General features: G+C 40.6%; 13 protein-coding genes, 1 long non-coding RNA gene, 5 other non-coding genes and 1 pseudogene across 34 annotated transcripts in view; 8 read left to right on the top strand and 12 right to left on the bottom strand.

Moving 5' to 3' along the window:
• The window catches only part of LOC115689671 (beta-galactosidase 6), an 8072-nt gene extending 4949 nt beyond the window's left edge, over positions 1-3123 (bottom strand). The window contains exons 1-5 of the mRNA XM_030615804.2: positions 2915-3123; positions 1364-1459; positions 1138-1250; positions 927-993; positions 20-112 (exon numbers count right to left, since the gene is read on the bottom strand). Coding sequence (XP_030471664.2) covers positions 20-112; positions 927-993; positions 1138-1250; positions 1364-1459; positions 2915-3088 — 543 coding nt within the window. The 5' untranslated portion in view covers positions 3089-3123. The remainder of the gene's footprint in view (positions 1-19; positions 113-926; positions 994-1137; positions 1251-1363; positions 1460-2914) is intronic.
• A 17039-nt stretch (positions 3124-20162) lies between these two features.
• Positions 20163-22441, top strand: LOC115689674 (protein ATAF2-like). Its single transcript, XM_056312236.1, has 3 exons — positions 20163-20460; positions 21073-21350; positions 21553-22441. Exons 1-3 carry the CDS (start codon positions 20301-20303, stop codon positions 21982-21984), a joined length of 870 nt encoding a protein of 289 aa, XP_056168211.1. The 5' UTR covers positions 20163-20300; the 3' UTR covers positions 21985-22441.
• Positions 22442-22904: 463 nt separating this feature from the next.
• LOC115668568 (aspartic proteinase Asp1-like) lies at positions 22905-26582 on the bottom strand (annotated as a pseudogene).
• A 1977-nt stretch (positions 26583-28559) lies between these two features.
• Positions 28560-32172, bottom strand: LOC115689672 (aspartic proteinase Asp1-like). The gene is made up of 8 exons (XM_030615806.2): positions 31599-32172; positions 30724-30841; positions 30342-30562; positions 29933-30157; positions 29706-29844; positions 29278-29478; positions 29121-29193; positions 28560-28899 (listed from the first exon to the last, which is right to left on the bottom strand). The coding sequence occupies exons 1-8, from the start codon at positions 31802-31804 to the stop codon at positions 28790-28792; spliced, it is 1293 nt and encodes a 430-aa protein (XP_030471666.2). The 5' UTR covers positions 31805-32172; the 3' UTR covers positions 28560-28789.
• Positions 32173-34967: 2795 nt separating this feature from the next.
• LOC115689673 (uncharacterized) lies at positions 34968-39209 on the top strand. Of its 3 annotated transcripts, none has more exons than XM_056312586.1 (4): positions 34968-35154; positions 36160-37232; positions 37830-37904; positions 38798-39209. In XM_056312586.1, the coding sequence occupies exons 2-4, from the start codon at positions 36345-36347 to the stop codon at positions 38912-38914; spliced, it is 1080 nt and encodes a 359-aa protein (XP_056168561.1). In that variant the 5' UTR covers positions 34968-35154; positions 36160-36344; the 3' UTR covers positions 38915-39209. The 3 variants fall into 3 exon arrangements, with proteins under 3 accessions (XP_056168561.1, XP_056168560.1, XP_030471668.1); XM_056312585.1 differs by having other exon boundaries at positions 36099-37232; XM_030615808.2 differs by having other exon boundaries at positions 36031-37232.
• A 1848-nt stretch (positions 39210-41057) lies between these two features.
• On the top strand, positions 41058-43332 carry LOC130138438 (uncharacterized). The gene is made up of 2 exons (XR_008816836.1): positions 41058-42668; positions 42701-43332. It is a non-coding gene; the product is annotated as an uncharacterized LOC130138438 (long non-coding RNA).
• Positions 41646-41770, bottom strand: LOC115689715 (small nucleolar RNA SNORD14). The gene has a single exon (XR_004006736.1). It is a non-coding gene; the product is annotated as a small nucleolar RNA SNORD14 (small nucleolar RNA).
• Positions 41950-42074, bottom strand: LOC115689716 (small nucleolar RNA SNORD14). The gene has a single exon (XR_004006737.1). It is a non-coding gene; the product is annotated as a small nucleolar RNA SNORD14 (small nucleolar RNA).
• On the bottom strand, positions 42254-42378 carry LOC115689713 (small nucleolar RNA SNORD14). The gene has a single exon (XR_004006734.1). It is a non-coding gene; the product is annotated as a small nucleolar RNA SNORD14 (small nucleolar RNA).
• On the bottom strand, positions 42557-42683 carry LOC115689714 (small nucleolar RNA SNORD14). The gene has a single exon (XR_004006735.1). It is a non-coding gene; the product is annotated as a small nucleolar RNA SNORD14 (small nucleolar RNA).
• Positions 42839-42950, bottom strand: LOC115689717 (small nucleolar RNA snoR99). Its single transcript, XR_004006738.1, has one exon. It is a non-coding gene; the product is annotated as a small nucleolar RNA snoR99 (small nucleolar RNA).
• A 1259-nt stretch (positions 43333-44591) lies between the features above and the next one.
• On the top strand, positions 44592-47221 carry LOC115689669 (uncharacterized). The gene is made up of 2 exons (XM_030615802.2): positions 44592-45752; positions 46798-47221. The coding sequence occupies exon 1, from the start codon at positions 44779-44781 to the stop codon at positions 45745-45747; it is 969 nt and encodes a 322-aa protein (XP_030471662.2). The 5' UTR covers positions 44592-44778; the 3' UTR covers positions 45748-45752; positions 46798-47221.
• Positions 47222-48074: 853 nt separating this feature from the next.
• Positions 48075-53492, top strand: LOC115689665 (aldehyde dehydrogenase family 3 member I1, chloroplastic-like). Of its 4 annotated transcripts, XM_056312564.1 has the most exons (13): positions 48075-48089; positions 48120-48267; positions 49519-49626; positions 49717-49963; positions 50517-50585; positions 50674-50770; positions 51076-51282; positions 51465-51580; positions 51666-51770; positions 51854-52026; positions 52123-52213; positions 52422-52571; positions 52937-53492. In XM_056312564.1, the coding sequence occupies exons 2-13, from the start codon at positions 48215-48217 to the stop codon at positions 53174-53176; spliced, it is 1656 nt and encodes a 551-aa protein (XP_056168539.1). In that variant the 5' UTR covers positions 48075-48089; positions 48120-48214; the 3' UTR covers positions 53177-53492. The 4 variants fall into 4 exon arrangements, with proteins under 4 accessions (XP_056168539.1, XP_030471653.2, XP_056168540.1 ...); XM_030615793.2 differs by lacking the exon at positions 48075-48089 and having other exon boundaries at positions 48098-48267; XM_056312565.1 differs by lacking the exons at positions 48075-48089; positions 48120-48267 and adding an exon at positions 48464-48894.
• An 89-nt stretch (positions 53493-53581) lies between these two features.
• Positions 53582-56017, bottom strand: LOC115689668 (protein DOG1-like 3). The gene is made up of 2 exons (XM_056312567.1): positions 54853-56017; positions 53582-54359 (listed from the first exon to the last, which is right to left on the bottom strand). Exons 1-2 carry the CDS (start codon positions 55110-55112, stop codon positions 53789-53791), a joined length of 831 nt encoding a protein of 276 aa, XP_056168542.1. The 5' UTR covers positions 55113-56017; the 3' UTR covers positions 53582-53788.
• A 955-nt stretch (positions 56018-56972) lies between these two features.
• Positions 56973-65187, bottom strand: LOC115689667 (cyclin-dependent kinase E-1). 6 transcript variants are annotated; one of them, XM_030615797.2, is made up of 16 exons: positions 64690-65187; positions 64328-64438; positions 64104-64207; positions 63967-64009; positions 63750-63848; positions 62257-62326; positions 61229-61323; positions 61091-61124; positions 60928-61012; positions 60759-60836; positions 59632-59679; positions 59228-59260; positions 58982-59087; positions 57888-58100; positions 57732-57804; positions 56973-57404 (listed from the first exon to the last, which is right to left on the bottom strand). In XM_030615797.2, the coding sequence occupies exons 1-15, from the start codon at positions 64921-64923 to the stop codon at positions 57733-57735; spliced, it is 1425 nt and encodes a 474-aa protein (XP_030471657.1). In that variant the 5' UTR covers positions 64924-65187; the 3' UTR covers positions 56973-57404; position 57732. The 6 variants fall into 6 exon arrangements, with proteins under 6 accessions (XP_030471657.1, XP_056168472.1, XP_056168473.1 ...); XM_056312497.1 differs by having other exon boundaries at positions 56973-57333; XM_056312498.1 differs by having other exon boundaries at positions 56973-57281.
• A 1386-nt stretch (positions 65188-66573) lies between these two features.
• Positions 66574-71555, top strand: LOC115689712 (alternative NAD(P)H-ubiquinone oxidoreductase C1, chloroplastic/mitochondrial). 3 transcript variants are annotated; one of them, XM_056312627.1, is made up of 11 exons: positions 66574-66835; positions 67028-67230; positions 68258-68380; positions 68632-68698; positions 68824-69007; positions 69433-69526; positions 69638-69847; positions 69968-70402; positions 70529-70605; positions 70970-71073; positions 71147-71555. In XM_056312627.1, exons 1-11 carry the CDS (start codon positions 66787-66789, stop codon positions 71281-71283), a joined length of 1683 nt encoding a protein of 560 aa, XP_056168602.1. In that variant the 5' UTR covers positions 66574-66786; the 3' UTR covers positions 71284-71555. The 3 variants fall into 3 exon arrangements, with proteins under 3 accessions (XP_056168602.1, XP_056168601.1, XP_030471710.2); XM_056312626.1 differs by having other exon boundaries at positions 66576-66835; positions 69635-69847; XM_030615850.2 differs by having other exon boundaries at positions 66578-66835; positions 68285-68380; positions 69635-69847.
• A 641-nt stretch (positions 71556-72196) lies between these two features.
• Positions 72197-77841, bottom strand: LOC115689709 (filament-like plant protein 3). 4 transcript variants are annotated; one of them, XR_008816846.1, is made up of 6 exons: positions 77684-77841; positions 76876-77527; positions 76185-76365; positions 74145-75544; positions 73051-73347; positions 72197-72470 (listed from the first exon to the last, which is right to left on the bottom strand). XR_008816846.1 is itself a non-coding variant. In XM_056312623.1 (5 exons), exons 2-5 carry the CDS (start codon positions 76984-76986, stop codon positions 73114-73116), a joined length of 1926 nt encoding a protein of 641 aa, XP_056168598.1. In that variant the 5' UTR covers positions 76987-77061; positions 77684-77841; the 3' UTR covers positions 72890-73113. The 4 variants fall into 4 exon arrangements, 2 of the variants coding, with proteins under 2 accessions (XP_056168598.1, XP_056168600.1); XR_008816845.1 differs by having other exon boundaries at positions 72197-72467; XM_056312623.1 differs by lacking the exon at positions 72197-72470 and having other exon boundaries at positions 72890-73347; positions 76876-77061.
• A 2204-nt stretch (positions 77842-80045) lies between these two features.
• LOC130138395 (uncharacterized) lies at positions 80046-80673 on the bottom strand. The gene is made up of 2 exons (XM_056312384.1): positions 80422-80673; positions 80046-80279 (listed from the first exon to the last, which is right to left on the bottom strand). Exons 1-2 carry the CDS (start codon positions 80671-80673, stop codon positions 80046-80048), a joined length of 486 nt encoding a protein of 161 aa, XP_056168359.1.
• Positions 80674-96004: 15331 nt separating this feature from the next.
• LOC115689711 (CBS domain-containing protein CBSCBSPB3-like) lies at positions 96005-102848 on the top strand. The gene is made up of 14 exons (XM_030615849.2): positions 96005-96199; positions 96499-96667; positions 96768-96900; positions 97491-97661; positions 98126-98204; positions 98306-98419; positions 98534-98600; positions 99460-99565; positions 99634-99692; positions 100583-100689; positions 100794-100924; positions 101351-101433; positions 101546-101635; positions 102198-102848. The coding sequence occupies exons 1-14, from the start codon at positions 96033-96035 to the stop codon at positions 102375-102377; spliced, it is 1656 nt and encodes a 551-aa protein (XP_030471709.2). The 5' UTR covers positions 96005-96032; the 3' UTR covers positions 102378-102848.
• Positions 102849-106909: 4061 nt separating this feature from the next.
• Positions 106910-109542, top strand: LOC130138446 (uncharacterized). The gene is made up of 2 exons (XM_056312622.1): positions 106910-107110; positions 107332-109542. Exons 1-2 carry the CDS (start codon positions 107051-107053, stop codon positions 109540-109542), a joined length of 2271 nt encoding a protein of 756 aa, XP_056168597.1. The 5' UTR covers positions 106910-107050.
• Positions 109543-138685: the final 29143 nt, after the last annotated feature.

Below are 138685 nucleotides of genomic sequence, written 5' to 3'. Positions count from 1 at the left end.
CTTTCGGGTTTTCTTCTACCTGGGACAGTATAATTGGGCCTCCTTGGGAAGCATATAGACCCTCTGATTTCATCAAGTTGACGACCTTTGTTGTGAAGTTTTGCATGTAGAACTACAACTCAAGATTCGAGATAGGAAAAATGTCAATGACAGCTTAGTTTTTCTTATCTAGAAATTAACAGATTCAAGATTAATACTCGAATTACTCAACTCTCTCTCTCTCTCTCTCTCTCTCTCTCTCTCTCTCTCTCTCTCTCTCACACACACACACACACACACACACACACACTAAAAAGCAGAGTTGTTTTTAGTGTGAGCGATGAATGCTTGGATAGCTAGTCATTGACTAATCAATTGTTGTCTTCCAACGTGTGGTCTCCCTCCTTGGTCGGAGTCACATGCTCCAAAATGAAAGAAGGTACTGTCATGAACAGCTCACACCTAAAATCTAGAAAATTGGAAGACAACCAACGGATATTTTCGCCTAGAATAAGAAAAAACCAAAATTTCATGGTGTTATATTGACTTTACACCAAAATCATACAAATTTAAAGTGGTGCACCAAGGACGTGGCATCTATAGAGAGATTCGAAAATTAAGAGTTTGCTGAACATTCCATATAGAAATGAACAAAATGAATTTGAAATGGAGAAGACCAGTGTCCGACGAGTTAAATTTGAAGGGCATAGCCTCTCATTCCTAATTTCGATTCTTTCTGTTGCAGAATACCCTGTAATTTAGACAAATATAATAGATTTCACAACACATTTTTCTTTCTTATTATGACTATCTTTGTGCCGAAGTAGTGGTTAGAGAGCTAGAGAATTATAAGCCAAAGAGGTTCTTTCAATGTCTTTGTTCCAGAGTTTATATATAATTGTTTTCCACTATTTTTGGGGGTCAAAGAGTTAAGAAAAATAACATACCTTGAAAGGTTCATTATTTGTTCGAAATGTGATTCCCGGAACATCATGTAACCAAAATGGGAAACCCCTGCAACCCAGATAACACTAGTGATTTCATTGATTATTGATAAATTTCTGCTAGAGATGATTGTTTTTTTGGTAAAAAATAGCTTTTGTCTGATTAAGGTTTGTAAATGGCCGGAAATATGAATTGACACATTACCAAACATACCCGTAAGTCCACTCGCTCTCAATGAAGGGTCCAATTCTGAGGCAAGCATAAAGCCCCTGCGCTTGGATTTCCTTGATGAATCTCACCAGATCATACCTTCCACTGAAGTCATACTGTGCAAAACGCAACAAAAAAAAAATCCGTTTAGAATAAATGAATTGTGCATTTCGACAAATTACAACTTGCATTGTACCCTATCAGTGTGGTGTTAATGTGCTTTTAGTACCTGGCCTGGTTGGGGTTCATGCAAGTTCCAGAACACATAGGTTTGGATCACATCAACTCCTCCTTCTTTGGCTTTAGATATGAGGTCGGGCCACATCTGCACCATGTGTGAATGCATTGTAAAGCTCACAGAATGACGTGAACTCGTAGTATGCGTTAAATTGTGATTGAGCGAGCCTATCATATTAGACAACGACGTTAGTCTGTCCAGTATAGTGCTAAAAAGTCGTTCATCTGACGCGTCTTCCACTATCGACGTGAAAGGGAAACAACGATGCTATGCACGAGTTTCTTTCTTTACTCTTTCACGACAACCTGGGATTCAGTACGTCTTCAAGCGTTACTTTTTCTGTCTATCACTTGGTTCACATGCTTTTTGTTCTGTCTCTGCAGTAGGTAGATTACGAGTTCTCCGTGATTTCATTTTCTTCCTGAACAAGACAAGAGAATACTGGCAAGAGAGACCAAAAGGGGCATCAAATGCCTACTAATCTTTGAAATTTAGGCTCTCTCAGAGAGACACGTGTCAAAACTTTAATAGCTAAGCTGAGCTGCAATATGTCACCCGTGATTCATTCATTCACAACTAATTCCAGCTACTTTAAAAGACATTCTCTTTTTTCCTTCTTTCACTCTGAGAAAGAATATATATTTTGTTCTCAGCTCATTACAGATCACATCCTGATGAGTAAATACTATGTTAGATTGAAAGATGATGGATACTTCATAAGGAGTGAGAAAAAAAATCACTTACATTGGCTGCATTATCTATTGGAAGTTCTCAAACTCAAAAGAGGAGGGAATTAAATAAGACAGCAGGGTGTGAAAGTACCATTAATCAGTAATTATTTGCTGCTGCAAAAACAGCTGTAACACAAAGTTAACAAGATTTAAAGGAAAAAAATGTGCAAACTGGTCAAGAGCTGGTTGATTCTACTCTCTTGATAAAGGCCATGGCAGGTCAAGTACGAATAAAGAGTCATATCACCAACAATAAGACAAACAAAATGGACCAATTTCTTTCAAGTGTGGTTCGTCGTGAGCAGTGGCGAAACTAAGGGCCTATGGTGGCCCGTGTCTCCTACGTCCAACATCCTTCAAAACAGCTGTAGCACAAAGTTAACAGGATTTAAACGAAATAAATGTGCAAACTGGTCAAGAGCTGGTTGATGCTACTCTCTTGATAAAGGCCATGGCAGGTCGAGTACGAATAAAGAGTCATATCACCAACAATAAGACAAACAAAATGGACCAATTTCTTTCGAGTGTGGTTCGTCGTGAGCAGTGGTGGAACTAAGGGCCGGTGGTGGCCCGTGTCTCCTACGTCCAACATCCTTCATTACAGTACAAGAACTCTTTAGGGGACCCAACCTCAACTTAAAATCACTGAGAGGACTCGATACGAAAAACCAGATGAGAGCAACAAGACATGTGGCGCCTAGGGGAAAAGGAATGCAGGACTACACAAGAATTTGGTGATGTATAGAAGATTGTTTCAGCAACATTCATGATGAGTATGGAGTTGCACAGAGAGAGAGAGAGAGAGAGAGACCTGAGGAGTGCTTCTAGGATAGTGGATAGAACCAGAGAAAAGGATCTGCCTCTGCCCATCAATAAGGAGTGATCTTCCATCATATGTCACCTCTCCTCCTCTCACCCCTTCCCTCCACAAGCCGGTCACCAACACCACCATTAGTGCAACCAAATGCACCTTCCACCCCACCATCCTCTCTCTCTCTCTCTCTCTCTCTGTAATATGACTGGTTCAAGAGACTGGGTTGGGACAGAGGCCACTCCTTTCAAGTCTTATGGTCTTTTATATGGGAAGTAGCTCTCTTTGTCTTGGTTGTCTTGTGTGCTTCACATGTGTTGAAGAGGATGCTCAAGTCATACAAAGAAACAAAGTAATTGATAATTATAGGTGGCAAATCCAGAAAATCCTAACAAGAACTTCTCAAATGACATATTTAGGATAAAGCTGACCCAAAGCAGCTCCCATCTTAGACTTTCACATGGAGTTTCCAATCAAAGCCCTTGTCACTATAATAAGATTATTCATGACAATATAGGACTAAACGATGAATAAAATAGTAGTCTAAAACTGAGTCTACATTACTCTCCGTACCACCCCTTAAATCTCTCATAAATTATAGATTAACAATAAATAAACTTTGTCTGATTAAAATTCCAATTCTTTTCCAAAAATAAGGCCTACTACACAAAAAATTTCCTACTTTATATCCATGTATAAATTTTCTCTGTATTGGAAATGTAAGGATGAAACTATTGCCTAGATGAGGATGATTACAAAAAAAGCTCTAAACCTATTGTACAAATACCAATTCAGTTATAAACTTTTTTATTTTTTCAATTGAATCTTAAACCTTGTCAATGTAGTCCTTCAAGACAATTTATAAAAAAAGAAAAGAAAGAAAGAAAAATAAAAAAGATAAAAAAATCACGTAAGTTCCGGCTATGCCACTTTGGACGGCCAAAGTCCACATCAGCGGTTGCTGGCCAAAATTGATCGAAAAGACTACATTGGAAAATTGTTAAAAGGTTTAGGACTAAATTGGCCAAATTAAAAGAATTAGAATTGAATTGGCATCTGTACAATATGTTTATGAATTTCTAGTAATTCTCCCACCTAGATGCATGTAGACAAGTATATGATGTTAGGTGGTCTTGAGCCTCTCTTACCTCAAAAAGCTATATCAAAAGATAAGGATTTCCCTTACACTTATAGACTGACCCACTTGTCCCTTCATAACCCCAACAATCTCCCCTTCACACATCGAGCCCTAAGTCGGAGCGGCAACAACCTATATCTCTCCTGTGATTATTGAGTCTAGACTTGTTGATAACCTCTCTGATACCAATCTTAAGTGGTTTTGAGCCTCTCTCACCCTTAAAAAGCTAGTTTAAAATGTGAGACTTTCCCTCACATTTATAAACTAACAACTTGTCTCCGCCGTAACCGATACGAGATAACCCCAACATATGATTACCAAACAAACGTAGAACGCTTATGACTATCCTATCAAGGTTCGGTGGTCTGCTCCATGCATAATATCACAAAATTTTCTTAGGATTATCTTGCACGGCTTGGTGGCTTGCCTGGAGTTCTAAGCTATGTAATGCTCATGCGTGACAAAATTACCAATATCTTTACAGTCGCACATGTCACATTGCGACGTCCTTTTTTCCCTTTTTTTCACGTAGACGTTAAGTCAAGCCCCCCACTTCGTTCACTTGTCTCGGGTCGGGCCTTAGGAAATCTCTCAATCCACCAATGTTAACCTGATTCATTCGATTCATGGGCCTTGTAAATACAAAGATGGTGATGCTCGCGCTCTTTACACATGAGTTTGGGGAATTGGTTGAGTTGGGAAGATACGAGATTTTGTGTTTCAAGAAGCGTAAAGTCTCAAATTTTGTGCAACCGGCTCTTTGATCAGACTTAAAAGGGTGGATTTAGTTTTCGATTTTTTGGCTAATAAAAATGGTGGATTTCGTTGACATACTTCTAACTCGTCATACCATCCATTGTAAAAAAGTTTATGACTAAATTAGCTAAATCGAGAGGTTTATGACTGAATTGACGTCATATAATAAGTTTATGACTTTTTGAACCATTCTCCCTGTGATAAATGAAGAAGCACGTAGGTAGCTTGTGTTACAATTGATGTATGTAGTGATAATACTACAGACATCCGATATGTGATCTAATTTTAGAATATAATGAAGAAATAACATTTTACATCTATACTTTGAGTTCTGGCTAGGTTTCACCCACGTCTTGACTATTTAATTAGTGTGACACTAATTTAATTACTGTAGGGACGGCTAAAAAATCATGGCGATGGCATCGACCCATCCCAAATCCATTTACTTAAACGAACATTATTTGAAGATATACATATACTGATGTACACATGCAGCAAAGAAAACTAAAAAAAAAAAGGACCTAGAGGAAATAGAAAAATTAAAAATTTGTTAGAGCGATTAGATATGAAATCACGGGTGTCAAATGCGTGATGTAGGTGTCAATTGAGACAATCTCTACTTCTTTTGGGGTAATTTTTCTTGCATCTTCCCGTCCGGAGCTCGGGTATCGTATACGCCTCCAAAATGAAGGGCCTTAAATACTTGAAGAAAAGCATCCGCACCTAACAAGATTAAGTGAGTACCCACAATTGTGGTCGTATTATTTCTATATTTCCATACATAACCAAAGAATCAAAAGATTCTTTGAGAGTCGGAGGGCCCAAAGGTGCATGATAAGTACCGCCAAAGCCTAACACTGCAGAGGAAATCAAGTGAAGCGTTCCAATACAAAATATGCAAAGGTATCTATAACTTCCCCACCCGGACCAACCCCCAACCTAGAGTAGCTAGGTGAGAAAGTACAATTAACCCTCGTTCATAAATGTTCTTTTTTGGTACAAAATGAGCTACTTCAAATAGGTTCATCGTTCCGGCAAATAATACAATTAACCAGTATGAGCTACATGTGCCCCCAATAGTTTATCGGAAACACATTCTCGGTCCACCAACCCACCAAGCGAAACTGGGGGGTTTCTTGATCAGGACTAGATAAAGCTAAAGTTCCATCAGACACCGTTTCCTTGGGGTAGAACCTCCTCAACAAATGTAAGGTTTTCAGTAGGATGATCTTGAGCCGCCAAATTGCCCAAGGCATATGCTCTTTTGAGTCCAATCGAAGATTTTAAGACATCGATATCCTTTTTATCTTTTCTTTTAGCCTTTGTCTGGTAAGCTGTTGGAAGTTTTCGATGAGATCTTTAATGCCATACGTTTATTCAATATTAAAAAATTTTAACAAATGGATAAGACTTTATAGTGTGAACCCTTTGATTCGAACAAGTTTTAGATAACTACCAGAAATCTGACTCAGATTTTTGCTTTCCTTATTTATGGAAAGCCCCTTTTGATGTCATCTCAATGTACGAAAGATAATTTTTCCGAAAATATGAATGAGAAAGGTCCAATTGGTTGTAAAGGCCCAACCAAGTTTGGACCTATTCGTAGACATTGGCCCCACCAATTCCTTCACCTTCGGTGGTCAACGTCGGCACCGTGAAGAACCTTCGTGGAAGGTGTGCGTTTGCAAATGGCACGAAAGAGGGGCCGAAAAGGTTCATGTCACTAGGACTGTGACTTGGACCCTCTTGTCTAGAAAGTCATTCATGACCCAATGTGTAGATTTGATGCGTTTGATTACATTCTTTATGGCTTCTTTTCGCTAGCTAGGACTAAATTATTCTTATCTTCAATCAAGATCAGCTAGTTTTTGAATTTGTTCACGCCCTTTTGCCTTGTATAGATTCATGTGTTTGATTAGAGCTTTTATCTCATGCTTATGGCGTCTTGCGTGACGGCCAAGGAAGCCGTAATTAGCTTAGTTCTTACTGTTGATTTATAGGATGAAGATGAAGATTATTTTTAGTTAATAATATGGAATAAATGAAATGATGTTTAATGATGGTACGCATGTGTATAGTGTGTTGTGAGGTATGAGCTGCACAAAGCCAAAATTACTCAGAATAAGCTATGGTATAGTTGGAATTTGAAGTGAGATTCAAGTGCGTAGAGCTAGAGCTAAAATCAAAAGCTAAAGTCAATATTGTTTGAAATTAAAATAACTTGCATAAATTCGGTTTGCACCCAAAACAAAACCTACTTGATCAAGACTAAGCTGGATTTTGCACAAGATTTGTATTCGACATACGTCTATTCTTCTATTATTAGAGCTAGAATAAGGTGGTGTCACTTGGGAAACAGTTGTCATCAATAGGCAGGTTCTAGAGGCGAATACTAAAGACATATAAAACCGTGGCCATAGTTTCTCTTGTGGCATCAATATAGGTTCTCTTGTGGCCATAGTTTCTTGGAATTTACGAAACCTTGTTGATAAAATCGTGGGTTTTTATTGAAATATTCCTACGATGCTAAGCTAAAAATGACAAAGCAGATTGTCTTTTCATCTGGGTGAAAGCAATAGCGCTAGGCAGCTTTGAAAAAATGCTTAAATAGACGATTCACGACGACAAGCTTCGAGAACAAGATGGTCGTACTGCCACGTCGGTGTTGATACAACATGATTACGTGAATCCAAGTTGCCAACATCATTTCATGGCCATTACCTTCGTGGCCACAAACAAAAAGGCTCTTCCCAGCGAGAGAAAGCTCCTAGTAGCTTCCAGTTCCTCGTCCAACGTGTACGTGCGTTTTTAAGTCATGCAGCACGTCACACTTCTCTACCTTAACATGTCTTTAGTGCGAGAGCTGGCCATTAGAATACTGGCATGGTTCCTGTCGTTTTTGGCCGGGGCATTGGCAAAATCTTTCTTAATTGGCGTCAAACGACAACCCTTTTTCTACAACTTGCTGGCTGATTCGACCATATTAAAGATTGGAGGCCAAGTGGTGTCTGATTGAAGTGGACACTTTTGTTCTCTCTGGCCATCGGATCGAAGCAACACTTTGACAAATACCAAAGGGGAAAGAAACGACCAGAAGTGACGCCCAAGGAGTGTTTCCACGTTTTTCTTGCCACGCCGTTCTACTAGCTAGGGTTTGAAAAGGTTTTGGGTTCTTAAATTTTCAAGAATGATGACTTACTTAACTACGAGGGTTGAATTCTAATCCCAAAGTTCCATGAATATGATTTGACTACAATCACATTAATCATTTTCGTAGTAGAATTTTGTGATTCAATATATCATATTGAATTTCTTGAACATAGTGCACAATGAGAGTTCATCGATAAACTCGCTACGAATGATTTAGTACTTTCTATATATGCAAAGGCCGGCATTTTAATTGACGTGAAAGCTTTAAAGAAAGAGGCTAAATTCAATTGTTAAATGAAATGAGTTGATCGTACATAAACTTTCAAAGAAAATCCTTTGGAAAAAGGTAAGGACATGACTCGTGAATATTTAGTTGCTTGTGTGTGTGTGTGTGTATATATATATACACATATATATAAATGACAATTTGAGAGTAAAACCATCGAAGTCAAGTTAATTGATTGGACTAAAGTGAGGGTCAGGTCAAAATTTAGGAATAAAAAATTAGTAGAACCTTTTCTATGGTTATAGTAATGTAAATGGTCGGAGGTTGGCTGTTTCCAGTCCTTGTCTGAGCAGACAAGAGCCGTATAGAAAAACTCATTTATTCCCTTTTAATTAAGCTAATCATGATTTCTGTATTGAGTGATGGTAGTGACATTCTAATGACTTGGACGGTCCAAATACGTTGGATTCGACCGCGCATGCGCATTGATCAATCAAATAACACAGAAAACTCTCGAAAGGAAAAGGCCAATATGGTCTATTCTTTCTTGAAGTCAATTCAGTCTTAACATCATCCCATCTTTTCAATTTTCAGAACTAATGTATGTCTTATATAGATAAATACATTTAACTTGTTTACCAACACCATGCATTGTGATTGAATATTATACTTTTCAATGTATTCATTTACGTGCATTTGATTTTGGACGTGAAGAAAAGGAAAGAAGGAAAAATGGGTTTGTCAAACGTAGACAATTGATTCATTTGGTCGTGATGTCACTATCACAAGAAATGGTGCAATGAACAATTCTATTCCAAAAGGTACAATGTTTAAAACATTTTGTTCCGAAAGGTGCGGTGCACCGAAATTGTACTACTTGTGACCTGTTGGGGAGACGCGACCTTTGAAGTTATATTTGTTGAGCTACCAAATAGGCCAAAGGAAGTCTTAAAAAAAAAAAAGAAGACCAATTCAACTTGTGACTTTTTTCTTCTTCTTCTCCTCCATCCTACTATCATTATTGTATTGAATTTGAGTTCGAGTTCATAGTTGAAGAACGCTTTGAAGTTCATCAGTGTGTTCTTATGAGAAGCTACATTTTGGAATAAGTATTCCGTCGAAATCGCCTACATCATAAAAGGAAAATAACTATCTTGAAAAGGAGTTTCATAGCGGTGCTTGTCACAAAGCATCTCGATCTTCCATCCAATCAATCAAAGAGTTTCAAGTGTTATCAATATAGTTTTCCGGAAGAAAATAAGGAAGTTCATAACATATGACGAAAATACTCTCGATTAAATAATTTTCCGGAGGAATATCTTTGTTTTCATCTTCGATCACATATTTTTGTCGGGAGGGTTTCAAGTTAGGTATGTTGTCTATATTTTTCACGTTAGTTAGTTATCCATAATGATTCCCAAGACAATAAATTGCCAAGTGCAGTTTAAATAGTCCTCATCAGAGAGATTGAACCTATAAATCCATTCCAATTTGAGTCGTCTAAGGGAAGTTGTTGCGTCCATACGCTTTCAGGAATGCTTCCAGTGCATCTTCATCGTCTTACCATAAAACAAAGCCACTCATAATGGATATTTGAGTCAACCGATTCAGCATCGATGTTAAAGCATCTCAATTTCTTACAAGATTGAACTTTTAAATCCATGCTCTATTCCTAATGTGCTCTCACCTTGGTATTACTATTTGCATGCTTCCAGAAATAATGCCTGAAATGCATCTCAACGTAGACAGTGTCTAAGCCAGCGCCATACTTCGGGCCCTTGGCGTCAGCTAATGGTCTTGTCAGTTAGACTTTGACGGGATTTCGTGCTGAGGACTTAATCAAATATTTTGTATAAGTAGAATGACTTGATTAAGATTGAAGTACAAGAACTTGATTAGAAAAGTAGAAGCGAAAGTACAGATATGGAAAGCAGAAATTTCCCTATTACTTTCCTCTCACTTCCTCCCAACTAAAACATAGTGCAAAGTACCAATGGCATTTTTTATATTTGGGTTAAGTACAGATTTAGCACTCTAAGTTTTAGCATCCGTGCAATTCGGCCCTCTAACTTTTAATCTTGCGAGTAAGTTGGAATTGCAATTGAAGAAGTCACTTAACAAATATTTAATGGTACATTGGTCGTGTGGACATTTTTTCCCGGTTGAATATTGACTTTGTCAAGCTTGATTTCATGATTGTTCATTATTTGTCCAAGCAGAATTAGGAAGTTGATATAATAATCCGCCAATGTCATGTACTTTTCGGTTTGTAAAATCAGTATGCATGCAGACTGCAAGTTTATTAACATAAAACAACAAATTCTGTGACTTCTCCTTGTCCCATCCCCAAGCATCATACTGTCACTTCCTTATTCTTTAGTTAACCTTTCCAACTTGGCGCAGCATTCACAAGCGGCTGTAAGCCAAAATTTCAGTATTTTGGTAACACAATCTCAAGGATCTTAGATGCGAAGTTAGAGCATTAAAAATGCTCGAATCTCAAGACAAGTATGGGCTATAGTATTTTCGGAATGCTACTTCAAAGTTCAATGAATTTTTTTCTTTCAATTTTGCCCTCACTAGTAAATTAGTATTGCCGTTTTACTTTACTAATTGGACACGGACAAAGTAGACCGTGGCTGGGAAACTCTACGAAGGAGGTTGAGGGACGGGGACACGAGCAAAGCTTCGCTAAAGGTCACTGGCACGATGCCCACAATCTTCGTTGAGGGTCGCTCAACATCGGCAAGCTTGCCCAAGCTAGATCTGTCTCATCTTGGGTCAAGCGACCTCAGCGCCGCCTTGGTTGGGGTTGCGCCACCTCGACAAGCCTTGCTGAGGATTCGCGGCCTATGGTTGATGCTCACCGGTCTCCAGCTTGTCGAGGGTCACTCAACACTAGCAAGCTTTGCCCCGTCAAGATCTGTCTCACCTTGGGTCAAGCAACCTCAGCAATGCCTTGGTTGGGGTCGCTGGGCTCTAGCTTTTCCACATAGAACATTTTTTCAACTTCACTAATTGGCACATCAGACGGGGCAGGCCGAGCTCACCACTAGGACGATTAAGCACTTCTACGTGACATCAAATGAAGTCAAACCCAAGTGGGAACATGCTCCGTTTTCTCAATTCAATATCGCCATCTTGAAAGATATGGCGGACCTTCGTCATATGAAAATAAGAACCATTTTACTTCATTCATTGGCTACGTATGAATAAATTTTAAATGTATAATGTGAGAATTGTCGTGTAACTAGCTCCCTAGGTCGCAAACCATATCTATGCATCGATAGTCACGAGAACTTTCATTGAGATCATGTGGACGGGCACTTGTTAAGCATTATTAAATAGTAATACTTTGGAAATGTAAATCTCTCCATTTTCAAAGTAACTTATTTCAAAGTCTCCAGAGAAATCTCGTTTAATTTAGGGTTAATATTACAAAAAATCCAAAACTGGTACTCCTGTGACAAATTTACTTCAAACTAGTTTTTTGACCACTTAAAAATCTCAAACTTGTACAACCGTAACAAATTTACCATCCATTAGTTTCCATTAAATTTTACCGTCAAATTTCTAAATTGGATGACATGTGGCAGTTGACTGGTATGCCAATTTAAGGTTTTACCCATCTGTTTGTCACAGATTTATCAGTTTGTGATTTTTCATGATATTAATCCAATTTAATGGAAGATAAATTTGTCGCAAAAGTATCAGTTTGGAGTTTTTGGTGGTCAAAAAATCAGTGTGGAGTAAACTTATCATAGACGTATCAGTTTAGGGTTTTTGGTGATCAAAAAATTAGTTCGAAGTAAATTTGTCATAGATATACCAGTTTATGGTCTTTTGTGGTATTAACCATTTAATTTAACCAGTGTCTTAGAGGTATTTGTTAACGTTACGAGTAGAGCTAATAAGGCCGAGCAACAATCTCTTGTAACCGAAAAATCCCAAGAAATCACACGCACGCGTGATTTACAACTCGTCAACATGCATGAATTTCTAGGAAAATTATGTCTTTTGGTCCTCCCCGAAATCGCACATATCACTAATGGAATGCACGAGAGTCACATTTTGGGGGTAAACTAGAGAGAAATGAGGCGAGACGAATGGCAAAATGAGTTGGCGTACCAATCGATTTTTTTGGGGAAAACATGTAGGTAATAAATAGGAGCTCGTTTGACCAAACTTGGTCAACGATTTCGAAGAGTCATTGGACTTAGCCAATCGATGTAATTGGGTGGTCGTGTAATTCAATGCAAGCCAACCCATCGATGGTGATGTCTCCGCATTCACGTGTCAATTGTTTGACAAGAAAAAGGTTCACAATTCACACATGGGTTTACGTCCTTATCTTCCATCCATGTTCTTGTGGAGTTTCCATTCCGAGCGGCGAAAAAAAATCACTTTCTCAAGAGACATTAGCATCCATACATCTCTCTTCCCGAAAAGTATGCAACCCTTTCGATCTGCGAAATTTCGTTTTTGGTTTACCGAAAATAGTATGAAACCTCTGGTTTTTAAATCACAATTTCTCCCACTCGTATTAACCTTGGTGGGTCGGTACCCTATATGGAATTTGTAATGGATAGAATATACAGAGTTTTTCTTATTATGTACACAATTGATTCTTTTGTATTGCATTTGAATAAATTCTTGTGCGTCTAAAGGTCCCTTGCCGCCTCTCAAATAAAAAGCTATTCCCTCACCAATATATTGGTCGAGCATGCACTTGTTGTTATCATGATATTGTAGATTAAGGCTCCGTTTGATTCTCAAAAAATGAATGATTCAGAAAATATTTTCTTAAAAATGATCATTTAAAATAATTGATTAATAAAAAGTATTTTCATTATCAATAACAATTTACATCTAAATATTTTAATGAACAGTGAATATATTTTTCATTCATTCATTTCTGTAAGTGATGATTCATTCGTTTCTGTGAGCGATATAAATCGATGTTTTTAATTTTTCGGAATATATTTACGAAATTAAGACGATCGTATGCACGTGGTATTCAGCGGCCGTCACAGTGGCCCATGAAGATTCGACGCAGACAATTTTTAATGAAAGCTATAGTGCGACGCTGTGTTGAATTCTGTGTCTTTGGGGGTTGCGATATTTTCTATGTTCCCATCTCGGTGGCCCCACGCGCAAGTGGGACAAGACAATCTGGTCGCACCCCACTTTTGCTTTTTCCGGAGATTTAAAATCTTTAATTTTTGTCCCACCAAACACGACCACAAATAATTAATTAATTGATTAAACATCAATAATGAAAAATCTATATATTATGAGTGATCGGTTTTCAATCCTATCCAGTTCCAAGGTAGAATCGAAAATCAAACCAGAAGGACCGGTTCCCAAAATTGAGAACTGAAGACCGAATCGGTTGATCTTAGGTTCCTCTGGTCCGATTCCCAAAATAGGGAACTGGAGACCGAATCGGTTGATCCGAGGTTCTTTTATGGTTTAGTTCACATTTTGCTAATTTTTTTCAATGTAGTTCACTTAGGATTTAGTTTACATTTTAATGAATTTTTATCAATGAAGTTCATTTAGGGTTTAGTTCACATTTTACTAATTTTTTTAAAGAAATAAAAAAATTTAAAAAAGAGTATATATAGTCGGTCCAGTTTGATCCGGTTCTCCCTTGGAACCGGGAACTGTACTGTCCGGACACCGGTTCCGCTTTTAGGAACTGAGAACCGAACCGATACTCTAGGGAATCGGATCCAATCGGCCGGTCCTGGTGATTCTTGATTTGGGCGGTCCGTTTTGCACGCCCCTACTACTCACAATCGAGTTTTAAGATAATTTTGAATGCAATCCCACTTCTGAAGTCTCTCAGCGAAGAAAGAAAAAAAATCATTAAATGGTGTATTTTTGTTGGGTTGAAATTGATTTAATTGTTGTAATTTAAATATGGTTCTTGATGGGACCTTTATGGCGACCATGTCTGACATGATGATTATATAGAAAGAAATAATTTTAGGACCAAGATCTGATTGTCATTGAAACAGGGTGGGCCCCACCCAGATGTTGAATTTGTCCTTTGATACGATGATTCTTGAATTTAATTTTGAAGGGTTGGGGGCAAAGGAACTCTCCAAGTAGCTTCCTCGGTCTGGACCTTGTCCATGCGCGATTTTTATCTCATGCAAGACGTCACGCCAACCAATGGGAACAAAGCCCCTTTTTTTTTCTTTTTTATTTTGTCAATCCTAGAAAACAAATATCATGGACATATAATAAGATCAATGTCACAAAAAATTTCAAATTATGTCCACCGTGACACAAATATTTCGAATTATGACACAAATACGTCGGAATTTTTTTAACTTATATCAATGTAATAAATATATCATGGATGGAATTGAAATAGGTGGCACGTGTATAAAATTTGGATTTTTTCGTGACACAAAAATATTTAGGGGTATTTGTGTCATAGTGAACAAATTTATGGTTTTTGGCGACACAACAAAAGTTTAAGATATTTGTGTCACAATTGGCGCAATTCGAACTTATATTTTTTTTGATATTTGCCTTGTATAATATCTCGTTCGCAAAAAGAAAAAGATACGAGTAGAGTTTTCCACAATGGTCTTTTGCGTGTCTTATTTTTGTGTGGTCAAAAGCGTCGGATCGTTCTCACCTACACAGCCGGGAGGCAACAGTGACAATTCATTGACCATTGACACGAAAAAAGAAAACTGCCAAATCTTCAATTTAAATAAAAAAAAAATGAGCATGACCCAAGGAACACTTGGGGTTCTTTCTTTTTAATTTTTTTTTTATGAAATTTTCCTGAAGACCAGTTGCTGGAAGACTCTCTACCTAAGTAGACCAGAGGCACAACCTAATTGAATTAACTAATAATAATCACATGAAAAAGTGGAGCTAATTGTATTATGAACAAAGGAAAAGTCCAAATCCGTTGAATTCAAGCTAATGGAAAATTCGACCAAAAAACAAAGAAAAGCTAATGGGAAAAACGCGTGTTGTTTATAACAATCAAAGTGGTCATGGGAAGTTTTGAGCTTCTTTGAGAAGCCTGTTCTTGCAGCCTCCGTATCTTTGTTTAGCTTTTTCTTTCTTCTTTTTTCGACAAGAAAGCATACTTTAGATAGGTGAAATTCGAACCTATAAAAACACTAGTGCTAAATATTAAGGGGTGAGCATGTGCAGGCAAAAAGGAATCGGTAATGGATCGATACCTTGGGCGCGTTTGTATACAATGGTTGGTTTCGGGCTTCCAAAATTAGGTGAGCCTGTATCTTTGTTTAGGATTTTAGATAGATGGAACATGGAACTTGTAAAAAGTTTTTGTATTTTTCTTTGTCTATGTCTTCAAGTGATTTTGCGGTATTTCATGGCGTCCGATGATGATTGTATAATCTAGAATCACCAGTCTGAGCTTTTATTTTGTGACTGAGATTTTTACTTTATCAATGTTTCATGTTCTTCGTATGTCTAAATAATGTTGTGGTCGGTAGATTATAATAGCAAGTTGTGATCATTAAAGGTAACGATTCACTGCAATCGTTCAATTTATAATACAAGTGGGTTAGCGAATTGTAACCCAACTGGTGACATTAAAGGTGACGGGTTCACAAGTTTCAATTCATAATGCATGGTAAATTCTAAGTTCCAAAAAATGAGCAACATGTTCCAACGGATAGGTTCCGGGTTCTAGATGGAACCTATACGAAACATGAAACCGCTCACCCCTACTAAATATGAAACTATTTCTACTTGATGGTGTCGGTTTTTGAGAATCGAACATGTGTCGATTTCTGACCACATTCTCCATAGGGCTTCCCATCCCGCATCTACGCCGAGATATTGATGGTGGTTCCGTCTATCCTTGAAATTTTTGCCGAACAATATTTCTATTCCTTTTAGCTATTTTGGGCAATGACATTGAAGACAGAAAAAAACTGATAGTGGAAAAGATGATACGGCCACAACTAGCTAGTTTAATCGAATATATGTCATCCTCAAATAGAGCTTCCACCAGATATCATTCTCCCATGTTCATTTCTATATCCATCCTAAGATAGTCTAAGAAAACATTCTTGAAATATTTTAAGCTGCTTTTCTCATGGTGCTTCCCCAAATGCTTGTATCTGGTGGAGGTGTAAACATCAATAAAATGTTTCGAATTGGACACTTATAGATTGCATACAACGTATGATGTTGATTTAACCATCATTTTAGCCAAAGGAGACAACTAGATAACTTTGTCGCTTCAATTATGAGTAGAGTCAATTTCGGAGTTGGACAGCGCAAATCATGTTCGACTAGTTTAAGATTGCGTCGTCTCGAATAAGATTTTTGTAGACCAATCCACGAGCTCAATGGATATATATATGTTCATGGCTGAGCTTCGAGACGTATATAACTCTTGTTTGAAAATTCTAACCAAAAGTAGGAAGTTGTAAATGCTCAAGTGAGAAAGGGTAATAAAAAAGAGAAAAAAAAAAACAAAGAAGAAAAAAGAGGAGCGGACATGGAGGAGGCAAATGGTCAATGTGGGGTCCACATTGTCAATGTAGAGAGAGAGAGAGAGAGAGAGAGAGAGAGAGAGAGAGAGACAGAGGGAGATTGCTTGGAGAGGAAAACGGTGGATGAGGACAATTGTCAAACCCAAAAGCATATAGCGCGCGAGATGACGTTCGTGTGTTTTGCCTGCGTCTGCAAATATCGCTGACGCGTGCTTCCCCAAACATCGGTAGCCACGGGATTTTAAGCCATGACGCTCCTCTGTATGATTGGTCCACGTCACCCGGTGCAAGCCTAAGCTTTTGAGATGATCGGTTTCAAGGTAGATCTGTTCTCACTCGAAATCGGAAATCGGACCAAAAGGGTCAGTTCCCAATTTGTGAAATCGGCCCACCTGGTCCTAGATCGGACCGACCGATCTGGACCAATTCTTATTTTTCTTCCTTATTCCCCGGCAGAGAATGGAACAATGGAGTCGAATAAGGCAATGGAAAGAATGTTGCTTCTGAGTTTTTGCAGGGAATGGAACACTTTTGCATAGTGCAAGTGTGTCTACATACATTGTTTTTGTTCTCTTATCCAACCTTTTGGCAATAAAAAAATTATTATCAGTATGATTTGGTCCACACTTGAAACTGCGAACCAAACCAATTATCACCGATTCCAAATTTTAGAAACCGGGAACCACCCAGAACTAGGCGACCCTTACTCGGACCCTTACCTAGCTCACATATCACATGGGACCCACGTGATCTAACGACAGCATGTGAGTTGGACCCTCGTACACCGAGTCTATGCAATGATATCTTCATTTAATGTTTATACAATCTTGCCTGATAGACTTTGGAAAATCATAACAAATAAAAATATTTGATTGAATACACGAAACCAATGCTTATTATTCTTGCCTTACAATTATTACACAGAACACTTTAGTGAGCGGTATCATCATGCACAAAAGTTATATAGCAGATAAAAATTCTTTTACCTTCAAGCCGAATTTAAGCTTCGATAAAGATCGACCAATGATTGCAATTTGCAACCAGATAATGAATGAAGATACTTTTGTAATATGTGAAGTTCTTTCCTTGGTAAGCATTATCACCTTCCGCATTAAGCAACTTCATAATCGAATTGAGAAATAGTTCGCTAGATAATTAGAAGGATACATAACTTCTCGTGGAGACACTTTTTGCGTTTAAATAGGGTCGACACCAGACCTTTTCCCAAATTTGATTGTGAAAAAAAAAATCCAAATGAAAATATTAAACCCATTTTCTCTCTTGAAGATAAGCTTTTGGCACAAGCCAATTTTAAATTTAAGCTCCATTTGTTTGGCGAAAAACATTTTCTAAAAAAACCTTTTCCTCATTTTCCGACGTTTATATCGTTTAGAAAAATGAGTCAACAGAAAATGTTTTCCTGGTCAATGGAAAATCAATGCTAAAATTCAAGAAAACGATTTCCTATTTAAAAAATGAAAATCATTTTCCAAATTATAACTAGATATCGACGCTTAGACCAGAAACTCTACGCTTGGGCACGAGAACTTAAAACTCATTCCCAAGGCAACGACATCTAGGGCGGGTGCCCAAGCTCGGTTCCGCGATCCCGGTGCTCGTGCCTGGGTCCCCGTGCCCAGGACCGGGTCCTTGGCAATTGTGCTCGCCCATGCCTGGGTCCATTGAGGTCGAGCTTGGGACCTTAGTGCCTGTGCCCGAGCCTAGGACTATTGAGGCTAGGCCCAAGCCCCGGCACCAGGGTTGGGTCCATCGAGGCTATGCCCGAATCTTTCTAGGCCGAGCCCTAGTATATTAGGTCTGGCGTAGGACCCTTGTGCCTGGGCCTGGGTCCACGACGCCTATGCCTTGGTCCATTAAATTCGGGCCCGAGACCTCACGAGCCCATGTCTAGGTCCATCAAAGCTAGATGCAAGTCCATCAAGGTTAGGCTTGTGACCCCAATGCTTGTATTTGGGTTCCCAACACCTAGCCCGGGTTCATCAAGGCTAGGCTCAGAGGCTTGAATCCATCAAGGCAATGCTTGGGACCCTGGTATCCATGCTTGGATCCCCGACACTAGCGTTGGGGTCCCGACCCTGCCTAGACGGACCCGGGTTTAGGCGTTAGGGACCTAGTCCCAGGCATAGGGGTTCAGGGCTCGGCGTTGATGGTTAGGACATCAGGGTCTTGAGCCTAGCCTCCGTGGACTCAAGACCGGTGCCTGTGCTCAGGAGCTGAGGATCCGAGTTCGAGACACCGGTGTCCGTGCCCAATTCCCCAACTGTCCATGTGCAAATTATTAGCACCTAAATAGTTATATGTCTACTCATAAAACTCAAATAAGATTTTCCTTATCAAATTACGAAAAAACAAATTAGTATATTTTCAGGTTTCAGCCATATATTAAAAAATATCAACATGAAAAATGACTTTTTAAAAAATATTTTTCAAAAATATTATATTTTTTACGAAACAAATAGAACTTTATTCATTTGTCGATTACGGCGCATCTAAGGCTCCGTTCGCTTGGCGGAAAATATTCTCCTTTTGGAAAATATTTTCCTAAGTCATTTTCCGAAAATATTTTCCAATATAATTTTCCGGTGTTCTGCGACCAATATGAAAAAGTTTAAAAATATTTTTCCGCCCGGCGAAGCGGCTCGGCCGCGGCGGTGGCGCGTCTCGGCGGGCGGCGACGGCGGCGGCGGCGGCCGGCGACGACAATAACGTCCGGCGCCCGCGGCGCAATGCCGGAGGCGGTGGCATGGACCGCTCATGCGCTACGGCCAGTCCGGCTATGACCTTAGTGAAGAAGAAGAAGAAGCCAAAAATGATTTCGATTTAAGAAGCGGAAGTCATTTTCCGTAGACTTGGCTATTTTATGTGAGGGGAAGGAAAATATTTTCCCGGAAAACTTTTTCGCCCCTAACACTGGAAAACCCGAAAATATTTTCCGAGAATATTTTCCGCCAAACGAACGGATAGAAGCACTTGAAGAGTTTCGTGGATTATAATTTACAAGTGCATGCTAATAGAAATCATTTCGACATTCGGTCGATGCTCTTGAGAACAACACTGTATTGTACTGTCAGTAGAATATGTTTTCAGCACCACGTGTACTCCACAACACGTACAAAGGTTTCGTAGGAAGAGCACAGGGAGAGAGAAAAAAAAAGGGGAAGAAGAGGCGAGGCCACATCATCGCAACCAGTCAATGATGTCCAAGGGCCAAGTTGTGCCAACTTCGACAACCTGGCCAGTTTAGCTGATGTAAGCGCTGACATAACCGTCCTCCCAGGACACCGCGCTCGCACGTGCTGGGCTGGGAGCGCCACTCAGCCTCCGACACGTGTCGCCCGTCAAAGGCTGCGCCCGGTTTCTCTCTCCTTAGATACAGCCTCCAGGGCGCCCTCCTTCGCATTCGAGCACGCCCGGTTCTCAGTATATAACGCCCCCCTCTCCCCTCTCTCCTTCGCTTCATTCATTCATTCGTTCCAAGGTTCCGAGGCTTTCGAGGTTTCTGGCTCCTGGGTGTGTCTTCACTCTTCGCCGCTCGAGCCCCACGAGAAGGAGAGGTCGCAGAGAGAGAAAGAGAGGGAGAGAAGGTGAATGAAGGCCGAGTTGAACTTACCAGCGGGGTTCAGGTTCCACCCCACGGACGACGAGCTGGTGAACCACTACTTGATCCGGAAATGCGCTTCTCAGGCCATCGGCGTCCCAATCATTGCCGAGGTTGATCTCTACAAGTTCGATCCATGGCAGCTTCCAGGTGCGCTTGAAAGTTCCGGGCTTTTTCTTGTTCGAAAGTTGTGATTTTTTTTATGCACGTTCGTTAAGAGTTTGATTGTTTGGACGGTTCGTTTCTTTCTTTGGGTGAGTGATTCTTGATGTTGGGTCGGTGTTGTTGTGGATAGTTTGTGGATTTTTATGCATATCTAAGCATCTTCTCCGTTATGTTTCCTCTGCTTTGCTTGGGTTTTTTCTTATGTGCTGAGCAGTCACATGATGTGAGATTCTGGTCCTTTCTTTGGATCGATTTGGTTGCTGTTCGCTCGGATTGTGGTTAATCGGTAAAATGCAACAAAGAAGAATGGATTTTCTTTTCCACAGATTTGATTTTGTGAGATCTAGGCAAATAAAAAAAATGAAAAAAGAAAGAGAATATGAATTCTTGCTCAACTAAACTCCTCTGAACCGCTCATTCCCATGCTTATCTGATATAATTTACATGATGAATGGTTGATATGATTTAAATAAACACGTGGGTCATAAGAAAAATGTGATTTTTCAACAAGTTTGGTTGAAATCTGGACGATTTTTCCCCAGTCACTTGCCTAATTCCACTGCTGATATGTTTTCGACCTTTTCTTTTTGTGTGTAGACATGGCTTCGTATGGTGAAAAAGAGTGGTACTTCTTTTCTCCGAGGGATCGGAAATATCCTAACGGTTCACGGCCGAACAGGGCTGCCGGTACCGGGTACTGGAAAGCTACCGGAGCCGACAAGCCAATTGGACGGCCCAAGCCGCTCGGCATCAAAAAGGCATTGGTGTTTTATGCTGGAAAAGCTCCTAAGGGAGTGAAAACCAATTGGATCATGCATGAGTACCGATTGGCAAATGTTGACCGATCAGCCAGCAAGAAGAGCAAGAACTTGAGGGTAATTGTTTCTTCCCCAGTGTTATTGCTAAGTTTTTGGTTGTAGTCTGAAGGGAAAATTAATTTTTCCTGTGTAACAGTTAGCCAATTTTGGAGGACAGAAAAGATTTTGCTGTGGATTGTGTTTATGACCATTAAATAGATGACAGAAATTAATCCTGAAAATCTCGGCTAATAAGAGCTTTCATATGCTATTTTCACAGCTTGACGATTGGGTCTTATGTCGAATATACAACAAGAAAGGTCAGATAGAGAAGCATTACCTGTCGGACCAAAAGCCTGTCCTGTTCGCGGAATCGGAAGATAAGAAGCCAGAGCCGTGGATGCTCAACCAGAGTTCATACTCACCGCCGCTGTCACAACTCGTGCAGTCATCAATGACCAACGATCTTCTACACATGGACACCTCGGATTCGGTTCCGAGGTTGCACACAGAGTCGAGCTGCTCAGAGCATGCAGTATCACCTGATTTCACGTGCGAGAAGGAGGTCCAGAGCGATCCTAAATGGAATGAGCTCGAGTGGGCGTCCGAGTTCATCGATGATTGCTTCTTAGACGAACCCTTTGCAGCTCAAGTGCAGTATCAGCCAGTCCAGGTCTCGCCATGGCAGGACTTTTACATGAAACCATTCTGATCCCACAAAAAAAAAAAAAAGGAAAAAGGAAGGCCAGAAACATTAGATTCTTGGATGCATCTCGCCCCATTCTTGTTAGGTTAGTATTAGATTCTTGTTAGGTTAGCAGTAGAAACTTATTATAAAATTGCAGTCTTCAAATTCAATGGGTTGGGTTGGCTATGATGGGTGTGCTGGACTTTGACAAAAGATGGTAACTATTCAAGAGGTGCGGATGGGTTTTGTTGCAGTGGCCTTGATTCGTTGAACTTTGCTCAATCCTGTGGCGGATGTTCCGTCGGGTTTTTGGCTCGTCGTGGGGGCCTAGGATCATGTTTAATCGTGTTCATGTAGAGAACATTCTTCTATATGTCCTAGGATTGTATTAAATTCTTTCACATATCTCCTACTTTGGATTTAGTTCCAGTTCATTATAGCTGTCAGAATCAGAATGGTATAAAGACTGTTCATTTGTTAAGGGACAGGGCTGGAGTTTGGCTTTGGTTTGGTGTAATTAATGTTCATGGGTTGGACAAAACTGATTATATGTATGTACAGATTATTCAACGGTTTATCCCTCATCAAGTTTTGACCATTCATTTTGAGTTTGAAAGCTCATCAGGTGAAGGATAGGGATCAACGTTTTTCCCCATGTGATTTTGGGTGGGTTGAAAGTGAAAAGTATGACATCCGGTGGAATAGGACAGGCTGTGACTTGAAATTTTCTCAGTGGGTTGGCGTGCAATTTCTCACATGGGCTGCAGGATCACCATTATATACTTACGCCATTAGAAGAAAACTATAAGAATAATGTGATATGACCTTTTTTTTTAATGTGATAGAACTTAGACAAGAAAAGATTGCAGCAAGAAATGCAGATTTTTCAATTTAATACACCTGTGCTCTCTTCATTTGATTTCTTAAAAGTGAAGATCCTCAAGTAACAAGGCCGTAATATTGCAACAGCAAGCCCAACAACAGAATTTTAATTTGATCAGTGTGAAATAGATGCTGAGGAAGATGAGAGCAATCTTAACTCCTATTTCTACCATAGAACGATTCGTCTCCTTGTGGCGGAATATGCCTCTAGGCTTGACCTTCACTCAACTGAAGGTAGATAAAATCTGGAACATTGGGCTGAACAAGAAGTTGGAGTATGGATAAGCATCAGATTCTACTTATCCTCAACATGGCAATACTTATTAAGCGTGGCTGTATTTGAGTTCACTAGGGGTATACTCGTAAACAATTTTGCTGTACACATAACATCCAGTACAGAAAGAAATAGGAAAACGTTAGTCATGGCAATGATAAGCTTCTAGGCTTGGTTTGAAGAACGGGGCTTCCATTATTCTGATCTGGATGTACAGAGATATGATGAGGAGCTTCTTGTCGATTAGGCTGCGGTTGCTCTGGACTTTGGAGGTCGACTGCAATCTGCAGAAGCCCATCCCATCCGTTGCCTCTCGTTGTCGTAGATTACCATCTTGTCCTGCATCGATATGTCTGCAAAACCGACAAACAAGGGTAGATTCAAATTAAATGAAATAAATCTGCTTTGCTGCAATAGTGCAGTACATCTGAATGGATATGATCTTCGAGGACATTTTATCGTTGTCTAATCATATCTTCAATGATTTGCTTCCTTTCAAATTTTCTATGACAATGTCTCAGGTGCAAAACTAATTACGTGATAAAAATGCCACCATATGGAAAACTCTTACCTCCAATCACATTCGTATTTTGGAGCCCTGCCTCAGTTCCATTTAAAACTCCCATGCAAACGTTTCCCTTGGGCTGCCAAAACCGTTGCAATTCAGGAAAGACATGCATATCTAACTTGCCAGAGTTTTAATAGATAAAGGCATTCACTCACCGATATAATCAAATATGATTCAGGGGGAACTTCATATTGGTTTTTCGTTCTACCACCACTGTTGAAGCTGAGTGCAAAGGGTTTGAAGTACCTCCTGACGTCGCGGATGTTTTTGAAAGGCTTCCTGCCTCTCCAGCAGAGTGGGAGTGTAGGGTCGTCCAATGCTTCGGTGAAGGGCTTTCCCTTTAGTTCTTCCTTCACCTGAAAGAAGAGAGAAGTCAATTAATGGGCATTCGTTATGGTGTTATCTCTCAAATTTTTTTTTTTGGTAAAAGGGATTATTTCTCAAATTTAATAGGCGTTAGTACCCCAGAAAACTGGAGAACAGTTAAAATCTCGAAAAGATGGTGATATGTTGGGATGTGAACAGTGACATGCTAAGTATGATGTTGTATTGTGTCCCGATGTTCACATACTAGTTCACGATTGCGTCTTACTCACCGCAAAAGCTAACCTTTGATATGCCTGAGAACTGAAGTACGTATAAGAGGTCCCGCTATCGACTACTATCAACAGATTTTTCAATCCAGTGGCTTTCCCTGCAAAAACGAGCTCTGCGGTCCCAGGAGAATAGTGATCACTGAGATGCATACAAGAAAGTTCAATTTTAGTAAATGAAAGATAAGAGAAATCGAGATGGTGAAGAAGTGGGAGGAAGTGGAATATACGAGTAATCACGAGACATAGGTGTCCACGTGATGCGGGAGGAGTCATAAAGATCATCGCCGAAGAAGAGAAATCCACCACCACGCACACTCAAGCAGTGGCCTAGTACGTTCTGCACCAAACCTTGACTACTTAGCTGCGACACGATGCTGGACTTTCCCTTACCAAGGCCGAGCACTCCGTCTAAGAAAGGAGTGGACTGACCGGGTCGCTGATAAAATCCGCATCTGTAGAGGAACCGCATGAGAAATGGTTACGAAGGCAAAATTGATCTGAGCAGGCTCTGACTGTCATAAATGAAGAAATTCCGGTCTGGCCAAAAGAAAGTATGGCATGCTAAAATGCTGAGTTGGTATTCTCAGTAAGCCTGGCCAAACATAACTGGGAGAGCATGCAAAGTCACCTACCCGAGGGCCACACGAGGACTGAGAACCCCGCCACCAGAGGACTTGAAGGAAAAGACATCCTTTACGAGTACACCACGAGAAGAACCACCGTCTGCATAGCCCACCTCGTAGTCACATCGCTCCGGGTGGTCACATTTGTAACCAGGCGGATGCAGGGACACGCAAATTGGGTCCCTGCAGATTACTAGGTCGCCACTGGGTCGATAAAGCGGATGTGGCGTCTGCAATGAGAAAATGATGGAAGTCATCGGGATTTTTCACCCTGCATGGCATCTTGAGACCATTCGAAACAAACATCCAAACAAAGTTTTAGGATTATTGATCAGAATTCGTAGGTTCAACGAATAAATTGACATAACACCTGCAGACTATTAAAATTTACCGGAGTGCATCGTTTACAAGGGGCATCACATTGGAGCCATGTGACGTCACTACCGGTGTCGGGATCAACAAAGTAAGGCTTTGGTGGCTGCCCGATGAAAATAGTTGTGTTATATGACCTGCAATAGGCAGTTCACTTAATCTTCAGTCTTGGCAAATCCACAAGCTGTCATAATTTTCAAATCTGATTATTGCATGAAGATTGAACAGACATTAGCAAAATGTGACAGAGAAGGAACAGAATTGAATGACAGGCAAAGTAAGAATAAAATTCGTAACTGATAAAACACCCGGCGAGTTGAGGTGCCAAATCTCTCACCTAATAAGAAAGTTCAGAAAAGGACTGCATCTCTATGACATATAAAACGGAAATATATGGAAACTGAATAAACGGAACTTTCCCTTGTGAAGAAAGATACGGTTTAATGTGATGATAACCATATAGAATCTTTCAAGAAATTTTCCTTCGACATGAAAGATTCAGTTTGATGATCAACATGTTGAAACTTGAGGAATTCCTAAATCGGGGTGATAATAGTCCCTCCGATTAACACTTGGTGAGACAAAAGTCACCGTGACATTGGACTGGATGAATCTTCAGGTCATCTTACCAACGAAACAGCAATACAACGCAGTAACTAGCCAAACTGTCGGAACTTTTTTAGCTTTTGGAGGAAAAAAGACATTTCCATATCACCAAAGACAGTTATACAGTGAGAGATGACCCCTGCTTTCTAAACATCAACAACACAAACACAGAGTCACACAGATATTCAAGAACTCATCGAAGGAGCCCTAGTGCAGGTACATCACCTCTCTCTCTCTCTCTCTCTCTCTCTCTCTCTCTCTCTCTCTCTCTCTCTCTCTCTCTCTCTCTCTATTCAACTGACAAACACTGACGTGAAGTGAAGACAGGTCAAGAAGTGTACCCAGTTGGGAAAACGTTGCCGTGAAGTGGAAAGACAACGGATGACCCGACGCAATTGAGAGCCAGCGACGATGACGGCGACCCGAAAGTCAAAGGTATATTGCCTCTGCTCAGATCACCTCCGAGAGAAGAAGAAACGCACCAGCTCGACAGAAACATCACCAACGCCACCAAACCCACTTTCTCCTTCCCCATTCTCTGTGTCTGTTTGTCTGTATTATAACTGATGAATGAGCAAGAATTATCTGTTCTTGGTCAAACTCAAACCTGTCACTTGTAATTGTCTGATTATTCAGACCCAATAGCCAATAGACCAGGTCAAGGGCGACTAAAGGGCGGGTTTCTTGCATGATGAAGCGAATGATTGGCAAGGATTTATGCTGATGTCTTGCTTGGGAGCTAAGGCTATGAAATTGGAATAGCTTGTGAGATGGGGGTGCGTAGATCCGAGGGAAAATTACTAAAAAAGTCATTGCCAATTCAGTGTTAAACATTTTTTTTTGTCAATTGAGTACTAAATTTTTTGCGTTTTTTTCAATTCAGTCTATCTGGCCAATTTTGACGGAAAATCGCTGACATGGACACCGGCCGTCCTATGTGGCGCGACCGATGCTACATGGATAATTTTTAATGATATTTTAATATTATTTCGATTTATTTATTCCTTTTTTCATTTTCTTTCTCTTTCTTTTTTTTCCCTCTCACTGGCCACTGGCGAGGGCGAGCCTCGCCACCCTCGACCTGAGACTCGCCCTCACCCAAAGCCTTGCTAGGGGTAGGCAAGGCTCGCCCTCGCCAACCCTTGTTCGGCGATCGGCCAGAGGAAGAAGGGAAGAAAAGAAAAAGAAAAAAATGAAGAAAAAAGGAAAAGTAAAAAAATAGTAAGACATATGAAAAATATTATTAAAAATTATCCATATCACTAGTCGCGTCACGTACGACACCTGGCATTCATGTTAGCGATTTCCGGTTAAAATTGGCCGGATTGATTAAATTAGTACAAATGCAAAAAATTTAGGACTCAGTTGATCAAAAAATAAGTTTAGGACTGAATTGACACAATTATAATAGGTTTATGACTTTTTTTTTTATAATTTCCAAGTAAATCCAGGGTAGTTTAATGACGTTTCTTGTTTTCTGTTGTTTGGTAATTTGAAGGAGTTAGAAATGGTCTTCCTTCTAATGGGTGGAAATCTCCGAGAGGTTCTTTACTTTAATTGCAGATTTATGCTTATTCCTTGCGTTAGCAAATTGCTGTAGTTAATTTCGTTATCTACCCCAGAAAGGATTTCAAATTGCAATTGAGTTGATTTACTATGCACCTAAGATGGATTTTCAATTGAGAAAAAGCGGTTAATAATAGGCGACGAGCCACCGTGACCTCGCCGGACCTAGTCCTCGAAGGCAATATCGTTGCACACTAATTATAACTTTCTTAACTTGAATAATCTAAGGACTTCATATAGACAACCGGCGGGTTGTCGATTTGAGCTATATCGGGTGGGCTACTATGTGGTACGTTGGAGAAAGGATGATGATGGGAATTCAAAACCACTTAAAAAATTACCCAATTCAAGAAGTTATATATTATCGCTAGAAAAAGGAAGAACTACTAAATAGAGTTCGCACCCAAATTTTTGCATGCCGGATAAAATATACAGATAATGACACAAATGTTTCCTGAACTTAGCCCAATGTGCAATGTCGTCTCTGAACTTTTAATTTGTTCAATATAGTCCATATATCATTGATACATGTTCAAGTTAGTCTCTAGATTATACGAAAATGTTCACTGTTATCCTTTCATTAATTCAAGTTCAGGGACAACATTGATCATTTTCATATAATTCAAAAACTAGACTAAACATGTATTAGAAAATGTAGGGACCGCATTAAATAAATTGAAAGTTTATGGACGACATTGCACATTGGGCTAAGGTGCAGGAACCACATTGAACAGATTAAAAGTTTTTGGACCATATGGCACATTAGGCCAAAATTTAAGGACCATTTGTATCATTTTATCAAAAATATACTTCCTCCTTTCACATCAATGTGATTCCGACATTAGTGGATTCACATCATATGAGAAATGAAGAAATAGACCGCACCTAATAATTTCTCATGGCGCATTTTATGCAGGATCACTTGAATGTGTCAGTCAAATGTGAAGATATGTCTTCTTCATTACCATTTTTCCCTAGATAGCCAGTGACCATGCGTGAGTCTATAAGCGCGATTCGACTCTAAGATCATGGAAATAAAGATATGGTCAGAAAGCTGAAGTGTTTTTAATCTGTCTGCTCAGAGATTTTTTGGTGTATCGAAGACGATGAAGTAAAGGAAAGCATATCGTAGTATAATCGATTCAGCTGAGCAATCTAGGAAGACAATTTTGCTGTACACATAACATCCGGTACAGTAAGAAAAAGGAAAACGTTAGTCATGGCTTATTTACAAGTAAATTTGGCAATGGTAAGCTTCTTAGGCGAAGGCTTGGTTTGAAGCACGGCACTTCCATAATTCTAATCTGGAAGCACAGAGATATGATGAGGAGCTTCTCTTCGATTAGAATGCAGTTGCACTGGACTTTGGAGGTCGGCTGCAATCTTTAGAAGCCCATCCCATCCGTTGCTTCTCGTTGTCGTAGATTACCATCTTGTCCAGCATCGATATGTCTGCAAAACCGACAAACAATGGTAGATGCAAAATTAAATGAAATGAATCTGCTTCGCCGCAATAGTGCAGTTCATCCGAATGGATATGAGCATCGAGGACATTTTATCGTTGTCTACTCGTATAGTCAATGATTTTGCTTCCTTTTCAAATTTTCTATGACAATGTCCCAGGTGCAAAACTAATTCCGGGATAAAATATCCGACATGTGGAAGACTCTTACCTCCAATCACATTCATATTTTGGAGCCCTGCTGCAGTTCCATTTAAAACTCCCATGCAAACATTTCCCTTGGACTGTCAAAACCATTGCAGTTAACAAAAAGCGTACATATCTAACTTGCCAGAGTTTTGTTTTGAGTGATGAAGGCATTCACTCACCGATATGATCAAATATGATTCGGGGGGTACTTCAAATTGCTTTTTGGTTCTTCCACCGCTATGAAAGCTAAGTGCAAAGGGTTTGAAGTACTTCCTGACATCGCGGATGTTTTTGAAAGGCTTCCTGCCTCTCCAGCAGAGTGGGAGCGTGGGGTCATCTAATGCTTCGGTGAAGGGCTTTCCGCTTAGTTCTTTCTTCACCTGAAAAAAGAGAGAAGTTCTTTACTGTGTTGTCTCTCAAATTTTTTTTTTTGGGTGAAAGGTGTTACTTCTCAAACTTAATAGGCATTAGTACTCCAGAAATCTTGAGCACAACTGAAAATCCTGGAAAGATGGTGACATGTTCGGACATAAATAGTTACATGGTAAGTGTGATGTTGCATTATGTCCCCGACTCACATACTAGTTCGCAATTGCCTCTAACTCACCGCAAAAGCTAAGGCTTGATATGCCTGAGAACTGAAGTAAGTGTAAGAGCTCCCGCTATCGATTACTAGCAACAGATTTTTCAGTCCAGTAGCTTTCCCTGCAAAAAGGAGCTCCGCTGTCCCAGGAGAGTAGTGCTTTCTGAGATACATATGAGAAAGTTCAATGTTAGTAAATGAAAGATGAGAGATATTGACATGGTGAAAAGGTGGAAGAACAGAGAATATACGAGTAATCATGAGACATAGGTGTCCACATGATGCGGGAGGAGTCATAAAGATCATTGCCGAAGAACAGAAATCCACCACCACGCGCACTCAAGCAGTGGCCTAGTACGTTTGGCACCAAACCTTGACTACTTAGCTGTGATACGATGCTGGACTTTCCCTTACCAAGCCCGAGCACTCCATCTAAGAAAGGATTGGACGGACCGGGTATCTGATCATATCCACATCTGTAGAGGAAGTATCACCACATAAGAAATGGTTACAAAGGCAAAATTGATCTGAGCATGCTCTGACTGACATTAATGAGAAATTCCAGTCTGACCAAAAGAAAGTATGGTATGATACAATACTGAGTTGTACACTCGGTAAGCCTGGCCAAACATAATTGGGAGAGCATGTGAAGTCACCTACCCGAGAGCGACACGAGGACTAAGAACCCCGCCGCCGTAGGACCTGAAGGAAAAGACATCATTTACAAGTACACCAAGAGAAGAGCCACCGTCAGCATACTCAACCTCGTAGTCACATTGCTCTGGGTTGTCACAATTGTAGTCGCCGGAATGAAGGGACGCGCAAATTGGGTCCCTGCAGATTACTAGGTCGTTGTTGGGTCGATAAAGTGGATGTGGCGTCTACAATAAGAAATTGATGGAAAGTTATCAGGACTTATCACCCCGCATAACATCATGAGACCATTTGAAACAAACATCTGAGCAAGTTTTAGGATTATTAATCCGAATTCATAGGTTTGAGAAACAAGTCGATACGGCACTTGAAAACTATTAAAACTTACCTGGGTGCATCGTACACAAGGGGCATCACATTGGAGCCATGTGAGGTCACTACCAGTGTCAGGATCCAGAAAGTAAGGCTTTGGTGGCTGCCCGACATAAACGGTTGTGTTATATGACCTGATATAGGCAGTTCATTTAATCATCAGTCTTAGCAAATACACAAGCTTTTTTAATCTTCAGATCTGATTATTGAATGAAGAGAGGAGCGTTACGCTTCAGAAGATTGAACAGCTAATTCGCACAGTGTGACAGAAAAGGGACAGAAATGAATGACAGGAAAAGTGAGAATAAAGTTAATAATTGAGAAACACTTGGGGATGAAGAAAGTTAAGAAAAGCACCGCATCTCTATGACATATAGGAAGGACATGTATGGAAACTGAAGAAACACAACTTTCCTTGCGAAAGATGCGATTTAATGTGATGATAACCACATAGAATCTTCCAAACAATTTTCCCTTGGCATGAAAGATTTAGTTGGATGATCAACATATTGAAACTTCATGAATTCCTAAATGGGATGATAATAGTTTCTATTGTTACCACTGAGGGAGACATAAGTCACCATGACATTGGATTGGATGAATCTTCAGGTCATCATTCGAATGAAACAGCAATCCAACGCAGTAACTTGCCAAACTGTTGGAACTTTTTTAACTTTTGGAGGAAAAAAGACATTTCCATATCACCAAAGAAAGTTAAATAGTGAGAGATGACCCATGCTTTCTAAACATCAATAACACCACACTGAGTCACACAGGTATTAAAGAATTCATTGAAGGAGCAAAAATGCAGGTACAGCACCTCTCTCTCTCTCTCTCTGTGACTGATAAATGAAACACCGAACTGAAGTGAAGACAGGTCAAGAAGTGTACCCAGTTGGGAAAACATTGCCGTGAAGTGGAAAGACAACGGATGACCCAACCCGATTGAGAGCTAGCGACGACGCCGGTGACCCGAAAGTCAAGGGCGCTTTACCTCTGCTCAGATCACCTCTAAATGAGGAAGAAGAAGAAGAGGAAACACACCAGGTCGACACAATTATCGCCAACGCCACCAAACCCACTTTCTCTTTCCTCATTCTCTCTGTCTGCCTCTCTATTACAACAGACGAATGAGCAAGAATTATATGTTCTTGGCGAAACTCAAACCTGTCACTGTTCTTGTCTGATTATTCAGACCCAACAGCCAAAAGACCAGGTCGAGGGCAATTAAAGGGCGGGCTTCTTGCATGATGAAGCGAATGATTGGCAAGGATTTATGCTTGATGTCTAGCTTGGGAGCCAAGCATTTCGAATTGGAATAGCTTGTGAGATGGGGGTGTATAGATTGGGGGGAAGTTTAACGACGTTTCTTGTTTCCTGCTGTTTGGTAAATTGAAGGAGTTAGAAATGGTATTCCTTCTAATGGGTGGAAATCTTCATGAGGTTCTTTCCTTTAATTTCTGGTTTATGCTTATTCCTTGCGTTGGCAAATTCCGGTCGTTAATCTCGTTATCTACCCCAGAAAGGATTCTGTCTTCTTGATTGAGGTACGATGATGATCAAAACAAGGAAGAAGATCCATCTGTTCTTTTCTTGTGTTTTGTTTATTTGGATATAAATGTGGAAGATTTGCTCATGTGGACGGCAGACATCTTAAGTGGGACCGAGCAGCTTGAGTCATCAATGGAGTCAATTGGGAACTTCTAGGAACTTTCTTCAAAAGGGACAGCCATCATTTCGGGTTGGAAAGAGGGGAAAAAGTTAAAACTTATGGAGAAACAAAGGTTCGTTTTTTATGAGCCTGTTAAAGTTTAACTTAGTGTACTGAGTAGCTGTACATGGGCATGTCAAATCAAAATAATGAGAAAATTGCGGTGAAATCTGGACAATCACGTGATATAATGGCAAAATTTCAAATCAGTATTTAAAATGAGGTCATTTTCTAAAAATAAATTTAAAGTAGACATAGTATCAAATAAGGATCTGAAGTGTCCAATCAATCTCAAATAGGAGTTCGAAATATCCAATTAGCCTCAAATAAGAACCTGGATTCTCCAGCCAGTCAAATGCTCACCAGCCGGCAAGCATGTCACTATTCCGGCGATCGTAACAAGGACAATTTTCGTCTTTTGCCTTTTTTTTTGTTTTTTTTTCCTCTTCCCTCCGTCGGCCATAGCCGGGCCGGCGGAGGTTGCCGGCCTAAGGTAGAGGCCGCCCTCTCCTAGGCTAGGTGAGCGAGGGTCGACCCTCGCCAGATCCAGCGAGGGCAAGGGTCGCCCTCACCCCCCTAGCCCAGGCGAGGGCGGTCCTCACCCGACGCTGGCGAGGGTCGGGCGAGGAAAACCCGAGGTCGACCCTCGCCAGGCCAGATCCGGCGAGGGCAACCCTCGCCTGCCGGATCGAGCGAGGGCGGCGACCCTTGCCAGATCCAGCGAGGGCCACCTTCGCCCTCCCTTGACGCCAGTGAGGGCGGCCCTCGCCCAACGCCGGCAAGGGCCGCCTCCGCCTGAGGCCGGCAACCTCCGCGCGGCCTCAGCTATGGCCAGCGGAGGGAAGAGAGGAAAAAAAAAACAGACAAGGAAAAGGAAAAGAAAAAAAAAAAATAGAAAAAGGAAAAAAAAGAAAAAAATTAAAAAAAAAAAGACGAAAATGCCCTTGTTCCGTTCGCCGAAACAGTAATGTGCTCGCCGGCCGACGAACCCAGACCCTTATTTGAGACTAATTGGGCACTTCAGATCCTTATTTGAGATTGATTGGACACTTCAGGCCCTTATTTGCACACTATGTCCACTTTGGACTCTTTTTTGAGAAAAAGACCCTATTTGGAGTCATTAATTGAAATTTTCCCAGACATAAATGCGAAATTCTGAAATCTAGTGCGCGCAAGTACTAATTTTGAATAACGGTTTTCGTCATTCTTAAAGTGCAGAAGATGTGTCGCGGCCACCTCTCAGATGTACCGAATCTTCAAAACAGTGGGCACCTCGTTATTTAGGCAGAGTAGGAACAGCAAGAAATGCAAAACCAACCGTTTGTTAAAAAAAGTAGTGTTTCGTGCGTGAAGATATTGAGTTGCACAAAATTAGACATATTAAAGAATGAATAGAGTGATCGGTCGGTATTTATAAAAGAATGAGTAAATATAGACAGTGACCAATCCATTAATAAGCAACCGCCGGTAAAAAACGAATAATGTTCAAATATCATATATGTATCTCATTTCCTATAACTTATATGGGACCCTTCTCTTGTTTTTGACAAGCAACGGTGTCCTTTCCACCATTTCGATTCAACTCGAAAACTCTTCGACTCTATCCCCACCATCGAGTGCATAGATTGACCTTTTTTTCGGTTCCGATGTATCCGGGCTGGGGCAAGAATTCCACCGCAAGATGTTCCTCGAGGCAACCAATTTGCTCGAATATCCCATCAATATGGAGAAGAAGAAAAGTGGCAAAAGGAAAAGGTGACAAGACACACATCACAAACAACTTAGGACTGAGGGAGCATCCAATGAATTGGACAGTAGATACACTGCCACTACCAACAGGAGAAGAACCCAAGTTCCCCCCAATCGACCGGCACCCTGAGAAGAAAACAAGATGAAAAGAGAGAAAAGCACAAGAAAAGAAAACCCACCGAGACAAAAAGGACCTACGCTCCACGTAAGAAAAAGAATCTTGAAATTAGATAAAATTGAGACAGTAATGAAAATATTACACAATCAAGACAAAATCATGAGTTGGAAAGTGAAATCTGGTGCGAGAGAGTATTTTCTTTCTTTTTTTTTAGCCGAAAATGTTTGCCGCGCTTCTAATTATTGTAATGCTTGTGGTGCCGATTAGGGGCTGTGCAACCGGACTTGTCCTACTCGAAAACCAAACCTCCTATCGCATTTAGAAACTTTCAAGTCGACATGTTCATCTTATGGATTATTGCTTTTGGCGAACAAGGAATTTTTATTGTTCATCTTTTACTTTGAATCGTTTTATTGCTCGTATTATTTTAGTGTAAAAATTGAAACCAAAATAAAAAAAATAGGCTATCAGTAAATTTGGGAATCAGATTAGAAAACACAGGGTAATAGGTTCTATATTTCAAAAATTGGAAACTAGTTATAAGAGGATAGATTCAATATTTCAAATCTAAAACTTACCCATCGTGGAACCGATTATCCGCCGTAATATTCTCGAAAAGGAAAATAAACGAGGACAAAAATGAAACGAAGGCAAAAAAATCACAAAAAGAAGAAGAAGAAGGAAAAGATCACTTCACATTCACTCTGTGCTGTGAGGTAGAAAAGGCAGAGGAGTGAAAGATAGGGGATTCTGGGGGTGCGTCCTGTGCTCTTCTACTGTGCAAATTCCACCCTTCCCCTCCTTAAAAATGAGCTCCTGATCGATCCCATCATCCCCTACCCAATACCCACCACAGCGCTCCAGAGAAGGTACGTTTCTGGCACAGACCCATGAACTCCATTTGGGTGCCATTACTTTCGTTTTGTTTTGCCAGTCTCTTTTCGATTGTGGGGTGTTCCGAATTTTGCTGGAATCGCTCCTTCACTTCGTTTATATCCATGTTGATGCTCGGTCTGTGCGATGCGAGTTCACCCCCACCTGGATTCTGGGTTTGATGTTTGCGAGGAGTGGGTTGCTTTTTGTTTGTTTGATCGAATCCTCGTGCCGTATCCGGGCAGCATGGGGAATTGTCGGTGGAAATCCTTGTTTTGTATGTAATTGGGCATAGTTGTCTAGTAAAGGAAGCTGATTTCGTCCTCTGCTGCATCAGCTTCTCTTGTTATCGAGATTCCGTCTGTTTGTTATTGTCCGCTTCTCCTTCTTTTTTCTTTTTTCTTTTTTTTCTCATTTTGGTCTCCTTTCCAGTTTCGCCCAACTCGTTTAACCATTGCTTGATCCTTCTGTTTTACTAAGATCCTCTGATTCATGTAGTAATATGTTTTGTGACTCTAGATCTACATTCTGTTTGCGCAAAAGGGAACTCTTTTGAATTAGGAATCAAACTTTGGTGCACAAAAAACTAGTTTTTTCTTGGTAGGAACTAGGAATAGCAAATATGTTGTGGATGGGATGGGCTGGGAGTGGGAGAGATGTAAACTGGCCCTAAATTTATCGTGCAATCCGAACGGAAGCCTTAAAAATATACTAAGGACTTGCAATATAAGGGGGCATGCCATTCAGGGTGGCAATAGATGTAAACTATCCAGCATTTACAGTTTGCAATTCTTGCGACCCATTCATCCAGAAAATATATTTGAATGCTGTTACTTCTGCTGACATCTTTTTCTTATTTCTCATTTGTGTAGACGATTGTCTTTCGGGATGGAATTTAGAGTGGGATCAAAAATTTATTTTTCTTAATCTGAATACGCAGCTCCTAGCTTGTAGCATTAATAAAAGCCTTGGATTGTGCTGAAAGCTTTGAGCTCTTGCAGTTAGTGCTCCGGTATTTCTGACCTGCCTATCTTTCACTGGATTGGTAGTTCCATTTTCTTTATTGGCTTGCATACGCGGGAAGTTTTCATTGCACACCTGAATGCACTACGAGATTCAACTCCAGTCATCATATTAGTTGCAAGCATGGTCTAAAACATCAAAAGGAACTGATTTGCCTTATACCATGGGTAAAGAAGATCTCCCTCCGACCACCCGCAGTGTTGAAGTAAGGAGTGACCACTGCTCATCTAATGACAGTGATGATTCAGAAACTCCCTCCCGTCATAGTTGGGAGAGGGAAGGGGGCTTGCCAATTTGTCGTGTGTGCCAATGTGTTGAATCTGACCGAAGGGGAGATACAGCATTGGGGTTTTTGGGTATTGCTCCGCCTTTACCTGAAAAAAGCGATGGTGACACAAACACTCTCAATGTCCAGAGTGATCTTTCTCATGCAAAAAATGCCGGAAGGGATTCTAAATTTATCGAGGTTATTAGTCCTGAAGGGGAGCTTTTTGTTTGTGCTACTGATTTGGAAATGGGCCACCATCATGACTCGTTGCTAGAGCTCGGGTGTTCTTGCAAAAACGATCTTGCACTAGTACATTATGCTTGTGCGCTGAAATGGTTTGTTAACCATGGATCTACTGTTTGCGAAATCTGCGGACAGGTTGCCAAAAACATAAGGATTGCTGATTTCAAAAAGGTTGTCGGCTCTTTGAAGGATTACGAAATGTTAAGGGAAAGAACAGCTAGTGGGGAACCGAACCCTGTACCATTGAATATGGGTATGACTGTTGATCCTGATGCTCTTGCTGCTATTCGTAGGCAACGTCTCAGCGAAATTTCACTGTGGTTTAGCCCACACCACAATAGCTTAATCAACAACAACCAGAGTAACATTGGTTCGCAAGTTGTTTCTGAGCAGCCTTCAACTGTTGTCAATCAAGACAATGGCAATGGCCCTTCTGAAAATCCTGCGACAAAATGGGCTGTTGAAGGTACTGGGATTTTGCTTGCTACAGGATTGCTGACTGTTACTCTTGCATGGCTTATAGCTCCGCGAGTTGGAAAGGTAGGCTACTTGTCATGCTAGCTTTGAGCATCTTTTTGCCTGCTTACTTTTCGCTTAAACTGCCTTTGTATCACATGGTCCTGGTTAATGCATTATCTAGTGCTCGGTGATTTCGAAACATATGCCTCTAGACTGTTGGAACCTAGCATGTTTGGAAGGAAGTCAGCTCCAATAATTAACCCAGCTGTGATCTTCATGTAGGAAAAGAAGAAAAGAAAAAACTTAGTAAGTCTAGTTTGATGCCGCAGTAATCTGGGAGGGATAGATGTGATTGCTAAAGGACAAGAACAAATCTGAAAAAGTTATCATGCTGTGATAGATTACTCTAGCAATTCTTTAACAATGTTTAATTCATTGAGAATCAGATAAAAGCGTTGCAAAATTGGAGAGAGTGACCTGCTTATCTTTCTATCTTATTATGCAAGACTTCGCTTTGTATTTATGCAGCTATTCTTTCAGGCTTTGAGCCAATGTTTGAGCAGCTAATTCCTTTACTTAAATAACGTAATGCAATTCTTTTAGCTCCATAGGCCATCAGTTTTGCTCCATAAATCCTCTTTTGTGAACTAACAGAACAGAGTCAACTCTTATTTGCAGAAAACTGCTAGAAGTGGGCTTCATATACTTCTGGGTGGCGTTTGCGCCTTGACAGTCGTGGTCTTCTTCCGCTTTGTAAGTGGATTAGATACTGTTATTCTTTGCATATTTGTGCACATTGATTGTGTTTGTATTTGAGAAGACAGAAGTACAGGTTCATTACTATTTTAATAGGGTTAGAACTGTATAGAAAACTTCTTTAGGTTTCCTGAAGATAACAAACTCAAGATCCATATTTGTTTGGCTCTTGTAGTTCGTAAGTCTTGATTTAATGACTAGTAGTTATATATTAATGTATCCGTAGAAAACAGTCATTAACGAGGGTCTGTGGATTCACTTGGTTAGAAATATCCTCTGCTTTCGTAATCTCCCTCTGTTCAATTATCTGCGCCAGTTGCAAAAGAGCTGCCTCATTCTCTGTCCATCTGTTCCACTGATGATTCTTTGTTTTTCTTTTCCTCTTGGTGGTTTAAATGGGCTGCCGTCTGATTCAAACTTTAATAAAGAGTGCCAGTTCCCTGTGTTCGCTGAATGTTCAATAGCTATCGAGTTATTTGACTATCTTTAGTTAGTTTCTGGAACCTGGATCTATGATTGCACTAGTAATGGTTTCTATGTTTTTGTCCAATGAAACGTGATCAAGTCTGGGCAATGACCATGGTCCACGGGTCATTTCCATGGTCAATGCATATTCATAACGCTTTTGATAAAAAATTTCCAATGGTCAATGTCCACTTGTAATTTTTTAGCACTTATTCAAATCTGAAAAGTACAATTCTCTATGGGTGAGCCTTAACTGGCAACTGCTAAAGTTTGTCCAAAGAAGTGCATCTATCATTGGCAGAACCGTTCAAAGCTTTAACAGCCTTGACCTTGTTATTGATTTATTGACTTCAACACCTTGCTTAATCCAGAAACTGTCTGCTGATTCTAGGTTTTCTGCCTTCTCTTTTGAATGAATTCTGCAGTTTGTACTAACCAGAATCAAGTACGGACCGGCACGATATTGGGCCATCCTCTTTGTTTTCTGGTTTCTGGTATTTGGGATCTGGGCATCGAGGACGCATGGAACACATACAACGTGAAGTCAAATCAGAAGATAATGTAGCTGCCTAGCAAATGTAGGTTTGCGGAACCATGTAATTAGATATCGGAGCTCAAGATTATCTGTTGTCTTCATTCTTGATCTGGAATTGATCAGTTGTATGAACATATCGTCTTGGAGTCCAATATGAGTTATTTCTTGTGGTAGATCATTAGGCTGGGTGCGAGTATTCTGATTAGTCTTTCTGTATTTGGATGGATGATACAGAGTGGGAATGATTCATGGTCAGGAGCATCAGTAACTGCTGATCCTTCGACCAAGATATTTTTAAGGTACAGGTGGTCACCTTAAACTTGTCATGTGACCAACTTTGTGGCTCTTCCTGCGTTGCTTGCAGTAGGCGACATTAGCTTATGGTGTCTTTTGTGTTGTGGAGTTGGTAGTTTTAGAAAGATGGAGGTGAATTATCAACATGACAAGCCATTTCCTTTTCGGGATCAATAATATAGGAATTCACTATTCTTTTATAACATTATTGGGCAAGAAGAGCAATGATTTTTCAAGGTCGCTCTGAGGTTCAGCCCTGTCTAGGCCCACCCATTAATTATGTCTACTCAACTTTGATAGCTTAACGGGTCATGTTTGCTGATTACGGGTGTTATGATTAAAACGATTTCGGTTGCGGCGCTTTGTTTGAGTGAAAAAATCTTTGGTGATTTAGGTTGCGCATGACAATCATTTTGAATTTTGGTCAGAAATGATTCTTTTTTATTTTGTGCCCGGGAATAATTTCTAAGCATTTGAAGACGTTTGGTAACTGTCCAAAATTTCTATTCTTAGAATAGAAAAAAAACAGAAATGCGTTCGGTAACTACACAAAATTTCTTTTTATTAATAATATTTTAAATTTTTATTTTTTTTATTTTTTTTCCTTGGCCATGGCCGGCGAGGGCGTCGCGGCCCTCGCCGGTTGTGACGGCGAGGTCAGCCTCGCCATGGCCAAGCAAGGCTCGACCTTGCCCAGATCTGGCGAGGCCGACCTCGCCGTTGCCAGGGGCGGCGAGGGCCGACCTCGCTGTCGCTGAGGGCGGCGAGGGCCACCCTCGCCGGCCCTAGCCAGTCGTCGGTGGACGGTCGCCGGCGGCGGGCCGACGGTGGGTCGGGAAGAAGATGAAGAATAAATAAAAAAGAAAGAAGAAAATCAAGAAGAATCGATTCCGAAAAAAATTGTTCCAGAATAACTTCTTGATTCTGTTCCAAAACTAATTCTGGAATCAATTTTTTGCAAAATTGTGCCCGGGCACAAAAATTTAACAAACGAATTTTTGTTCACAAACTAATTCTGAGAATAAAAAAAATAAATTTTCACTATTTGGCACGTTGCCAAACGGGGCCCTTAAGCTCCGTTCGTTTCACGAAAAATAACTTTCAGGAAAACATTTGCCGAATTTTTCGGTGTTTGTTTCATTGAAGATAAGCTAGTCATAAAAAATGTTTTCCTCTTTTTGATTTTCCTCCTCCTCTTTTCATCATTCACTATAATTATTTTTATTTTATTTTTTTAAAATTCTAATTTTTTTTATTATTTTTAATTATCTTTATTCTTTTTCTTTTTCTTTTCTCCTTGTTCTTTCTCGTCCGGTAACCGGCAACAGACGAGCTTGAGCCTCGCCACAGGCCGGTGAGGCTCGAGCTCACCAGATTCCGAGGAGGTCGAGCCTCGCCGACCAGTGGCGAGCCTCCGCCTCGCCTGATGCAGCGAACTCGAGCCTTGCCAGATTCGGCGAGCTGGGCGAGACTCGAGCCTTGCCCAAGGTCGCCAGAGCCTCTTCGACGTTTGGCGACCTCGGGCTAAGCCTTGCCCAGCTCGTCGAATATGGCGAGGCTCGACCTTGACGGAATCTGGTGAGCTCGAACCTCGCCGACGACCAGCCAAGGAAGAAGAAGAAAAGAAAATTAAAAATATTTTTAAAACTAAAAAAATATTAAAAGTATTGCAAGGAGGAAAATATTTTCCATATCGAACAACAGAAATTATTTTCCAAAAATATTTCAATCGAACACAGAAAAATTATGTCATTTTCTCGAAAAATGGCTTCCTTAAAAATACTTTCCAAAAACATAATATTTTCCGCAAAATAAATGGAACCTTAAAAGTAAAATGGGAGTTATCATTCGTACTATTAACAAGAAGAGACGTGTAACGGTAAAGACTATTTCAATCAAAAGAAATGGTAATAATGTTGTATCTAATATATCAAATTCTGTCTATGGTTTTTGCCATTTAACATTACCAGAATATTCAATTTTAGGGATCGATATGGTTTTATACGTGCATAAAAACATTTCCTCCAATAACTGTTTTGGTATTAATGATGAACAAATATCGTGAAGAGAAAGAAGCCTCTGGTTTTTATTGAGTGTGTAGTTCAGTCACAAAGATAACCCGTTCTTACAAACTTAAGCAGCTTCCAACCACAAAACCTAAACAAGAAAAAACCAACATGTCCGCCTTCCAATAATTCTCTTGTAGATGTACAGATTAAAGGTACAAGACATCCAAGGAAGGAATGTAACAGCACTACCTCTCAAGCCCCGCGAAGGCAAAAGCTCTCAGGCGGCCACTGCGGAACATGCGCTTGGATGTATCACCCACAGATGGAGCTGAATATATATATAACTAGAAGACCTGCAGATATATATTTCTACCCCTTAACAAGACTACTCTCGAGTTAAGCAAATTATTGAGCTTACAGAAATGCAAGTAAACAGGTCTCAGACATCCAAGGAAGGAAAGGTAGCAGCATAAGCTCTCAAGCCTGGCGAAGGCGAAAGCTCTTAGGCGGCCACTGCGAATGTTTTGAGAAACAAGCCTTCGAGTTTGTCATCATCGATGAAATACTCATCACTAACATAACAATCACATAGCACATTATCCTCAAAAACCTCAACCCATCATTACAAAGGATAACCACGCAACAACATGAAATGAGAAAGGCAACTGCTGCAAAACTAAGCAAATCCAAGAACCTATTCCAACTGTCAAAAAAAGTGCAATTAAACGTCCGCGATAATAGTCTCAGACATCCAAGGAAGGAAATGTAGCAGCATTAACTCTCAAGCCTGGCGAAGGCGAAAGCTCTTAGGCGGCCACTGCGAATGTTTTGAGAAACAAGCCTTCAAGTTTGTCATCATCGATGAATTAATCACGCTAACATGACATTCACATAACAAATTACTCTAAAAAAACCCCAACCCCATCATTACAAAGCATGACCATGAAACAACATGAAATGAGAAAGGCAACTGCTGCAAAACTAAGCAAATTCAAGAACCTATTCCACCTGTCAAACAAATGCAATTAAATGTCCGTTATAATAGTCTCAGACATCCAAGGAAGGAAAGGTAGCAGCATTAGCTCTCAAGCCTGGCGAAGGCGAAAGCTCTTAGGCGGCCACTGCGAATGTTTTGAGAAACAAGCCTTCAAGTTTGTCATCATCGATAAAATAATCACTGCAGCATGACATTCACATAACACAATACTCACAAAACCCCCCACCCCATCATTAAAAATCACACCTACACAAGAATATGAAATGAGAAGCGCCACCTGCTACAAAACTAACCAAATACAAAATCCTATCCAACTGTCAGACAATTGAAACTAAAGCTCCACGGTAATAGTCTCAGACATCCAAGGAAGGAAAGGTAGCAGCATTAGCTCTCAAGCCCGGCAAAGGCGAAAGCTCTTAGGCGGCCACTGCGAATGTTCTTTGAGAAACAAGCCTTTGGATGTATCATCATCGACGCAAGAGACATGTTCCAGAGCAATTTCATGCTGACCAAAACATTAACCCTCAAGCTAATCCACACACACACACAAACAAATCAATCGCATACGTTCTGCCGCAAGGATCGGTATTAGCGCTAGACAAAACATGAGAAAAAAATGGAACTCAAGGTGAGATTTTCCATCCTAAAATGATCAGCAGCTGACTAAAAGAACACGACTTGCTGACAAAGTGAATCAGATGGACAAAAATCAATGTGAGGGACTAAGTTCATCCCTAAAGCAATCGAAAAACTTTCCCTGCTAGAGGGGCAGACGTATAGTCCCAAGACGGAAGTGCCCACCAACAAATTCCTTCGGAACAACCACTATGGACCTCACAAATCCAACGATATTTCCAAACTCGAAAACCATAAAAAGCACGCGGCTTGCTCGAAATCCCCGCTTCAGGCAACGAAAAGCCACAACAACGAGCACGACAGAACACTACGCTAAGCCAAAGCCCGACATCCGAACGAGCAAGCACATGAAAGACCGACATAAACCCAATTCCCCACTACCCACGAACGCTAACATCGGAACCATATCCGACGCGGCGGACGGCGCTCGGGAGTTTGCAGATTCCGACAAACATCGCCGCCGCCGGAAGAAAGAGAGGGAGGGGGGAAGCTCGAAGGACCCAAACATCGCCACCACGGGATCAGGAAGGGCTCAGGTGGGTCGCCGAGTTGCAGAGAGGGACGACGGAGGAGAGGAGTCTTTATAGAAGGCGGAAGCTGGCTAGGGTTTCTTGGAGGGGAGGGTCGACGCGGAGACGACGAAGAAAATGCTAAAAGGGAGAAGAAGTGCGTAGATGAATTCTGGACCTTCTTTTGGGCTGAGTTCTGCTCAGTTGTGGGCCTCAACTCCTAGAGCCTAATATTTCTTGAAATTAGGAAGAAATTGTTTTAATTATTTTTCTACTGTATCCAACCTCGTTCTTACACTTTATGGGAGATTTTTTTACACGTTTCACTTACATATTTGAAGAGAATAATGACACAAACAGTCTCTGAACTTTGATTTAATGCGCAATTTGATCCTTGAACTTTTAATTTGTTCAATGCAGTCCCTGAAATTTAGCCTAATGTAAAATTTGATCCATAAACTTTTAAAAGTACATGTTCAATTTAATCCCTGAACTATATGAAAATGTTCAATGTAGTCCTTCCATTAATTCAAGTTCAGGAGCTACATTGAACATTTTCATATAATTCATGGACTAAATTGAACATGTACCAAAAGTTCATGGACCAAATTGAACATTAGACTAAAGTTCAGGAACTATATTTAACAAATTAAAAGTTCATGGATCAAATTGCACATCAGGCCAAAGTTCATGAGCTGTTTACGTCATTTTCCCTATTTGAAGACATGCACAAGCCTTTTTAGTAATTTCTCCTGGGGCGACTCATCTATAGATAATTCTCTTCCTAACAAAGTGATTGCGCGTTCAATATATTGCAAGTTGCAAACTTTCCGAATTTCGTCGCTTAACAAGAGGTGCCCTTTATCTAATTCGGGTGTCTCGGAAAGAAAACCGATGGCGAGAGGTGACGGCGGGTCGAGAGATAACAAGCCCGTTCTTCCTATCTTGCCGACAAATCGGAAAAAAATAACAAGTCTCTCGAAATACGGTAAAAGATGTACCCGATCCATAAATTACGTAGAGATTTGCTACTGCGGATCTCAATTTTGGGATCACGAAAAGAATAAGCCGACCGCCGAGCTACGAAGGTAGGCGGAGAGATCTGGTAATAAAGCGAGAATCAGAGCAACATAATTTCCACAGCAGCACAGGCAAGAACTGTCTTTAGTAAAAGGCATTCCTTCGTTGGTTTGCGAGGAACGTGGTTGGGCGGTCAAAGTTCACTGGCCCCCCCTCACCACGAATCATTCAATTTCCCTTGTCCAAAGCAAAAGCGAAGAAGAAGTGACCCCGATGTCCGAAGAGACACTCCTCCCATGAACAACAGCAAACGCATCTCACGGACAGAGACGCGGACGACAGAGACAGGGACAGAGGGACAAAGCTTCCATTCCCCGTTTTTGACAAAGCTTTACAAGGCCGAAAGATGCTTCCTTTGAAGCTCGTCCGGTCTCTCGTCCTCGGCGAAGCCATCGGCCTGTCCCGATCCCAGAGCCGCCGCTCCCGCCGCGAGAGCTCCCTCTCCGGAGGCAGCGACGAGGATGGGGGAAGCGACGGTGAGGTTCAAGAAAGACCCGGATCAAGATCGAGGAGGAGGAGGAGGAGACCAAGAACAAGAGCCGTCCCCAAATCAAGAACCCCGCTCCTCCTCTTCCTCCCCACCAGAGAGCTCGTCACCGACACCTACATGCTCGCCCACATTGCCCGCGACATGGGCATGGACCTGCACCCCACCCCGTCGCTCTCCCACCTCGTCTTCACCTTCCCGTCGCCGTCCCCGTCCCCGTCGCCGTCGCCGTCTTCCTCTTCCACCTCCCCACTGTCCTCGTTCCCGTCCTCGTGGTCGTCCACGTCGCTCACGCCCTCCGCATTCTTGTTCCCCAACGATGCCGTCTCTCTCCCCTTCCCTTGTCTCTCCTCCGCCTCGCTCGCCACCCTCCGCTCCTTCGTCTCCCTCTCCAAGGGCCTCTTCAAGCTCGTGTTCGTGCGGTTGGCCCGCGCGGACGGCGAATCGGCGCACGACGGCGTGGTGAACTGGGATTGCTGCTCGGTCTCCCTGTTCTCGCGGGTCGGCGGCGAGAGGATCGAGTCGATGGATGGGTTCTCGAGGGCTTTGGCTGGCCATGGGTGGACCCTTTTCAAGACCCGGAAGAACCCGGATCCGGGCGGCACCGATGGCAACTGCAATGGCAACAGTTCTGTGTATTTGTTCAGGAAGGTGGATTTGAACCGGGTCCGGATGCAGCGGGCGGGTCGGGGCCCGGGCGATAGGAACGTTGGTGGGGATTGTAGAGTCAGAGAGTTGAGATTGCCACCTCTGAATTTTGGGAATGCTCCGCTCAGGATCCTGCAGTATGTGCTTCTCATGACTGATGATATCTTCTATCTCGCGTAGAACAGGCAAGTTTTCTTCTTTATTGACTTCTTCTGTTTTAATGATGCTCAAACGTGTTTTTTTGGGTTACTTGGTCGTAGAGGCTATGTTGATTAGTGGGGGTTAATCTTAGGATGTTGTTTTCTTGTGCTACTTTGTTATGATCTTGTAAGGTCAGTGCAAAAATGTGAGATACAACGTTAGGTGCAAGCCCTGTGTTTTGTTATCTAGTATAGGTAATTTGTGTGATGGCTCTTAAGGAAAGCTGAACTATTGCGTTTAATTCGAGGATTGGCAGCTGCATTGGCCCTCATGCGCGTCTAGCAGTTGTTAGACTGAAACTGATTCGCTATGAGAAACGGATTATTGTCCTGCTTTTTGGGTTGTGTATTTGTTCGATCCGGTAACCTCTTGTATAGTTGTGACCACACCAATTGTATCTATAGAATTTGCCTTGTCCTTATTAAGTTTGGGATCAAATATTCTGGACTTGTTTCCCAGTCATGATCTTAGGTAAAATTATGAAATGTTAGCCTTATGAGATTGGTTAGTGGAGGTCAGATGAAAGTTCAAGGGTCATTATCCCATTTTGACGTTTTTAATGTAGTTGTTGCATTGGGTGTGAAGCCATTGTTCCATGGGAATCATACAAAACCATGTAGAAGAATCAAGGATGTCTTGTTTCAGAAGTCAGTCTTTTTTACCACTAATTGTTGGATTGTACTGATAGATATGTTGACATTTTATACACATTAAAAGTTAATAGTCTGGGGTGTTAGATGGAGAAAAATTTATAGAGATAATAAATTATAATGATAGACGCAGGACTTCTTGGTGAACCTCCGCGATGTATTTGGCTCTCTGGGCAAATCAGGCGGCCGTTGTTGTTCCACGGCATAATGCCAGGCACTCATTTAAGTTTAGCATCATAGTCTTGTGGTAATTTAATTTGCATGAAAAGTATAAGGTCATTACATAAATATTCTTTGGTTAAACTTCCAGTTGTTCTATATTTATCTACCCTGCTTGGTTCACCGGTTGCTTTAGTTAAAAGAAAGAGCTACTTTGCAGGTCCATTTCCATCCTCCAAATTCCTGTGTTTGGTAAACAAATTCTCCAGCAGAAGTCGGCCACACGTAACACAGGAGAAAGTGAACGGCGTGCATGGCCTGTGGTGCTGACTTATTTTGCCGGCCATCTTTTACATAGTTGAGGTGCTGTCTGTCGTAACATGAAGATGCCTTCCTTCAGCGTCTCCTCTCCTCTCTTCCTCATACAAAATCCTGTCAATGTCTATGCCCTATAACATCTGCAAGAATGCATTGGAGTTTCGTGCAAGCATTTTTACTCGGTGATGGCTACAGCAGCGCAAGGCTTTTGGTCATGCGTACTTTTGACGATCCAAGAAGCACCAAGCCATTCTCTTTTGGATGCTGACCTCAATGGCAAGACGATCAGCAATTTTCATAATATCTTGCCAAGGACAGAGGATAGAGCCATTCCAAAAATTACGCGAACCTAATGCTACTTCCAGGCGATGTTGGACTTTGCTAACATACGCCCCCAGTTGTAAATACTGACGTTTCGTAGTTTTTCTTTGTGCAATGCCACCACGCTGATAACCTGTTGTTGTTCTGAAGTGACAAAAAATGTACACATTCTCTCTCTCTCTCTGGGTGCAATTTTCTGTTTGGCCTTTAATCCAATGTAAATTTTATTATACACGTTTACCATGAATTTGTTTCCCTTTTTGCTGCTAAGATGTTGATCATGATTAGTGATGCGCGTGTGAAATGTCGTACCCATTATGCTTAGTGAATGCTTGAACTACAAGATGTGTATTATGATCAATATAACCTATGAATAATTGAATATGGCCAGTGATGCACGATATCATACAGACACCTGCAATTATGTGGGTCGATCATTTCAAAAGCGATTTAATCTTAAGATAGTTCAAATCTTGACCCCATCTTGCTGAAAAACTTAGGTTCAAAGCAAAGTCTCGTAAACTTCATCTCAAAAAGATTCAAATGCCGCGAGCCAGTTTACCAAATCATGAAGTTTAGCTGGGAGATGATTCCTGTCCTTACAGAAGGATATTACTCTTGACCATTCGGTGAATACTTTGCTGGGTTCCAAACTACGAACTCGAACGTTGACACGAGTCGAGCAATCACCACCATCCCATCGAGCAATCACCACCATCCCAGTTCACGGTCCCACCTAAGAAAGGCAGTTCGGTACGTTGCAAGAGTCTTTGGGAGAGCATTATTATCCTCACCTTTTCAAGGGCCAGGAATGAATGAATGCTTCGGACTTTATGGAGTCTCTTTCGGTTCCCGAAAGGAAAAAAACAGAAAGTGAAAAATATGAGAGAGAGAGAGAGAGAGAGAGAGAGAGAGAGAGAGAGAGAGAGTCTATTGTGTGTTCAACTCCAGATGATATTCAAGTAGCTTAGACTATTGAGCATGCAATTTGGGAGAAGATGATGGCCATGATGAAAAGCGTTTCCTCCATCAATCTCTCCCAAGATTTCAGGTAAACACTCTTGCTTTCTTTTCTTTTTCAGGCATAATCACTCTCACTCGATTGCTTCAAGCTTTTAAATGGGTCATGAATATACAACTTCCTCTCTCTCCCTCCCCTCTGTCTCTCTCTCTCTCTCTCTCTGAACACACTTGGAATTGGTATGGTTTTACTGCATCCAACGAATTTCGGTGGGACGAACGAACAGGGCAGCGGCTGAGTTTCTGGGCCGTCGTTTGATTCCACCAGCATGAAACAACGAGTGTACGGGCTCTTCTTGAGTCTTGACATTTGAGTGGACAGAATCGATCCCAATATGGATAAAGTCTTGAAGGGTGCAGTTTGTTATGTCCTTCCATGATGAAATGAACCTACTTTCTTGTTCAGTGGAGTGGTGAGATCACCACACCACCTTCTTAGATTGCTTTCTTGAACGCCACCTATTCCTAGTCATCACTCGCTGAGAGTTCGAAGACGGTTGGAAGAAGAGAATGCCAACTATCAAGCAACAAACCTTCAAGCGATGACCTACGACTGCATGTTGGCACTTGCGGTTTAGATTGAAGCCCAGTTCTTGATGATTCGATCGACCGAAGGCCGCCTCAGCAAGTGATTCTAAAACATTAAAAGTTGCTAATAGTAATAGCCCTTTTTCTTTTTCACTTTGGTTATTAAATTATACCTGTCATAAAGTTAATAAACTGCATGTATTAAAATGTGTGCATATAATATATCTTACCATATCATTCATATGAAGTGGGAATGTATATTTCATCAATAAAATAACCTGATAAAGATTTTTTTTTTCTAGTGCTAAGGATGCCAAAACCAAAATGGGTTCACTACTTAACACATGCAAGTCAATACATAAATACGAAAGACTTCTGGTGTCCCTTCCTTTTTTGTTGTGTTGCTCGAAAACTAGGCCAGACTTCTTTCATGTCTAGGTGCACATGTTTTCATGTTTCACTATTATCACATTTTTTTTCATTTTCATTCTTGAACTTACCGAGACTGATCGACAAAACTAATTTACTAAGCGATGTGACAAAATGCGAGTGACTTTACACTGGCGATCCATATTCACTTGTCAATTAAAATCTGTCACGTCATTTAACTATATCGATTTTGTAAACTAATCATACTGTACCTGGCATTATTCTATGTGCTTTTCAACAGAGAAGTAATTTCGTGCAAAGAGAAAAAGCCAAATGATCCGTCTAACCATTTGTCTCCTTTGTGTTTGTGATTCCTATGAAACAGTGCACTTGGTGGAAGCTGCCAAACAATCCGAACCTTCGCATACTGTCCTATGAGTCGCGCCAACCCATCACCGATCTCCTTCACTCACGCTTCTCTCAGAATCTCCCGGTACTCACAATTCTCTCTCTCTCTCTCTCTCTCTCTCTAGTATTCTCTCTGTTTCTTGGCATTGTAATCAGTTGTCTCTTCCTTTGGAAGCTGTTCAGCGAGTGTCTTGTCGGTGACAATGGAGGAAGAGAAGGAGCAAGCGTTTGACGCTGGAAAAGCCGCGTTGCTGGTCAAGGAGCTGAGGAAGAGCTTCAACTCGGGCAAGACGAAGAGCTACGAATGGCGGGCTGCTCAGTTGCAGAGCATAAGCAAGATGATTGATGAGAGGGAGAAAGAGATCGTCCAAGCTCTTCAGCTCGACCTCTCCAAGCCCGAGCTGGAAGCGTTCGTGTCCGAGGTATTCTTCATATGTCAAAATAGCATCATTTACTTTTTCTTTGCTTTGAGCTCTCTTATCTCTATATATATGCATATTTTTTTTTTGTGGTTTCTACATTGACAATTCAACCACTCTGTTTCATTCTCTTATCTTTCTTTGTGGTTTCTTCCTACTTTGCTTTTACTATAAAGAATTTCGTTGTTCAAATCGCTAGTCGTCCAGCAGAAATATTCCAACGTGATCAGTCAAGTCAATAGTTTCGTTCTTTTGTCCCTTCCAATTGAAAAACGGATGTATGAAACCTTCGTGATGAATAATAGACTGCCAACGTCCAAGTTGATGATGATATGAAGTTTATGCGAAGCATTTACTGAATTTTCGACTACTTTCACACATTGCTGTTCTTAGATTAGTATGCTATATCCATAACACCGATTAAGGGATATTTTGGTTCTTTTTGTGTCAAATATCAACAGATTTTAAAGAACTTTTCGTGCAAACGATCTGCTATATGGTGCTTCACTCTTCTCACATACTAACTACGTCCTGCCAAATACGAGATACAATGCAGATCTCTATGACAAAATCATCGTGTCAGAAGGCCCTCAAGGATTTGAAGCATTGGATGGCACCAGAAAAGGTGATCAACTAGCAAGTACAATTATCTTAAGCAACAAGAGACTCTGTCCATCGTTGAATTGTTGAACTTATTGATAGTTAACTTTCAGGTCAACACTTCGATAACAACCTACCCATCATCGGCAGAAATAGTATCGGAACCATTTGGGGTCGTGTTGATCATATCCACATGGAACTATCCTTTCTGTAAGTAAGGAGGAAAAAAAGATTAATCAGCCTTCGGATAACTTAGTACTCTAGCATCTTTTATACTTAGAGCCATTCTTTTTATTCCACTATTTTGTTTAGAGATTCATATCGCACTTCGTAAGTATGTTTTTCCTTTTTTCTCAGCTCGGCCCATTTTCTTAGTTATGAATCCTATGATGTCAGATAAAGTATCAGCCCGTATCATTTACACTCTCATGCATGACTGTTCATGTCTTGGGTTTCGTAATCATGATATGGTACTTGTTTTTTGCTTTGAATGACCTAAGCTCTCTTTTGTCCAGTGCTATCTCTTGATCCAGTAATTGGCGCCATAGCAGCTGGTAATGCCATCGTCCTGAAGCCATCGGAGATCGCTCCTGCAACATCTTCACTGCTTGCTAGATTACTTAGTGAGTATGTGGATAGAAGCATAATAAGCGTAGTTGAAGGAGCGGTTCCTGAAACATCTGCTCTGTTGGACCAGAAGTGGGATAAGATATTCTACACAGGTAATATATCTTGCAATTGCGGTTTTCAGTCTGGCATACTTATGTTATTTAGGTGTTGTGGTTCGGCAATCACTAAATACCAATTACATCTTTAGAAAACTTCATCTTATGTTTCTGCAAAATCTGAGGCAAGAGGTTTATTCATGAAACCTAATTCAAATTTTTTCGAATGGTTTATCCAGGTAGCACGAGAGTAGGGTATATTGTCATGGCCGCCGCAGCAAAGCACCTTACTCCTGTAGTTCTGGAACTTGGAGGAAAATGTCCTGCTATTGTCGATTCAAATGTTGATTTAAAGGTAAAAAAAAGAATAGCATATTGCCTACTTTGCCGCTTGAACCGATCTTCCAAGGATGTGATTTCCGAGCTCTCTTATGATGAAGGTTGCTGCAAGAAGAATGCTAGCAGGGAAGTGGGTTTGCAACAACGGGCAAGCTTGCATAGCTATCGATTACATTGTGACAACAAAGTCATTTGCTCCGAAATTGGTAAGCTTGTCCTTTTCAACCGAAGTAGCAAATCTCTATATGTGCATAAAGGGCTTTTTGTTTTGATAAATGTGTGTCAACAGGTGGATGCTCTACAACTTGCGCTAGAGGAATTTTTTGGGAAGAACCCTTTGGAGTCGCAAGACATGTCCCGTATAGTGAACTTATATCACTTCAAACGTTTGGCTAAACTCCTCGACGAGGATGGAACCTCCGATAAGATTGTCCTGGGAGGGCAAAGAGATGAGAACAACTTGTGAGACCAGTATATGTGCTCTCTGTTTCACACTTTAGCTGGTCCAAGGCCACAGGATGAACCAATCACATCGCAATTACTTCCTTCTTTTTGCAGAAGAATAGCTCCAACTATCTTGCTTGATGTTCCTGAAGACTCTCTGATCATGCGAGAGGAAATATTTGGACCGCTACTGCCCATTCTCACTGTGCGTATTTCTGTACACCCTTTACTTGGTTGTCATGGTGCTGTGTGTGTGTATGTGTATGTACACACACCTAAATACACACGTGCAATTTTAAGCTTTCATAGTCATCTAGGTACCATCCGCAGGCATTCTTTCAAAAGATGTAACTGAGATTCATATTGCTGAAAAGGTTTTGTTTTTTTCTTTTTCATTTCTTCGTTATCGAAAGGTTGACGACATAGAAGACAGTTTTCATATTATCAACTCAAAGCCAAAGCCTCTGGCGGCATATCTCTTCTCCGACAATGATGGTTTGCAGAAGCAATTTGTCCAGAACATATCTGCCGGAGGAATGCTCATCAATGACACCGTCCTGCATGTAATCTTTCTCTGCCTTTGTCATCGACGGCATGAATGATCTCCTAAGTGGCATGTATTCATGCGTTACTGCATTTAACAAGTAACTACAATTCGCCACACCAATTTTGTATTTTGATGGCTTTCAAGTAATTTATTGGTGGCCACATCAAGATCATGTCTTGTCCATTCTGCTCAATTAGTGAGATTAATTCCCTAAGAAAACGAAATCGTCTTTTAAGGGAAGTTTGAAACTCGCATTTGGCGGTGGCGTATCTTTTAAAGGGCCAATTTAGTGTAGTGATACCCTAGACTAAATTGGCATTTGGTGGAGGCGTCTAGTGTATGGTGTGTTTAACTAGTCATTTCTTTTATACCCTGTTGCAGCTCACAGTTCCCACTCTTCCTTTTGGCGGGGTCGGAGAGAGTGGGATGGGTGCGTACCATGGGAAATTTTCTTTCGACGCTTTCAGCCACAAGAAGGGAGTACTGTACAGAAGTTTCAAAGGAGACGCCACCACAAGGTATCCGCCATACACGCCAGAGAAGCAAAGGTTGTTGAAGGCATTGTTAAGTGGCAACATCATCGGCATCATCCTTGCATTACTTGGATGGTCCAAGGAATGAAGTGCCTCGTACATTTGTGGCGATGGATAGCATAGCACATTATCAAGATTCGAAGTGAAGTAAACGACACAGAAAACATGCGAAGTTGAAATAATAATGTGGAATGACTCGGGGCAAGTAATTTTCAGACCCTGTTTCAGTGTACCCTTGTTGAATCTTGATCATTATATAGCTTCACCTCAGAAATCAGAGTTGCTGGTAGCAACCCACGAAGAGAGACAAGTCAATCAAAGACGAGAATTTTGTAGACTTTCAAATCCAAAGTTGATTGATGTTCACATCACTCACGGGCTAAACAGCCACTGTTTCTCTTTCATTCATCCACAAGCAAGAGGAGAGAAGTTCAACATCATTAGAAACGATCATCATGTAATCAGAGTATTACACAACTTTCGCCCCCAAAAAGAAGTCAGAAACTGCTATTAGTCATAGGACACTGCTTCTTCCAAGTAAAATCCAACCTAACACATCCTAATTCCTAGCGACACTTGATTAGTTTAAAAAGAAACCTAGCCATTCGTGAAATCATCTAAGACTACTATCCGCTATGCAAGATGAACCTGTATTGGAACTAGTGTTATTGGGCTGGTGCATTAGCTTCATGATGATGAGCTAAGTTTGAGCTTGAGCTTCTTCCTTCTTCTTCCCCCACTCATGAATCCTCAGGTGCAACTCTGCAGCTGCAATCAGGAAATGCACGGATTGCATCGGGCACAAGATGTTGAGAATCTCCTTGAGCGTGATCAGTCTCAGATCGTCCGCCATCTGCAGAATCTCCTCCAGCCCCTTCTCCTTCGCCGCCAGCGTGCTCTCCACCTCTTCCTCCATCGCGGTTTCGTTCTCTGCCACGGCCTGCCTGCCGGCAGTGCGGTTCATCTCCGTGACAGCGTGTGAGAGCTCCACCATGGACACGTTGGCAACCATTTCCTGGTGCTTGGCAAACTTCTCGGTGATGGCCTTCTCCTCACGGATGGTGCTCCTCTGGAGGTCGTCAATGAGGGCAAGCTGGCTAGGGCAGAGGTCGGCAAGGTCGCCAGTGGTGAGGCCCCGGAGGAGCTCGGCGAGGTGGGCCTCGAGCTGGAAACCGGACTTGGAGTAGAGAAGGTGGAAGGCCATGCTGGGGTGCCACCCGCCAATCCAAAGGAAGGCATCCTCGAGCGAACTCCTCCATGCCGGCGAGAACTGTTGGAGTTGGTGAACACTTCGGGGACCCTTATTTCTCATACCAGACACGCTCACGTGAGCTTAGGGAAATCGAAATATGAACCGACGATATATGATCCCTATGCACGGAATGTGGGGGTCCCGCTGCCCAGATAGCGGGCGAGGGTTCCGCTCACCGGGAAGTGGTGAGCGGACAGGATCTCGGGGGCAGCGCCCCCTAAACAACATCGGGTTTTTTCTTTTAGACTTGTGTTTTAAACTGACCCGTTTGTTGTGAGATTAAAGGGATTCGGATAGACTTGGACTTTGGGCTCATTTTAAGTCCTATATATTGTACCCATATGAGAGATCATTATAACGAGTGGCTGTAGTTGAAAATCTAAATATCATAGTAAAATCCCTTTACATGATGTAGTCCTCTTCTGGGGTGAACCTGGGTAAACTTATGTATCGATTTTTCTATTATCTGTGTAATTGTTCTAATTCGAATTAGGATATAATCCATCAAGAACATGGGGAGCACGTTTTGCTTGGTGCACCGCGATTTGGCCTTGTAGTAATGGTCGTAGTGGCGGAAGACGCGGTCGATGAGGGGGCGGAGGGCTTGGTCGTTGGCGTCCCGGGCGGGGGAGGAGGCGGAGATGAGGTCGTGGAGGTGCTGGTTCTGCTCGGCAAGCCAGCACTCGAAGAACTTGTGGAAGCTCTCGAACTCGGGAGGGAAGCTGCCATTCCTCCGTGTGGGTTTAGTGGTGGAGGTTGTTGCAGCCGCCATTGGAGAGGGATTGCAAGTGTCGGGACAGAGGGAGACGTCCTATAAATAAGAGAGTTTGACAGATGCAATGGTCGACGATACCGGAGAGATGGGGTAATCCGTTCAATGTACCTAAAACTTGTCGTATCTCGGAAAAGCCGCTCGGCTGAGGCTCGCGTGACTGCAGCTGACAGCTATCCAAGAACAGCCCAACTGGAACCACGGCTGACCGGATGAATCCCATGCAAACCTCCATAAAAGCTTGTTTCGGTTCTAATATTATTTTATGTCATGGGCAGACTTAGTTGCGAAGGATTTGTAAGTATGTTTGTCCGCTTCTGCATGTGCAGCTGCATGCACGTATTCATTGCGGATAACGCCACTGCAACATAAAATATGATGAGGTTTGAATTCGAGCGTGTGCACGCCCTTCGTTCCAAGCATGTTGCCGCTCGTCTTCTGTTTTTTTGGAGAAGGGTTCAAGTTTCAACCTTTGTCTCCATGACCATTTGTGACTTCATTTTGCAATACAAGTTTCAAGGTTGCTGCTACATCCGAATTTGTATTTGCACCCTTTGAACATGATCTTGATCTTTCGCCGAGTGCTGCTACATCAGAATCCATTGAGATTTCAATTATTCAACAAGATTATACACTAACAAGTTTTCCAGACAAAATCATGATGCTAATAGAACTGACTTTTTATTGTGATGTATATGGCACTTTGCTGTGGCCACTTTTGGACTTGGCTAATGGATGAAGTCAGCAATCATCAAATGGCACGTCTTATTTTAAGTTTTTATAGCTCCTGCCCAACTCACGTCCTTGGAATGGATCTTTCTTCTCTTCTTGTTTTCATTATGACCAAGAAAATAAAACTTCTTTTTTCCTCCTTCCCTTCTTGTGGGTGCTGTAACATACTTCTTTTGTTTTTCCTTTTGTTTGGGTAATAGAAGTGCTGAATCTTATGAATTGTGGGCGGGTTTCTGTATGTGGTTAATGTGGTCACATTTTTTTCTTTTTCCAGGAAAATAGGTGTTTTATACATTGAACAAGTAGAGTAGTGGTGGCAAGCAGCAACCTCTTCCTCGGACGACCGGAGTGGGTTGCAGCGATGGCGGCCCTTGGATGTATCTCTCGATTTCTGTTTGATAGTTCATGAGTTGAGATAGGGTCCTGCCCTATGCTTTGTTGGTCCCTGCAAGTCCACTCGTATACCAAAGAAAACACAACAAGCATATGCCACCCAGTCGTCGACATATGAAAGATTATCTTTCTGCAGTTACAAAAAAAATTAGAACAAAAGCTTTTGAAATTATTAATTTTCCACGAAGCGATGAAATCTTAGAAAAGCGGTGGCTAGCCCCTTTGATCCCTCACCGCGTGATATGATTTATAAGAGCCCGCTAACCTAAAAGAGAAAAATAGTGTTCCACTGGATGAAGAGAAAAATAGTGTTCCGCTGGATGAGATCATGCTTTTTCCATTTCCGTTGACCGCGTTTGCACTAAGAAATCTAGCGAAAGAAAGAGTTGCCAGATACCATTTTCATGGGAATAGTTTGAGAGGGTTCGCTCTTCTGGTTTCGACAGTCTTATCTAATGGCAATTCGGCTAGCAATGGCTGGAATAGAGAGAAGACTAGGCAAGTGCGGCAAGATGGGAGAATCAGGAAAGGAAGTGAGCTCGGTCAATAGATCTTGTCATCAGCCTTGTCGACCGGCTCATCAAGTTTGACGACTCTTCCCAGGATTTAAGTAGGAGATGAGTCCTACGTGCCGGTCGACCGTTTTGTTCTTAAATAGAACGGAAGAGATATTCATAGCAATTCCTACTCCTTAAGTCAAATTTTATTATCTAAGCAAGACAGGAAAAAGAGAAGGAGAGGCAGAATTATTGTACATTAGGGAGACATGTTCGTGAATCAATAATCGACGACATTTTTGGAAGAGCAAGTTATTACTTCAGCAAAAAATTGGCGCAGATCCCTATAGATTGCCAGTTGTATGACGCCGGAATCCATTTCTCCATTAAAAATCTATCACTGTGAATCTGCATCAACTTCCAATGCATTTAGCAGAACGTCCATTGATTATTCCCTCCTGCCGATGTCAAAGAGCCAATGCCGATGAAGCCTCTCAAGTCCCCAGAGGATGAGCCCATTAATGAAGTCGATAGCTCCTTTTCCTTCCTGGAGATGCAATCCAGTTCCTCACATCGTGCCACCAAAAGCAGGCATGATGCTATAGCCAGTATCACTAGAGTAAACATAATCTTGGAAAGATCTCGAAACTTCTTGCAGTAAATTAGATCCCTAGTTCAATGAAAAAAGTGAGTGACTAAAAACTTTTAGAAAAGGGAGAAAAGAGCAAGTAAAAATCGACTAACCCTAGCAGAACAAAGTCAAACAAAAGTGATCTCCTTCGCATGATTTGCAGTGCAAGCAAAAGAAAGAGTGCATCTCTCTCTCTCTCTCTCTCTCTCTCTCTCTCTCTCTCTCTCTCCAGCCATTCAAGCAACAAGAGGACAACTGTGGCTCACAAAAGTGCCAAAAATAATCCCCAGTATGAAGTTCAATCTCTCATATGAAAGCAAGAATACTATCTAGCATTTAGGTAAGAATGCACAAAAATGGACCAACCTTAGAAGCGCCTTTGTTTCTGTTGCGGAGGGTATCCAGCCATTCCCATTCCTGGGTCCTTCCTTCGAGACTGCTTTGAAAAGTAACCGCATGAATCAGATAAAACTTAACAAGCAACTCCAAATAACTATCTAAGATCAAATCAAGAAAATGAACCTGTTGTTGTTGGGCCTGGTTCGCAACTCCCCGCTGCATCGGGATGCCACTAGGATTCATTCCACCGCCCATGCCACTAGGATTCAGATTGTAACCAGCCATTCCTGGAGCTTGCATCCTTTGCATACCGATAGGCATAGGACGAGGCATGGACCTATTTGTCACAACATGAGCACCAGACATATTTCCAGCAACAGCATTTCCAGATGATGCCTAATGGAAAATCAGAGAATGAGGTCACTTGCGCAGTTCCATATCAGTTGAACTGACGTACACACGTACACATACGCTCATTTGAAAATTATGAGAATTCTTTATCTTGCTTCTCCTTACCATGAAGGAGAACATTGGACACCGCCGCTAATGGTTAAAACTCAAATACATGTGGAACGATATTGCTTTGACTGAACAGCAAAGTATCTCCCAAAGTGCCAAAATCAAGTTTGCCATTCAACTAGGGAAAAAGACTCGCGTAGTCACAAAGAAATGCAAGACACTAACTCCACAACAAGTCTGCCAAGAGGTATGAATAAGTGATGAACACCCATGAACAATCGGTGCCTGAAGGTCACTGGATCCAGAAAAGACCAGCACTTCGTTTGAAATCCATTGTAATTGTAGTCAAACTATTACACCCTAAGAGAGAAACAGATCATATTAATCTCAGAAACAAACTATTACATCCTTGATATTTTGTTTTTCTTCTTAAAAGGATGATAGCACTAATCACTCCAATATTACAACAATGAATTTGTGGTATTCTCAACTCTTTAATAATGCCTGACCACAAATGCGTACAGAAAAATTCTATTAAACTTACTCAGTTCTAAGAACAGTAACACAGGAAAAAAAATTGTCTCAATCACAGCAAAAAGAGGAGGAATTAAGCATTGAATGATCAGCTATAACTACTTAAGACTGAATAACCGGCAATAATTGATAACTGTAGTACTGCAAAAGTAAGATGTTAAAAGAGCTCAATGAAGATGACAAAGAGGAGAACTATTATGACAAACTAGTATCCTCATAGACAGTTCAAGAGAATATGCAGAATTCTAGGTCAACTAGTAAAATTTAGATTATCATAGCCATACCGATTGTGAAGGTTGAAGACTAGTTGTCCCCTCAATATCTGTACTCATATCTACAGGACGAGCAGGATAATTCACTTTATCTCCAGGTGTGCTGGGTATGAGTGCACTGCGGAAGGACAAAAGCACAAGGTGCCTTGGTGAGGAAGTATTAAGCATAATCATATTTCGTCAGTTAATAAGATGAAGGCATTAAAAGTAAAAGAAGATCAAGGACCAGATATATGATGGCAAGGAAGAAAGTCTTACTTACGCCCAGGAAGAGGTTCCATACGAAAATACCTACAAGACAACCGATGTTGATCTTAGAAACTGATGAAGGAATATAAATTGCTGACTACAACGCACTTTACATAGAGATCTTTGTTTTTCTTTGTTTTGGCCATAATGGAGATCTTAGTTTTGTTCCTCATAGGCAGGGATTGAACAGAATGAATGAGGTACTACCACCACATGACCATTCATGTCCTTAACAGACATCTTTGCTTTTCATTTTTTGGCTATAACAGAGATCTTAGTTGAGAACATGTTTGTGGAAGCCAAAGAATAGCTTTGGTTAAAGCATCAATAATAACCACATCAACTCCCTTTGATTCTCGCGCTGCACCGCCTATAAAAAGCGAGAAGAGATAATATGTTAAGAAAAGTCATACTCGTGTTCCAAGGATTGAGCTGCTGTTATACGCTTTTGAGGATCATACCTGCACATAGAGAAAAGCTAATTAGCAATAGGCAAAATGCAAACAAGAGTTATCCACTTAGACAATATTAAGTCAACGTACTACATTGAGACAACAGCAAATTAGTTAACTGCAGGCAGTGAATCATAAAAGACCAACATTGGATTGCAAACCAAGCCAAAAATGGTGCTTTAAGCTCCATGATACCCAACAAGTCAAGTGATTGCACCAATAAAAATCATAAGAGCGTCTACCTGATTGCTTGAGAGACCAGATGATACTTGAGCACTTCGCACACGCAGGCAGGCAAGCACGTGCACAATTTCTTGCTCATACATATGCATACACACAAACATGCAGGCATGCTCATGCAGACACAGCATTGCGGGCGCATATATACACAGAAGCATAAAAAATCTGAACACAGACGAGGTTGCAAATATCAAAGGCAACTCCTAGGGGTAGGACTGCCATTATTCAAACTTCGAGGTTGTCTCAATTTTTTTTCAGTGATTGATATAGTATTATAGTGCTATTGCAAATAAAGTGAAATTTCTTGTGAATCTACAACTTACAGATATGCAACCGGAGAACCAGATTGCATCTACCTGATTGCTTGAGAGACCAGATGATACTTGAGCACTTCGCACACGCAGGCAGGCAAGCACGTGCACAATGTCTTGCTCATACATATGCATACACACAAACATGCAGGCATGCTCATGCAGACACAGCATTGCGGGCGCATATATACACAGAAGCATAAAAAATCTGAACACAGACGAGGTTGCAAATATCAAAGGCAACTCCTAGGGGTAGGACTGCCATTATTCAAACTTCAAGGTTGTCTCAATTTTTTTTCAGTGATTGATATAGTATTATAGTGCTATTGCAAATAAAGTGAAATTTCTTGTGAATCTACAACTTACAGATATGCAACCGGAGAACCAGATTCCAATCAAATTTGAAAGACGACATGAAACGACCAAGATGTAACGTCAAAAACTATATACCAATTCAATAAGTACAAAGAGACATCATAAAATAGTAAAAGAATACCAAATTGCACGATTTCAAAAGTTCTGAATGGTAGCACATACTCTAGCATCTTTGATAGGAGGTCATACGCAGGGCTTTTGCTAGAGAGACGTACAACACTACCAAGTGCATTGTCATCACTGTCAGTAGCACAATATATTACATGTCACTTCTTTGAAAAACAGAAATAACTTGATTTTGGATGCAGAAACAAATGGAAAAGGTACTGACTACTTGTGTCTCTGAATATGTTGCATATCTTGTTGCCAATGTGGCAGATTCACGAGCATAGGCCATTTCTCTTGCGTCGGATGACCTGGGACAATAACATTACCCATTTATAGCATATGAACAGAATGAAGATGACAGAAAAGAGAATATGTTGGCACATTACCCAAGACCTTGAAAATCTTGTCAAGTTGATCAAGCTGCAAAATAGAGAGTCAGAGTTAGAGTCGAGCAACTGCACTCACAATCTATTTGCCTCAAGAAAGAAAAGTCAGCTAAAGTGTTGCACACATCGACAACTTACTTGGAAAGGATTAGGATTGGCTTTCACTTCTTGACCTTGAAACAATGGCTTCAATGTCAAAAGCTCAGCAAAAATGCATCCGACAGCCCACATATCTGGTGGCAGCATTAAGGAGGGGGGAAACATTTCCAGTCACATTAGGTAACTAAAACAATTGCACAGTCTACGACTATTGATTTTAGATGTAGGACATGAATCCAATAAAGTATAACTGGCTGAAATTACACAAATTATTATAAAGACAGGGCAGATATCATTATTTATCTAAGGCTAGTCTTAAGAACTAATATAAGACGTTATTAACATCAGTGTCGGTAGCGGTGCAATTTTTCTGAAAGCACTTCATTTCTGAACCTAGAAGGTATGCCGCTTCCTTTGCAATTTCTAGTTTATCGCTGCATTACTCAGTCAAGATGTACTTTCCTGATTTTCAGTGCATCAATCAGTATCAAAAATGTGCAAGCCCAGGCTTAAGTATAGTTTATCAAAGTAAGGCATTGACTAGAATGGAATCTGATAGTTAATTGCTACCTGGACTGAAATCATAGAAGTTTAAGAAAAGCAGAAATATCCCAATCCTTAGGCTCACTAAGAGAGCCCGACCTCCTATTGCAACAAGTATTTTTTCAGATTATTGCATCGTCGCCACACCAACTCCAACTTCCCTGCCACATTATTTATTCTCCACAAAATTCTTACAGGTTCTGCTGCAGTTAATTAGCCCAGCAAAATAACTCATCACACGGAACAAATACGTGAAATAAACAATTTGGGATGCAGGAAACCAAGTTTTTTTCTGGTTATTGATGCAGAATTTAATTAGAAGGTGCTCTTTCAAACTCTACGAATTGCATCGTCGCCACACCAACTCCAACTTCACTGCCACATTATTTATTCTCCATAAAATTCTTACTTGTTCTGCCGCAGTTAATTAGCCCAGCAAAATAAGTCATCACACGGAACAAATACATGAAATATGCTATTTGGGATGCAGGAAACCAAGCTTTTTTGTCAGTTTCAAAGGATACCAACAGCACTTGTATAGTGCTTTGCACCAAGCAGCAATTCTGGTGCCCGATACCAGATAGTTACCACAACCTGAAAGGAACAAGGAGCTTATCTAAACAAAAGAAAGCATAACCTCATGAGAGAATAGGCCAGTGAGACACTAAAGTACCCACAAGAATGAACGGTTATTCGATGAGAAAAGGGGAAAATGTCTTTAAATTTGGGTATGAAAAGACAAGAAATTCAATGAAATGATGAGAAGTCAGAAGAACAACCCAGGACACAAAGAAAGTACCAAACAGAATTGCAAAGTAATCAATAAAAAACCAATCCCCTGCAAAATGCATGACCAGACAATATGTATAACTACTACAAACTTTTCCTCTATAGACCCAACATACAAGTGAAATCTCATGAATCATTTTTATCTACGCAAACAAGAGCAAGGGAACAAATATAGTTGATCCATCAAACAACTAACAGGATTGACTGCGTATATAACTGAGAAAACTTTGTTATTCATGCTTTGTCACATTTAACCTGCATTTATACTCCATAAGGAAGGGTGATTTTAATACATAGCCAAATCATGAAAGTTGCATGCAGGTGATAAGGGTTTTTATGTACATTATTATGTGATCCAAAAGAAGAACAGAAAAAAAAAGAAAAAAGAAAAGATAGCCTCAAACTCGACCATAAATGGACAGTTCTATCGTGCTTAAGAGTCGTGGAGTAGACAAATTTGATAATTCAGTATCCCTTGTTTATGTAGGCATCTGGTGTCATAGCACCACAAGTTCTGCAATTCACATATTCTCTGACAACCACTGCCCAAAAACTACAGTGTCACTGAGATACAAAGAAACATGTATCGTCTACTGATATCTTGTACCAAGTGATCACAGACAAAGCCAAAGGACACATTTTAGATTTACACTTTTGACAAACTAGTAGGCTGGGAAACCAATAGCAGGCATGTTCTAAATTAATCTCGCTTCCAAATCTTCTTATAAAGCATAAAATTTGGTAAAAAGATAACCCTAGTCATGTTTACAAGATGCGTTTTCAAGATGCTCCTTTGAGAAAATGATAAAATTTGAAACAGTGACAGTAACTTGTTGGATTACTCTCCCTTTCTCAATGGAAGAATCAGCAACAACAGTTTCATCCAGCAGAAGGTACAAGCTTAGGATAGTTGTTAAGCCAAGTCAACATATTAAAAGAAGATCAGGTGGCTGTCTTACTGCCGGCTCATTACCAACCGTGCCTTCCAAGTCAAAGGCGATATGAACAGGGGGGAAAAGAAAAAAGCAACACAAGAATGGGCCCGTCTCCCGTTATTTGTTTAATGAGAGCAGAATAGACAAAGCATGATATTACAGCTCCTTAGAAGGTAAAGACTTCAAAATAGATGGCTGATTCTGTACTCGATCATAGTCCAACTTCAGCTATTCCTAGTTTCTAACACTATGCAGAATGAAGAAGGTAGAAGAATTAAGAAGACATAACTAACCCCATTATCAGATAATGGCTTCAAAGGAGCTTGGTATATCCTGGCAAGTCCAAAGTCTGCAATTTTCACGACGCCTTGCTCCTCTCCTTCACCCATGACCTTTGGTCAAAGAGACATATTATTTAGGTGTCGTACACGAAAGGAATTAACTTTACATTCTACGATTGGATGATCCCATAATGCAGTCGAACAATAATAAAATCAATAATGAACATACCAGAATATTTGATGGCTTTAGGTCTCGATGTATGATCCAATTACTAGAGCAAAGATCCATTCATGCAACAGTCAATATTCAGTATTTTCCAAAAAAAATAGTGGTTGCACAAGCAGGGGTCTCATAAACTCACATACCTGTGGAGATAATTCAGTCCATTAAGCAGCTGCCAAAGCAATGACTTAACGGTGTAGGGATTGATGGACTGGTTAACCTTGTCTCTGTGATGTCTGATAATTTCCTGACAAATCGACGTCGACATATAAAATTATTCAACAAAAAACTTGATACATTGAAGCCATACCAGTACTTCGAAGCATCCAATGCAAGCTATAGCATACGACAAGGGACTGTTACTTACATAAAGATCATGCTCGGCGTAATCAAAAGCCAGATACAGCGACATATCCATGGGATTAATGTGAACGTTCACGAGCTTCACAACATTCTCATGTGAAATTTCGCGAAGCAACTGCACCATTTAAATGGAAATCCCATGAATTACTAACAAGATCATCATGATTAAAGGCCAACCAAATGTGGCAGCACTTATTAAATATATTTACTTTCCAAGTCCCCAAACATTCCAAGCAACATATACCCATAATTTCAGCTAATTACTCCCGAATAATCTAAACAGGGGGGAAATCAATCTCTCCTGAACAAGCATGCGCTAGGCTGCGAAATTGCAAATGGAAGCGAAAAAGGGTGAAGAGGGACGACCATGATTTCGCGGATTGCGGTGGGCGAGACGCCGTCGCCGTCTTTGGACTGCTTGAACTTCTTGATGGCGATGGCCTTGCCGCGATTGGTGGACGGAGTCTTGATTCGGGCGAGGAAGACGAGGCCGTAGGTCCCCTCGCCGATCTTGCCGACCAGATCGTACTGCTGGAGCCACTCCGGCCGGTTGCCGCCGCTGGCGTTGCCCCTGCCGGAGCCGAGATTGCCATCTCCCATCCTCGCCGCTGGAGGTTTTCCGATGCAGCGCGAGTACCCTTTTGAAGAAGAAGACCAAAACTCCTGGAGAGAGAGTAATTAGGGGTTGGGAAGGCGGGGGCTCGCGCTCTGCGTCATCAATTTCGAATCTTGGCAGGAATCCGCCATGGAAATGTTGAGCTCCAGCTGAATTTCTGAGCTTTGGGCTTTCTTGCAGGAGGTTACATACAGACCAAAAAGCTGAAGATTTGACCGGTTTCTTGGATTTTCTGAACTAGCTTAAAAGCTCTAATAAGAGGGTTTAAATGGATAATGATTGTTGTTAAACTGCTCAGTAAATGACCTGACATCTTCAAAATTCTTCTTTTGAGTATCAAAACTTGATGTTCTTGGGTTCCCCCTTTTGAGCAGAAACTATAGTTCTACAGTTAAATGACAACATTAATCTTGCCTGTCCTATGAAATGCTGGATTTATGGAAGTAAATCTAAGTCCAAGCAAGATGACAGCTATTAGCCTAATTAGCTATTAGGCTGTAATGAAATTGCTGTTAGTGTGATAGCTACTTGGTAAGGGCAAGATCTTCGGTTCTAGTTTGTGGTTTCTCTTGGCTATATGGTTTATCTAGAAAAGAGAATGAGCTTCAATGAATAGTGAACGATCTTATTAGTACACATTGATATCTCGATTCTATTCGAGATGTCTCATTGTTTTACTCATTCAATGAGTATTCTCAAAATTATGCCTCGTAGTACCGATGACCATAATGCCCGCAATTGCTTTGACAGGTCCTTGGAGTAAGGTAAAAGCTATGGATAGTCATCGAATTCCGTGAAAAGATAGAAGAATGAGACAGAAACATATAATGCATTTACGGACATATGATGATAAAGAAAAAGAGTATTTATATAGACACATAAATCCGTGGATGCATATAGCTCTATCCGAAAAGGATCAAAAGGAAAAAAGAAAGAATCAAAATTGATCGATATGAAATTACTGAAATTCGATGTATTAATTCTTGAATACCTAATATAGTAAGACAGTCATGTGGTTTTGTTTTCAATATGGTTGCTTTATTTTCACTTCATTTATGAAAGGGCAAGTCGATACAATAAGCATTTTTGCAAGCATTGCCCAATGGTTCCATCACTAATTCATAACTTGAGAATTTTCTTTTGGCCCTTTTGCTAACCGGGGCTATCCGGTGGAGTGGTGAAAGAGATCGGAAAGATCACCAATAGCGAAAGCATTATGTTGGGTCGATACCGACACTAATTAATAAAAAGCTTGGAGAGAGAATGAGATTAGATACCCCAATAGCAAGATATTGGATAATTTCATTTTTACACATGAGATTTCCCTTTTCTTATTCTTAAACAAGTTCGAAGTGGGTTTAATTGTCCCATCATGTTAACAATTTCAAAAGACTAATCATGTGATATCATGAGCGTGGAAATGGGATTTCCAATCATTTTCGAGTTTCACGCACTTAAATCTATTAGATTTATAATATGCATATCCATAACCATTAAAGTGAATTTCAATATAAATTAGATGGTTAATATTGTATGACCAAATGGTTTGGTGGATTTGATCTACTCCCCCTTTCCATTTACTTAGGTGGAGTTGAATTTAATATTAATTCGATTGTTCCAAACCCGTACCGAAACCGACCCGACCGACCAGACCATTTGCCGCTGCCCACTGTCCGAATACGCACGATCGAGCGCCGGCCACGTGATCGCGAAGATGAATCGCTAGCCACCATCGTCTCTCTCTCTCCGTCTCTCCGCTCTCATCTCTTCCCACAAGAAGTCTCGGCCTTTTGCGGGGGCATCTGCTCGCGGAGGGTGGCACTGCTCTCTATCTCTTCCCATCTTGGATGGCACACGCGGCGCTCGCTTCTTCAGTGGGTCTCCTCTCTTTCCACCGTACGGCACTCTGCCTTTTTCTTGCATTAGCTTAGTTTCGTTGGAAAGGAAATGCTGAGTGTGTGTGAAAGATGACGTTTCTCGGGTAGCATCGGTTATTTGTCATTTGACGTGTGATGATAAGCGAATGTTGTTTTCTGGGTGGTACGCTGAATGTGGTGATTTTTGTCTGTCCGCAATTCGCTTCAGCAGGGGTGTCTGGTGGGGGCAGTAACTGGGCGAAGCTAATTCCTGGCTTTTCTCGAAAACCCGGGACCGGTTTGTCGTTTTCGAGAAGTTCGCAAAGGAAAGGGTGTAGATTTGTTGCTTCGGGTGCTATGGGGATCGATGGAGGTGTTGCGGAGGTATCGGAAGGTGAGAAGACACCAACTACATACTCTTGGCCTGATAAGAAGGTTGGTTTTTTCCTCCTTAATTTGCATCTAGCTGTCTTTCGGCATGACGACCTTCGCATTATTGCCTGCTCTTTGCTCTTTGATCCTAGAGTTTGCGGAGTGGGAGAAAAAAAGTGATCTTCGAATTTGGATATTCAGGTTGAGTTGAGTTCACAGTTGCAGGTCATTGCTGGTGCGGCCCTGCACATCTTAACACATTGTCTTTGTTTGGCAAGTTGGATAGAGTTTATACCTATGAAGGAGCGGCTGAGTGCAGAAAGTAAAGACGATTTAGGGTCTCTGTGCATTGATGTCGGGCCAAAAAAGAAAGACAGAAAAATTGTCTTCTCAAATAGCTTTTTAGTGGAGCTGAAAACACCAAAAAATTTCATCTTGACATGAATTACAGATGGTGCAAAGACATGGCATCTTTAGACATCCTACGCTATTGAATGGCTAGTATCAGTGACCATCTATCTTGGGCAGCTTCTCTTGAAAGAGAAGGTTGCTGGTACATAGCCAATGCATTCGTGGTATAAGCATACCTCATGAATTTCATAACTTGCGTAAATCAGCCGCTGCTTTGTTGGATCTCAACTGTGCGCATGGTATGTGGCATTATTCACATTGCGTCGTGCATGCTCTGTTATCAATTGGCAATGCCGGCTGAAACACTAGGGTCAAATCCTCAGTTTGGGCGCGGGTTTCTGTGAATGGATCAGTCCACTCAACAACCTCCCACCCGTTCCATGTGCCGCTTGGGCTCTGCCCCCAAGCCAGTCTCATTCTAGCTCAGTGTTTAAGGTTGGGCTTTGCATTTGATATAATTTATAACTTTGAGCCATGTGGCTTGTGATGGGGGTTTATCATGCATTGGTTAGAAGCAGAAGAAATGATGAAACTGAGAAGAGTTTAGTTGAATCTAGTCACTATGGTTTTTTGGGCGGAGGTGTATGCTGTATTCTCTGTCATCACTCCTGAATATGTTTATTTTGCTCATTTTCCTTTGAAATTATAGTATATGAATCCACAGGTACTTTTTGTTAAGTTTTACAGAAGAAACCTTTCTTTGCAGAGACCAAGGGTGTGTATATTAGGTGGTGGATTTGGGGGTTTATACACTGCTTTGAGACTGGAATCACTTGTCTGGCCTGACAGCAAGAAACCTCAGGTAATTCCTTTGATTATTCTATAGTTAGTACGTGTTCTTCATTGAAACATCCTTGTTGCTGGAATGGAATCGAAGCAGAACTTGTATACTTGAACAAGGATCTCTCCTCTAGACTATACCAAACTGTCTTATAGAAGTCTGTATAGTTTGTTGAAACCAGTAAGTTGTTATTTGATGCCACATCTAATGTTCAAATTACTTATTCAGCTTGAGCCATCTTATTAAATTGGATCATTTTGATAATGCGATAGGTGCTTCTTGTTGACCAATCTGAGCGGTTTGTTTTCAAACCAATGCTATATGAACTATTATCTGGAGGTATGAAGATATAACACTACAGAGCTTGTGATAGTTTTTTGCTGTTTATGATGATAGTTCCAGTGATATGTTTATTTGAAGGAGGGTGAGGGAGATTCTCTCTGAGGACTTATGTCTTGATGCAGAAGTAGAAGAATGGGAAATAGCTCCTCGATTTACTGATCTTCTTGCGAGCACTGGTGTTCAGTTTTTCCAAGATAGGGTAAAACTCTTGCATCCGTTGGATCATCTGGGAATCAATGCTCCTCCAGGATCTGGTTTTGGAGGGACTGTGCAACTTGAAAGTGGCCTCTTTGTCGAATATGACTGGTATCGTTTTCTCTTTGAATATCGGCTAGTATTTCTTTAATCTTTCATATGGGAATTTAGTTTTGTCAGGCACCGTGATATATATAGCTTTTACCAGGTTTGCACTTCATAACTTTAGACATATGCTAGATTTTTCTCTGTCAACTTTCCTGATTGCCTTGTAATCAGGAAACAGGTTTTATGTGGATAGTGTTGATCGTCTTTTCTTAGGCGTTGCTCTAGGATCGTCCCTTACCTTTTTGAGCTAAATGAGCTTTCTTTCAATTAAATATGCTGGAGGATAGGATTAGACTAATTCAAGCCTTCTTGGGATTTGTTAAAGTTGAACTTGGATTTGATGAATCATCAGTTGATAGATAGATCCTCATTTGGTTTTTATGTGTATATAGATATGCTAATTCTCTCTTTTTGTCATGGGCAGTCAGGTTGGTTCTTGCTTTGGGGGCTGAATCGAAGCTTGATGTTGTACCTGGTGCAGCTGAGTATGCATTGCCATTCTCAACCCTCGAGGATGCACTTGTAAGGCACCTTCTTATAGTGTCTGTAATGCTATAAGTTACATCTCTTAGTTGAGTGACTCTGATCTGGTACATTTATTATTCTCTCTCGTCTACATTCCTGTTGCAGAAGGTTGACAATAAATTAAAAGCTTTGGAGAGAAGGAACTTTGGGAAGGGGTCTGAAATTCGCGTAGCTGTTGTAGGGTGTGGCTACTCAGGAGTTGAATTAGCTGCCACTATATCGGAGCGATTACGGGAGAGGGGAATAGTGACAGCAATAAATGTGGAAACTACAATCTGTCCAACTGCCCCACCCGGCAACAGGGAAGCTGCAATGAAAGTAATATCCGGGACATTTTATAGATATAATTTATTGAAGTAATAATTTTGCATAACTAATTTCCTCCATTTGGAAGAAAGAGGGTGGATCACAATGTACAGCTTTTGCTATCCATTCCAGGTTCTTTCATCAAGGAAAGTCCAGCTACTTCTAGGTTATTTTGTACGCAATATAAGGCAGTCGAGTGACGCTGAAGATTCTTTCTATTCCGGTGGAAACTCTGAAGTTCCTGAAATGCAGAAAGAGCGTGGACCTGCTAAGGGCTTTGCGGCAGAAGATGATGTTGAGAAATTTATATTGGAACTTCAACCCGCTCAAAGGGGATTACAAAGTCAAAATCTGGAGGCAGATTTGGTCCTATGGACTGTGGGCTCTAAACCTTCACTTCCCGATTTAGAACCTCGGGATAAGCGCCATGAGCTTCCTTTGACTGCCCGTGGTCAAGCGGAAACTGATGAAACTCTACGTGTCAAGGGCCACCCTCGCATTTTTTCTCTTGGTGATTCTTCTGCATTAAGAGATTCAGATGGAAAGATTCTTCCAGCCACCGCTCAGGTAAACAAGCAAGAAATGCAATTCATCTATTTAAGTATGATGTTATAGTGCAACTTAATTATTTGCACCTCTATTAGTTTTGCTATCTCCTCGCCAATTTTAGTTATTTCTTTCATGGCCTACCAGGTTGCTTTTCAGCAAGCAGACTTCACTGGTTGGAATCTGTGGGCAGCAATCAATGACCGTCCTCTTCTGCCTTTTAGGTCTTTCACTTCACTTGTACCTTTTATGCCGAAAATTTTTTATGGTTCAATCTGCTCTTATCGCAATGCGGTGCCCTTGCTTGTAATCAGCATGCATGTTGTAGCTTTGATCTCACCTTCGTCCCCACAAATTATTATGGTTCTGTTAGATATCGGTGGATGTAATAAGTTAGCTTCAGTTGCACGTTGACATCCCTCAGTGACAAGGAGCACTTACTGTTACCCATCACAAACACCATTAAGTATCCTTCTGCGCTACCTCTACTAGTGTGTGACAATTTTTATGTTTCGTAGCTTATACTGGTACACCTATAGAAGCTTTGGATATGTGACTGGTGCATGATTCTGTTAATATAATTTTCAGGTTTCAGAACTTGGGCGAGATGATGACACTGGGAAGAAACGATGCTGCAATTTCACCAAGTTTCATTGATGGGTTAACCCTGGAAGGTCCAGTTGGACATGCAGGTTGTTTTCTCTCTCTGTCACCCTGGTCCTTTAAAAAAAAATTGATGTTAATCCATATATTTCTGAATTGCAGCAAGGAAATTTGCATATCTGATAAGATTCCCCACGGATGAGCATCGAATTAAAGTGGGAATAAGTTGGCTTGCTAAGTCTGCCATAGATTCAGTCGCGTCACTTCAGAGCACCCTTATGAGAGTTCTTTCAGGCTAGCAAATCATTTTTTCATCGAAGCTCTATTTTTTTAATCAAACCATTGGCAGTTTTTACCTCGCTTGGTGGTCATTTTAGAGTAAAAGGAATTTGACAATGATAACTCACCAGTTGTGCAGGTCTAAAGCCTGATAGTCAACTTTAGATAACATGTAATTAGAAGTTCCTATGGAAGATCAATTATTATTGTTATAATGTTTAAGACTTCAAAATCACGTGAAATATCATGTCATGTATTCATGATACTCTATGCATGTACTGTTTTGTTTGTTTGGATGGACAATAATTTGTTGATCTTTCATCAACCGCATAGAAACACATAGAAACGAATCATATGAAGAGGGTAGAGAGGAATGAGTGGGCCAGCGAATCTACGAACACTTGCTGCTCCAACCTGGTAGGCTGGTACTAGAGTTGGCATAAGTGGAGCAATTTGATATTAAGCCAGGACTAAGATTTCTATTACCTGTGTTGTTTCATAACTTGTAGCAGGATGATCAAGAATGGTACTGTTAGAAAGTCCAACTTAAAAGCTTAAGCTTATAGGTGGAGGGAGACCACATGAATATCAAGAGCATTTGGCACCCGCTGTCAATCAATGCGGGATAATACTTCAACAGGTACTTTGGTTGTGAGCAATGCATATGCCATGTGATGATCTACATGAAGAACGTTCATGGATGATAAAAAAAGAGGTAGCCTTTAGCATTGCGCAACTGAATGAAGTTACTGCCATGAGTCAAGGCATTGGGGCTTGATGTATCGATGCTTGAGTTTCTTCGATTGATACAATTGAGCGAGCCAAGATCTGGGTTGTGTTGCATGGCTTATCATACAGCTGGTGAAGAGAAAAGGAAATTGCAACCAAATTTTTTTGGAGGGAATGGAGATTTGAAGTATGAAAGTAGACAGATAGATCAACAGTTACCCGACATTACCATGATAATTGACAAGATACAAATACTTACAATTTACAAAAAACTAAAGTCGAGACGAGATGTTGTACCTACTAGATTATAATGTGAAATAAGTGATAAAGAGATGGTTGGCCGTGCTTCTTTTTCAGACGAAATTCAGTTCCATCCACATTTTGCAGGTACAGATGGTGTCTTGGGCAAAATGAAGTGGTACATAAACTTCTCACTTTCAGTCGAAAATTCACTGAAAGGACTTGATACGATTTACTGCTGTTTGTGAAAGAAAAGAAGGAAAAGTAAGACGAAATAAATTGCAGGATGTAGAGCTGTAAGGACGGCAAGTTTCAGAAGATAAAACTGTTTTTCCGTTCAGTTTTCGTGTTGCTCCTATGCAACTCCTTTTCATTTTACTTTACACATCCGATTTGATTTAAGGATAAAACTGAATGCCAAGTTGCCAAACATTCTAGCTAAAGGTTTTTCCTAAGAAAATAAAAATACAAAATAAAACTATAATGGTACGCAAACTCACAAATCATGTTGTCTGGAAGAGGAAGTTGGGGCATGTATAATCTTCTGGGCAGCTCGCCATGGGGTTGCCGGGGCCAAGATGAACTTACAACCTTTGCTACGACTTACTAACATCAAACAAGACAATTGGCAGTTCTAACCAATCTAGACATCCACAAGCTTTAAAGGAATTGAAACTTTATATCATTAAAAAAATCTGACTATACCGCTATATTTGAGCTTCACGGGTATCGGTTCCGGAGATGTCATGAATGCATTTACAATGGTGGTTGTTTATTCACAAGGCAAAAAATCAAAGCAGACACTCTTCCTATCTCACCTCACTCATTTCATCTTCCTGCCTCAGCCAGTTGAATAATCAACTTCTTAAACCGTGATTCTTTCATCTTTCTTCAGCAGAAATGAGGACCGGCGGGTGGTTTAAATGGTGCAGTTCGTTTTCGGGACTTGGTAATCCTTCATCCAGGTGATCGCACATCAGATCAGAATCAATGAGGAAGTCGTCTACTGCTGCTAGAGATTTTAATTGCCGAGCGAGAGATGAAATAGTCTTCTGGCACTCTGCGAACCGGCTAGCAGCGACTGCTAGCTCTTGCTCCTGTTTTACATAACAAAACTAAATGAGAACTTTAGAAGAAAAATAAATTCAGACTAAGTCATGATTGCCCAGTTAGCATGAACAAAACAATGGTAAGCTGATCCTATCAGATGGTGGATCGAGTCAGTGAGCGCAGTGTTGCTCAAAGCGCCACAACCCGCAAAGGAAAAATACTTCGCCTAACTTGAGCATTTCTGGTTAAGGAATTTTAGAAGCACCCCAGCGTAACACTGTAAGATGCTTTTTATGCCCGAAAATTACATTACATCAAAGGTCTAGTTATTTAAAAAAACCCAACTTTTAGGAGGGCTTTGAAATTCTATATTAACCCCTGAATGTCTTCGATTCTACAGAGAAACTTGAGATTTGTTTTGATTGTGCCCCAATTATACAGTTTGTACTAGTAAAGTATAAGATGCTGATGCAGTGCTCCTGTTTCTAACATAGCTATGTGATGTCGATATCAAGGTCAAAACCATGCTGCGTTACTGGAAAATAGATCATGTCGTCTTCCTTGAGATGGCTATAAATAAATAAGCATTCACCTCGGAGATTGAAGTCATATCTCATAAGAATGCACAAAAATCAGATGTCCAGACACAGGATGTGAATGTACCAAGAGAAGCATCTCTCTTTTCTCATGCAGATGGAACTCACTCTATATGCAACTGTAACGTCACCACTCAAAACGTAGTAGCAGGTTTGTCGGCAAACTTAATAAATTATCAAGATGCAATATCATCTTGATAATTTACTCATGTTATCACACCTTCAATTAGATATAGACTAGCTTCGACAAGCCATAAAGAACTAACCTGCTTTACTTTTAGCTCGTCATCAGAGACAGCCACACGCTGAAGCTCGGTCTCATGCTGCAGTTCAGCATCCCTTTTCATCTTTAGATTTTCATCCTCCAGCTTCCAACATTTTGCCTCATTTTCAGCATTTTCATCCCCCAGCTTCCGATATTTTGCCTCATTTTCAGCAGACGATGCACGCTCTCTTTCAACCTCTTCTTGTAACAATTTGACATTAAGGAGCAACTTTTTCATCTCCTCTTCAACATCCATGAGTCTTGACTCTGTCACTTCCATCCTCTCATGGGTAATCCTTGCTTCCTCTTCTGCAGCTTGCTTCGATTTTTGTGCTGCAGACAACATGGTGTCGAGTTCTACCAATCTCATCTCAACCTCATTGAGCTGACTCCATGACGTTTCAAGTTGCTTTTGACATTGATTTAGAGCCATCTCTAGCTTCTCCTTTTCTTCTTCCTTCTTCTCTAATTCCTCCTCCAGCTCTGCCGTTCTATTGATCATGGCTTCAAGCTCGGATTTGAGAGGGACTTCATCAGATCTGTTTTGATCCAGAGTGGGCTCCACTCCTTGGCTGCAGCTTCCACTTTCTGCGTCTGGTAAAGCTGCAAGCCTTTCCATTTCCAGAAAATCATCCATTAAATCAATTCCTCCTGAAGAAACCATGAGATTCTTTCCAAAAGATTTGTCTTTCTTAAAATGGTCGAGTTCAGTTATCAGAGCAGATGCCCATGACTCAGAGTGACCCAGCTCACAATCATTTGGCTCCAAGCAACTCGCTTTCTGCATGTCATTCTCAACTGCTAGCAGTCTATCCCCTACATCTGATTGGCTATCGGTGAAGGACTCTATGCAAACCGATGATGCAGAGAAAGACTTAATATCATTCGTCGCAGTTGCTTTCCGAGACATGGCTCTGAGTCTGCGGCATTCGGCTTCAAGCCTAGCTACCTTCTTTATGCTCTCTAAATGCTGTTTGCTGGCTGTTTCTGCTGCTTGGGTGCTCAAATCACGCTCAATAATCCTAATTTCTAGCTCCTCAGACAGAGAAAGGACTTTGGCTTTGAGGGCTACGCTCTCTTTTTCAGCAGCATCAAGCTTAGGGCCAAGATCAGAACTTATAACTGAAGAAGCTTCACTCTTGGCAGCTTGAAGCTGGGCATGGACATCAGAAAGCTTAGTCTCAAGCTCGGCCTTTGTTAATTCCCACTCACGAGTTTTCTTGACCACAGCTTCTTGGATCTTCTGCTCTTGCTCTTCCCTCACCTGTCTGAGCTGCCTCACACATTCCTTAAGCGCTCCATCAAGATGACCAATCCGATCTTCCAGCATTGAGTTCTTTTGTGTTGCAGCCTCCAGTTGTTTCTTCAACACCAAGACTTCATTTTCAGCGTTCTCCCATCCTACGATTGAATTACAGAAGGAAAAAACTTACGACGAAGTATGTAAGCGCAAAAATGCAAATCCGAATGCAATGTTACATAGATTTAACGCAGGGACAGTTTAAGTAGATGTTATCCTCAAATCTGAAACCCATGTGAGTTCAGTTCACTCTTCCTCTGATTGAAAGCTTCCAATTTCGTTACCCCAGACATGAGTGCTTAATTTCGGTGCAATTTGTGTAGTATATCAGGTAACTTCCTCCCTCCTACATTCTCAGATATCTTGTTACAATCCCCATTCATTTGCTGCAGCTTTGGATATTAAATACAGACATCAAGAAACGAAATCATCATGCTGTGGTTAAAGATCATGCTACAGTACTATAAGAATACTTGGCAAATGTCTTTTGGAGGAAAAAAAAACCACGGCTCCTTGATCTTCATCCCTATGAATGTTATTAAGTTCTCTCTAGCCAAATCACATCCAGGCTCTGCTACAGACAAGTTCAGATGTCCCTCCTAGACAGAAACAAGAAAAACTGGCGGAAAACTTGCTTCTTTTTTAAGATAGCATTAAAAATGTGAAGAAACCAAACTAATTTCTCTCTTATATAGATGCTTGGTGTTTCATTGTAAGAAACGTCAGTTTTTGTTGCACTACCTGATACAGCTTCTTCTGCAACTTTAGCATGCTGCTTCACTAATTCTTCCTTGGCGCTAATATTCAGAAGCGCGGCAGATAATTTCTCTGATAGAGTCCTCACATCCTCACCTACTTCGTCATCCGCAACCGCAACCTTAGATGTGACTTCTTGAGATAGACTGCTATGCGTTGGATATGCCTTTAGAAACAAGCCAGGAACACCAATGCTCATCAATCACCATACTATGTAAAAGCTAAATCAAACTTGCGGAACATATCAGGAAATGAGAGAGAAGTGCGGCAGGAGGGAAGGATTAGGAAGATTAAGTTTCCAAAGTATAGCAAGTCATCTAATTATTGAGCATGATCTACATGGCAAATTTCTTGGAAAATGTCTACAATTTATATGACTACTTCGGTCAGTTTTTGGACTCCTCCTCAAGTATAATCACAATTATACTTAGGGGGATCAATTACACAAAAACAAAATTGTCTGAAGACTAATCTGCGCGCAGTAGCAGATAACTTTTTTTTTTTTGTGTTCAATGAAAATGAACAACAATATGGCATCACCTTACCAAAAAAAAAAAACAACACTATGGCATCATTTTGGACCAAAATTAGAACCAATCATAATGAGAGCATGTTCACTAACCTGCAGAGGCAAGAACCAATTGATTCAGTTAAACAAGATAGAAATTTTACGAACCTGTTCATCGGAAAATCGTCCAGAATGAGAGGACAACGAACCGGAGCTCTCTGTTTCTCCGGGACTCTTCTCGGACGACTTCCTTCGCCAGAGCCAAGTCCGGCGGTCCATCGCGGGCTCTGCCGCGGCGGGCAGATTTTAGACTCCGACTACCATGCGTGCAATTCTCATCACCCAAATCACTATCTGGGCAAAATCAGAACTTCAAGAACAATCCGAGTGAAACCCAGAAGAGGAAAAAGATCAAAAGCTTAAACTGTTCCAACCGAAACAATTTTGGGTTTTCTTCTGAGAATTCCAAGCTTTGCTTACAATGCACTCCCCCAACAACTCGAGCTTCGCGATCGACACATCCTTAAATCTAAAAAAATCGCCCCAAAAAGCGGAACTTTTATTCGATACGTGAAAAGGACTGGAGAGAGTATACAGACTTTGCACGAAGCTGTTCAATTTTTGCAAGTAACGTGCTTAAATACAGTCTTTACCCAGAATTACTTGAAGCACAATGCTCGAACAGCTCTTCTGATGGGCACCCAACACATTAATCCCCCCTAAATCCACGCCGTATCAAGAGGGTGAGAGAGAGAGAGACAGGGGACCACAGAAGAAATGTGAAAAAGCCAATACCCAGTTTCCGAAAATATCTGCGGAACTTCAACAAAAAGAAAGGTTGGCAAAGACCCACTTCTTCATCACAAATATCATGGACTCCAAATGGCAAAAAGGCCGACAAAAATTCAATCTTTGCACATGAAGGGACGGTGGTTGATTACTTCAGCTATTAAACTAAAATACTAAGTAAATATACCAGCTCTGACAGGGGAAGCACGATGGAGATCAGCATCGAGACAATGATTGCTGTGATGGGAATCCCAATGCAGACATGTCTCTGGCCTCAGATCTGAGGAATGTCAGGGGAAGTGGAGAGAGAGAGAGAGAGAGAGAGAGAGAGAGGAATGAGAAGTTGTGGGGGGGTGTTATTGTTCTCCTGTTGATATTCTTGGACAGCAAAATCTTCTGGCTTTTGGAGAAATTATTAAAGAAGGGTCCGATGAATGACAAGACTTCTTTGATCGATGATTATAATAATCACTTGTCATCACCTTCAAAGTTGTTTGGCCGTACCTTCGCCCCTTCTTTTCAAATGGCGGACGCGTTATTCCCGCCCTTCCTCCTTAAGGTACTCCCCTGCCATTCCTAAGATGCCTTTGTGTTTTGTCGTTGACATCACAGTGCGGTGACGCGAAATTGATGGGGAGATAGGAAAATGGGGGGTTGATGAGTGAGAGCAACACCTTCCTCTTTGGATTTGACTCCTCAAAAATTTGATCTCGGTACGAGAGAAGACGGTGTCGTGAAATGAATCGATGTATTGGATGACAACCATGATTGCCGAAAAACAACCCTTTTCAATTATATTGAAGAGAGAGCCTGACAAAAGAGAACAGGTCTTTTCCGTATCGAAAGATTTCTAAAATAGTTGGTAGGTATAGAAAAACCATTTATAAGAAAGATATTGACTACTTCATTTTTGGATGATTGGTTGTTAGCTTGCCAATACCTTTACGAAATTATTAACTTTTATGACAGTTTATGAATTATGGACTTTTCTCGTGTTTTTCTCGTATTTATTTGTTTTTCCAACTAACTCTCGGGGGTTCAACAAAAAAAAAAAATCAACTCTCGGGTTAACTAGCTTTCGGTGTAGGACAAACAGTTTGAATTAATTAATTTCGTCAAGAATTGTAACGAATATGTCGTCTCTGGTAAGCAAGTCCTATTGAAACAAGAACTGCATGCCCTTGTGTTTGTGCCATCATGGACAGGACGGCGTTCTCATGATGCGTCCCAAATGGGGAACCCTTTCACGATAACGGGCCATCATCGAGTCCTTTTGGATTTGGGAGTGCGACTTCTTCACATTTGGGTCTTGATGTTTAATGTCGAATTCACTTTTCCTTCATTTATTAATATCCTCAACTTTCAGGCTTTCTAAACGTAGGCTCCGTCCATTTTGTGAAAAATATTTTCTAGAAAGCCATTTTCCAGGAAAATGGCAATATTTTCTATTGTTCAACTGAAACATAAAAAAGACCTGGAAAATATTTTTCACTTTTCGGTGAGAAAAATCATTCAATATACTACTTTTAAATTTTTTTATATTTTTGAAATTGATTTTTTAATTATCTTTTATTTTACCTTCTTCTCCAGTCGATCGCCGGCCACGGCGAAGGTCGACGACCAGCCACAGGCAAGCTTGAGCATCCCCGCCCTCTAGCTATGCTCGAGCTCACGTGTGGCCGGCGACCAGCCAGAGAAGAAGGTAAAAAAAAAGAAAAAGATAAAAGATAATAAAATTGATTTTAAAAAAATAAAAAATAATTTAAATGAATGGTGAAAGAAGAAGTAGGGAAGGGAAAATGATAAGAAGAGGAAAACATTTTCCTTACTTTCGAATGTGTTTTTTTTTTTCCATTGAGGGAATATGTTTTCCATGGATAGTTTATTTTCAATGAAACGAACGTCCGAAAATCCGGAAAACATTTTCAGGGAAGTTGTTTTCCGTGAAACGAATGGAGCTTATGTACATATTTGTGCATGAAAACATTAATTGAAAAAAAATACAGTATTGAGGCAACATTAGGGTTGTGGAAGAGAAGCCTTTTTTCTTGTAACCTTCGTTTGGTAATGTTTTTGTTTTTTTATTATTTTGTTCTTTTGTTCCTTAGAATAGAAAAAAAATAGAAATTTGCGGAATAGAAAAGTGGCAAGGGAATAGATTTAGAATATAAATAAGAAGTAACAAAATTCTACTTTTTTTTCCCAAAAACAAAAAGAGAAACAAGGTAAATAGGACAAAAAAAAATCTCCACCACCCATGCCATCTCCACCACCACCACCCACGCCTCCTTCGCCATCGTTACCGCCACTGCCCGACTCACTACCTCCTCCAACACCCCTACCACCCACGGCTCCACCTCCACCACCTTCTCCAACACCACCACCACCCACGCCTCCTCTATCACCTCCACCCCCACCTCCAATGTCTTCTCGAACGCCACCTCCTCCAACACCACCACCACCCACGCTTCCTCCGTCGCCCGACTCACCACCTCCTCTGACATCTTCGTCACCCACACCTCCTCCGCCGCCTCTTCTTATAACACCAACTACTTCCAACACCACCACCACGCATGCTCTCCACCGCCATCGTCACTGCCTGAGTCACCACCTCCTTCGACACCTCCATCACCAACGCCTCCTCCACTGCCACCTCCTCTAACACCACCATCACCCATGCCTCCTCCACCCCCCACCCCCTCAAACTCCTCCACCACCCATGCCACCTCCACCAAAATCTCCTCCACCACCGTCATCACCACTGCCCCAATCACCACCTCCTCCTACAACTCCACCACCCACGCCACCTTCTCCAACGTCACCGCCACCCATGTTCCGCCATTGCCATCGCCTGAGTCCCCACCTCCTCTAACACCTCCTCCACCGCCACCGCCTCTAACGCCACCTCCTCTAACACGCCTCCACCCACGCCTCCACCCCCACTTCCAATGCCTCCTCCACCCATGCCACCTCCATTGCCACCTCCTCCAACACCACCACCACCCATGCCTCCTCCGCCAGCGCCGCCACCATCGCCTGAGTCATCACTTCCCCGACACCTCCTTCACCCATGTCTCCTCCACCACCCCCACCATTGCCCAAGTCACCACCTCCTCCGACGCCTTCATCACCCACGCCTCCTCCACCACCACCTCCTCCAACACCACCATCACCCATTCCTCCTCCACCACCTACACCCCCACCTCCAATGCCTCCTCCACCCACGCTACCTCCACCAAGGTCTCCTCCACCACCGTTCCCGCCACTGCCCTAGTCACCACCTCCTCCTACACCACTGCAACACCTCCACTAACATTTTTATAATTAAATGAAAAAAAAATTGGAATTAGAAATTTTTAAAGTCATACCAAACGAATTTATGTTGTTTTTCATTTTCAGAAATAGAAATTTTGTGCAGTTACAAAATGCGTTTTTCTGCTCATAAACTAATCCAAGGAATAGAATTTAAAAACTATTTTTGAACAAAAACATTACCATACGGAACAATGGTGTCTACCTAAGATGGTGACACCATGCATGGATGGACTAATTCAGTCGCTAATGCCATTATTGTAGCTAGTGATTTAAGATATGATGTCTATGCTCCATAAGATTTTCAAGGGATAATTACCACAAAAGTCATAAACCAATTGCATTTATACCAATTCAGTCATAAAATATTCAATTGTGCCAATTTAGTCATAAAGCTTTCAATGATTTGCCAATTTAGTCTTTCCGATCAATTTTGGCCAGTAATCACTGACGTGGCGGTATAGTTAGCACCGATCGTTCTACGTGGCACGGCTGACGCTGATGTAGAATTTTTTTTTAAAAATTATTATTATTTCTTCTTTTCTTCTCTTTTTTTTCCTACCCCAAAGTTGGCGAGGTTGCCGACCGATCCTCCTTGACCATAGGCGAGGGCTAGCGACCCTTGCCTGGTTTAGGCGAAAGCATCACAACCCTCATCGGCCACCAGGCGAGGGTCATGGCCCTTACCTATGGTTGGCGAGGGCTCGGAGGCCATCGTCCAAACCAGATGAGGGCGTCGTGGCCCTTGCCTGTGGCTAGAGAGGTCGCTAGCTCAAAGTTAGAAAAAAAAAAAGGAAAGAAGAAAAAAATTAAATTCAAATTTTTTTAAAAATTTTAAATAATTGTCTATGTCAGCGTAGACTATACCACATAACATGGCTGGTGCCGTTTAAACCGTCATGTCAGCGATTTTCGACCAAAATTGGATGGAAGGACTAAATTGACAAATTGTCTAAAGGTTTACGAATAAATTGACACGATTGAAAGGTTTATGACTAAACTGGCATGTGTGTAATAGGTTTAGGAATTTTCTTGGTAATTTCCCAGGATTATCGAAATAGGGAAAAAAAAAGATCTAACTTTGCTATATTTTCATGACAAGAGAGCCTGCCATGTAGATAAATATGGGTCACGAAATACCGAACCGACATCACGAACTATATAACGCACGAGCCAAGATTCAGATAGGCGATCTTCGCCACATGTCGCGTTGCGTTCATATATCAACGGAGCATAAGATGTTGCTACCGATGCGAAAATCATACTTATCGTCCTATTGAAGAAGGCCTTGGTTGGTCCCCCCATTTAGTCCGTGGTTGCTAAATCAACATTAGCCTGGCCTAGGGTTTCTAGGTTTAAAAACGTGACCTCGGGGCATCATCTTTCTCCTATCTTGAAACCAAAGGGACAAAGGAATGTTTCTCTTGGCAAAATGAGAAAGATGTGGAATATAATTGATGGTTTCCGCAGGTGATTGCGACGTGTCGTTGGACAATATTTGTCGGCTTTAACTTTCACAAGACTTCACATGAAATTGCAAAGCACACGGCACTTGCTGAGTTCCTCTCTTCATTATTAACTACAATGATACTCCAACCATATCATGTAGTAGTTGTTCTTCTCTTATGTAAACAAGTAATGACAACAAAATGTTCACGTAAAATTCCCTTTTCTTACCCCATCAATCGAACTCGTTATTCATCTAATACGTCCAGGTTGCCCGATCCTCGTCCCGACGTAAGATTCCGCACCTATCACCGCGTTATCGTTGTCCGATTCGTTCTCTTAGAATGGGTGAATTCTAAGCAAAATCGAAGTTCGAACACGTTCATCAAGTGGAGTGTTGAGGTTGTTGGGTGTTTGGTCCTCAATCATCCTCTTGAACCGGAGGAAGGCAAAGCACTTTGTCCTAAGCCAAAAGGGAGAAGAGAGGACAATTGAAAAACTGTTTGTCTACATTCTGTCTCAAGCTTTCCTTCATCTTTTCCTCTTTAATCCCTTGTGGCAAAAACTCAAAGACTTGTCCTTTGAATTCTTAAGGGGTATTGTGGCATAGGAGAGCCAGCAACAAGGCTTTGCAAATTATCAATGATTGAGACGTGCATGCACCACCAGACAGATCGCATCAGCCATCCTTCCAAAGATGGCCCCGCCGACCATAGGAAAAGATCATTAGATGTGCTGAATTTAAGGAATGCAACAAAGAAGACGTGACCCCTTGAATGCCTAATTTTGCGTTTGGGGGTCACCTCCAACGTGTGAAATGAAATGAATTGTCCCTGTTCAACCCACGTTGTATCTTTGCATTGGTCCGACGAGGCTATAGTCTCTTCGGGCGAGGCCCAACACAAGGCTTGGCATATTGCACTAGGGCCCGTTAGCATATTTCATAGGATTATGTCATGTCAAACTCATCATATCGAAATATAGAAGAAAGCAAATGCATCATTCATCGACAGTTGTGGTCACTCACATAAAGATCACGTTTTGCCCATTTCTTTTCTGAGATGGATGACGGTTTAATCACAAAATAATACATCTCAAACGGCGTCCTTATGTACAGTCTTTAAGGGCCCGTTTGGCAACGTGCCAAACAGTGAAAATTTCTGTTCTTTTGTTCCCAGAAATAGTTTGGGAACAGAAATGCGTTTGGTAAACTTTTTGTTCCCGGGCACATTTTTGCAAAAATTTGTGCCGAGAAACAGTTTTGGAAGAGAAACAAGAAGTAAAAAAAAATTGCTTCTTGTTTCTCGGCACAATTTTGAGAATCGGTTTTTTTTCTTCTTTTTCTTTTTTTTCTTTTCTTATTTTTGTGTTGTTCTTCCCTGGGCTGGGCCGGCGGCCGGCGACCGGCCATGGCCAAAGAAGAAAATGGGTAGAAATAAAAAAAAATTAAACAATTCAAAATATTATTAAAATATTATTTGGGAACAGAAATTTTGTGTAGTTACCAAATGCATTTCTGTTCTTTTCTACTCTAGGAATAGAAATTTTAGTCAGTTTATCAAACGCCTTCAAATACTCAGAAATTGTTTTCGGACACAGAATAAAAAAAAATCATTTCTGTTCAGAAATAGTTCCCGGGCACAGAATGGTATTCATGCGCACCCTAAATTTCTATACAAGTTATGGTGGTTTGTATAGGAATTACGGTAAAATACATGAGCTACTACAACAAGGTTATGATTGAGGAACCGTCCCTCGAAGAACCATAGAAGTGCTAAGATAAAAAGACCATATGTATATGGTCGTTTCCCAAGCGAAGCACCTGATGTTGTGGTCTAACCTTACTGAGATGTGTCCATATTTCAAAAATAAATGAGATAGTGCTTCTTGAACCATAAACATGTTTTTTCCACTTGGCTTTTAAGGTACCGAGAAGGCACTTAATGCTCGACTAGATTCTTCAAAATAGCATGTAAAAACGTTTGCCATTTTTCAATAATCTGATAAGGAGAGCACCATAATTTTCTTATATAGATATAAGAATGATTCTAGAGGCACTCATCAAGTGTTTCTATGTGCGATTTGTCGTGAGAATTGGAGCAAGTCCTATATCGCGCCATTTTACAAAAATTACCCCTCGGCGACCGATGCACGTTCAATTGGATGGCCATTTGGTTTGAGTTCGATCAGCATTTCTAGAATATTTGTCGATACCTTCAATCTTGAATAATTCAAGATCAATGAGCACTTAGAAGATGAACAATATATCAATCTTCATGGGCCACTCGTGGAGTTTGTCCAAACTTGGTCAATCCATGGTTTGGATGAAACTTGCCCTTCTAGTGGCGATGATGTTTGCACTGATGGTTTCTGCTCTGCTGAATGTTTCCGGAGGGAAAACAAATTGAACCATTTTGACCATTCCTGTATCCATGGAGATAGTCATCCCCACTAAACCCTAACCTCCTGAGTAGATTTCTTCCCTTTTCCATCCTTCACATCCTGAATATGGAAACAACACAGCCACCCACAATCCCCCATGCCACCGATACCCCACAGCCACCCAATCACCCACAGAACCAGCCACACAAAAAACCCTAGCGTACATTTAAGCTTTCTGTCTTCCATTTAGTTTTAGGAATCAATCCTTCCAAACAAACCAACATGAAAAACCACGTATTCTCAAACCACAAACAGTCACATTAACCCGACTAGTTTCTTACCTTCATCCACCCACTTTTTCAACGAAATCCATCCCAATGGCTAGTACCTAGAAAATGCAAAACAGATTTTGAGCTCCCTTCAATCCTGGAACCCTTATCCCTTCTTAGCAATTGCTGAAGCTGAAAGTAGAGTCAAGGCAGCAGCTTATCCGAGGAATGAGAACTCTAGAAGTGCAATAGAAGGCGCACTCCAGGTTTGATGTTTCAATAAACTTTTCTTTCTGTGGCCCACCCTACTAAAATGAGTTACCTTGGCTTTTGCTGCAATAGTATATAGAAAATGGAGAAAGAATTAGAGAGAGAGAGAGAGAGAGAGAAGAAAATGGCAGCACTTTGCAAACGTATGGGTAAAATGTGGACAAAAGACTCTGTAGTTAAGGTGTTTGAGGAAATTCCCCAGAGGAAAATAGAGGAATGTCAGCTGACTTTATTGGGGAAACTCCATTCAAAGCCTAATGTTAACTTCCAAGCCTTCCAATCGACAATGTTGAAAGCATGGAAAACAGAAAGGGTAGTGTGTGATTAGGCACAACAAGGGCTCTTTACCTTCACTTTCAAATCTGAAAATGGAGCAATGAAGAGTGTTGGAAGCTAGCCCATGGTCCTTCTCAAGAAATCTACTTATTCTTCAACAGTTGAACCCCAAGTTGCCCATACACCGTCACACCTTCACTCATTGCCCTTTTTGGGTACAACTTCACGGGTTACCTTTATTGTGCATTACTTAATCAATCATCAAAGAAGTAGCCTAAAAAATTGGAGATGTATTGGAAGTAAAGCTGGGAACAAAGGAGGGCAGCCCGTGTAAGGTTGGTAGGGCCCGAGTGTCACTTGACTTGTCGAAACCTCTAGTCTCGAGGGTTATGCTAGATTTTGAAGAAGAAAATTTCTAGATAGATTTCAGATATGAACGCCTACCCCATTTTTGCTACTCATGCGGAAAGATAGGCCACTATACAACTAGCTGTGAGGAGGTACCTTATAACGAGACCGAACTCAAACCTATCAGTGAAAGACTATTTGGCTATTGGCTAAAAGCGGAGGCTAAGGAGCATAGCCCATTCTAGGAGATGTTTCACAAGGTGGAGGGTGAAGAGTCAGAGGTGGAAGAAGTTATTCCAGAGACATCGCGTCAGGAAGAACCATTTGAAAACAGTCAAGCTATGGGCACTACGAAGATGCAACAAACTGCAATAGTCCAATACACCAACCAGAATCAAGAGGGAAGCATTTGGAGGACTTTGGGGAAGAGACCACAGGAAGCTCAGCTGCTGATTTCGGATGTTCCTTGGGTGGAAACCCCCTCAGTAAGCATTCCAAGGAAAGCAAAAAGCTCTAGAAAGGGACTAAAAGTTCCTGCAACAAAGAAGGTACGAAGGCATAACCCCTACCTACCTCAGAGAGCTAATTTGAAGAGAAGTGATGATGACCTGCTGCATGATACCCCAATAAGGGTAGAGGAAGATCCCAAGTTGTGGGCTTTGGTGGCTAGCCCTAATAAGCCACCGGGAGATAAATGAAGTTCTTGAGCTGGAATGTCCAAGGGTTGGGTTCTACCCTGACATTCCAGCATCTTAGAGCCCTAGTGGTTTAAGAAAGACCCAATGTTATGTTCCTAATGGAGACAAAAAATAGAAAGGAAGTAGTGGAAAGAGTCCAGAAGCAACTAAATTTTCAAAAATCCACAATAATGGATCCGGTAGGAAGAGCGGGAGGGCTAGTGGTGATGTGGTGTGAAGAAATCCAATTGGAGATCTTGGAGTGCTCGGCTGATTTTATAGATGTATCTTGTCGAGAGCTAATTAGTGGACAACACATGAGGATTGGCTTTGTGTATGCTTCAACAAACTATTGGGAAATACTTACTTTATGGCAAAGGATGCAGAGAATTCATACTGAAAACGTCTATCCGTGGGTTTGTATGGGAGGTTTCAATGAGATCCTCTACCACTGGGAGCAGATAGGGAAGAGAGAAGCGGACTACTACCGGCTAGTGGCATTTCGAAGGATGTTGACAGATTGTGAGCTCATGGATGTGGAGAGTAAGGGTTGTGCTTTTACCTGGACAAATAATAGAGAAGGGGAGGAACTAATCCGAAAGCGGCTAGATAGAGTTGTGTGCAATATGAACTGGCGTGTCATGTTCGTGGAGGTGGAAGCTATTGCACTACCGGCTATTGGCTCGGACCATAGCCCTATCTTGCTATCGATATACCCCCAAAGAAGAAAACAGAAAAAATTGTTCAGGTTTGAGGCTTTTTGGCTTGAAGGTCCGGAATGTGATGAAATTGTTAAAAAAGCTTGGAGAGGCCACAGAACGAGCAACCAAAACATGACAAGCAAATCAGATGCAGTGAGGAGGGCATTAACTGAATGGAGTAGGAGGAAGTTCCCGAATGCACATCTTCAGATTACCAACCTTATGGGCAGGCTCACTATGCTTACTAATAAACCAAAAGGGGAAGCCAAAAGAGAGGATATTCAGGAGACAAAAGAGAAAATTGAGATGCTGTGGAGACAAGAGGAAATGTATTGGAGCATGAGATCTAGAATTAAATGGCTGAAATGGGGCGATAAGAATACAAGATATTTTCATGCTACCACAATCCAGAGAAGGCAGAGAAACAGAATCACTACTTAAAGATTGGGGAGGACAAATGGACCCGAGACTATCGAGAATTAAAAGAACATATACAGGCCTTTTATCTATCGTTGTTTTCCACAGCAGGGCCTACAAATATACAACCAGTGTTGAATCAGTGTCCGAACCTAGCTAAGGAAGGAATGAATGAGGCTCTAATGGTTAAGGTTACAATGGAAGAGATTAAAGCAGCGGTGTTTCAAATGGGGGCCACAAAAGCACGGGGACCGGATGGGCTAAATGGACAATTCTTCCAAAAACATTGGGAGCATGTGAATCAAGATGTGTACGGAATGGTGGAAAGTTTCTTTAATACTGGTCTTCTTGACAGGACACTAAATCGCACACACATAGTAGTGATCCCTAAAGTTATGAACCCGGAGAGCATCAACCAATACAGGCCGATCAGCTTGTGCAATTTCAGCTATAAGATTATTTCTAAAGTTATGGCTAATAGGCTTAAAAGTGGCTTCCCGACCTTATTTCCCCTGAGCAAAGTGCATTTGTCAGTGGCCGGCAAATACAAGATAACATCTTAATTGTACATGAAGTCTTACATCAGCTAAGAGTGCGGAAAAGGGTCAAGAAGTTCCAAGCAGTCTTGAAGTTAGATATGCAAAAGGCCTATGATAGGGTGGATTGGGACTTCCTCTATTCCAGTATGATTCAGATGGGATTTTGTGAGAGGTGGGTGAATCTTGTTAGACAGTGCATATCCACAGTCTCTTACGGAGTTAGAGTAAATGGGGAGACTCTCCCATATTTCAATCCTACTCAGGACATTCGACAAGGTGATCCTCTTTCCCCTTACTTATTCATCATTATGGCTAACGCTCTGTCATCGTTAATGCACAAAGCAGTGGAGGACGGTACAATTAAAGGAATCAAACTCAATAGGTGGTGCCCGACCTTATCGCACCTACTTTTTGCAGACGACGCTGTCTTTTTCCTTGACGGGTCAACTCAAGAATGTCAAAATGTGGCAAATATCCTGAATCAATATTGCCAGGCTTCGGGACAAGCGGTTAACCTGAATAAATCAGGAATCTTCTTTAGCAAAGGATGTCCATAGCAGGTGAAAAATAGACTAGCCGAGGAGCTTAGAGTGCTGGTAATTGAAAAAATGGGGAAATACTTGGGCATTCCATCGGACTGGGGCCAATCAAAGAAAGAAATGTTTGCATGAGTGCTTGCAAGGGTGCATTCCAAGCTAGAAGGATGGAAAGAAAGGCTAATGTCGAAAGCTGGCAAAGAAATCCTCATTAAAACAGTAGTCCAGGCGCTCCCTCAATACGCAATGTCAATTTTTAAAATCCCGATCTCCGTTTGCAAGGCCATAGAGAGAAGAATTGCTGCATTTTGGTGGAAGCAGAAAGCTGACAAAGAAGGGATTCACTGGAAAAGTTGGGAAACTTTGAAGAAAAGAAAAGACTTGGGAGGACTGGGGTTCAAGGACCTTATCAATTTGAACAAAGCCATTTTGGGGAAACAAGCCTGGAGACTGGTGCATGAACCTGAAGCTTTGTGGAGCCAAGTTTTGAAAGGCCTCTATTACCCACAAGGACAGTTTTGGCATGCAAAAAAAGGCCACCGACCATTGTGGGGTTGGCAAAGTCTGATTGTGGGAAGAGAAGCTATAGAAAAGGAAGCCAGATGGAGAGTCGGGGATGGTAGGAAAATTAAAACTAGAGAGGATGTATGACTCTCTATAGGGAAGATTTGGAGGTCCAGCAAGGCAGAATGAACCACAACAGGTGGCTGACCTTATCAACCAGGAAACCCACGAATGGAAAGAACAAGAATTGAAAGAAATCTTTCAAGAGGAAGTGGTGAATCAGATATTGCTAATCCCTATCAGCACATCTCCAGTAGAGGATAAATTAATATGGGCAGGCACCAAATTAGGAGATTATACGGTCAAAGGGGGCTACAACCGCATCCGAATGACAGATAGCATGCAAAATAATAACAACTAGGCCTCATCATCATACAAGCCACCTAGAAACCTATGGACTTCAATTTGGCAGCTACCAGTTTACCCAAAGATACGTTTCTTCCTATAGAGCTTATGTCAAAATGCTCTCCCAACTCGGGAAAACCTCTACAAACGCATGTGCGTACCTGACCCTCTTTGTCCCATCTGTCGCAACCATCCTGAGACCACAGAGCACCTATTCCTGCTATGTAAATGGACAACCCAAGTCTGGTCAGATTACAGAATATGCATCAACATACAGCTTGCCCAAATTACCCGTATCGAAGCATGGCTGGCAACGTACCTCGCAATCGGTCTGAACAGTGGAACGTCCTCCCCACCGGCATGCATAGCCGACTGCTTATGGCAGATCTGGAAAGGGCAAAACGCCCTGATTTTTCGCAAGCGGAAGCCGAACCCGTGGTTGGTGGTAGAGGAAGCCATTAATACCGGTAATAGCTACACAAAGTTCGCCATCATCAAAGAGAAAACACGAGGCGAAGGTGAAGGAGCCCCAATTTTGGAAGCCGCGGAAGGAGCTGTAAATGGAACGTGAGTAGCGCCTGGAGCGCCACATCGGGGAATGTATCTGCTATGGGGACTATGCCGAGATACGAAGGGAGGATGATCGATGGGTTCGCCAAGGGTATCCGGGCACCAGGACTCCTCCGCGCCCGAAACCCTAGTCGTTCAAGAGTGCCTGCAACACGAGCTCAAGAAGGCGAAGCACAGAGACGTCCACGAACTAAAGGAGGGGAAGTACAAAGAAGTCCACGAACTTGGAAGTACAATAGTGGAGTTCAACTCTGACTGTTCCACGTGTATTAAGTGGATAATGGGCCTTGAAATTAGCCCATGGTCAATCCAATCGGTCGTCTAAGACTGCCAAAGCTTATTAGTCCAATTACCGCACGGATCAATCTCTTTTTGCGGCCGAGAAACGAATCAAGCCGCCAATTGCCTAGCCCGGGCCCATCAAAAAGGCCTTCTCAAATCGAACTGGCTCTTGTAACCCCCTTCTTTCCTTTTATCAATACTTTGTTCGGATATCATGATCTCTTGTAACGAACTATCTTCTAAGTAAATGAAATTACAAGAGCTTTATGACCAATATATATATATATGTATAAGAAACTCTCGTCTTTGTCAAACGCGAGGGGAAACTGTGAGATGCATAGTTCAATAATTGCTATACCATGTGTTAACCGGTGTGCTTTGCGCCTCTAGCCACCTGTTTTCCCCCATTTTTCCTGTATTTAAAATCAGAATCTAGTCAACTAATTTGCGGGTTAGCGATGTATTGCAGCACATCATGCATTCTGTAATATGATCAGTTCTCACTCTTTGTATCGGAACACTTAATTTAAGGTGTTCTTCGAGTTGAATCGTATGGGGGAGGGTTGACATGGAGAGATGTCAAAAAGCAATGCCTACTTGCAACGGAGGCTCCGCAATGCCTATTGAAAATACCTTTTGTTTAGCTATAAAAGTCTCCATCATGATAAGAACTCAAGTAGAGAACTTGCAAATGGCTAGAAGAAGGCCCCGTTTGGTTCAAGATTTGGAATGCTCATTTAGGTTCTAAAGTCCCCCAGTCAAACGCAAATGGTGTTTGATAACTTTTTTATTCACTTTTTGGAAGGATGCAATTGCATTCAATGCTTCGAACTTTGGCCAATGCAAGGTTTGAAGGTGCTTTGGGAAGTTGCATTCTCGGAATGCTCATCCCTGGTTTAATGAAAATTTCGGAACTTCCCATTTTACCCTCGTTTATCAAGTTTACTTCCATTTTTACGCCTTTTTAAAACAAACCCTAAAGACCACTCTTCTCACGTCTCTTCTCTCTTGCTATTTCACTCTCCACAGATCATCTTCGCTGTGACGCCGCTCACCTCTCTTCACTCACGCCGCTCACCGCTTCGTCGCTGCCTCTCTTCCCTCACGCCGCTCGCCACTTCGCCGCTAGCCTTTCTTCCACGCTCGCGACGCCGCTCGCCTCTCTTCCCCGCTCGCGACGCCGCTCGCCTCAACGCCGCTCGCCTCTCTTCCCTGCTCGCGACGCCGCTTGCCACTTCGCCGCTCGCCTCTCTTCCCTAAAGGTATGGTAGTTTCTCCGATTTTTGGATAACTTCGTGTTGAGCATAACTTGTAAAAGCTTGATTTTGATTCCGTTGCCTACTATTGTTGTTCTTGATGAAGTTCTTGAGCGACGGATTGAGAGTGTGTTATTATCAGACGTATTGTTGCTGATTCGCTTTGCTCAAATCGGTTCTATATGTTCGATTGCTTATGTGCTTTGCTTGGTATTCCCTGTATTGGTAAGAAAGGATGACCCAAAAACTAACGCAAATTCTGGGGAAGTTCGTCTTTTTCAGTGGGTTTCTGGTGCATGAGTAGTTGTGGGGAAGTTCGATTGCTTCTTCTGCTATCCAACATATGATAGTCATATCCACACTTACATTCCGCTTTTCAAGAAACTCTTCGTTAGGCATTTCTTGAAGAGAAAATGAGCTTTCTGTTTTGACATCAAGCCCTGCAGTGCAATGAAAAAGAGCACAGTTCTCAGAAGAAAATCAGTAAGCTACATTAGAGCAAACAAAGATCTCACTTCGATAATGTCTTTCCATTTTGTCCTCAATCACCGCAATTTTATGTTTGTGTAAAGCTTGTAAATTGGCATGTTGATGTGCTGTAGCTGGTGGATTTTGTGCTATTGTTGTCTTCATGATATAAACTATCACAAAAGGTAAGTATCTTTATTTATGCAGATAGTCCGTTTTGGTTAGACTACCAAAAGAGTTATTTTGTTCTGTCAAATTGCTATAATTGCCTTTAGTTCGCGACAATTTTTGTCATACTTAATGTTTTTCATTCTGCTCTGGAAAGTATACTTTTTCCCTTGCAATACTCACTTCCTTTACTTTTAAAATACTTAGATTCTATTTGTGTGAATTAGTCATCTATCTCAACTAAATAAAACTATTCATTTATTTTCTAGACCTTCCGGCGTGACGAAGGACAATGGATGTAGCAAATGTGCTTCACTGAGCTATTATACTCCCTGCATATATGATTTGAGGCATCCGTGGTTAACGAAGGCAACTCGTCTAGGAATATCGAGCAACAAGAAAACAAGCATTTGAAGCGGCCATCAGCAGGCCAGAAAGAACCCTTAATAGTTAGCACTCTCCAACTCGCAACAGCTTATATAGGCCCTATGGAACCTTGGAGAAATATTAACTTTTTCTTGTACGGAGATATATGAACTTGATGAACTGGAAATGATACATGCTTGAGATTGAGACATGAAAATTTGCTTCATTGTATGCCTCAGTAGAGTTGATGAGGTAGATGTTCGTATGCTTTTGTTAAAGTTGACTGCTTTTCATTCTGCCTTCTTGTTATCCACTCCTTTCCAAGGAGGGAAGTCAGAAAAATCAGCATTTACACGTTGAGGAGAGTTAGAAAAATTAGCTGTTATGTTCTGTACATGAAATTGCTTTAAGCGTGTCTCGAGATGTAATGAAACAAAGCAATTTTCCACAAATACCTTCACTTTTATCCACCGACAGATCCACTGATGTTGCTACACGATGCCTACATTACGGAGGTCTCTGTGTGCATTTTAAGCTCCCGAAAGTTCTTGCACACATTGGCATTTATACTGGTTAAATAGAGACAGCGAGCACCTGCACATTACGTTCCTTCCCTAGCTATTACAAGAAGCACAAGTTGACTGTCAGGAAGCAGACTAAAACTCTCTTCTAATCAAATTTGTATGAGATGAGATATCATAATAGTTGTTGCAAGCTACGATCGAACTTGTAGGATGTGATTTTTTTTTTCTATAAATGTTAATATGTATTTTTACATTGCTCTCAACGCGAAAATATAAAAGTTACGATCATTGTTTCTTTTTTTTTTTTTTTTAAAATTTAAAAATTAAAATACTTAATTTGGTTACACCAAAGAGCTTTGCAAATATATGTTTACCAAACAGTCTAGCATTTCTCCAAAGCCCATTTCAGTTATAGTTTACCAAACAGTCTAGCATTTTTCCAAAGTCTTTTAGGCTAAAGATCTTTGCATTTGGCCAAAGGCTTTTCCCAAATGCTGAACCAAACGGGGCCGAAATGAGGAACACTAGTGTGGTCATCTAGAGTTTTTTTTTTATTACGCTAGGGCTCTGTTTGTTACGTGGAAAATGAATGATTTGGCAATCTTTTTCCTAAAAATGATCGATTGCATTGCTTGTAAGAATGAATCGACGGAATATATTTTCATTGTTCACGAAAATATTTAGACATAAATTGTTGTCGATAATGCAAACTTTTTTCATTGACTAGTTATTTTTAGCGATACAAACTATCATTTTCAAGAAGATGGTTTCCAAATCATTCATTTTTAGAGAAATAAAGGGAACTGGGGCAATATAGATGAGCGAAACCTGAATCTGAATAATTTTTCAGCCTTTTTTCGGTCAAACCCTTAGCATATTCTCTCTCTCTCTCTTTCTTTCTTTCTTTCTTCAGAATTTGCACCCTGGCCTCTAATCTCTTTCTTATTCCCTACCAAGAAACCCCAGCCACAACAACTTTTCCGCTTGGAGATGAGCAAAACTCGAGGGGTGTAGTGATCTTGATCTATAAGACTTACGTTAGAGTTTTGATATGTTATGTATAAAAAAGTTATCATAACGCTAGTTTATCGTGGTGTACATTCAATCGAGTAGGGCGTGGATTTAAACAAGAGCTCGACTAGGGTTTCACTTTGAGCCGGTTCACACGAATTTTGGGAATTTTAAGTTCGATTTCGTGGTGGGATTAACCACTCCAAACCGTCTCTCACGAGAGAAAGGATTTTTCGAGCAATACCTTATCTCTAGGGATAAAAAGTGAAACTTCGTATTTACTACAAATGACACATTCTTCCAATTCTTAGTTTGACCAAAAAAGCTATAGGAGAAAAGGAAACGAAAAAGGAAAAGGAAAAGGAAAAGAAAAACCAAAGTAGGGGATATGAAAGTTACAAAAGGGAGAGAAACCATTTGTTGCTTGTAATGGCAGAAAATATGTGAAAGGCAAAAATAACCATCATCGCTAATTTTTATGTGAATTGTAAATAACACTAAAAATTAAAAAAAGGATTAATGCTATGAAAACCCCCAAATTGATACACATGTAATAGGTTTACTCCAAACTAATTTTTTCGATCATCAAAAACTCCAAAATGGTACACATGTGACAAATTTAACCAAAATTAATTTTTTGACTACCAAAAACCTTAAACCGGTACACGTGTAACATATTTATCTTATGTTAATTTTTATTAAATTGAATTAATATCTCGAAAAATTATAAACTAGTACACTCGTGACAAACGGTGGGTATAATCTCAAACTGATACACCCGTCAACTGTCACGTGTCATTCAACTAAAATTTAAGGGAACTAACAAATGGTTAATTTATGAGAGGTATACCAATTTGAGATTTTTAGTGGTCAAAAAATTAGTCTACGTGTAAGTTTGTCACATGTGTACCAATTTGGAGTTTTTCATAATATTAACCAAAATAGACCGAGATAATTTCTAAAAGAATTGGAGAAATCAAATATTATAGACACCCAAAACATATTTATCTGGTTATTGTCCAGAGTGGAGTAAATTAGAAGACACCAAAGCTTCAAATTCTGATATTTAGATTCGAAAATATCTTTTAAATGGAGAAAAAGAAAAATCATGGGATATTCTCAATTTTTTTTATGATCCTTAGTCGAAGCGTGAGTAGGACGCACCAACCACGTAAATTTGACACCACTTTTTTTTTTGTCAAATTTTTTATGGCCAAAAGGTGAATCGCCACCCCTCGCTCCCCATTTAATGTGAGCCCTAAAAAACCAGCAAATCGACCTCACCATAATCCACTGAAAATATTTTCCCGACCAAAAAAAAACAAAAATAAAAGAGAGGGAGGATTATCAAGTAAATACAATAAATGGCATTCGACTCACAGAAATGGATTTATTAAAAAAAAATGGGAATAATAATAATAGAAAAAGACAAAAAGGAAATCCCCAAATTTCGAGGCTGCATTTAACTGTCATTTGAATTAAACTCCCTCATTTCCCACCTCTGAATCAATCAAATAGAAGGAGGAGGAAGAGAGGAAGGGAGGAAGAAGACGACGCAGGAGCAGAGGAGCAGAGGAGCCGGCGCCGGAGGAGGAGGAGGAGGAGGAGGAGGATCCGAAGCCCTAGCTCGGGGGGCCTTTGTCTGCGTCTTCCTCGCGGCTGTCATCTCCTCTCTCTCTCTCTCTCTCTCGCTTTCGATTCCTCCGGCTCGATCGATCGTGAAGAGCCGGTTCCTAAAACCCTAGGTCTTTTCTTCTTCCTTCGATTTTGGGGGGGTTGGGTGGGTGGGGGTGGTGGGAATTTGAGAGGATGAGCGGGCAAGTGGCGGCTTCTTCCGGCCCGCGGAGGACGAGCCTGCAGCAGAAGCGGGGCCCCTTGGCTTCGGCTTCCAAGAAGTCGCTTCCAACGGAGAACGGCAATGGCGCGGTGGCCAACAACGGCAACGCCTCCAAGCCCTCTTCGCCTCCTGGCCAATCGTGAGTTTTCTCGCCCGCCCGCTTCTCTCGGGAGAGAAAAAAGAAACGCGATTTTCTGGCTTATTTAGAAGAAAACAAGAAATGAGCTTTTTTTCCAAGTGTTGGCCCTTGCTGTATTGATGGGGTTTGTCAATTATAGCGTGTCCTTGTTGCGACGGTGACATGAGGGGTGTTGTCATGTGAGCTTGAGCATTATTGAGACATCTTACATGATGATTGGCTCGATTCAGCAATAGCTGAGATACTTGAGAGTTGAAATGTGCCTGATTGTTTCTGTGTTCTTGATTAAATTGCTTCAGTTCCGTTGGGGGAGAGAGGACCGTGAAGAAGCTGAGGTTGTCTAAAGCCCTCACGATACCGGAGGGAACTACCGTTTCCGATGCGTGTCGGCGCATGGCTGCTCGCCGGGTTGACGCTGTTCTGTTGACTGATACCAATGCTTTGCTCTCTGGGATTGTTACTGACAAGGTTCGAACGTTATGATGGAAATTTTCAATGTTTTCTTAAAGCTTGCGCAGAGTTTTTGTCTTGATAAGAAAAATATGTTATTTATGCATCTGTCGGTCAGGATATTGCCACAAGAGTCATTGCAGAGGGGTTGCGACCAGAGCAAACTATAGTATCCAAGATAATGACGAGGAATCCCATATTTGTTACTTCTGATACTTTGGCTATCGAAGCTCTTCAGAAAATGGTCCAAGGTAGGTCTTTTGAACTCTTAAGTCTTAAGTGTGGTTTTTATTTGTCATAATCAATACTACTGATTTTGGTGCTTACCAAGAAGAAGAATGTTCCTGGTAGATGGTGAACTAACTGGTCCTCTGAATTTGAATCTTTTGTGCTTTTATCCGTGGTGATTTTTATTTAACAGTTAACTATTGACACTGCCTGTTCAAGGTTTAATGATGAGAGGGATGTTATGAACTGTAACACAATGATAGAAAGGGTAAACAGTGACCTTTCATAAAGTTACCGGGAAACTTGTTAAAAATCTTAACTCTGCTTCTGCACTATGTGTTATTGTACATTGTAGCATGCACATGCGCAATTTATTCTTAAGGCTATTCGTGGAATTAGAACTTGTAGAGCTTCTTCATTTTGATATGTCTCGGTTTTATCATTTCATATTTTCCTATGCATGTCCTGCTGAAAAATTCAGGTTGACATAACTCATGTTGGAGATCTATTTTATCTATTTTGTCAAAAAAAAGAAGAAAGGAATTCATGGAACATAGTTTACCCTTTCGCTATTTACTTATTTTGAAGTACTTTTTTCCATTCCAATGAACAGGTAAATTTAGGCACCTTCCAGTTGTGGAAAATGGTGAAGTCATTGCATTGTTAGATATCACAAAATGCCTCTACGATGCTATCTCTAGGATGGAAAAGGCTGCTGAGCAAGGGAGTGCTATTGCTGCTGCTGTAGAAGGAGTCGAACGCCAATGGGGAAGCAACTTTTCTGGTTGGCTGATTTTTTCCTACTAAACGAGAATATACCTTCCTGCCTGACTAGAATGTATTTTGACGTAGTCATTGGTGCCTTAAATAGTAGAAAATTTTACATTGCCAGATTAGGAGAGGGGAAAGAGGAGAGGCTGGGGGGGGGGGGGGGGGTCGTAAGAGTTAGTGGGTGAGAAAGATTTTTTTAAACAATTATTTTGCACATCCTCTGTTCTTTTTTGCTCTATTTATTTATTCCCATTAGGATGCTCCTGCTAGGGTGACCTGATAAATGTTTAAGAACTACTTCAATAGATAAACTAAAATTTGGTGTTAAGAGTCCTTAATATATTTTCTTAATATGGCTACATTTTATTTTATTTATTTTTTCATATTTCTAGCATGGGGTAAGCCTGAATTTTGATCCTTCCTTTCTATTTGCCGACAAATCTGTAACTCTTATTTTGTTCTATGGATTTATCTCAGCTCCATATGCATTTATTGAAACACTGAGAGAGCGGATGTTCAAGCCATCCTTGTCAACTATCATCAGCGAGAACATAAAGTACCCCTGAATTGTGAATTTTTGATCTTTTATGCGTGCCATCTTAATGGGCTTAGTTAAGTGGTTTTCTGGTACTAAGCGCATATATCATCTATTTTCAGGGTTGCCATTGTGTCACCATTGGATCCAATCTATGTTGCTGCTAAGAAGATGCGGGAGTTTCGGGTCAATTCAGTAATCATTATGACAGGAAGCAAGATACAGGGGATACTCACGTATTGTTCTTTCCTTGTCTCTGTCTCCGCCTATTATCCTACTATTAGGATAGCTCCCGTTCTCACCATATGATGAAGTCTATTGCTTACGGCTGCTTTTTGCTTCAAATGCAGTTCAAAAGATATTCTTATGCGCGTGGTGGCTCAAAATCTTTCTCCTGAGTTGACTCTGGTTGAAAAGGTTAGTTTTCTGTTCGAGTCTGCACTCATGCTAATCTTGTTTTCCGAGTTAAGTTCGGATGAGTTTGGCATCTATTTTAAAAGTAAGTTTCGGCTGTCATTGTTTTTTGAAAGCAAGTTTCTGTTATCATTGTGGTTTCTGAATCAATTGTAGCAGTGTACAGCAGTAAATTAAGTGGAGTCTGAATTGTTTATCAGCTCTCTTAAGGTCTTAGCAAAATGTTGATTGTTGTTGTCTGAGGCTTAGTTGCCATATATGAGCACTGAGATTTTGCTATAAAATTCAAGGGCACTTACCTACTCTTTTTCTGTGGGCCACCAAATAGGGATGTTATTGGGCCGGTTTTTAGTCTGTTGATGATCACTTTGTTGCTGTTTGTGCAATATTGAGATCATCATTTTTGATGTGCTGCTCATGGTTCTCCCTGCAAACTGAGTCAAGTTTTATTTTGGTGGCTCTTGCTCTTGTGTGGACTTTTACCTCAGTAAAATGATGCATCTTTTCCCCGATGGTTTGGAGTGTTTTGATGGTTTTGTAGGTTGTGAAGACTTAGTCTCAGATTGCAATTTCCTTTGCATCTCGTGTCTGTTACAAACTTGAGACTTTAAGTAATATCGGTACCTCAAAAAATGCCAAATTGTTATAATTAATGAACAAGCTGCCTTTTACGTTTAATTATTTTAGGTGAGATAGGATATTGTTGGTCTAGTACATGGAATCAATCTGATAATTTTTATGGTCTGTCTTTCTTTCCCCCTCCCCTTTTTTACTATTAAATATTCTGGACTTGAGCTTATTTTCTTTTTGTTTGGTGACTCTTATGAATTTGGTGGTACTTCCTTTTTACCAAATTCTACAGGTAATGACGGCAAATCCTGAATGTGTGACGCTAGAGACAACAATTCTTGATGCATTGCATATTATGCATGATGGAAAGTTCTTGCACCTTCCTGTCCTTGACAAAGGTGGGTAAAATTTGTCATGTTTTTTCCAATGCAATTTGCATGAATAGTGAGTTAAATCTTTATTGCAGAGGGGTGTATTGCCGCTTGTGTGGATGTGCTTCAGATAACTCATGCGGCAATATCCATGGTAAGTCTATTTTCTGAAGTAACAGGTGCGTGTTAGAGAGTATTTTAAATATTAAAGCCAACTTGATATGATTATCATTTAATTTGACTGTGGTGCAACTCAAAGCAAATTTTGCTATTGTAGTGCCATAATATTCAAACTTCATTAGCTCGCCATTGAGGCATATTGACCCTTGCCACCAGATTTAGGATTGAGATACTAGTCTATGTGCTAGTGGCCAGGGTTGTCCATGTTTTAGGATCTCCAATTTGGGAAAGATTTATCTGCCACAAAAAAGTTTCAAGCCGAAAGGGAATGAAAGTGATATAGTTAAACCTTCAAACTAGATCAATTATGTCGGCTTGTTTTGGTTTCGCTTTTGGTTCAAATTGCTTAGTCAACACCAAGATGTTCTTATGCATTCAATCTGAAAGAAAGAAAAATATCACGAGTTCCATATCATTCCTTACTCATAAAAATTACCGTGGTTATTGGTTTAATAAAAATCACTTTTTTTTAATGTAAATCATTGATTATTTACTTGCTTTAAATCTGTAAGTGGACCTGAATATGAAAATTCTATAAATAGGTTTGCTTGGTTATTGTAGTTAATTAAGGAGAAAGTTAAACCAAAAATAAAATCAGGTTAGCTGGTCAGAATGAGCCCTAAAAGCTTGAAACATGCGGCATTCCCATTGCTCCGGTTTAATGTTTCCAGCAGAGATAAATTTTATTTTTGATGTTCCAATGATCTGTTGAGCGAGCAGGTTGTTTTTTTAGGAAAATACACTATATATTGAATCATAGTTATTATTTATTTAAACCTGTAGGTCATATGGCAGTATAAGTAAATGACTCTAAGGAGTTGGATCTTTTCCCATCTATTTGACAATATTATATGATTTTGCAAGGTTGAGAACAGCTCCGGAGCTGTTAATGATATGGCAAACACCATGATGCAAAAATTCTGGGACTCAGCCCTTGCTTTGGAGCCGCCAGATGACTATGACACCCACAGGTATCACTTCATATGTAAGAATGAGGTCTACGTGGAATGAGTACATACAATGTAATGCATATACTAAAATTTGTTCAAATTCTGATTTCTGTGAAATGTTATAGTGACATGTCAGCTGCGTTGCCCTCAGAAGGACCAGAGAGCACCAAGTCTGCATATCCTTCCCTTGGTCTGGGAAATTCATTTGCATTCAAATTTGAGGACCTTAAAGGTCGTGTGCACAGGTTAAATTGCGGTGAGTATTGCTAGGAACAACATTTTACAGTACGAATAGAACTTAAGACTCGAGCATCTCCCTCTTCAGGACCAATTAACCTGGTTCGCTGAGGAACAACTTCTATTCTATCTACTAAGACATCATCTGAACAGTTCTCTATGCATGATTTAACTTTCTATGAGGGCATCATCTTTAGGACGGTAAAATACATTGAAGGATCTATTTTCTCACTTCTTAATACAGGACAACAGATTGATATTCATGGGGTTTGATTTAATTGTTGGGGTAAAAATATCATACGGTCACAATTGTGATGTACTTGATTTTTGGAGGGTTTGTTGAATTAATGGTTGTATTGGTTTGGCTATGATAGAACTGCTTAATTCAAAGCCTGCAATTTCTAGTTTTAGCAGCACCAAATGAAGTCTTTCATCTTGTCATTAGGTACTGAGAACTTAGACGAGCTTCTATCTTCCGTGTTGCAAAGAATTGGAGTTGGTAATGATTCGCAGCGACCTCAGCTGTTGGTGAGTTCAAATTGATGTAGTTCACTCTGTGCATCTTATACGGCTTTCGTCAGTCCAATGTGGTTACTAATTCCAATTAATCCATTTGGCATGTTTCATTTGTCAATGGTAGTATGAAGATGACGAAAGTGATAAAGTTCTATTGGCCACTGATGCTGATCTTGTTGGTGCTGTCAGCCATGCAAGATCATCTGGACAGAAGGTATCTTGTTTTCTTTCTCACTGAGGCAGGCTGTGCTTTTAAGCATATCAATTGGAAAATGATGGAACGAGATGGATTTGCCAGATTTAGTTATTGGTTAGAGAAAATCTTTTTACCCTCTTTGGGACAGAATTTCCTCTGTTGTCATTGTGATCATTGAGATACTGATTAGTTATAATTCTTTCTTAAATTTGCCATTCTTCTTCGAGAAAGATTATATTGTACCGATCATTATTTATCTGATTTGAACTGTGAAAGGATTTTGTTGGGATGGTGTTTAGTCAATGTAAGGACTATAGATGTGTGACTCAGGGAACTTGACAAGGATTAAAAAGGAAAGACTGAAACTTTATGTCTGTTATCCTATGCCAAGTTGCAACTCTTAATATCTTCGTTGATCATTTATTGCTTTTGCTATCAAATGCGGATTTGTACCAGCCTCCACTTTGAAGTGTATATGGCTGAGTGAATAGTGATCAGTTTATATTGCTACCTATCACCTTTTTGCATATTCTAATCAGTTTTGTTAATTTTGATGCCCTACCTTCTGTCTTGGTCCTAGGTTGTGAGGTTGCATCTGGATTTTTCGGAAACCAGCCAGGAGCTAAGATCGCCCCCTGCGACAGATGTGATGATGCTGAAAAAGAGCAAGGGGATGTCGGTGGGTTCTGGAATTCTGGCAGGCGCAGTCGTCTTGACGAGCATTGGCATTTTGGTCTACTTAAAGCGTACGAAACTGTGAAATTTTCCCGTCGGAGTTACTTTTGTCTTCTTTTGGGGTTCGGGGTGGATCAGTGAAGCCTGAGCCAAGATGGTTTTTGACCAATAAAACCAAGATGGTTCACTCCATTATCAAGTAATTAATTACTGGATAGATGATGATGGATCCTATAGGGGTGGGTGATGAAGAATGACTTTGGTGGGCTGGCTTCGCTTTATTTTGTTCCTCGTGTAAATTACTGAAATCGAGAAAGCTTACTTCTGGCACTTGAAGAGAAAAATCATATTGACAAGGCCAGAGCTGTTATGATCTCCATTGCAGGGACTATTACTTTTTTTTCTTCATCCTTTTTTTCTCTGACATTTGAATATGAGTAATGTTGAAGACAATGAATAGGTAATCAGATAGGTCTCTCTAGTCTAGAAGACACTCGTCTTTCAAGATGGAAATTTTTTGGCCTCTTTCTTGTGAAATGCAAGGTGAATTATGAGATGTAGGTGATTGTTTTCAGCCAATAAGATATATGCATGATTTTTTCGGCCTGATAAGTGCTCGGAAATTGGTCTATAAAACTAGTAGACGGACTGATGTTGTGGAACTCTTTGGATAATTGAATTTAACTTTTGTAAATGTATATGTTTAATCTGTCGCATCACTAACTACAAGTTGATGTATTCAAGATGAGGCCATGTCTATTCTACCGTAGATCCCTAGCCAAATTTGAAATTATGGAGCCACATTTTGTTGTATAGCCATAGTTTCCTTAAATTTCTGTAACAGTTGCTTCCTTGCAAAAGAATTACCGATGTTCATCTAAATTGAAAGTTACTTTAGAGCATATAGAGAGTCGGGTCAATTTTCTTTACTACAAAGTAAGTTTTTTCCCATAACAATTTAGTAATTTTGTGAGAAAATGACATAAATATTCCTTATACTTTGATCCAATGATCATTGTCATCTTAGACTTTTAATTAATTCAATGTGGTTCTTGAACTATTTCTAAATTTTCAATCTAGTTTGGGAACATTTCATAACAAAGGCAAATCAATCTTTCAATACTATTTACAAGTTTTCATAATTATTACTATTGCCTAGTTTTTAGAATATTTTTTCATTTCAAATTCATTTTCTAAATCAATAAAAGATACGCTATCTTTTTATTAAGTTTTTAATCTTTATATATATATATATATATATATTACTATAGTTCCATTAAAGTATAGTTTAACGCATGATCTTCGTAATAACAAAAATATAACCTCACTTAGAGTTAAATTGTATACATATATATATTTTTTATTTCATCAAAATATTTAATAACGATGTTAAAATATTTATGGATTTCTCGTACTTATAATATATTACTCTAAGGATAAGTGCAGAGAGATTTATTGAACACAGTACAACAATGATACCTTAACTTTAAGAACTGGTTTCCTTCTATCATTCTGTTTTGTTTTCTACTCTTCCGACGGGCTTAGAGAAGGCCTGAAGCCAAACCGTCCATGGGCTTTCACTTTTATTTTATGGAGACTGTAAGCTAAATTATACTTAAATGGATCCATGTTATATTTATAAAGATAAAAAAGATAAAAAAAAGTAATAAAAAGATAGCCGTATTTTCAAGGGTTAATACCATGAAAAACTCCGAATGGTACACATATGATAAATTTACCATAAACTATTTTTTTACCACAAAAAACTCCAAATTGGTACACTTGCGACAAATTTACCTTCCGTTAGTTTCTGTTTAATTTTACTATTAAATTGCTGAGTTGGATGATACGTGGCAATTGATGAGTGTACCGGTTTGGAGTTACCGGTTTGTGATTTTTCGTGGTATTAATCCAATTTAATGGAAACTAACGGAGAGTAAACTTGTCACAAATGTACCATTTTGGGATTTTTGGTAGTCAAAAAATTAGTTTGGGGTAAATTTGTCACGGGGGTATCGGTTTATAATTTTTGGTGTTAAAAGAATTAGTGTGGGGTAAATTTGTTATAGATGTACCAGTTTGGGATTTTTCCGTTAAATTGGATTAATACCACAAAATTAGTACAACTGTGACAAATGGAGGACAAAACCCCAAACTGATATAGCCTTCAAGTGTCACGTGTCATCCAACTCAGCAATTTGACGAAAAAATTTAACGAAAACTAACGGAGGGTAAATTTGTTCAAGGTATACCAGTTTGGGGTTTTTGGTGGTCAAAAAATTAGTTTGTGGTAAATTTATTTCAGGTGTACCAATTTGGAGTTTTTGGTGGTCAAAAAATTAGTTTGGGGTAAATTTATCACAGGTGTACTAGTTTGGGGTGTTTCGTGATATTAATCCTTTAGAAAATGAATTGGAATGAAAAGATATTCTAAAATTCATGCAATAGTGTAATTATGAAAGCTTTTGACTTTTTTTTTTATGGAAAGTTGAGGGGCTAAATTGAACAAAGTGAAAGTTTAAAGACTAGATTGAACATTTATCATTAGTTTAAGGATTATATTGAACGAATTACAATTTTAAGAATGATATTACATATAGGGACAAAGTAAATGAATTATTTGTGTCATTTTTCCTAATTATATCATATCTTTGGTTACATTTTGTCGTAAATGTAATTTTAAAAATTTGAAGTTAGTATTTTTTTACTCGAGGTTGGTAGTTTTCATTTAAAAGAGCAATTTTCATTATATTGCAGGTGTGTGTATATATATTACTTTATTCAGTCATTTTTCTATTTAAAAATATGTTTTCTCTGATCAATGACTCTTAATATTATTATGTATTTTAACAACTTTTCAAGATTGGAAGTAAATTTACAATTACTTCGATTTAATAATTTCTAGAGGTAATCGGTAACTTCCCAATTGAAACGCTTTAAATGATTTTGTTTTGGCAAATTGCAATATGTAGGATTTTATAAGCAAATGTATTATGACAATGATTCATAAACCACAAAAGCCCCCCGTTTGGAGTTTTGGCTTGTTCGCGAAAAGTCACCACCACCAGAAAGCCCATGCAGCGGATCGTACTGTGGTTGAGATCGCCGTAATCAAGCAGATTTTACCACCCTTTGACCGTTGAAATTAAAACCATTTGGAGAAGAAACGAAGAAACGAAGAAACGAAGCAACGAAGCGACGAAGCGAGAGCAACGCACGGAGGAAGAAGAGAAACTTTGAGAAACTGGGTCTTTTTCGTTGGGTAAGCGATCTCGGAACTTTGGTTTCTTCTTCTTCTTCTTCTTCTTCTTCTTTTTTTGGTTTTGAACGTTGCAGATATGGCGATTCCGGAGCATTTGCATGCTTTTTACTGATGTTCATGTTCATGTTCATGTTCATGTCGTTACTTCCAGAGACCATTAATGAACTTCATGTCCTCAAATGTTTAGTTTTGTTCGTCGAAATTAGATGATGATTGCACTACTATCTTGAAGACAAAAAAGAATGAGTACTTCATTAATTAATGGAGACAAGGACATGGAGGAAATCGATCCTTTTGGGTCTTGGTACATTGACACGGGCAGTTTCTTATTTGATTCGTCCAGGCAATGATGGGCTCTTCTGTTATTAGTGATGGTGAAAATTAGTAGCTTACACATTCTCCATAGGAAGCCATTTGTTGATCTCCTTGTTATTGTGGGCAGGCAGATTTTAGTTTCGGAAATAATTTATGGAAATTCAACCGGCGTTGCGATCATTGGGTGTCTCTAAATGAATGTGTTCTAGATGGCAAGTGGTGTGTTGTTTCTATGAACCTACGTATTCCATCTTTGCATCCATTAGATAACATGTCCACGGATGCATGGCTCGATTTAGATACGAGGAATAAAAGAAATGGTTCTGATTAGCCTCTACCGTTCTGTGACCTCACGTCTACCACTAAAGTATGATTTATCTAGAGTTCCATCTTTTATGTTTGGTTTGCATGGAGAACAATGTCGTGATGAAGATCATGTTACCTGATTTGTTCTGCACACAAGTTTTATCCTACCATGTTCTTTTGCTTCGTTGAGTATTGGTTTAGGAGTTTGCTCTTTAATTGGACACTTTCAGACTAACCGTACATAACGGTTGATAGGAGTCTTGGCTATAAATATGGAATTTGAAGATCTGAAGTCCGATCTATATGCCTTGAGAAAGTTATACGAGCTTCTCCAACGAAGTACAGATGGGCCGCTCGGCGGAGATGCTATATATGTAAGCTACTCGTTATATATCATGCAGAATTTTTGCTACTCTCTTCAAAGAAAGAGGATGCTCCTGGGAAGCTTCTTGACTTATTACATCAGTTTGTGCAGTTCAAACTTTGTGGGACTACAATTTTTTCCAATAAGCAATATTCGAGAGATCTTCGGCTTGTCTTGTCTAAGAAAAGATATGTTTTACTCGATCAGTATTGTCGATCTCTTATTGACAGTTTAAAAAAAAGATAGAATAGTTTCTCCCTTTTGGAGATAATTTTTGCCTTCGTTTCCTTTTTCTATAGTTTCCCCATCTTCAAATATCATTCTCAATTATGAGGAGAAGGATAAATCTGATGATAATTTAGTATTAGGGACCTGCAACACAACATTTCCAAGCCGGCAGTCCTTGCGTCTGCAAGTTCAAGACACGGAAAGCTTGATGCTTGCACTTACCAACCAGTGATTTCATATATGTAATACTTTGCATGCTTTACAGTTGGATCAGAGAGAACAGATGCTATTGAAAGATCTTCTGGATTACGCTACAGAAGAAATTTTTAGGATCTTCAGACAGGTTGGTCAAATAATTATTTTCTGTATCTTTTTCTTTCCTTATGTAGTTTGTTCAAGTGGACTGGTAAGATTAGATGTTTATAGCCAGTGAATAGAATTAACAATTCATCATTTGAAAAGTTCAAAGTTTCAAGCGTAGCTTCAACTTAGGATTTGACTTTCAGTTAGATCTTGTACCAATATTGTCCGTCAAGTCTTACCGTGTGATGTGCTTGTGCACAGATTGTATCAGCTCAGTCCAATACCCGTGAAAGTTCCAGTTCCCCTCAGCCGTCGCATTTTACATCTACATCAGAGTCTCTCGTTCTACCTAATCGAACACGGACATCATCTGATGTCATCGACGTCTTGAGAGATCCTATTTTACATGACACTACCCGAAAGAAGGATGAGTGCATGCCTGCTAAGCACACTCCTAACAAATTGGTTCCTGAGCCATCAAAATTGAGCATCTTGTTGAGCAATCAGGGAAGCCAGAGGAAGCAGTGCCGGGTTTGTCGAAGAAACATTACGAAGCAACAGATATCCGGTAAAGAGCCAGAGGTATCGGCCCACAGCATAGCACGAATGGCCGATGGTCAAGAAAGAATTGATTTTCGAGGTGCCAAGGGGAAAGCAAGAAGCAGTTTTAAGGACTATGGAGATGGGTCTTTTACAAGTAAACAAGAGTCACAAAGCCACAAAAGAGTCCTCGACCTTGAAGAAAAAGCAAGGATTGCTGCTCCTGTAACCGTCTCTACAAATTCTGTGTCTTTTGAACATAGAAAACCTAGAGGAGGCAGGAACAGAAACAAATTAACTCGTGAGATTGTCAAGCAATCTGATGGAGCCAGTGGTTTCACAAAAGACTTAACTGATGCCATCAAACAAATTGAAGCCCGCATCTATGTTCTGCAGCTTTATTCTCAAAACGAGGAGTTGATCACGAAAGTAACATCACACAGTGGAACTGGTAAGGCAGTTGGTGCAATTCGTCCTATGACAGAGCCAAACGCGCAGAAATTTACAGGACATATGCTGGAGCATGGTGCATATGTGAAAAATGGGTTGCCGCTTCAGGAGTGGAGTCAGAATGCACATAGCCAAGAGAACTTAAGCCAGGCACGCCAGTTACCAAGTGAGAAAGGCAAGCATGGAGCCTCAAATTTTACCAGTCATCAGACGGGAGTTTTGCTGCAGGACGCTGGTCAGAATCAGAGTTGGAACTTGACTGCAGAAAGTTGTAAGGACTTATTGAGCCAAACAAGCTTGCGCAATGAATTTCGTGGGAAAAAATCCGGGAAGTATGACAATTTGAAACAGGAAGAGACTCTGGTCCCGCCACAAAATGTGAAGGCTATGGTGGAGAAACTGGAGACTATGAGCCAATCACTTAATCATAACAATCACGTGATTAGTGTGAAAAATAATATGGTTCACGGTTTAATGGTTCCGCCAAGTTTTGCTAATGTGCCGAAGAAGCCTCCATTGCCTGTTAGTCAGAAGCAAATGGCTAGAGAAAACTCAGCGGTGAAGTTGGCAAAATCGAGACTAGTCATCCCTCCCAAGTCATTGGGCTCCATTGCGTCCATCAATTCTAGCAACAAGTTCAGAAGCAAAAGCCACATGCCTCTTCATGTTAATCTCAAACCAACACTTATGGACCAGTTCTCCAGTAAAAAAGAGGCGCCTACGCATAGACAAGCGCAAATGATGCCAAAGAAGACTCGTGTAAGAACAAGGAATAAGATGGTCTCTCCTCAGCGAGAATCAGATCGTTGCAGTTCGAGCTCTAGAAGCTCATACATCAGCAGGACCAGCGATGAAACTAGCACAAGTTGCAGCAACAGTGAGGCCTATGCAGATACTGACTTCTCTACTGGATCCGAAAGGACATCGGAAGAGAGCAGCTCTTCGTACTCTGTCCCAACCCGCAATGGTAAGATGGATCCTTCATATACAGTGGACCGCTGGAGAGGTTCCATATCTAGCCGTCCAACTAATCACAAGAAGGGAGTTGGTCGGCTGAGAAGGATGAAGAACAAATTGGGCTTCATATTCCACCACCATCACTACCACCATCACCACCACCATCAAGGATCGTCGGATGACCGGGATAACAAATTGCAAAGACGCCCCACGACTTCCATGTGGAAGCAAATGCGGGACATGTTCCATGGGAGTAATGACAGAGATGCAAATAAAGCGACTAAGTCGGGTAAACACCAAGTTGGTCGTTTTCATGCTCTCGTAGAAGGGTTTCTGAGGCATCTACAACACACTAAGAATTCAAAGGCATCGAGAGGTAACGGTATAAGAGTCCACAAGAAGAAGAAATCCCGTTGGTGGCCAAAGTTGAGACATCATGGCGGGATGAAGCTGGCGAATAGAGGACGAGTGAAGCTAAAGCTGCCTGGTAAAAGGCCACGGATGAAAGCACTTAAAATGTATTAACCACTAATCAGAATTAACAAGTTGTGCCTTCTACAAAACTTCATGTAAATTGATAAGCTCTCATTTTCGTTACTTTTTCTAAATTTATTTAATTTTATCAGATGCATGGAATTTGTTGTAAAATTAGACCTCATGCATGAAATTATCCTCAAATGTCTAAGATCAATCTTCTTATTAAAACGTAGGCTCTCATTCACAAGGTGGGTAAGGGTGTTCGGAAATACTTCTGATCTTCTTGTAATAAAGTAAGATGTGAATTTTATAAATGTTGCCACAGGCACAACCTTTCTTTACCAATTTTTGCATATTATAGGCAATAAATGCTTTGACTATTATTATGAGGACTAAAAGAAAATCCCTCACAGTCGCCTAAGTAGAGCAAGTAATTTGGCTGCAATAGCTCTTCATCAAATGGGAGAATTAAGATGATTCTATTATAAAAATGGACAAATTAGGGTAAATAATTTATGATAAAGCGTTCATCGAGATTCTTCAAACGCCCAACTAATCTCCAATATATGCTAATCCATATTCTACCCCTTTTCGCATATCATAGGCAATAAAAGATTCAACTCCTATTGTGAGATCTAAAAGAAAATCCCACATTCATAATAATCTAATTAGAGCAAGTAAATCGGCACTAACGGGTCTCCTTGATATGAAAGGATTACATTGATTAAAACAGGCAAAATAACATTGAATAGCTTATGATAAGGTATTCATCAAGATTCTTCGGACATCCAACTAATTTCTAATATATGATTATCCATATGTATAGTGTATCCTCGGAATCGTTAAATTTGATGGAACTTACCAGTTCTAATGATGCACGTGAATCAATGGTGCAGGCACCCAATTACCAGCAATGACACCTCAGCGCATTCAGCTGTAATTACCATGGCATACAGATTCATGCTCTTGAAGGTGGTCCAAAACGCACGCGCGTTGATTCCAATTGAAGTCCTAGGCATGAAAGGGACATATGATTATATTTAGAGCAAATGTTGATTCATAAGAACTATATGATTTTCTTGGTACCCTCCACATCTTTATGAATCTTCATTGGCATTATTTTCTAATATCTTAAACTTTTTTGAAGCAAATAATTCAAGCTGGCTCTTAAAATGCATTTATTTAGAATCAACAAGTTGTACCTTTTTTCTTACCTTACCAAAAAAAAAAAAAAACAAGTTGTACCTTTAATGAATTGTCCGTGTAATTCTATAAGGTCTGAATATGTTCGCTCGTCAATTGCTCAATTTTATCAGATGCGATGCTTGTTGGAAACTTAGACCTGGTGCATTGAAATATCGTGGAACGTGCATATAAAATTTACGCGCTTTAGTAACTTGATCTAAGCTCTCCGATGGGATAGAATCCTACACGAAAGAACGAGACATATCGATCGGCTCTTGAAGTAAAACTCACACTCAAATAATAAAAATAAAACACATATGCACAGTGCACACAGAAGACATATCTGGAGAAGAAGGCACCCGAAAACGATTGTTTTATTCATTATTGTGGATATCATGAGCTATTTGAGTCATACACTCGGGGCAGTATAGCAGTTGCTTCCCCATCAACCAACCATAGGAATACTCTTGACAATGCCGCCATTGTCGACATGAATGACCACACGGTTGCAGCAAATGTCCCCGAAGGGAGCGTCTCCCGGACGTTTTAACACGCCCGTCACCACCGGATTCTCCTTCTCGATCGTCGCCTTCGCTGTCTGCGCTTCCACTCCCCTCAGCTCTGGCCACGTGAACTTTGGCGTCGCTGCAAATCCCACATGTATAATGTCAGACGAAACCACTGTGTGTTGTGGGCATGCCTTACCATCCATGATCGAATCCCAAATCATATGTGCGCAAAGAGTTCGAAAGGGTCGACAGGGACGTACCTGGAAGGCAGCACGGTACCTCAGAGACGCAGCCAGGGTTCCAACAAGGTGGGGTAAGGATGTTTTTCTGAAGTCGACATGCTAACAGAGTAGATACAAGAACTATGTTATATCACAGCCACACCACCGCTCTATATATGTAGTACCCATTTTGACGTGCATATATGTTTATTAGCTATATCACCGTTATTGAGATATACACAAGAAAACCCCTCAATATCGAAATCAAGCAAGAAAAATCCGAGTTTTATTGACTCTCCTTATTATAGGAAAACTATGATGATTCTTTTCTTAAAATGAATTTTATATGATTTGTAGCTTAGGGTACAGCTATTTCCACCTTGTATATGATAATCCACTCTTTTTTTTCTTCCCTTTTTTGCTAGATAGACGAAATCGGCCTTAATGGTTTTCCTTAACTTAATTATAGTTTCTTTCCATTTATGGTTTTTCGTCTAATTTAAACTTATTATCTAGTCTTTTCCTAAGTAACACTGACGTCGACACACGACAGCGACACGACACGACACGACATGCCGATACGTCATTTCTCAAAAAAGAATTCCTACACGTTGGGACACAGTGTATATTAATTGTATATTTATATATGATAAATTATCATTTTTATGATTATTTCAATCAAATTAATATGATTCAAATCCACAAATAAATAAATAATAAAAAAAAGAGCCTAGATTGAATTTACATTTTGACTCCTAATTTAATGAAAATGTTTAAAATTGACCCTTGAGTGTCGGAATGGCATATTGGGATGCTGGACTCGCATGTCGCTGGAGTGTCTAGAGTGTTGACTACGTGTTGGATATCTGACACTTGTTGACCACGTGTCAGAGAGTGTTGGACGTGTGTGGGTGTCCAACACCGACACGGAGGCCCCCGGAGAGTGTATGTGCTTCCCAGGTCTTTTCTTCATCATTGCTTTTCATGATTTATCTATTCTCGTCCCTCCTATCTCGAAGCTCACCATCCTGGTGAAATTTTTATTCTTAATTTTATTAGTATAGAGAATATCAAGTATCTTTATTTATTATGTCAGAGAATTTGTGTTTTTTCCTTATTATTGTGAGACGTTATAGAATTTGTAAGACGTTATAGAAGTATCTAGAAGTGCATTGTGAGACGTTCGGATATTTTCACGTAAACATTACATGAATGATATTAACTTTTGTCAATTCGAAATGAATGAAATTTCACAAGCATTTAAAAAAATTCTTATCTTATGCAAAGCTTTGATTTGCTTCGATTTCATCTTCACATTGGGAATGTAATTGTGATTTTGTTGTGAAAAATCCTTAAAGAAGATTTTTTTTTTGTCTCATTTGATCAGCCCATTTGATATACATAAAAATCCTTATTAAAATGTAGGCTCTCTTTCACAAGGTGGGTAAGGGAGTCGAACATGCTTCTTATCTTCCTAATAATAAGGGAAAATTGTCAAAAAAGTCCTAAACCTATTGCATTTTTGTCAATTCAGTCATAAACATTTTCACTTCTTACTAATTCAGTCCTAAACCTTTTCACTTCTTGCCAATTGAGTCCATTTGGCCGGTCGGCGCTGACGTGGCAATTTTTAAATATTTTTTTCAATTTTTTTAATATATAAATATATATTTTTGCCTTTTCATTCTGACCGGTCGTTGGACCGGCCAGAGGGAAAAGGCAGAAAAAAATAAAAAAAAAATATTAAAAAATTAGAAAATTTTTTAAAAATTACCATGTTAGTGTTTGCTGAACGACTAGCGGCCACGTCAGCGCTGGCTGGCTAAATGGACTCAATTGACAAGAAGAAAAAATGTTTAGGACTGACTTGGCAAGAAGTGAAAAGGTTTAGGACTGAATTGGCAAAAATGCAATAGATTTAGGACTTTTTTGACAATTTTCCCTAATAATAAAGTAAGATGTAAATAATGTAAATGTTGTCACAGGCACAACCTTTAGCTTTTTCCGCTCCCACTATGACTAACATACTCCCTATCACAATATTTTGGCTAAATTAACATTTATGGGTCTCACCTTTTATAAGTTGCTTTTCTTCTCTCTTTTTTTACTGTGCCACTTTTCTTCTTCTCATTTATTCTCTCTGTTCTCTCTCTTTCTAAAACACCCCTCTCGTGCAAATAATAGACAAGTTTTTGACACCCGAACATCCGTCACTGGCAAAAAAAAAAAAAAATTGTCCGTCACTGACACAAGCAACTCACGAAGTTGAAGCCCAAATTTGCAAAAATCTCCTCCTCACCCAACTAGTCCTCTTCCACCTATATTTCTTCAACTCAAAGCTTATAAGTGGAAGTAAAGAACTCATTTATATCTCTTCACTTTTCATCCCCATTCCCTCCCTTTCGCTCTTTGTGTTATTCATTGTCCATTTCGCATCAAACTCTTCGATTAATCGATCACGAAGACAAGAAAAACCCCATTAAAGATTCTAATCCAGGAGCTGAAGCCCTCACCCAAATCCTCATCAAGCTCATCAATAATGTCTGTTTCTCTGTCTTCATCTTATTGGTCCTAATCGTCACAGTCATCGCCAATTGCTATCACCTAGTAGCCTCCAGATCCATGGCTCAAATCTGCCCTTGCTCTCACTAAGTTGTTTATACAAACCAAAAATGCCACATTCAAGAACGACAATCCCATCCTCAAGGCCGACGAGCATTTGCCCATCCTCACCCCCGCAGTGTCTCCTACTTCCGCGCCGATCTTGGTCGTCGAGCCACCATCACCGGCGATTGAGAGGGCTGAAGAGGTGATTGCAAACTCGACCCTCAAGTCTGAGCCCTTATGTGATAAGACGGCCCTCAAAGTCTGAGCCAGTTAATTGTTCTGATCCCCGTGTTCTGATCGCCAATAAGAAGTTCAATGCGAGAGCACTTAGGTCTATTGTGTTACTGGGTATCAAACTCCGGTTAAAGATTTTAAAGGGTAAAAGTACACCACAAGTGCCATAACTTGTGTACGGCGATCACTTTGGTGCCATAACTTTTTTTTGGATCACTTTGGTGCCAAGTCGGAGGAAAAGAGATCACTTTGGTGTCAATTTGGCCGGAAATCCGACGTGGCATTTTTTATTCATTTTTTACGCCGACGTGGCTCGCCGGAGGCTGAGTCAGCGTGTACAGTCAGCATTTTTTATTTTAAATAATTTTTTTTAGCGTGTACAGTCAGCATTTTTAATTTTAAATATTTTTTTCCTTTTTTTTTTCTTTCCTATTTCTTTTCTTTTCATTTTTTTTCTTTTCTCCCCTCGCCGGCCGGTTGCCGGTGGCCGGCCAGCCACCGGCGAAGCCCGGGAAGGGCTGGGCAAGGGCGGCCTTGCCCATGGCCGGCGAGGGGCGGCCGACCCTCGCCGGATCCGGCGAGGGCGACCCTCGGCGCGCGATCCGGTTAGGGCGACCCTCGCCGGCCTAGCGAGGGCGACCCTCGCCGGCATCGGGCGAGGGTCGCCACGCCCGACTCGAGCGAGGGCGACCCTCGCCCGCCCGAGCGAGGGCTTCCTCGCCCGACGCCGGCGAGGGTCGCCCGACGCCGGCGCGAGGGTCGCCCGACGCCGGCGTCGGGCGAGGAGCCGCTCGCCTGGCGGGCGAGGTCGCCCTCGCCCGACGGGCGTGGGCGACCCTCGCCCGACACCGGCGAGGGCTTCCCTCGCCCGATGCCGGCGAGGGCGGCCTCGCTGGGCCGGCGAGGGCCGGCCTCGCTGTTGCCGGCGAGGGTCGGCCGCCCCTCGCCGGCCATGGGCAAGGCCGCCCTCGCCCAGCCCTTCCCGAGCTTCGCCGGTGGCCGGCCGGCGAGGGGAGAAAAGAAAAAAAAGAAAAGAAAAGAAAAAGGAAAGAAAAAAAAAGAAAAAAATATTAAAAAATTAAAAATGCTGACTGTACATACTAAAAAAATTTATTTAAATAAAAAATGCTGACTGTACACGCTGACTCAGCCTCCGGCGAGCCACGTCGGCGTAAAAAATGAATAAAAAATGCCACGTCGGATTTCCGGCCAAATTGGCACCAAAGTGATCTCTTTTCCTCCGACTTGGCACCAAAGTGATCCGAAAAAAAGTTATGGCACCAAAGTGATCGCCGTACACAAGTTATAGCACTTGTGGTGTACTTTTGCCGATTTAAAAGCTAATGAGTGCGTGACCTAGACGAAGTGACAGAGTAGACCAAAAAGGGAGCCTTCTTTTATTTTTGAAATATACTAACCTTGGTCAGAATTAAGAGGGAACGGAGATAAGTTAAAAAAGGAGGAAAATGGGACTCTCGAGAAAAGACGAAGAAGAAAACAAACCGGACACCACCACCAAACAAAAAGAAGATGCTTAGAAAAAGTGAGACCTACAAAGGTTAATATTGTCAAAACACTGTGATATGAAGTGTTTTAGTTATGGTGGGAGTGGAAAAAGCACGACCATTCGCATATTATAGACAGTAAATGCTTCCACTATTATTATGAGAACTAAAAGAAAATCCCTCATAGTGGTCTAAGTAGAGCAAGTAATTTGGCTACTCTCCTCAAAATGGGAGGATTAAGATGAGTCTATTATTAAAAAGGAAAAATAAAGTTAAATAATTTATAATAAAGCGTTCATCAAGATTATTCAAACACTCAACTAATCTCTAGTATATGCTAATCCATATTATACTACTTTTTGCATATTGTAGGGAATAAATGCTTCAAATATGTCGCGACTTTACCTCGAGGTGCTCCACATAAGGTTCAAGTAATGGATTACTAAGCCTAAACTTAGTTCGGGCTCTCTCAAATCCATACCAATTCGCGACTTAATGTTCAAGTGTTTAAACATGCATATTATTTTTATTTAAGAGTTGCCACTAATCAATATCAAGGTGGGTCGATTAGAAACCCAAGCAAAATAGTGGGAAAATTACTTCACTTCTACAAATAAGAGATTGTAGATTTGGAGACTTGGTTACATTAGATTATTTTAATGCCCACATTTTCTCTTTTATTTCAAAAATATGTTTTGCAAGCAGTTTGAATTGATCCTATTAACTTGTTCATGAGGGTGCATAAACAGCAAGGATAACACTCAATAAGCAAAAGCATTAAATTGCAATGACGAAATAACTTACTACTAAATTCAAAATTATTGATTTTTTTTTTGGCTTTTCACTCAAAACTATCTAAACTTGGCTTTAAATTATGACTATGGAAATCTAGCTAATTCTAAGCTACCTATAATCTTTTATCTAGCTATGAAATTATAATTAATTTTTTTGAGTTTTTCTTTTAATGAAAACTATTAAAGAAAAGATGTAGTGAGGCATGCAAATAATCCTTTAAGTAGTTTCGAAATTAGAAATTCTGTCTAATTGAGAACTTTAAACATAGCAAAGATCACTCAACATATCCAACAAAATTCAAACCAAAGATTACAATATCCGAAAAAAATAATCTGTCGTCTCGAACCTCAAATTAATGGATATCGCAATCTTGAAAGTGAGCATCTACTTGACTCGAAGATAAAATCAAACATAATTAAAAAAAAATGACCGGTCGTCTCACGGGTCAAATTAGTAAATAGATTTGATTTCATATGCAATAAATTCCTAATAGGATAATGCCAAGATAACACATTAGTATCAATAAACCTTTTTTAGGCAACAAAATATTGAAATCAAACCGGTTTAGAGTCGTTTACCTAATATGGACGCCGGGTTCTTGCCAGGACACAGAGCTCTGTGAATGGAATTTGAGGATGGACGGAGACGAGAACCACAAAGGCAAGAGCTCTGTGAATGGTGATGAACGGCATGACCGATAGATGGACTCGCGGATTGCTCTTCGTATTTTCTTCCTACTTTCCCGTGCTCTCAATTCTCTCTCTGCCGTGTATACCAGTGTGCATAACGCTATCGACCAGAAGAGAGAAGAAAGAGCCCCCACCTTCTGTCTGTGAAACCGCTTTTTATATGTGAGGGGACGAGGGTTATTGAAGAAAGATTCGAGACTATATATATCTCCTATTGTGTGCACTTTTAAAATTTCTATGTTACTCTTCCTCCCCTCTTTGTAGGGTGAGCGGTTTCAGGTTTCTAACAGATTCCACTTGGAATTTGGAGCTTACCGTTGGTTACAGGTTCCTCAGTTTTTGGAACCTGGAACCTGCCCTATCACAAGTTTCAAGGTAGGTTTCAAGGTCTAATGGGCTCTTTTTTTTATTTCATTTTTAATTGGACAGCATGAAAATGAATGCAACAATACTGATCAAGCTTGTCATTTACCAAAGCGAATACAAAATACTAATTTTCCCGGCATTATGGTTCAAATAAATACAATTAAAATGAGTAGTCATTGCGTGAATCGATACTAGAGGTGAGCGGTTTCATATTCTGTATAGGTTCCTCTTGGAACCTAACAACTATAATAGGTTTCTCATATTTTGGAACATATAACCTACTCTATCACAAGTTTTAGGATTTACCTAGGTTTCATTTGTATTATTAATTGAACAATTATAGTAAATCATCACCTTTAATGAAACCTGCAATGAGCCTACCCACTTGCTGTTATGATTCACTGACCGCAACTTATATTTAAATATACAAAGAATATGAAATATTAACAAGTCATAAAATGAAAACTCATACTAATGATTTCAGATTAAACACTCATCATGTAACGCCATGAAACACCGCAGGTTCACGCGAAAACATAAATCAAGAAAAAAACATAAAAAACTTGTTTATGTTTCATGTTTTAGGTTTCAGGTTCCACTTACCTAAAACTTGGAACCTACCCGTTGAAATATGTTCTCCAATTTTTAGAACCTGGAATATACCCTGCATACCTTGGAACCTGCAGGTTCCCACCGGCCAAATTATCAGATTCTAGGTTTTATTTTAAAACCATGCTCACCCCTATCTCTTCGTGCACACCCCTTTTATCCTCCACTTGCCTGCAATCTTTTATTGCTCATTTAATGTAAGTGAATATGATATTGCCTTGAAATCTGGGAAACGCCCCAGAGTAGTCAAATTTATCACCAAAAAATACCCTACCGCAGATACGCTCGCAATATCTGGCTCCAATCCATTTGGGAAGTGCCCTGTCCTCTAGAAGAGAATATAACCAAATATATCTAATTTCCTTCCCTCCTGTTCTTCTATTTGGCCGAAAATATATGTACAAGATATTGCTTTGTGGCCGAAGATCTTCGCTTGCAAAACATGTCAATTTTGGTCATGGGCTTGACTCAATTGATTCTACTTCACGGGCCAAAACAAAGTAATTAAGCTCAAAACTTCACCTGCACTAGTCCTATTATTAGGCTCAGAATGTTCGATTTATCTAATCAAATCCATTTGCCGCCGGTTCAATTAATATGCAAGTATATGGGCTTAACTATTAATGTGAGTGTGCCTTATATCTATATGCAATTTAACTACTATTTTTATAGAGACCGGAATCGATCCTTAATTTTTCTATGCAATAGATACCTAAACGGGTCGCCGAAATTTAGGTATCAACAAACTACTATTGTGAAATCTAAAAGAAAATCCCTCAGTAATAATAATCTAATTAGAACAAGTAAATTGGCTCTAACAACTCTCCTTCATATGAGAGGAATACGTTGATTAAAAAAGGCAAAATAACGTTGAATAACTTATGATAAGGCGTTCATCAAGATTCTTCAGACAACCAACTTATATCTAATATATGATTATCCATATGAATAATGTATCCTTGGAATCGTTAAATTTGATGGGATCCACTAGTTCTAATGATGCACGTGGTTCAATGTGCATGCACCCACTTATCAGCAATGACACCTCCGCGTGCACAAGCTATAATTACCATGGCAAATAGGTTCAGTTCGCGCAATTACCTCAAAAACTACAATGAAATTAGGATTAGTCTTTACTATATAGGTAGTTTTGGATGTAGAAAAGAGACCTCGAAGATTTGGTTAAACCTACTCCAATTATTAGAGTGAGGATGAGTGAAGATCTTCGGATTAATTCGGAGCTGGTTTCTCAAAATACCTTTTCTCATCTTTTGCATGGTCCAAAGTTCAATACAAGCGGGCATAAGCTGGTATTTTTGCAATGGAAACCACAACATTACTTCTATCGATTTCGATAATTTAGATGCACGATTTCAAGGACCTTTTTCTATTTCTAGTTGTGAGAAGTGGCTAAGTAACAGTAATTCGTTTAACTAGTTAGACATTACTAAGTACGTTTATTTTGAAAATAGACCTGCAGAAGACACCAAAATGACCATATTTGATCTTCCTAGCCCATCGAATAAAAGTGGAGGGATGTTGTTTGTACTTTGTAGTATCTCTTCTAAGAAAATTTGATGTCATGTCCCCTATTCTTTTATCGGTAATGGGTTTTGACAAGATATTATAGTCGTGCAGCCACAGAAAAAAAGGAAAAGGAATAGAATCCTTATATGGTGATGAACTTGGTACCATAGCCGGTAAAGCTTGGTCGACGACCCATGTAGGTAACTAGTCCTTGGTAACATCAGCTCCCTCTATTTTCTGCGATTATATTTATGCTCCATTTGTTTGGCAGAAAATTTGACCTTTTTGGAATATATTTTTCAAAAAATCATTTTTCAGGAAAATGACTATTTTTCGATGATGGACCTGAACTTGAAGACCCCCCCGGTTCTCTCCTATATCATGGCCCACCTCCCCTCTATCGGCCCTCGCTTCACCCCTCCCGGCCCCTTCCGATCCCTTCTCTACCATTGACATCTAGCAGCCTCCTCCGCCGCCGCCGCTCAACCCCTCCTCCTCGTCGCCGTGTCCGCCCCAGATCACCGAGCAGATGCCCCACCTTGCCCAACCCAAGCTCTTTGCCTCCATGGCCAATGCTGTCATCAACGTCGCCCGGACCTGATTCGTGCTCCAGACCCTCGGCAACCGCCCCGACCACGAGGCTGTTGACAATGCCTAGTCGAAGCTGGTTGAGGTCGAGTCCGCCTTGCCGTAGAAGCTCGAGGAGATCGTGCTTTCCCTAAGGTCGTCCGACGTCGATCGGCTTTAGTGGCGAGCGCACCTAGCAGAGAAGGAGAGGGAGCTCCGCGAGGCGGCAAAGAGGGAGATGAGCAAGAAGGCAAAGAGGAGGAAAGGGGAGGCGTGTGGCAACAGAAAATGAGCTAGGGCTAAGGCTACGAGTGAGATATGATGAGAGTCAGTGGAAGCGGACATCATTTTCCCCTATTTTAGAAGACCTCTTTTCCGTTGATGGAAAACGTTTTCCTTGACGGTTTGTTTTCTTTGCGCCAAACTCTGGAAAATCCCAAAAACATTTTCCTGAAAGTTGTTTTTTGCGAAAAAAACTGAGCCTTACTTATAAGTTAATTCATGAAAAAGTGCCGGAAGTAAGGTAAATAGCAAGTAGACCAAATTCATGCTCTCATAGAAAATTAATGGTTTTACTTAGTTTCTTGCCTTTTATGGTTTTTCGTCTAATTTAAACTTATTTATTTAGAAAATAAAAGCTAGTCTTTTCTTCATCATGGCTTATAACGATTTATTTTTTTCTCGTCCCTCCTATCTGAAAGTTCACTTTCCTGGTGATTTCTTTATTTCAAATTTTATTAGGATAAAAATATATCAAGTCTCTTTATTTACTATATCAAAGAATTTGTGTTTTTTCCTTACTATTGGAAAATACTTCTGCATATAACTTGTAAGACGTCATAGAAGTATCTAGAAATGCACTGTGAGGCATCTAGATATTTTCTAAGAATTACATGAATGATATTAAGTTTTGTCAGTTCAAAATGAAAGAAATTTCAATGGAATTCAAAAAAATTCTTATCCTATGTGAAGCTTTGATTTACTTAGATTTCATCTTCACATTAGGAATGTAATTGTGGTTTTGTTGTGAAAAATCCTCGAAGAGGAATTTTTTTTTTGTTTCATTTGATCATCCCATTTCATATATATGTATGTATATAGGTAGCTAAACTGATAAGAAAGAGTTTGATGGCGATATGTACAACATAAATAAAAGTTCCTAAACATGTGACTGTGTAGAAAATATTTTAATGATAAAATTTTTCTAAGTTCAACTTGGAAATTAATACATCAATTTGCTCAACACCATAGAAGAGGGAAAATTGTCCAAAAAGTCATGAACCTATTGCATTTTTGCTAATTCAATCCTAAACCTTTCAATTTGGCCAATTGAATCATAAACCTTTTCATTTCTTATCAACTGAGTTTATTCGGCTAATTTTTGGCCGGAAATTGCTGACATGGATACCAGCCGGCCTACGTGGCACTAATATGGACAATTTTTAATATTTTTTGAATTTTTTATTTTTATTTTTCTTTTATATTGTTTTTCCTTTTTCTCCTTTTCTTTTTTTTTTCTTCCCCTTCTTCCTCCTCTAGCCGGTCGTCGAGCATCGGCAACTGGCCGAAGGGGAGGGTTGGTGGACCTCGTCGACCTTAGGCGAGCTTTGCCCCTGCCGGCCACTGGCGAGGTCGAGCCTTGCCCTCACGAGCAACGGCGAGGGCGAGCTTGGCTGTTGCTCGCGAGGGCGAGCATCGCTATGGTTGGGCGAGGCTCGACCTTACCATTGCTGGGCGAGGCTCAATCTCACCAGATTGGGCAAGGCTCGCCCTCACCAATGGCTGGCAAGGCAAGGTTGAGCCTTGCCATGGCTGGGTAAGGTCCACCTTGCTAGCCCTCCCCCCTCTAGCTTGTTGCTAACACTCAGTGACCAGCGGGAGGAGAAAGAAGGGGAGGCAAAAAAAAAAGAAAAAAGAAAAAGAATAGATAAGAAAAAATAAAAAATTGAAAAATATTATTAAATTGTCCACGTCAACGTCACGTAGGCCGGCCGGTGTCCACGTCAATACTTTCCAGCAAAAATTGGCTGGATGGACTCAATTGGTAAGAAATGAAAAGGTTTAAGACTCATACGAAACTAAGATTGTTTCCCAATCCCCTCATCCTCCCTTGTGCAAATAAATTGCAGACTGATTATCGCGTCTTTGCAGCCGCTCAAGAATGGGGGGCTTTGGAGATGTTGCTAACCTTCATTTTCATAAAAGGGGGAAGATTATGGACAAGGTGGTCGGAGCAAAGAAAGACGATCTTCAGCAGACCATCGCCAAGCATGTGGCTACTGCGTTGGCTTAATCAAGCGAGTTCACAATTTGTCTTTGAAGGAGGCTTTGGAACAAGCTGAAATCCGCAGTAATATACTATAAGGCTAGATGTTATGTTAATACTCTTATGTCCACAGCATGGAGTGATTTTCAGAGAACTTTACGATCATGATGAATAAATTTTGAGAAATGGATGGTAATTTCTGAAAACCTATTAGTGATATCAACACGAATCCCCTGTGTCCATCAATTTGAATATGCAATCTCGATATTGTGATAGTACTATTTGATTAACAATTATGGTACTCCGAACTCTATCTGTTTTCTATTCGTTTCTGTGCAACTTCTATGCAGATTCAGTGCAGCTTTTCTGCAGCTTCCATGCAAATTCTGTGCAGCTTTCGTGCAACAATAACTGATCGAGCCTTATCCTACTAAACAAGCAAAGCCAAAGCTAGAGATCATTCCCGTCGTTGCATGATAATCTCCGTGGTCCTTCCCATTCTGAAAACTTCCCCACTTTTCGATCTTGGGTGGCTGAATTATAATTCCGATCGCTGAATCGTAATTCCGATCGCAAGCAAGGCCGTTTCCAAAACTCTGGCGATCACCTTCTCTCATTGTTTAAAGAGGACGACGCACTGAACCCGCAAGATGCAAGGCAAGCGTACATTAAATAATCTTTGAATCAGCAAGATTTCACTCTTGCGAGGCTTGTGTTGAGCTTTTCTATGAGCAAAGAGGGCACAAGAACGGCGTCGGAGAAGGGACAGGTGATCAGTTGCCACACCATTGTAGTCTTGGACCGAGCATTTCCAAAAGGGCAACGAGCCCGACAAGGTGGTACCCTTTTTTTTGGTTTCATTTGCTTTCTTTTTTTTTTTTTAAGTTTTCTTTGACCTTTGATAGTGAATGTGGGTTTGACGGGGGTTTTTTTGTTGCCTTTCGCACTTCGGAGTTCGGATGCGTAATCTTCCGGTTGTTGAAGTTGCGAGTTTTTGGATTTTTTTTTGTTGATATTTTTGGTTGGCCTCATTGATCATCATGAAACATGAGGCTTTGACTTGATTTAGACGTATGCAAGTGATCATGTCACTATGCTCGATGATTTTTTTAGTGATTTAAGTGTCTGCTTTGATCGGTTTGGTTGATTACACATATAATTTTTACAAGAAGAGGTGTGATTTTCTGAAAGATGAAAAAACCCAAATACAGGCAACTCGTGCCTCTTTTTTTGCGTGCCTTGTTAATAAGCACTAAATTTGAGTTTCTTCAGTTGAAAGATTCATGAATAGTTAGTTACGTCTGTGTACATTTATACAATTTATCAAATTTTCCAAGGGTGTTCATGGTTGGACAACTTTATCTTATGTAATTGTCAAGTGAACGACTTTGTGGACTCTAGCTAAAATATCGAAAGCAATTTGACGTCGAGAGTGTCTGTTTCTTACGATCCTTTCTTTCTTTTTGCTGCATTAAAGCTCTGGGTCCTATTTCGGATTCTTATAGACAACAATTGGGCCTTTAATTGATGCTTGGTGGTTGTAGAGTTCAGTGCTCCATGGTGCAGACCGTGTCGCCTTATTGGCAGAGCTGGCCTAGAAATTCCGAGGCATCTTTTTCCTCGAGGTTGATGTTGTCGAGCTGAAGGTAAAATAAAATTCTATCTCATACGAAACTAAGAATTGCTTTCCTAATCCCTCATCCTCCCTGTGAAGATAAATTGCGGACTGATTAGTGTGTCTTTGCAGCAAGTTGCTCAAGAATGGGGGCCTTCGGAGATGTTGCCGACCTTCATTTTCATGAAAGGGGGGAAGATTGTGGACAAGGTGGTCGGAGCAAACAAAGATGATCTTTAGCAGACCATCACCAAGCATGTGGCTGCTGCTTTGGCTTAATCATGCGGGTTCGCAATTTGCCTTTGAAGGTGGCTTTGCAACAAGCTGAAAACGGTAGTAATATACTATAAGGGCTAGATGTTATGTTAATACTCTTATGTCTGCAACATAGAGTGATTTTCATGGAACTTTACAATCGTGAGGAATAAATTTTGAGAAATGGATGGTAATTTCTAAAAACCCGTTAGTGACATTAACACGAATCCCCTGTGTCCATCAATTTGAATATGCCATCTCAATACTGTGATTCTAAGATTCGATTAACAATTTTGGTACTCCGTACTCTATCCGTTTTGTATTCGTTTACGTGCAACTTCTGTGCAGCTTTCGTGCAGAATTCTGGGCAGCTTTTGTGCAGCTTCCGTGTAGCTTATGTGCAACAATTATCGAAAGTAATTTGACAACCAGAGTATCTGTTTCTTACGATCCTTTCTTTCTTTTTGCAGCATTAAAGCTCTGGGCCCTATTTCGAATTCTTATAGACAATAATTGGGCCTTTAATTGATGCAGGTGGTTGTGGAGTTTAGTGCTCCATGGTGCGGACCGTGTCGCCTTATTGCACTTTTCATGGCAGACCTGACCTAGAAATTTCGAGGCATCTTTTTTTCTCGAGGTTGATGTTGTTGAGCTGAAGTTAAAATAAAATTCTATCTCATACGAAACTAAGAATTGCTTTCCTAATCCTCCATCCTCCCTGTGCAAATAAATTGCAGACAGATTACTGTGTCTTTGTAGCGAGTTGCTCAAGAATGAGGGGGCATTGGAGATGTTGCCAACCTTTATATTCATGAAAGGGAGGAAGATTATGGACAAGGTGGTCAGAGCAAACAAAGACAATCTTTTGCAGACCATCACCAAGCATGTGGCTGCTGCTTGCGGGTTCGCACTTTGCCTTTGAAGATGGCTTTGGAACAAGCTGAAAACGACAGTAATACACTATAAGGTCTAGACGTTATGTTAATACTCTTATGTCCGCAGCGTGGAGTGATTTTCGTGGAACTTTACAATCTTGATGAATAATTTTGAGAAATTGACGCTCAGACTTTGGAATTCTAGATTCTAGACTTCGTCTCTTATTTCTGCTCCTCAGCACTTGATCTCCTTGTATACTCTTTCACTTCCAATCTAACCGTTGGATAGTCTCCAGATGATCATCTTCTACCCATTGGACAGAACTATATCAAGAAGATTGCGTAGCCGTTGAAGGACAAAATCTGAAAATCCGCTAAATCTGGTCGCCCATACAACCAAAGTCTTGATTTCCATAAGTAGAACTTCTCCGTTTAGAAAATAACTTGCCTCGAAATTAATTGCCAATCAATCAGGATGTTTTGCATATTAAATCGTTGCAAAACAATCTTCAAGATTGAGTCAATCAATTTATTTTAAGTGTGAAATCCAATCAAATTACTAGCCGTTAGGTACGTTCTGAATATTTGTCACGTTCTGAACTCTGTCACGTTTTAGACTTACGTTCAGAACTTGTGTCACAATGGGAACATACGAAGTTCTCTGAGTTTGAAGTTCTTCACGTTCTGTATAAAGTCTGAAGCTCTTTATCCGCAATATAAAGTCTGAACCTCTTCATCTCTTCATCTGTAGTATAAAGTCTGAACTTCATTTGCTAAAGTCTGAATCCCTTATCTTGAAGTAATTTCACAATCTGAATAAGATTGCCATATGCTTCTCTTCCAAGAATAACTTCCTAAATCAAAATACTTCAAAGCATTTATCAGACTTACAAAATATTCATAGACGCGGTTTTGTCAACTTCAAAACATATTAGGAGGTTTTCCCAACACAAAATTGGCCGTTTTCATGCTCTTGTAGAAGGATTTATGAGGCATCTACAACACGCTAAGAATTCAAAGGCACTGAGAGGGAACGATATAAGAGTCCGCAAAAAGAAGAAATCACGTTGGTGGCCAAAGCTGACGCATCACAGCCGGATGAAGCAGCAATATAGGATGAGAGAAGCTAAAGTTGCATGGTAAAAAGCAACACATGAACGCTCTCAAAACGCATTAATCGTTCGTTAGAATTAACAAGTTGTCCCTTGATAAATCGTTTATGTAATTTGATAAGCTCTCTGCTTACTTCTTCTAAATTGTTTAATAATATCATATGCATAGTACCTGTTGTAAATTTAGACCTCATGCTTGGAATTTTCCTCGAATATCTGGAAGATCAGTCTTCTTATTAGTTAGTAACTTGATTTACGGTCCACTACAAAAAAACCGGGTTTTTCCGACGAAAATTTCCGACGAAAAAATTTTCGTTGGAAATTTGCAACGAAAATTCCAACGAAAAATAAATTCGTCGGAAATTTCCGACGAAAAGTGCTTCGTCAGAAATTTCGTCGGAAATTTCCGACGAAATTTTCCGACGAAAAATATTTCGTCGGAAATTTCCGACGGAGCACTTTTCGTCGGAAATCTCCGACGAAAAATATTTCGTCGGAAATTTCCGACGGAGCACTTTTCGTCGGAAATCTCCGACGAAATTTTCCGACGAAAAAATTTTCGTCAGAAATTTCCGACGATTTTATTTTTCGTGGAACTTTTCGTTGTAAATTTCCAACGAAAACTTTTTCGTCGCAAATTTCCAACGAATTTTTGCGACGAAATTTTTTTCGTCGCAAATTTCCAACGAATTTTTGCGACGAAAAAATTTTCCTCGCAAATTTCCGACGAATTTTATTCGTGGCAAATTTGCAATACGAAAAATGATGTATTTGATATCTGTCCCGACCCCTAATTTCTCTCTGTCGACTGATTCCTCTTATCCCCTCGCTGTTCTCTCTCCGTCTCTCTCTTTAATTTCTCTCGAATTACTTATCGGTGCACGCGCAAATCAATCTCGGTAAAGCTTTTTCGCCGGTAAGTGTCGTGGCTAATTTCATGAATAATTGGCGACGAAAACGGTTCGTCGCAAAATTATTCTTCGCTGGATTTGTATTTGTTGGTGTTATTAAAAAAAAATTTTTCCTTTCCTCACTGGTTTGGCCGATCGCCGGCCATGGGGCGAGGTCCGGTGGCCTGGCCATGGCCGTCGGTCAACCTCGCCGACGCACAGCGGGCTAGCCTCGCCGGCCAAGCTCGCCGGCCATGGCGAGCTCGGCCCCGGCCGGCGGGCGAGGGCCGGCCCGCCGGCACTCGCGAGCTCGCCCGGATGTGGGCGAGATCCGGGCCTCGCCGGCCATGGCGAGCTCGAGCTCGCCGGCGGCTTGGCTGGCCCTCGCCGCACCGGCGAGGGCCGAGCTCGCGGGCGGCTTTGGCCGGCCCTCGCCGGCAGACCGGCGAGGGCCGAGCTCGCCATGGCCGGCGAGCTCGAGGTCGCCCGGATCCGGGCGAGCTCGCCGGCCGGCGAGGGCGGAGCTCGCCATGGCCGGCGAGCTCCGCTCGCCCGGACCTCGGCGAGATCCGGGCGACCTCGAGCTCGCCGGCGGCTTGGCTGGCCATCGCCGCAGACCGGCGAGGGCCGAGCTCGCCATGGCCGGGCGAGCTCCGGCTCGCCCAAACCTCGGCGAGATCCGGGCGACCTCGAGCTCAGCCGGCGGCTTGGCTGGCCTTCGCCGAAGACCGGCGAGGGCCGAGCTCGCCATGGTCCGGCGAGCTAATGCTCGCCGCGCGGCTTGGCCGGCCCTCGCCGGCACCGGGCGAGGGCCGAGCTCGCCATGGCCGGCGAGCTCGCCGACCATGGCGAGCTCGGCCCTCGCCGGTTCCGGCCAGGGCCAGCCTCGCCGCCGGCGAGCTCGATGTCGCCCAGAACTTGCCCAGGCGAGCTCGCCGGTCGCCGGACCGGCGACCGGCCAAGAAGAAAGGACAAAAAAAAAAGAAAAAGAAAAAAAAAGAGAAAAATATAAAAGATAATTAAAAAATTAATTTTAAGTCATTTGTTTTTATTTCAGGTACGTGTCTATTTGAAGGTCTCGCAATCCAAGTGAACGTTGCAATTCTCATCAAATAGACCACTTTCTACTACAAAAATTTCAGTCAAATACTTGGTAAGTTTTCTTGACATGGTAATTTTTTCATTTTTTTCAAGTTGAAAGTAATTATTTCGTAAAAAAGAAAATTGTAATTGTTAGAATTTTATGGTTTTAATTAACAATATTAAACAATAGATATGATATTTTTAATATTGTACGAGAATTTTTTTATTTTTATACAGACACAATGCAAAGAGACAGGGGTTGGATGTATAATAAGAACCTACCTGGACGTCAAGGATTGACCGATGAGTTTCGAATCGGGGTGGAACTATTTTTGGACTTTGCTAGTAATAAATATGAGTTCATGAATGGAAATAAGTTAAGGTGTCCATGTAGAAAGTGCAGTAATGGAAAATTTCAAGACATTGACATAGTTAGAGAACATCTTTGTAGATTTGGGTTTACTCCGAACTATTATAATTGGACTTACCACGGTGAACCATTTATATCTGATGACGGATATCGAAGAAGCGACCAAATGTTTGTTAGGGAAAAATGTAGCTATTATGACCAATTGAATCCATATCAGGGGATGGTGTTTGATGAAGCAGGCCATAATTTTTTTCCAGAATCGAATCATGCAAGTACTAGTTTAACTCCTCCACTTGAACAAGTGGGAACTAGTCATGCATCACAATTGGAAGAGACAGGAGTTACAGGTTTTGATGAGAATGTGTGTAATGGAACTTTCAATCTAATCGGTTATGGGAAGAGTTGAAAACAGCAGATGAACCTTTATGGACGAAGTTGTGACAACCACACGAAGGTATCGGTGACATGACAAGACCGTTAAATATCAAGGCGAGCATAATGTGTACGTGGATTGCTTCAACTCTTTTGTTGAAGTAATGCGGGAAACAATGCCTCGTGATAACATCATGCCAAGTGACTTTTACGATATGAAAAAGCTAGTGGAAAATTTAGGTCTTCCAGTTGTAAGGATTGATGTATGTAGTATGGGTTGTATGTTATATTGGAGAGATGATGAAAATGCAGAATCTTGCAAATTCTGCAGCCAACCTAGGTACAAGATTAACAGGCGGCAAGGTCGTAATCAGAAGCGTAGACCATGTAAACAAATGTTCTACTTGCCCTTAATCCCTAGGTTGCAAAGGCTTGATGCGTCTCAAGCTACTGCTGAACACATGACTTGGCATGCAAATCATGAAACAGAAGAGGGTCTAATGTGTCATCCTTCAGATGCAGAGGCATGGAAACATTTTGATAGAACATATCCCGAGTTTGTGATAGAGCCTCGAAACATCAGGTTAGGTCTGTGTGCTAATGGTTTTGCCCCATTTGGGAAATCAGGAAAAAGTTATTCATGTTGGCCAGTTATCTTAACTCCGTACAATCTTCCACCCGGTATGTGCATGAAGACACCTTATATATTTTTGACATTGATCGTGACTGGCCCGCAAAATCCGAAAAAGTTGATAGATGTTTATATGCAACCATTGATTGAAGAGTTACAACGGCTATGGGATGAAGGTGTCCCTACGTATGACGTTTCTACCGATCAAACATTTGTAATGAAGGCTGCTCTTCTTTGGACGATAAATGACTTTCCAGCTTATGGAATGTTATCTGGATGGAGTACAGCTGGGATCTTAGGATGTCCGATATGTATGGAGATATCGAAGTCATTCGATTAAAGCACGGTAAGAAGGCGCAGCTATTTTGACTGTCATAGGCAATTTTTGCCGCTAAAGCATACATTCAGAAGGAATAAAAAAGAGTTTCTCAAGAATAGGATCGAAAGAACACATCCACCATTGAGGTTGACCGGTGATCAAATTTGGGAGCGAGTGCAGGAGTTTCCAACGGTTGTTGAAAACCCTCACGGCACAACTATTGGGTACGGAAGTACACATAAATGGACTAAGCGCAGTATATTTTGGGATCTACCATATTGGAAGGCCCATCTTATTCATCATAATCTTGACGTCATGCACATAGAGAAGAACGTTTTCGATAATGTCATAAATACTGTGATGGATGTCACTAGAAAAACAAAAGACAACTTGAACGCAAGAAAAGATATGAGGGATATTTGCGATTGGCCAATACTAGATGTGGATGCAAGCAGCAGGGGACCAAAACCAAAAGCAGTTTATACATTGGACAAGGAGCAGAGACGGGTCGTTTGTCAATGGTTGAAATCGGTGCGATTTCCTGATGGATATGCTTCGAATCTAGGGAGATGCGTTGATTTGAATGAATGCAAGTTGATAGGTCTGAAGAGTCATGATTGTCACGTATTTATGGAAAGACTAATTCCAATAGCCTTCAAGGAACTTTTACCAAACTTTGTTTGGGGCGCCATTACAGAGTTAAGTAATTTCCTGCACGATATTTGCTCAACAGCGTTGAAAGCATCACATATGGAGAAACTAGAGAGAGATATTCCAATTATTCTTTGCAACTTAGAAAGGATATTTCCTCCATCGTTCTTTGATTCAATGGAGCATCTCTTAGTTCACTTGCCTTATGAGGCCAAAGTTGCAGGTCCCGTCCAATTTCGATGGATGTATCCATTTGAGAGGTAAGTTTTTTGTTAAATAAATTTTAAAGTACTTCATTATATATTATGTTCCGATAAATTTTTTTGTATTGCAACTAGGTTCTTATATCATTTGAAGAAAAAAGTGAAGAATAAGGCATGTGTCGAAGCTTCAATTTGTAATGCATATATTGTGGAAGAAGTGACAACATTTGCATCATACTATTTTGAGCCGCACGTGCAGTGCAAGAGGCGGAGAGCAGGAAGAAATGATGAGGGCCCCATTGATCCCAATTGCAAATCATTCTCTTTTTTCAATTATTTGGGTCGACCAAGCGGCGCAAGTAAGTTTCGGCACTTAACAGGTGAAGAAAAGCAGGCAGCCCATACATATATTTTACTGAACTGTCCAGAAGTTGAGCCATACTTCAAGTAAGTGTACATTTGTAAGTATATGTATTGTGTGTCAAACATTTGCTAATATATAAATGGTATTTGTTAATAGGATTTTCCAAAATTCAATGTTTGGACTACCACCGAATGAGTTCGACCGTTTGTGCCAGGAACAATTTGCAACATGGTTCACAACATATGTAAGTTGTATGTGGAAGAAATGCAAGTTATTCGAATTTTTTATACATCATATATTAAAATATATATTATTGACATTACGTATGTGACCTTAGATTCACAGTAATCATGATCATGCGACGGAGCAAGGATTGCTATATCATCTGGCGTGGGGTCCAAAGTCCAGAGTACGAACTTGGCCAGCATATTTCATAAACGGGTACAATTTTCACACTCGAACATATGGAATGGGAAAAGCCACAATGAATAGTGGTGTGTGTGTTCAGTCATCCAATGGTGGCAGTTCGAAAGATGATTTTTATGGGTTGTTGGATGAAATCGTAGAGATAGAGTACCATGGACCATTAATTTTGCGGGTTGTGTTATTTAAGTGCATATGGTTCGACCCCGTCAAAGGAATGAATGTGCATACGAAGTTTAATTTGGTTGAAGTAAATCACAAGAAAATATATATGAAATATGAACCATTTGTCTTAGCACAACAAGCAATTCAAGTATATTATGCATCATATCCTAGTTTGAAACGTGACAAAGCCGATTGGTGGGCTGTATGTAAAACCAAAGCACGGAAAAAAATCGAGGAACACTGGAAGGACACAGCATATCAACAAGAGAAAGTTTGTCACACGATTGAAACTGATGAATATACCATTCCAACTTTACGAGATCCATGTGGAGCGATGATCGATGTGGATCCAACTGAAATTCGCGAATCAAATTTTGAAGTTGGTATAGAACTTGATTATGAGACAGATGATGAAGATGATGCGCATGAAATAGATGAAGACGAAGACGAAGCTGCAGATGAAGATGAAGATGAAGATGAAGATGAAGATGAAGATGAAGATGAAGAATATGATTTTTGATACTTTTCACTATTTATGTGCAATTATTATTATTATTGCGACATGTATTTTTTTTTCTCATAAATTTTTGTTATTGTTGTTGTCGTCGTCGTTGTTATAATTAGAATCATGACTAATTAGCCTTAGATTTCGCCACAGAATTAAAATAGTAGGGAAAAATATTAGAATTTTGCAACGAATTTGCAATTCGTTGGAAAAATTTCCAACGAAATGTAAAAATTCGTTGGAAATGTTTTCCAACGACATTGCATTTCGTTGGAAACATTTCCAACAACATTGCATTTCGTTGGAAAAAATTCCAACGAATTTGCATTCGTTGGAAAACATTTCCAACGAAATCCAAAATCGTTGGAAACATTTCCAACGAATATGCATTTCGTTGGAAACATTTCCAACGAATTTTCATTTGTTGCAAATTTTTCCAACGAATTTGCATTCGTTGGAAACCATTTCCAACGAAATCCAAATTCGTTGGAAACATTTCCAACGAAATTGCATTTCGTTGGAAAAATTTCCAACGAATTTACATTTCGTTGGAAAATTTTCCAATGAATTTTCATTTGTTGGAAAAAATTCCAACGAATTTTCATTCGTTGGAAAAAATTTCCAACGACATAGTATTTCGTTGGAAAAATTTCCAACGAATTTTAATTTCGTTGGAAATATTTCCAACGAATTTTCATTCGTTGGAACAATTTCCAACGAATTTTCATTCGTTGGAACCGTTTCCAACGAATTATATTTTCGTTGGAAAAGTTTCCAACGACATCCCAATTCGTTGGAAACATTTCCAACGAATTTGCGTTTTGTTGGAAAGATTTCCAACCAATTTCCATTTTGTTGGAAAAATTTCCAACGAACTATAAATTCGTTGGAAAATATCAAAATAATTTTCCCGGAAAAAAATATATAAGCAAATATTTTGCCACGAATATGAAATTTGTGGGAGAAACCATAGGAAATTTCCAACGACGTCCAAAGTCGTTGGAAATTTCCCACAAAATTGAAATTCGTGGGAAATTTTCCACCAATTTTCTCACGAATTTCAAATTTTCGGAAATTTCCCACTAACTTCAATTTCGTTGGAAATTTCGTGGGACATTTCCAACGAATTAAAATTCGTTGGAAATTTGCCTTGAATTACATCGAAATATTTTAAAATCGTACGAATTTCCAACGAATTACAAATTCGTTGGAAATTTTCCACCAATTTTCCCGCGAACGGGTACAATTTTAGGAAATTTCCCACTAATTTGAATTTCGTGGGAAATTTTGGTGGGAAATTTCCAACGAAATTCAAATTTCCAAAAATTCATGAAAATTTGCAACGAATTGAAAAAATTCGTGGGAAATTTCCCACGAATTTCACATTCGTTGGAAATTTCCCACGAATTTAAAATTCGTTGGAAATTTTGCACTTAGTTTATTTTCGCCGACACTCCACTTTTGTTGCAAGAACAATATCGCCACGAATCTCCTAAGAGCCGTCCTCGTCGCCGTCCTCCTCGCCGTCACCGCCTTCGTCGTCCACGTCGCCGTCGACTTCGCCCAGCCCGGTAGGTAACTCTAAACTATATATTGTGTGAATAAAATGGTGACGCGGCCGTGAGGGGGTGGCGGGTGTCGCGGCGGACTTGGCCGGGGGAGGGGGTCGCGGCGGAGTTGGCTGGTGGGGGGTGGCCGCCTAGATGGCCGGAGACCGTGGGTCGTAGCCGAGGGGGGCCGGAGGGGGTTGTCGCCGGCGAGCTGGCCGTGTGGGGGGGGTCGCGGGCGAGTGGCCGTGGGGGGGGGTCGCCGGCGAGCTGGCCGGGGGAGGGGGGGGGGTCGCCGGCGAGCTGGCCGCGGGCCGGGGGGTCGCCGGCGAGCTGACCGTGAGGGGGGGTTCGCCGGCCAGCTGGCCGTGGGGGGGGGGTCGCCGACAAGCTCGCCGGAGGGGGGGTCGCTCGCTGTGCGGGGGCCGGTCGCCGGTGAGCTCGCCGGAGGGGGGGGTCGCCGGCCAGCTCGCCGGAGGGGGGGGTCGCCGGAGGGTGGTGTCGGGCGACCTCGCCGGAGGGGGGACTCGCGGCTATGATTTCGACACGGTTGTCTTTTTTTTAATGATTTTTGTGTTAACATATAAAATTTGGTAAAACGATGCTTATAGAGGGAATAAATTAATGTGTTGCATTTGTGGCAAATTTATTTATTGAACGTAATTTGTGATTTTTTTTTAGGTCTGTACTAGAACTGTGCGAAATAACATATTTGGGGCATAAATTTGCATAAATGTGGCATCAGAGTTGATACTTGTTGTAATTCGTTCTGCACATTTAATATGCTTCATTTTATTTTTCGTGGAATCTGATGTGGTCCAAATTTTAATAGGTTGTTTCAACGTGGACCAAAGATTGCTATTTATCAGAGGCGATAGTCGGTTTGTTTCATTTTGTCGAGTTTATTTATTGCTCTATTAAACAAAATGGTAAGCAAAATGGCTAATGTCATTTTCAGTCCCTAATATATGTTCATATTTTTAAATATATTTGTCTAACCTTCCTACTTGTCAGTTTAAACGTGGAGGTCTCCTGCGTGGTTCGGGTTCGCAAAGAAGATTAGCCCCTTCCGCTGCCTCGTCCTCGTCCCCGACCCTGTCCTCTTCCCCTGCCCATTTATGTAACCCTCAACCACAACATGTTCATGGACAACACGAACACATTGGCCCATCCTTCGACCCTCAACAACATATTAGGGTAGAACCTCGGGACATGCGAACTGAATTTACAACAGTTCCATCTCCGATTCGATCTCCTTCGGTTCCACTTTCTTCTTCAGTGCAACACTCGAATGATGAAGAAGATACCCGATTCATTATATGCCCATGTAGAGATTCGTAAGTACTTAATTTTTTTACGTATATATAAATTATCGATGTAAATAAAATTGTTCGTGTTGCGAATTATCCATATGCTTCATTGTCTCATTGTCCGTATTGTTATAACATGTTTTCAGATTCACGGATTCTACGCATGTTGTGAGGGAACTGAATAAAATAGTCAATAACTGTTGGATGGGCCAGTTTATTACTTTTAGCAGCGCTCCCGCAGAACTAAAGACTTTGTGGTGGAATGAGTTTAAGGTTAGTGTTGTCTTCCTTCACAAACTAAGTTCGGTGTAGCATATTGATGGTCAATAATGAATTTTGTCACGAATTGTCTGGTACATTGTAATGGATATGTGACATGTGACCCTAGTGGATAATTTTCAGTTGTTTTTCTATTAATTGTAGCGTAAGTTCACGTGGGATGAAATGGAAGAGGATGAGGTTAAAAGAATTTTCAAGAAGAAAATCGGTGATCACATGCGATATGTGATACATAGAGCAAAGAGAAAAAAATGAAAAGCCGACCTTTTTTACAACTGACAATTGGACGGAAATTACAAGAACTTGGGAAACTGAGAAGTATAAGCTAAGGTGTGAACAGAACAAGAAGAATCGAGCTTCTAGTTCTAGTGACGGGTCTGCGTCTGCCACATATGCTGGGGGCTCTATCAGCATCGGGGAGCATAAAAGAAGAATGGTAAGTCTGTTTATACATGTCAGTGCATTTAATGTAATGATTAGTCATTTATGTTTATATTTTGTAGGCAGATGAATTGGGGACGGAACCCACTTTTACAGCTACATTTGAACGCACATTCCAAAAAAAAGATAAGACATGGACTGGCGCTCGAGCAAAAGCTATTAAGGTATGTAAGGTTATAGTTCGGACTTATAGGAAACTAGAATGAAAATCATGAATGTTTTAATATTTATGGTAATATATATGAATTTATTTTATTTCCATCTATAATGTTAATATAGGAAAAATATGATGAACTTTTAATGAGCACTGCTGGTGGTGATGGTGGTGGTGGTGGTGGTGGTGATGGTGGTGATGGTCGTGCTGTGTCTGAGCCATCGGTTGACAGTATGGCATTATGGGTGGAGGCAGCGGGTGGGATGAAAGGAGGAAAAATATTTGGGATGGGATCCTTGTCAAGGATGTACAAATCGAAGGTTGGTGCAACTTCATCCTCCAATGCAGCTGTTTCAAGGAGGACACGACGTGAGGAGCATATAACCCAAGAATTGAGCCAACTGAAGCAGTTGCTTGTACAGAAGGACGAAGAAACGAAGTATTTACTTGGACAGAAGGACGAACAAATAAGGGTGATGCAACAACAACTGCAAATTGTCATGCGACATCTCGACATCGATCGCAATGAGGTTCCTCCTCTACCTCATACTAATCCAATTGATGATGGGCATAATGCTGAGCCACAAAATGATCCGGCGAATGGTGATGGTGATGATGATGATGATGATGCTGATGATTTTATTGTCAGTCCTTCCTAGTTCATTCTCGAGTACCAAAACTGCCAACGTTTTTATGGTTGTCCCGCGTTCTTTCAATGTTTTGAATGTATTACCTGATGTTCATTAGTGCTTAGCTGCCTCTTCATATTATGAGATTGAAAATCGAATATCATCATATGAGACTTTGCAACTTATGCATTGTAGAAATTAATATTGCTTTCTTACCAAAAAAAAATTAATATTGATAATAATTAGATTTAAAATCGAAATTATCGCTAAACAAAATTCATCGCAAACTTAGCGACGAATTTTGTCACGAATAGCTTTCGTTGCAAATTACCAACGAAAATTAAATTTTTTTGATGGAAAAAAATCGAATTTCCAACGATTTTTGCATCGAATAATTAGCGTCAAATTTTGCAACGTATTTTCCCACAAATGTTGTTTTCGTTGGAAATTACCAACGAAAATTTTAACTTTTTGGATGAAAATTTCGCGGATTTCCCACGATTTTTTGCAACGAATAAGGATGAATTTATATATTATTCTTTACCAAAAAAAAAATTTATATATTATTTTTCCAACGAATTAAATTTTCGTCGGAAATTACCAACGAAACTTGCTATTTTTTGTCGGAAAAAATTGCGATTTCAAACGAAATTTTTTTTCGTTGGAAATTAACAACGAAAAATTTTTGTCGGAAAAATCCCACATTTCCAACGAATTTTTTTTCGTTCGGAAATTAACAACGAAAATTGTAATTTATTGTGGGAAATATTCGGGATTTCCAACGAATTTTATTTTTGTCGGAAATTACCAACGAAAATTCGTTTGTCGGAAAAATTCGAGATTTCCAACGAATTTTTTTTTCGTTGGAAATTAACACGAAAATTGTTTGTGAGAAAAATTCCCGATTTCCAACGAATTTTTTTTTCGTCGGAAATTACCAACGAAAATTGTTTGTCGAAAAAGTTCGCAATTTCCAACGAATTTTTTTTTCGTTGGAAATTCAAAACGAAAATTGTAATTTCGTGTGGGAAATATTCGAAATTTCCAACGAATTTTTTTTTTCGTCGGAAACTACCAACGAAAATTCGTTTGTCGGAAAAATTCGAGATTTCCAACGAATTTTTTTTTCGTTGGAAATTAACACGAAAATTGTTTGTGAGAAAAATTCCCGATTTCCAACGAATTTTTTTTTCGTTGGAAATTACCAACGAAAATTGTTTGTCGGAAAAGTTCGCAATTTCCAACGAATTTTTTTTTCGTTGGAAATTCAAAACGAAAATTGTAATTTCGTGTGGGAAATATTCGAAATTTCCAACGAATTTTTTTTTCGTCGGAAACTACCAACGAAGATTGTTTGTCGGAAAAATTCGGGATTTCCAACGAATTTTTTTTTCGTTGGAAATTAAAAACGAAAATTGTAATTTCTTATCGGAAATATTCGGGATTTCCAACGAATTGTTTTTTCGTCGGAAATTACCAACGAATTATTTTTTCGTGGGAAATTAAGAACAAAAATTGTTTGTCGGAAAAATTCGCGATTTCCAACGAATTATTTTTTCGTTGGAAATTAAAAACGAAAATTGTAATTTCTTATCGGAAATATTCGGGATTTCCAACGAATTTGTTTTTCGTCGGAAATTACCAACGAAAATTGTTTGTCGGAAAAATGCGGGATTTCCAACGAATTTTTTTTTCGTTGGAAATTAAAATCGAAAATTGTAATTTCTTTTCGGAAATATTCGGGATTTCCAACGAATATTTTTTCGTCGGAAATTACCAACGAAAATTTTTTGTCGGAAAAATTCGGGTTTTCCAACAAATTTTTTTTTTTCGTTGGAAATTAAAAACGAAAATTGTAATTTCTTGTCCGAAATATGAGGGATTTCCAACGAATTTTTTTTCGTCGGAAATTACCAAC

Source organism: Syzygium oleosum, unplaced genomic scaffold (assembly GCF_021117445.2).
Source record: "Syzygium oleosum isolate NSW1041296 unplaced genomic scaffold, Sole_v2.1 Sole_v2.06, whole genome shotgun sequence".
NCBI lineage: Eukaryota > Viridiplantae > Streptophyta > Magnoliopsida > Myrtales > Myrtaceae > Syzygium > Syzygium oleosum.
Note: the sequence above shows the minus strand (reverse complement) of the source record. Positions and strands in the feature narration are given on the sequence as shown.

Excerpts from the sequence above, each read along its gene's own strand:
- LOC115689667 (XM_030615797.2), bottom strand. The coding sequence starts at position 64,923 with ATGGGAGATGGCAATCTCGGCTCCGGCAGGGGCAACGCCAGCGGCGGC. Across the intron at positions 61,324-62,256 it reads GCACTATACAAGTGCTGTTG|ATATGTGGGCTGTCGGATGC; the intron begins GTATCCTTTGAA and ends TGCTGCCACCAG. Across the intron at positions 58,101-58,981 it reads GTCTTCAACCTTCACAATCG|GCATCATCTGGAAATGCTGT; the intron begins GTATGGCTATGA and ends ATTTTCCATTAG.
- LOC115689669 (XM_030615802.2), top strand. The coding sequence starts at position 44,779 with ATGCTTCCTTTGAAGCTCGTCCGGTCTCTCGTCCTCGGCGAAGCCATC.
- LOC115689674 (XM_056312236.1), top strand. The coding sequence starts at position 20,301 with ATGAAGGCCGAGTTGAACTTACCAGCGGGGTTCAGGTTCCACCCCACG. Across the intron at positions 20,461-21,072 it reads CGATCCATGGCAGCTTCCAG|ACATGGCTTCGTATGGTGAA; the intron begins GTGCGCTTGAAA and ends TTTTGTGTGTAG. Across the intron at positions 21,351-21,552 it reads AGAAGAGCAAGAACTTGAGG|CTTGACGATTGGGTCTTATG; the intron begins GTAATTGTTTCT and ends CTATTTTCACAG.
- LOC130138395 (XM_056312384.1), bottom strand. The coding sequence starts at position 80,673 with ATGGGTGATGGTGGTGTTGGAGGAGGTGGTGGTGGAGGAGGCGTGGGT. Across the intron at positions 80,280-80,421 it reads AAGTGGGGGTGGAGGCGTGG|GAGGAGGTGGTGATTGGGGC; the intron begins GTGGAGGCGTGT and ends GTGGAGTTGTAG.
- LOC130138446 (XM_056312622.1), top strand. The coding sequence starts at position 107,051 with ATGCTATTGAAAGATCTTCTGGATTACGCTACAGAAGAAATTTTTAGG. Across the intron at positions 107,111-107,331 it reads TTTTTAGGATCTTCAGACAG|ATTGTATCAGCTCAGTCCAA; the intron begins GTTGGTCAAATA and ends GCTTGTGCACAG.
- LOC115689672 (XM_030615806.2), bottom strand. The coding sequence starts at position 31,804 with ATGAGGAAAGAGAAAGTGGGTTTGGTGGCGTTGGCGATAATTGTGTCG. Across the intron at positions 30,842-31,598 it reads GGCAATGTTTTCCCAACTGG|GTCATATAACACAACCGTTT; the intron begins GTACACTTCTTG and ends TGCCTATATCAG. Across the intron at positions 30,158-30,341 it reads AGTCCTCGTGTCGCTCTCGG|ATGTGGATATGATCAGATAC; the intron begins GTAGGTGACTTC and ends CTTCCTCTACAG.
- LOC115689709 (XM_056312623.1), bottom strand. The coding sequence starts at position 76,986 with ATGGACCGCCGGACTTGGCTCTGGCGAAGGAAGTCGTCCGAGAAGAGT. Across the intron at positions 75,545-76,184 it reads TGCAGAAGAAGCTGTATCAG|GATGGGAGAACGCTGAAAAT; the intron begins GTAGTGCAACAA and ends ATTCAATCGTAG. Across the intron at positions 73,348-74,144 it reads ACGAGCTAAAAGTAAAGCAG|TTTTGTTATGTAAAACAGGA; the intron begins GTTAGTTCTTTA and ends GTTCTCATTTAG.
- LOC115689665 (XM_056312564.1), top strand. The coding sequence starts at position 48,215 with ATGATGGCCATGATGAAAAGCGTTTCCTCCATCAATCTCTCCCAAGAT. Across the intron at positions 51,283-51,464 it reads GGATAAGATATTCTACACAG|GTAGCACGAGAGTAGGGTAT; the intron begins GTAATATATCTT and ends TGGTTTATCCAG. Across the intron at positions 52,572-52,936 it reads TCAATGACACCGTCCTGCAT|CTCACAGTTCCCACTCTTCC; the intron begins GTAATCTTTCTC and ends ACCCTGTTGCAG.
- LOC115689711 (XM_030615849.2), top strand. The coding sequence starts at position 96,033 with ATGAGCGGGCAAGTGGCGGCTTCTTCCGGCCCGCGGAGGACGAGCCTG. Across the intron at positions 98,205-98,305 it reads ATCATCAGCGAGAACATAAA|GGTTGCCATTGTGTCACCAT; the intron begins GTACCCCTGAAT and ends ATCTATTTTCAG. Across the intron at positions 98,420-98,533 it reads AAGATACAGGGGATACTCAC|TTCAAAAGATATTCTTATGC; the intron begins GTATTGTTCTTT and ends CTTCAAATGCAG.
- LOC115689712 (XM_056312626.1), top strand. The coding sequence starts at position 66,787 with ATGGCACACGCGGCGCTCGCTTCTTCAGTGGGTCTCCTCTCTTTCCAC. Across the intron at positions 66,836-67,027 it reads GGGTCTCCTCTCTTTCCACC|GGGTGTCTGGTGGGGGCAGT; the intron begins GTACGGCACTCT and ends TCGCTTCAGCAG. Across the intron at positions 69,527-69,634 it reads CAACCCTCGAGGATGCACTT|AAGGTTGACAATAAATTAAA; the intron begins GTAAGGCACCTT and ends TTCCTGTTGCAG.
- LOC115689673 (XM_056312586.1), top strand. The coding sequence starts at position 36,345 with ATGGGTAAAGAAGATCTCCCTCCGACCACCCGCAGTGTTGAAGTAAGG. Across the intron at positions 37,233-37,829 it reads TAGCTCCGCGAGTTGGAAAG|AAAACTGCTAGAAGTGGGCT; the intron begins GTAGGCTACTTG and ends TCTTATTTGCAG. Across the intron at positions 37,905-38,797 it reads TCGTGGTCTTCTTCCGCTTT|TTTGTACTAACCAGAATCAA; the intron begins GTAAGTGGATTA and ends TGAATTCTGCAG.
- LOC115689668 (XM_056312567.1), bottom strand. The coding sequence starts at position 55,112 with ATGGCGGCTGCAACAACCTCCACCACTAAACCCACACGGAGGAATGGC. Across the intron at positions 54,360-54,852 it reads AAGCAAAACGTGCTCCCCAT|GTTCTCGCCGGCATGGAGGA; the intron begins GTTCTTGATGGA and ends CCAACTCCAACA.